At 47.7% G+C, this 144,179-nt stretch overlaps 4 protein-coding genes and 1 pseudogene across 6 annotated transcripts; 1 reads left to right on the top strand and 4 right to left on the bottom strand.

Moving 5' to 3' along the window:
• Positions 1-28,284: 28,284 nt before the first annotated feature.
• On the bottom strand, positions 28,285-90,061 carry LOC149336420 (uncharacterized). Of its 2 annotated transcripts, none has more exons than XM_089552883.1 (5): positions 89,852-90,061; positions 31,547-31,701; positions 30,622-30,695; positions 29,977-30,060; positions 28,285-28,499 (listed from the first exon to the last, which is right to left on the bottom strand). In XM_089552883.1, the coding sequence occupies exons 1-5, from the start codon at positions 89,957-89,959 to the stop codon at positions 28,375-28,377; spliced, it is 546 nt and encodes a 181-aa protein (XP_089409009.1). In that variant the 5' UTR covers positions 89,960-90,061; the 3' UTR covers positions 28,285-28,374. The 2 variants fall into 2 exon arrangements, with proteins under 2 accessions (XP_089409009.1, XP_089409008.1); XM_089552882.1 differs by lacking the exon at positions 89,852-90,061 and adding an exon at positions 34,199-34,822.
• On the bottom strand, positions 75,354-88,989 carry LOC149336421 (uncharacterized). Its single transcript, XM_089552881.1, has 2 exons — positions 88,206-88,989; positions 75,354-86,862 (listed from the first exon to the last, which is right to left on the bottom strand). The coding sequence occupies exons 1-2, from the start codon at positions 88,698-88,700 to the stop codon at positions 86,713-86,715; spliced, it is 645 nt and encodes a 214-aa protein (XP_089409007.1). The 5' UTR covers positions 88,701-88,989; the 3' UTR covers positions 75,354-86,712.
• A 13,261-nt stretch (positions 90,062-103,322) lies between the features above and the next one.
• On the bottom strand, positions 103,323-105,984 carry LOC149336419 (uncharacterized). The gene is made up of 2 exons (XM_089554145.1): positions 105,962-105,984; positions 103,323-104,662 (listed from the first exon to the last, which is right to left on the bottom strand). The coding sequence occupies exons 1-2, from the start codon at positions 105,982-105,984 to the stop codon at positions 103,804-103,806; spliced, it is 882 nt and encodes a 293-aa protein (XP_089410271.1). The 3' UTR covers positions 103,323-103,803.
• A 423-nt stretch (positions 105,985-106,407) lies between these two features.
• Positions 106,408-121,084, bottom strand: LOC149336418 (uncharacterized). The gene is made up of 3 exons (XM_089554712.1): positions 120,609-121,084; positions 115,121-115,331; positions 106,408-107,341 (listed from the first exon to the last, which is right to left on the bottom strand). Exons 1-3 carry the CDS (start codon positions 121,082-121,084, stop codon positions 106,961-106,963), a joined length of 1,068 nt encoding a protein of 355 aa, XP_089410838.1. The 3' UTR covers positions 106,408-106,960.
• Positions 121,085-130,606: 9,522 nt separating this feature from the next.
• On the top strand, positions 130,607-135,851 carry LOC149336417 (TNF receptor-associated factor 6-like; annotated as a pseudogene). Its single transcript, XR_016284565.1, has 3 exons — positions 130,607-130,934; positions 132,723-133,198; positions 135,639-135,851. The product of XR_016284565.1 is annotated as a TNF receptor-associated factor 6-like (transcript).
• Positions 135,852-144,179: the final 8,328 nt, after the last annotated feature.

Below are 144,179 nucleotides of genomic sequence, written 5' to 3'. Positions count from 1 at the left end.
GATCACTTCGCGGGAACATTGCCACAGCACAACGAAGGTCGCAGGATAGGTATGTCTCTTGACAGTTACTCGCGCTGTGCATCGTCCTGATGGCATAATGAGGTGGCCTCCTACGGTGCGAATTTGTGGACCGTCCCAATCGGTCATGACTTTGTATAGCTCCACAGCGAATGTCCCATTCAACCCCGAATAATCGGCTCCTGTGTCGACTAGAGTGGTAACTTTCCAGCCGTCGATAACCACTTTGAAGTCGAATGTCCTGGCTCTTGCGTTGCACATCGTCCCTGGCGTCGGGTCACGGCTTCGTCGGGTATGTGAATCATGGACCGGGCGTGTCGCCGAAAGTTTGCTGGGTGGCGGTGTTGTTTTGAAGGTGGTTTGCGTAGTGGTTAAGGTTGTCATTGAATGCGGCGTCAGCGTATTGGGGGCAGTGTCTTCATGCGGCGTGGTCGTTGGAGGATCTTCAGTGTTTCGCTCATGAGCAACCTCACCTCCAAAGGTTTCTTTCTTTAATTTCCCCTATGAGGGCTAGGGGACCTTCCTCGGACAGCAGCGGCGTGGCTGCGGCCCGGTGATACAAAACGGCTTGACGACACGTACTCCCCTCTGCACAGGTAGTCGTCGATTCCCCGTGGTTGCTGGCCAGGGAGCAGTCGTGGGGCATCAATGGCGAAACCTTGCGGCCTGATGCGTCTGTACGAGCAGTGGTGAAGTATGTGCCCAGCATAGCCACAATGGAAGCACAATGGGCGGTTGTCGGGAGTCCTTTACTTGTCGCATTTCCTATAGCCGTTGCGTCGTTCATAAGGTGGGCTTATGGGAGCTAGGGCGCATCATTCTTGTAGAGCTGGTTCCCGCCGAAGAAGGCTTTTGGGGTCGGTGTCGGCAGTGTCGGGGAGTCGAGCGCATGCTGCACTTCTTCATGGATGATGTCCGTGAGTGACGCCACCCGAGTCTGTTGTGTAGGCGATGGCAGCAGTCGACGAAGTTCTTCCTGAACAATTTCCTGCATTAGATCTCGCAGGTTGCCCCTCTTGCAGGGGTATAATCTGAGGGGATTGCTGTCAGCACTTGAAGTGGTCGGTTGAACTGACAGCTCCGGGCGTCAAGCGTCTTTTCGACGATAGAAACTTTGACCATGGACCCAGAGACAGTTTTTGGAGGATTCCAGATCAGACCAGCGAACACCACCTTTACACCACGCATAAGAAAGGCGAGCTTGTTTTTTTCACTCATGACAGGGTCGGTGTGCCTGAAAAAGCATATCATTTCTTCCACATATGCAGTCATGGTCGCATTTGGGTGCTGAATTCGTAGAAGCTCCACTCTTCCTTTCCGTACGACGCTAGTGAACATTCCCAGTAGCTGCTTCTTGAAGGTTGCCCAGGTCGTGAGGGAAGGTTCTTGGTTTTCAAACCACATTCTGGCAGGGCCATCCAATGCAAAATAAACCTAACAAAGCTTGGCGCTTTCGTCCCATGCATTCAGTGCTGTCACACTGTTGTACACATCCAACCAGTCTTCTACATCTTCGTGCAGCTCTCTGTGGAAAGTCGGTGGCTCACGAGGCTGGCGAAGCATGACAGACGTAGACTTCGAGATGCGAGCTCCAATGCCTGCAAAAATTAACAGAGCGATCTAGCATGCGCAAAACAAAAACCCGACGTTACAAACAAATGCGCTTAACTGCTCTAAGCATTCCACATGCAGAGTGTTTGTCACATAGGTGAAATTCGTGAAGCGGAATGAGAGCTTCTGGAGTTTTTTTGGTAACGCAGCTGCAACTATTACAGCTAAATGGTGGGTTCAATTCTTGCACAACAGCATGCAAAAGAGCAGTGGCTTTCTTCATAGCAATGCCTTTGTACAAAGCAGAACGCATAGCACCACTTTTGCTCATGCTTAGCAATGTAAGTATCATCAGCACTGTCCCTTCCATCGCTCAGTGAATATCGTCGCTGCATCCGCGCCGTCCTAGGGGCAGTAGTTGCCAGCTTGTGTTAATGCAGGTTTTTTAGCACATCGGTCGCGCACTGCTGGCAGTTAACCGTAGAACTGCGGACGCATGTAAATAAACACAGTGCCCTCCACTGACCTCACTGCACTGTCGAGTTTTGACAGGAATGGAAGGAATGTGACGCTTACGCATTACCGCGCTCGAGACAATGCCGCACCTGTGCACAACAAACAGTTCAATTTTTCCTTACTCGCGTGCCAATGCAGTTAGCACTCTGCGAAGTGTTCCCTTAAGTTAGTTTAAATGAGCACGCATCGCACCAAACCCACTGCCACACATACCAGTTACGTATCCTCGGAAAATCAAACCGCTTTTACGGTTCACCGACCACACAGCCTTCAATCTTTTAGTCACATAAGTTGAAAGAACGGGAAAGAACTCCAATCGGCCGTCACCGAGCGCCGACGCTTTCGCTTCAGAAACACAGGCGCTAAGCCACCCGCACTACAACCTTCAGTGCAGGATCACAAGTGAAGGCGCACATTTTACCACTCTCAGTTCAATATTTCGTCTTAAGCACAGAAGAGATCGCTACCGCTAAGAAGCTCCGTGCTCAGTTTCCTTCTTCCATTTTCGTGCTGGTCGCCGCCATTGTTGATGCGCACTGTGATGCAGCTTTCCCTGTTTTGTCTAGCGGCCTCGCACCGGAAGTGATCGCGTCCCGGAAGTCAGCCTTTGGCAAATTGGACATTAGCGCGGTTTTTCAGTTTGTTTACTCCGTGGCATTTCTTCTTTTCATCGTGCTCGTCTTTTTCAGCGACAATGCCGACCTGTTGCGCCGTCAAATGCACGAGGAGACGAAGCCGTCAAATGCACGAGGAAGTCTAGGAAGAAGGCGTTTCAAAAACAAGGGCCCTTTGACGCAGAGCTTGCTGAAATCCAGGGCTCCTCCAACCAGCCGCAAGGCTAGCCAGAGGAGAAGCGAGGACTGCAGGGCAGCCGGGGCTGTCAGCGGGTAGCTGTCACGTTGATTGGTCCACGCGATAGCAGATGAAGACCGCAGAAAACTGCTCCAATGTAGCAGCTCGGCGGGGTACGCTGAGTCCCGGCGTTTCTGCCGGCGCGTAGGGGGCTGTGGACACAGCAGTGGCGCGAGGAAGCTAGCACCTCGAGGGTCAGCGGGCTGTAGCAGGAGCACAGAACACTAGCCTGGGTAGTCCGCTGGAGGCTGCACCAGGGGGGCAGCAGGATGAAATCACTAGAGACCACCATGGAGAGCGGCGCGATGAGGCCCCGCGCACACCAGTGATGGGCTGAGGGCAGCAGGAAGGCCGCTCTCGCGTCCAAGTTCAGCACAGCAGTCCTTGATGAGGTGGGCAGGCCGCCGCCATCGGTGTCCGCTGTGCCAGCTGCTCGGAGTATGCAGGAAAAAGGGGCCACCGCTGCTGCAGCTGACGACGACGGCCCGGTGAAGCTGTCCCGGTGGGCCTAGACTAGCTACAGGGCCGCCGAAGCGGCGGACGAGTAGAGAGGCCTACTTGAAGTAGGAACGCGGCCGCCTAAGCGGCCGACGGCCGGTGGAGAAGCCTATAGGAGGTATTCACTGAGGCCGCGCTACCAGACGGCGCGAGCGTCGTCGCGGCAAGCGCGCCATGTTTGCGGTCGTTTCAGGCCAGCTCGCGGGGTGTCACGGTGCGCCGTGAGGTGCCCGGCCTGAACTGTTAGTGGTCCGTAACATATTTGTACGTTGTTGAATACGTCAGCGACCACTTATCTTTACGGAGCGCGTATTGTGCATGAAGTTTGCAGCAGAATTCTTCTGCGCCGTGATATAACCAAGCTGCCTCAACTCGGCTGCAAAACTGGCTGGCTGCGCTGCACGCAAGAATGTACACGACTTGCAGCTTTTAATATCAGTTGATAACTGTCAGCTAGTCACGCAGGGCACATCGTGGATAAACAGCACGATTAATTACCGAAATTCCAAAGCTGCCGCCGCAGAAACTGATAATTCAAGCGCCTGTAGTCCGCGAGCTGCTGACGCTTCTCAGACGGTCTTTCAGCAGAAAGGCAAAGCGTCATAGCTGCCTTATTTACACGACAGAACGGTCAAACAAAAATACTGTCATGCGCTTGCAGCACGAACGGCAGACACAGCAAGAATATTTTGCAGTTTTGATTGTAGCTACGTAGCGCTGCTTCGTATGCACAAGACGTCTAGCGCTTTCGCAGCAACGCAGTGTGCAGCCATTCCGCTAGATTCAGTAGTAACACGTCACTTTCAGCAGATAGAGATGACAAGTTAAGCTACAGCTAAGTGAACAGACCCTTCGAATTACTCACCTCTTCAAAAACGGCACTTCGGCCGTCGGCACCGCGGACGTCGGCACCCTCAGCACGGCTCTTGGACTCACCCGCTGGTCAAGTAATTGCACCCTCTTATAGGTTTATATCCTTTAATTCCTTGTCATGCCAGCAAACTTAAGCCGTGCACAAGGTGTTCCTCGATACCAGTGAATTCAACGCGCGGCAGCAGTCCTGTACGTCTCACACTGCGCCGGCGCCTCCGCTTTCTTACGGGCCGACCTTTTCACAAAGTGGAACCTTTTGAGCGTGGCCGCTCTTTTCTGCTTCGCGCAGTTCCCGGAACACCCGCTCAGTAACGCGGTGTTACGGGCCGGACAGTAATTATCTATGGCGAGACGCGAAATACACTCACATTTCACACATCACCGGCTATTTAACGCTGCGGCTGGCTGCGGCGGCCGCGCGCGCGACCACCAACATGGCGAATGCCGCGCCGGCCGCTAGCGCCCCTTGCGGATGACGTCATGTGAATACCTCCTATAGTAGGGGCGGGAGGGCGCCGGACGGCGCTGGGCGCGAGCGGGGCTCCTCGAGCTCGTCCAAAGGGTAGACAGGGGATGCGGCCGGGCGCGGCGAAGGCTTGGGCTCGACGGTAACGTCGGCAGGCGCGAATACTTCGCGAGAGGAGTGGCTGAGTACATCCGCTCTCCTCGGAGGTCCAGCTCCAGTCGGAACTAACTCCGTCTCACAAGATGTTTGCAGCACTATGAAAGGTAGAGCTCTCTCGTCCAATCAGGATGGCGCGCACTACATTTGTGTGCTCCTACCACGGTGTGGTTCCTACGCGCCTGTCGCCCCGCCAGTTACTGACAGGTTGCTCCATCCATGTGAAAGAAGGCGTACTAGTAAGCTTCTTCCACTCTCTAGCAGGTGGCGCTTGATATCTTTTTATTATTTTTTTGGTTTGTTTTTGGACAGGCGGACGCCCGTTCCAAAGGGACTGGCCCCACTTTTTTTTTGTCGCGACCTGTTCTCATCAGTTCCTCTGTTATCGCGTCGCAGTAAATTTCAGTAATTGTGTCATGTGCATATAAATTTATTTACTCCAGCGTGCCGAGGTAGGCAGCGAGGTGGCAGGCGCACAACGAGATGGCCAGCAGCTTCAGCAATGCAGTCGACACGGTATCGCTCCCCACCTGTGTTCACACAAGCTGCATGAGCTCGGTATTCACCATGCCGCTGCTCCACGCGACACCTTTTCCGGACAGCCAAGCCTGTATGTCCTTTTTGAGGCTACTCATCCGCGGCACTTTATCCTGCTTCACAGAATCGCAAGGGCGTCCGCAGAATTTTTTGCAGGGGGGGGGGCCCCATTGGTTGTTGGCGCCGGAGGGGGGGGGGGGGGGGGGGGGGGGGCATGTTCGTAGCAAAAAGGCACTATTTGCGGTATGAATTTATTTATTTATATATAAATAAAAAATAAGTGAAATACACACATGAAATAAAAATTACAAACAGCAAATTAAAGTGTGGCTAGGAGAGATACATTGCAGTTTATCAACGAAGAAACAATTAAAATTAATAAAAAATCCAAAAATATACTGTCACTTCGTGGAGAAGAGTGCTCAGTATTGCTGCATACGGGTTCTCGACTCACCCGGATTGATGACCAGCACACAGCACAATATGGTCACAAACACGCAACTACAGTCACTCAGTCAGTCTTCCTTGAACAGCAACTGTAGACTCCACGGATTTTTCTGGGCGAATTGCGTGATTACACGGGTGATAAATTCATTTCTGTGCTTCATTACACGCTCTCGGTGCACACTCGTCACACACATTGATTGGAAAAACGGTTGAACGCGTACGTTGAAAACAAAAGATGTCTATACATACAACGAAAACTTATTTACAAGATAAATGCACGCTCGCAGCTTCATACACCTCGCTCCATCTTGCTCGCGCATCCGCACAGTCGAGCAACCGCACGCACACTGCTCGCCGCTCGTAGTTTTCTCGTCCACTGTCTTGGTTGTTCTCAGCTTCGTTGACAAACGGCCACTAAAAACACCGAAGCACAAATACAGAGGCGCGCACACGTGCAAGGGCTTACTTCCGTGCGACTTCCAAGGGGAAGGGACACTCGCCACTCCGGTAGGAAAATTTGTTTTGTGTGTTTTTATGGGGTTCAGAGCCCCAAAACGACTCAGGTTATGAGGAACTGAGTAGTACAGAGCTCCGGATAATGTCGACCACCTGGGTCTCTTTACCGGGCACTGACCTCGCACAGTACACGGGCGCTGTTGTCATTTGAGGCCCAGCCAGAGGTGACAGGCGAGCCAGGCAGGCGCCATCGGGCTGCGTTGACCAAAGGCGCTGGTTTTCGGAGAAGACGCAGGGGACGCTGGTGTGGGGGCGCCTCTGGAGACTGCGTCGCCGTGAACAAAAGATGCTAATCTCCTTTGCCGAAGATTCTGATAGCGGCGCTTCTACCGCACTGCGCTCTCCCGTGGATCGGAGGCACAGCGAGCGGCGGCGGCGCCAACTGATCGCCCGCTTGCCCATGAGCAGCCCGACAAAGCGGGGGTGGACACGGCTGATTTGTCTTTCCCTCCTGAAGAATTCATCGGTGGCCGGCATAACGAAGGCGAAAACAAGATGCACTGTGCACTGTCTGCCTCCGTGTCGCTATCTGTCTAGAGATCAAAGAAACAGGCACCCATTTCAAGACGGCTTGAAACACATGCTCGCCGGTGCCGCTGTATGTCTGCAACAGGTCGGCCTTCAACAGAGCTAACGATGGCGTGGTTTGAAAACGGCATAAAGACGCGTGCCCGGACGCGGCATTTCGCAGATGTGACCCAAAGCGTGGAAGCGGGGCTGCTTTTACCCTTTTGGCTAAGCCCACCACGGCCCCTGGCGTGCGGCCATCACTCACGGTTCGAGGGAGTGATTTTCCAGGGGGGTGCAGCCGCCCCCCCTTGCCCCCCCCTCCGGACGCCCATGCAGAATCGTCCAGCTTCTTCGTCCGGTCGCGGCCTCTTCCGCCAGCACGCTTCTTCGGTGACAACCACGGTGTAAGAATATATTTAGGTGTTGACACTGGCCGCCCGCCGCGGCGGAGAGCGCGCACAGATTGTGTTCGCCCTCTAGTACATGCGCCGACCGCAGCGGCGCGGGGGCGCTGCGGAGCAGAGGCCCTTCGCTTCCGGTGCGGCAAGCGGCGTGCCCAGAGCCGTATATTCCCTTCTCCGGCGTGCCCTGCTTTAGGTGCCCTTTTAGGCTGCGTTGGTCGATGTTTTGGGCTGAGAGAGTGCATCACAAGCTGTGAACACCACGATCTCAGCTTCCACGTCGTCAGCTTCCATCGTGGACGAGCAAATTTTGCTAGAACTAGCTTTTTGTGTCGCGGTTTGGCACAAGCCGGATTGACAGTTGTGGAAACGCACGTGGTGGCGCGGGCCGACGCCATGGACGGTCTTCGCGGCCTATGTGCATTGTGTCTGTGATCTGTTGTTTGTTGCTGTGACACACCTGTCAACTTCAGCCGGGTCCAGAAGTCTGCTAGACGCAATTATGGGTAAGAAGTGCTTCGTACCCAACTGCAGTTCGGGCTACCGGAGTTGTCCGGATCAAGTTTCACTTTTTAAAGCTCCGTCGGAGCCTGCTCGCTTAGAACTTTGGCGCCGGGCAATTCCCAGAGCAGATAGGATATTGCAACCGAGCGACCACGTCTGCGCGAAGCACTTTCCCGAGCATATGATATCAAAATCGTACTATGCCGAGTTCAATGGCAAGGTACTTTTAAATGTACCGAAGAAGATCCCGGTGCTGTCGGCGAATGCTGTGCCCAGTATTTTTCCCGGGTGTCCGAAATATCTGACAAAACCGACAAGGTCAAGAAAGCCTCCTAGAAAACGACAGTCTACGGCCACGTGTGGCGATCAGTCAAGCAAGCGGCCCGCTCCCGCCGCTGTCGCACTGCCCGTTGGGACGGTCTGTGAAAAACAAAAAGGCACCGATCCATCATCGAGCCCTCAGAAGAAACTGCAGACATGTGAGTGGAGTGATCAAGGAACGTGCCCTTCTCCCACCATGGAACTTGGAGGCACCTCCTCAAGTGCCACCTCCGTCTTCCTTGGCGTTCATGACGTTAAGGTTTGTTCTCTTCTGCACTGCTCCGGGTACTTAATATTCTAGGTGCTTAGTGTTCCCTGTACATAACTTTCTGCTAACCGTATCGGTCCTCCCGGCATGCCATAGATACCTATAGGTGCCCCTGGATAACGAGATACAGTTGCTTGCAATACAGGTTAATAGTAACTGCCCAGCCCAGGACATTAAATAATTTAGCTGTTGTTAACATACAGCATGATTAAGCCCTTAGCTTTTGAAGCAGTTCGCGAAACTTTTGCCTGTAGCTTTCTGGGTTTGGCTGCTTTTGATAGTAGCATATGTTTTATAACAATACCTTAAATCCATTTCCACTGATATAATTTCTCTCATTTTTCGTCAGGACAGCCGCACGAGTCCACATCAGGGTGGTCCAGATGGATTGTGTCACGTCCAGACTGAAGCACCATTGGCAGCATGCAGCAGCCTCGGATTAGTTGAGGAAAGTCACGAGGGAGTGTCTGTCAGCGGCCAAGATGAAAAGGAACCGCTCACATTTTCATGTCTCTCGAGTTATGTATCCAGCATTCAACTTCCAGGAACCTCGTGGGCAACACAAGTTGTTGATAGCTTTGGTGTGGAGGCTGTAGTCTTCACGGAAGTGGCTTTGGCGAAGAAACGCGACCAGGCACCTTTCCTGAGGAAGTCATTAGATGCTACAGTTTCATCCAGCGGAATGCTGTCACTGCGTGCCTTCATTTATGGTCACCCTATAACTGTCAACGCCATAAGCGGCGATGTTGTTCCATGCGGCCTAAGCGACTTGGAGAGTGTGATTAACAAGTTTCACAACCTGCACGTATGCGCTGGTGGCCCCGGTGGCGAGATGTACCACAACATCCAACCCGAGTGTGCATATATCGACGCATGTGGCGTGTGGAGGCACAGAAACTGCATGTTATTTTCTGAACAAGCAAGTTGCGACCGTTGCGAAAGATTGAAAGACACTCCGGATACATTACTCCCGTATGAAGAAGAGAGGAGAAATGAAGCACATTCGTCTTTTAAGCAGCCCTTCCAAAAAAGCCCGCATTGACCTTTTGCGGAAGGCAAGAATTTCCTGCTACAGGTCCAAAGTGCGACTTCTAAAAGGAAAAAAAAAGCTTGAGGCGGAACTGAGCAAATGCAAAGCCAAGCTTAAACAATTAAGTGATGAAACACTTGACCGCATTTCTCGTGATGCGAACCTTACTGAGGCACAGCAGCTTGTGTTAAAGGAATGTGTGGCTGCTGGCAAGACTGGTTCTAAGAAGGGACGACGATACTCGGACAGCTGGATCCTGCTTTGCTTGCTCCTTCATATCAGGTCACCAGCAGCCTACAGGTTCCTGATGGAAAACGAAGTGCTCGCATTGCCGTCAGTCCGAACAATACGCCGGTATGTCTCTATGGTGGGATTTAAGTCGGGATTTGACAGCAAGTTCTTTTCTGCTCTGAAAAGGAAAATAGAAAAAATGGACGACTTCAAGCGACATGGGATTATCATGTTCGATGAAATGCAGGTTAGAAAAAGTAAACGTGTCAATTCTCGCACGATGACATATGTAGGGCTGGCAACAGACGCTGGAAACGCTGATGAGCTCGCTGATCACGCCCTCGTTTTCATGTTCTGTCCTTTTGGCGATAGCTACGCTCAACCTATAGGGGTGTTCGCAGCAAAAAATGCAACCAAAGGCTCCATTCTCGCTCAGTTGCTTCTCCAAGCTATTGTGATGCTCGAAGAAGCCGGTGCAAAGATTCATGGGTTTGTCTGTGATGGCGCGTCAACAAACAGGAGCATGTGGAACATTCTAGGTGTTAATGGAAGCCTCAAGGAGAGCTGCAACTCGTTCACGCACCCAGTTGACCCTGAAAGAAAAGTTTTTGCGTTTTCTGACACTCCACACTTGTTTAAGTGTGTGAGAAATAGACTTAAGCAGCAGCGATACTTGAAAAACGAAGGACAGTGGATCAAGTGGGAGTACTATGCTGAAGTCTACAAGGAAGACGTTGCCAACTCGGGGGGCCTAGAAGTCTGCCCGAAAATAACGCACTCTCACATATACCCGAGTAACTGTGAGAAGATGCGTGTGAAGTTAGCCACCCAAGTCTTTAGCCGCTCCATGGCGGCGGGTATTCAGTTTTATCGGGAACAAGGTATCCGCAAACTCATAGGCAGCGAGAAAACTCAAGAATTCACGTTGTTTTTAAACAATTTGTTTGATGCACTGAACAGGCGATTTCCAGCATAAGGGATCCCAAGGAACAGCCGAGACCTCGCAATTCTCAAGCATGGAATTGACTGGCTGGACAGCTGGGAAAGAGAACTGGAAAGTGGCAACATTATAAAAGACATGTTCTTGACAAAGAGCACTTGCGAGGGGCTTCGAGTCACATTGAAGTCCACTTTGGATCTTTGTGAGGTGCTGCTTGATTGCCACAACTTCAAATATGTCCTAACCAACAAAATGAACCAAGATCCTATCGAGCGGTTCTTTGGCAAAATACGGTTGGCAGGAAGCCAGAATGATCACCCTTCGATGCCCACCTTTATGCAGCTTTACCAGACGCTGTCGATCTACAGTATCCTTAAACCTCCGAAGTATGGCAATTGCAAAGTCGTCGAGGGTGAGGAACCATTGCTGGATGCGTCATATTTCAGGGCCCTCATTAGAACAGACGACAAAGTGGCATCATGCCCTGGATTCATCAATCAAATTAAAGAAAAGCTAGACGATCTAGTTTCAGTAGAAGACTGGGAATGTGAAGATATCGTTCGGAAACACAAATCAGACGGAGGGCAAATTACAGACTGCATACTTTATTATGTCACCGGTTTTTTGTGCAGAAAGATGCGAAGAGTTACCAGCTGCGCTGCTTGCTTGTCAGCCTTCAGCGTAAAAAATAATTCTTTTGCTGAAGCAGCTCTAACAAATGTGAAGACCAGAGGGGGTCTTACCCACCCTAACGTCAACATATTTGACCTTCTAAAGCATACGGAGCGGTTTTTTGTTGACTATGCAGACTGCCACATGGTGTACTGGGACACCATAGACGCAGTGATAGATACATACACGATGACATTCCCTTGTGCTGATCACAAGGAAGAAGTACTCGCACAGCTCCTCCACTATTACGTCAGCATGCGTATGAGGCAGCATTGTAAGCACACCAATGCATTCATGACAAAGCAGTGTCAAGAAAAAAAGAAACAGGCCAAACTGTGCTCATCCTAGATGATAGAGGATGATTCGCTCAGTGTATCGTCCAAATAAACGAATGCAGTGATGATCACAATTGCAGTCACGGTCTTGGCTCTTGATTACACGAAAGTAGCCCAGTAGGTTGTGATTCACTGTGTTTTGTGCGTAACCTAGTGACTACAGGAAATCACATCTCTCAGAGAGGCTACTTGTAGTAATAAATTTGTTTGTTCAACAGAATGGCTATTCAGGCCGCATTTGAGCAAAAAAAAAAAAGCAAATTGTGCTGTTAATGTCCCGAAGGGGCATATGGGCATTAATAGATGCCGCAATGGAGGGCTCCAAACTTAGACCACATGGGATTCTTCACATCACACAGCACACGGGTACCTTTTGCGTTGTTTCGCGGCCACCGCAGCCGGCATTACACCTACGTTCTCGGGCCTAGTGCTGGAGACAACCACTCAGCATCGTCGGTGCCGACCTGAGGGATAAGATTGGCAGAAACAACGCCAGTGGCATTTCCAGTAACTATTTGCGTTTCGCGTACCTAATTGTGGACTGCACTTGCTATTAAAAAGCCGCAAATGCACACTTGGATTTTTGTTTTGGTCCCGGCGTTCGCGTGTATAGCGGCAGTGGCGTTCTGCAATACAGCACAAGAGCGCGGGTTCTATTCGTAGCTGCGGAGTAAGTATTTCTGATGCAGGCGAAATGCGGAAACGTCCTTGAGGTTTCTGTGCAAATTAAAGAACTCCAGGTGGCCGAAGTTAACCATGCTCTCAACACGGCGGTCATCTCGCAGCATTGGCGCAATACACTGCTCAAGCAATGTTTGAATGTACGCGTAGGCTCTTCAGGCCAAATGTGGGCGCGTTGAGTCCGACCTTTTATATTTAAGAGGCAGTGTAGTTAACTATGCTCACAGCAGTCGTGCGGATGAACGAAAAAAAAATTTGCTATGAACGCATTTCGATACGAGCTCGGAAGCAGCATAGGGCTGCGTCCTCGCTGCTGTTCCGCCCATTCATGCAGTCTCAGCAAGAAAAACACGAAGTAGCCCAAAATTATTTGGTGTCGACAGCAGTTTCAATCCTTCGTTGTCTTGCCGCACTTCACAAAGCACGCGTACACGCAGCGGCACCGAAAGATCCCGTGGAATCTGCATAACGGCTGCCGAAGCTCGGCGACTAGGGTGGATGGAAGATGGATGGATAGGAGCGCCCCCTTTGAAACGGGGTGGTGGCAATTGCCACCATGCTCAGCTTTTCTTTATTTATTATTTTTTTTGTTTACTGTGTTGGCAATTCTCATTAAGATTCTCCATCAACTTTGCCTACGGTTTCCTACTATTCTAACCTTATGCCACATCTCTGCTTTTCAGCCACCAATCCTCCAATCGCTTTTTGCTGACTTCCACTGCAGATTTATTTACATGACCATTGTTATCTTTAAACCCTAGGGCCTCAGAAAGAGTGACTGTGCCTGCATCGACATCCGGATGGATACCATCACATTTGATTATGAGGTGTTCAATTGTTTCCACAGATCTACCACACACTGCACATGTGTCATCTTCTTCGTTAAATTTCTTTTTGTAGCTGCGCGTTCTAAGACACCCTGATCTAGCTTCAAAAAGTAGGGCACTGCCTCTTGAGTTATCATAGAAAAATTCTTTCCTGATCTGCCTTTTCCAGAATCGATATAGTTCTACACTATGTTTCATTTCCATTGAATTCATCCAGTTTTTAACTTCCGCGTTTTTAACCTGTCGTTTAATGCTCTTTCTTTCTCCGTCCTCATGACCGGCATACTTACTGGTTAGTTTTCTAGTTCTTTTCCGCCACTGTGAGTCAACGTTCTTTCTGTATAAATATTTAAATACCTTAGCTGCCCATCTGTTATCGTCCAATTTCCTCAGGCGTTCTTCATATAGTATTTTACTCTTAGCTTCCCGTGCCTCGAACGATGCCCAGCCCATATCCCCTTGTACTGCCTCGTTTGTGGTTTTGCCGTGGGCACCTAGTGCTAATCTTCCAACAGCTCTCTGATTTACGTCTAATCTCGACTGAACTTCTGCCCTTAAGCACAGAACCGCATTGCCGAAAGTAAGTCCCGGCACCATTATTCCTTTCCAAATACCTCTTAGTACTTCATATTTGTTGTACCCCCATAATGCAGTATGCAGCGATGGCGTAGAGGTAGAGCATCCGCCTCGCGTGCAAGAGGACCGGGGTTCGAATCCCGGTGCCGCGCAATTCTCCACCGGATTAAAAAAAAAAAAACTCCGCGTGTGATGGAATTGCATAACCAGGCTTGGAGTGCGGCCTGATTTCGGTGACCAGAACCGACAACGCACTTCCTCACCAGAACAGGATTTGGCCACCCTGGTGTAGTACTTGGCCACAACCTTCTATGAACAAACCAATTAACCCTCGGCCCTCAGTCCCCAGCGGCTGCGGAGCAACTGACCAAGGCGGCGGTCAGATCTGTGACGCAGCGGAGGGTGCTAAGAATCTCTGGCTCCGGACAGGCCGCCATTGGAAACTGAACCTGGCAACGTTTAACGCAAGAACCTTATCAAGTGAGGCTAGCTTAGCAGTGCTATTGGAGGAATTAGCCGGTATTAAATGGGATATGTCATAGGGCTTAGTGAGGTTAGGAGGACAGATGAGGCGTATACAGTACTAAAGGGTGGGCATGTACTGTGCTATCGTGGATTACCAGATAGGCGAGAACTAGGTGTGGGATTCCTCATTAATCAGGATATTGCTGGTAACATCGAGGAGTTTTACAGTATTAACGAGAGAGTGGCAGCTATCGTAATTAGGCTTAATAAGAGGTACAGGCTGAAGGTGGTGCAGGCCTACGCGCCTACATCAAGCCATGATGACCAAATAGTTGAAAGCTTCTATGAGGATGTGGAATCGGCAATGACCAAAGTAAAATCACAGTACACTGTACTGATGGGCGACTTTAATGCAAAGGTAGGTAAAAAACAGGCTGGAGACAAGGCGGTAGGTGACTATGGCATAGGTTCTAGGAACAGTAGGGGAGAGTTATTAGTAGAGTTCGCAGATAGAAATAATTTACGGATTATGAATACCTTCTTCCGCAAACGAGCAAACAGGAAGTGGACGTGGAAGAGCCCCAATGGTGAGACTAAAAATGAAATAGACTTCATACTGTGTGCACAACCTGGCATCATAGAGGATGTGGAGGTCCTCGGTAAGGTCCGTTGCAGCGACCACAGAATGGTAAGGTCTCGTGTTAGCTTAGATTTGAAGAGGGAACGGAGGAAACTGGTGAAGCGAAAGGCTATTAACGAGTTAGCATTAAGAGGGAAGGTAGAGGAATTCAGAATGTCGCTGCAAAACAGATTTTCCGCTTTAACTGAAGAAGACGACCGTAATGTTGAAACAATGAATGATAATCTTACAGCTATCGTTACAGAGTGCGCCGCAGAAGTAGGTGGTAGGATGGTTCGGCAGGATACCAGCAAGCTATCTCAGGAGACTAAAGATCTGATTAAGAAACGCCAAAGCATGAGGGCTTCTAACTCCACAGACAGGATAGAACTAGCAGAGCTATCGAAGTTAATAAATAAGCGCAAGGTAGCCGACATAAGAAAGTTTAACATGGAGAAAATCGAGCATGCTCTAAGGAACGGAGGTAGCCTAAAATCAGTGAGGAGAAAACTGGGCATAGGTAAAAACCAGATGTATGCGCTAAAAGACAAACAGGGCAATGTCATCAGCAATATGGATAAGATAGTTGAATTAGCCGAAGAATTTTACACAAATCTATACAGGAGCGAATGTAATCATCAAGTTACTGAGAGAGGCAGTCGAGCACAGCAATGGGACATCCTGCCAGTAACGAAGGAGGAAGTAAAGAAAGCCTTAGGAGCAATGCAAAGAGGGAAAGCAGCTGGTGAGGATCAGGTAACAGCAGATTTGTTGAAGGACGGAGGAGAGATTGTGCTACAAAAACTAGCCACCCTGTATACGCAATGCCTTGTGACCTCGAGAGTACCAGAAGCTTGGAAGAACGCTAACATTATCTTAATTCATAAGAAAGGAGACGTCAAGGACTTGAAGAATTACAGACCAATCAGCTTATTGTCCGTTGCCTACAAGGTATTTACTAAGGTAATCGCTAATAGAGTCAGGACAACCTTGGACTTTAGTCAACCAAATGATCAGGCAGGCTTTCGTAAAGGATACTCGACAATAGACCACATTCACACTATCAATCAGGTGATAGAGAAATGCGCAGAATATAACCAACCCCTATATATAGCCTTCATTGATTACGAGAAAGCATTTGACTCAGTGGAAACCTCAGCTGTCATGCAGGCATTGCGGAATCAGGGTGTGGAAGAGTGTTATGTGAAAATATTGGAAGATATTTATAACGATTGCACAGCTAGTATAGTTCTCCATAAAGTCAGCAATAAAATTCCAATACGGAAAGGTGTCAGGCAGGGAGACACGATCTCGCCAATGCTTTTCACTGCCTGCTTACAGGAGGTATTCCGGGGACTGGAATGGGAAGAGTTGGGGATAAGAGTTAATGGAGAATACCTGAGTAATTTGCGATTCGCTGATGACATTGCCTTGCTAAGCCACTCAGGACAAGAACTGCAAAGCATGATCAACCAGTTAGACAGGCAGAGCAGAACGGTGGGGCTAAGAATTAACATGCAGAAAACCAAAGTAATGTTCAACAGCCTAGCAAGGGAACAGCAGTTCGCAATTGGTACCGAGATGCTGGAAGTAGTAAGAGAATATGTCTACTTAGGGCAGATAGTGACCGCAGATCCGGATCATGAGAGGGAAATAACTAGAAGAATAAGAATGGGGTGGAGCGCATATGGCAGGTTCTCTCAGATCATGAATGGTAGCTTACCAATATCCCTGAAGAGAAAAGTATACAACAGCTGTATCCTACCGGTACTCACCTATGGGGCAGAAACGTGGAGGCTAACAAAGAGGGTTCAGCTTAAGTTAAGAACAACGCAGCGAGTTATGGAAAGGAAAATGATAGGTGTAACGTTAAGAGATCGGAAGAGGGCGGAGTGGGTGAGGGAACAAACGCGGGTTAATGACATCTTAGTTGAAATCAAGAAGAAGAAATGGGCTTGGGCAGGGCATGTAATGCGAAGGCAAGATAACCGCTGGTCCTTAAGGGTAACGGAGTGGATTCCAAGAGAAAGCAAACGTAGCAGGGGACGGCAGAAAGTTAGGTGGGCGGATGAGATTAAGAAGTTTGCGGGGATACAGTGGCGGCAACTGACAAAGGACAGGGTTAATTGGAGAGACATGGGAGAGGCCTTTGCCCTGCAGTGGGTGTAGTCAGGCTGATGATGATGATGATGATGATGAATGCTCTATGTTTCATTATCCCTGCGTCTCTTCGTCCTTTTGCCCTAAGAGCCTGTTCATGCTTTTCCGTGTATATCTGCCCTTCGTTTAGCCATATCCCGAGGTATTTGTATTCGGCCACTTTGGGTATTTCGTGGCCTTGTATTGTAAGCACCTGATCAGTTGTATCGTTAAAAATCCTCACACCTGATTTAGTTGCGCTAAAACTGAATCCTAGAGCGTCTCCTTCGTCTCCACAGCAATTAACCAAAGTTTGTAAATCTTCCTCGCTATCTGCTAACAGTACAATATCGTCCGCATACATTAAACCCGGGAGTCGCTGCTCAACTACATTTCCGCCTAATCTGTACGATAGATTATAACCCAGATTACTTTCTTCTAGCCTTCTTTCCATATTTATCACGTAAAGCATGAACAGCAGCGGTGATAGAGGGCAACCTTGCCTTAATCCTTTGTGCACCCCTACAGTTGTGGTACTTTTTTTCCCTTCCCATGTAATTTCAACTTCATTATCTCGGTAGATTTCCTGTAGAAAATCAATTACCTCATCACCAATACCTAAATCTTTCAATATGCTCCACAGGAGTTCCCTGTTCACGTTATCGTATGCACCGCTTATGTCTAGAAAGGCTATAAACAGAGGTCTATTTTCCGCCTTAGCTATTTCTATGCATTGGGTAAGCACGAACAGGCTATCATCTAACCGCCTACCCCTTCTGAACCCATTCTGAAGTTCGCCGAGTATCGTATTCCCTTCTACCCATGACTGCATTTTTAATTTCACCGCCTGCATTGCCAGCCTGTACATAACAGATGTTATCGTAATCGGACGGAAGGATTTTATGTTCATCTTATCTCCTTTCCCTTTATAAATCAAATTCATTTTACTCTGTCTCCAGCTGTGCGGAATTTGCTGATTTGTTATGACTGCCTCCAATGCTTTTATCAGCGCGTCCTTGCTTCTTGGGCCAAGTTCATTAATCAGCTTAATTGGAATTTCGTCTATCCCTGCGGATGTGGTTTTAGGAATATTCGCTTCCGCCTTTTCCCAGTTAAGACTAGTCAGTTCTAAGCTGTTCTCTTTTGTGCTGTCCTGTGTTGCCGCCTCACTTGGGGAGATTACCCCATTGGCGTCGCTAAAAGACGCAGCTATAAATGACGTAATGTAGTCCACAGCAACGTCTCCCTCCAAACATTTTCCCTCAGCATCTATAATCTGTTCCTGCTTTCTTTGATTTGTTTTTCCCAACCAGCTTATATGGTTCCAGAATTTTCTTGGCCCCCCTTTATTTGCCTCGCGAACTTCAGCCAGCCATTTATCAGAGGACTGCTTTATTTTAGCCTGGACTAGGACCTGAACTTGCTGTTTCTTTTGTCGATAAGATTCCCATTTTTTTCCTATTTCCTCTACAGATAACTGCGCCCTCTTTGCTTCTCTGTGTTCCCTTGAAGCCACCCGTCGTTGTTCGATGGCCTCCTTAATTTCCATATTCCACCAGCTTCGTGGCTTCCTCTTTCCTCTCCAGCGGTTAACTCCTTTCACTTGTTTCATTTTTGTAGCGATGAGCAGTTCCAACTGATTATAATCCCAATTTTCCATGTGGCGTTTCTCAATTATTTCTTCTATATCGGCTGATATTAGCGCTATTTGTTCATCATTTAATTTTGCGTTGTCTTTTGGACTTCGTTGCATTTCTCTTTTGACTAGGGCTCCCAACTGTAGACTAATACGTTTATGATCACTTCCTAGGCTGTCCTTCCCCTCTTCGTCTATTTCCATTATTGCGAGCTTGCTATAGATGCCCTGCTATAGGGGCCCCGGGTGCGTAGCGCCATCTGTCAGCGTTCGAGAGAAGCGCAGGGAGCGGCGAACAAATCCTGGTCGCGCCGCCGAGCGCAGTGTCAACACCTAAATATATTCTTACACCGTGGTGACAACACTCGGCCCGCCTTCAACGTCTCCGTTGTCCACTTGTAAAGCGTTCGCTCGCTCACCTGCGTGAGTTTTGCCGTCCTCTTGATGAGCGCATTTGTACTCGAACTGCCCCCGCACTCGATGCGAAGCGCTTCAAGAACATTTAAAGCCACCTGCTTCGCCTGCTTGGGGAAACAGCGCACTGTCGGTGTAGAGCACACAGGAGACACAACAGACTCGACCGACGCCATGTTGGAAAGTGGCGACGCATCACTACCTCGCAGCAGGTCTCCGGAGAGCTGTGTCCGTACGGGCTTTGTCTGGTAATATCACCAGTAATTGAAACACTCTCTACCATTTAAACATACCTGTCCAAACCATGTTTTAAGTTGCAATGCTTATTGTTTTGATTAATAGTCATACACTCCTCAAATATTCGAGGGACTATTTTCTGTGTTTCTGCAGTCCTGATTGGACGAGAGAGCTCTACCTTCCGTAGTGCTGCAAACATCTTGTGAGACGAAGTTGTGCCAGCAGCAGCGGGGTGCTGCCTTCGCTCTCCACAATTTTACTAGACCATTGGCTCTCCCTTTGTTAGCACGTGGCGCAGTCCACTAACGTACGCAGAAGGGAGCTTTCCTGAAGTCTTATTCATCGCCGCCTTTGTAAGCCGGATGTGCCATGACTCCACATGTCGCCTCTTGAATAGGTTTGGCTCCACGGCCAAGACGCTCACCTCCTCGAAGGCTATTGGGTGGTCGGCGCGCTCGCAGTGTTCGGCGAGGCGGCGATGAATAGGACTCCAGGAACGCTCCCCTCTGCATATGTTAGTGGACTGCGTCACGTGCTAACAAAGGGAGAGCGAAGGCAGCAACCCGCTGCATGCTACTGGCACACTTTAGTCACCCCTGAAGAAGGGAACGAGTTGGTCCCGAAACGTAGTAGTAGTAGTAGTAGTAGTGGCTATTTATTGACATTTGATATGGAAGGTAAAAGAATGTTTGCTGCCCCGGCATCTGCTATCGCGACTGGAAGCACCTGAGCTGGGGCAGCGAAATAAAGAATAGCAGGCAGAGAGTAGGAGTGAAAGAAAAGGGGTGAGGGGACAGTAGAAAGGACAGGGGTACACTTTCAAAGAATCTATTTACATATCTACAAGGTAAACATATACATATATACAGGTCGCACGCGCGTGAAGATCTGGGAGATCACTGTTCAATCACACGCGCACGACACGAAGCACGAAAACAGCTGGAGTGGGGGCGTCCAGCTGTTCATCGTCCGAGGTAGCACACGCGGAGCGTACCGAAACGTTGGGCAAAATTAAAATATTAGTTGGCGTCAGTTTTCTCTCACTATCTCAAGAACCTAACCAGACGGACTTCCGTCGAAGATGTTTTCATTGAAATCGCGTCGCTGACGTTCGCTACCTAGCTTCACAGAGCATTTACGGAGCCCTGTCTACTCAGTTGTGTGTCGCCCCGTTGCGTTATCGTCCCCAAGCTTTCTCGTGATGCACGGTCCTGAGCACTGAAGCCAAATTATACCATCAGTGGCTGTAAATTTAAGAAAGAATAGGTGCAAAACGTTCACCCAGCCGACTTTGCAGTGACCACTTTACCGAATATGTTTCGATCGAACCAGAGCGAAGGCGCGGATCGTGGTTAATGAATGCAGCGCGACAAAAGCGAGGGCAAACGAAGAAGTTGACAGGACAGACGCGCTGTGCATCTCTGAATATATGAAGATAAACAGCCAGAAAATTGTTTTTCGTGCTTCTTGTAGGTGCAGCTGAACAATCGTGGCTGTGTTATGGAGTTAGGCTAAAAAGCACGTCTGGAAGGTAAATAACGTCCTAAAGCGATAAACAACACCCGCCATCGATGAGACGAGACATCGGCTGCCTGCAACTCGAAACTGAAAACATACAGCAGCTGTACAACGGGCGACTCTTCGAGGGATGCGTGTCAGGATTTCCGCCATCGTTGGCTTCGCGATCGGCCAAAGTCTGCTTCTCAGAGGTGAGTATTTGAGCTAAAAAATCTCGGTCTCACCTCAACTTCAAAAAATATTTGTCGACCTCACTCAACCTCATCAGATGAGGTATCCTCAGACGCCCCAACCTCACTTTACCGGGGCCCGCTAGCGATCTCACTCAACCCCACCTGAAGTGAAATTTTAAGGTTGAAGTCGGGTACTCGACCTCAAGAAAACAAAAAATCCCGAAAAAACGGCTAACAAGCTTTTGAGTTAAAACTAATTCAGAGAATCTTGTGAGACAGGAAAGCCGAAATGATGACGGTACCATTATAATCACCAGTATAACAATATATGGTACTTAGCAAAGTGTAATTATTCAATATGGGATATACAATTAAAACTAATTCAGAGAATCTTGTGAGACAGGAAAGCCGAAATGATGACGGTACCATTATAATGAGTAGTTATAACAATATATGGTAGCAGAGTGTAATTATTTAATATGGGGTATACAAATATCCCAAGTGCTGTGCGATGTCAGTGCACGTTAATATGGGATATACAATTAAAACTAATTCAGAGAATCTTATTGTGAGACAGGAAAGCCGAAATGATGACGGTACCATTATAATGAGTAGTTATAACAATATATGGTAGCAGAGTGTAATTATTTAATATGGGGTATACAAATATCCCAAGTGCTGTGCGATGTCAGTGCACGTGAAAGGTCCCCAGGTGGTCGAAATTATTCCGGAGGCCTCCACTACGGTACCTCTTTCTCTATTTCTTCTTTCACTCCCACCTTCCTCCCTTTTCTTACGGCGCGGTTCAGGTGTCCACCGAGATATGTGAGACAGATACTGCGCCATTTCCTTTCATCAAAAACCAATTTACCAATTTATATATACAAATATTATTAATGTGCATGCGACACAAAAAGCTGATAATCAGGAATGACTGATTACAGAATTTATTTACTATTTTCGCGTCTATAGGACATGCAACTTTTGTGGCTGCTTGAGGGCTTCGTGTATACACTTCGGCCAGTCATGCAGCACCCGCTGCTTTAACACCTTGTGGGCCGGGGTGCCCCATACACTGTGCCCCATACACTAAGCTTATCGGCTTTAATATTCGGCGAACTGCTTCGCATATACTTACTTGTTCGTATTGGACTCGCCTGCCTCCATTGCTCTCATCCACGCATGAGCCGGCAGTCGACAAACACAGACCTACCCTATCGACTAGAAATAGGGGGAGGTATATATATACGCGATACTCTTCTTAGACTTTAGAATAACTAGCGAATGTAACGAAATTGGTTACAGATGCACTTTCCAATGTGAGTGCTGTGCACACTCATAATGTAATGGGTAAAAATATACATTTACAAAAGGGAATTGCAGATATACCGGGTGTTTCAGCGGAAACTTTCAAAGATCGTCTTCAGTGGTAGCTGGTTAAACAATTTTCAATAATTAACTTCTTAACTAGCCGATTTAGGCGCCTAGTTGCAATTAGAGATTTGTAGCCTGTCTTTAGTAATAGCCATATCAGTATTTAGCAATTAGAAAACTCAATTACCCTTGGCGCTGTGGCTCGACAAAATTTGTCGACTAGTTACATGCACTGGACGGGTTGCTTTGCCTGCATGCTTTCGAAAGCCCATGTATTTTCGCACGATGCAGCCAGATTTTGTCGAGTCACAGCGACGAGGGTAATCGGGTTTTTGAAATTCTAAAGGTTGATATGGCTATTACCAACAACTGGCTACAAATCTCTAATTTCAACTAGGCGCCTAACTCTGCAAGTTAAAAAGTTAATTGTTAAAAATGAGCTAACCAGCTCACTATTTAAGACAATGCACCACTTTTCTGGTGCCCGCCAACACTGGTAACACTGTGGCGCAAAAGCTTTACCCCAAAAAGCCTATTTATGAAATTTTTTAAAAGTACTTTAAAAAATGTTTATAAAATTTTTATGAAACTTTTTTGTTATTCGAGATTTGTGCCGCCTCGCTTAAAAAGCGGCAAAAGTTCACGATAAAGCGATTATCATGAGTCCACTTGCGATAGTCGTCTGCAACGTCCCATCGCAGGCCAACCTTTCTTAGGAAGCTTCGTCTCACGGAAGCTGTAGGCGGGCAAGTCCAAGTGCTTTTCGTCACACTGGTCGGGCGCGGCACCACAATGGGGACACTTGTCAGTCACTTCGTAACGTTCGTCACGCCACCGGTGACGCACAGAAGGAGTCAGAGCCGCTCCTGCCCGAATCCGGCGCACAGATACCTCCTCCTCCCGAGTGAGACTCCGGGGGAGAGGGTACGAACACGGAAGAATTAGAGAGCGTGTTCGCTGACACAAAGGCTGTTTCTCGGAAACATGGGACAGGAACGGATCTGGGGGAAGAGGGGAAGGTGGCGAGATGTCTGATGAGTCAAGGTGTGTCATTGCATCCACATGAATAGTATGCGGATCCTTGGCATGGCCACGAATCCAATGCATACGCACAGGACAGGGGTATTTTGTGCAAAGTTGGTGAATGGATTGTGTAACTTGGAATGTGCGCCGGACAGCCTTAAGCTGCTTAAGGGCGGCAAGGGAGTCGGTGTAAATGTGAACAATATCGAAAGTGGGTACGAGTGGAAGGGAGGCAGTGGCATTGTGTATCGCTTGAAGCTCCAAGGCAGGGGGGGGGGGGGGGGGGGGGCAAGTATAGCGCGGGAGTTAAGATGAGGATGGGAGGGACTGTAAACTGCGGTAACTCCCTGCAGTGCTGTGTGTGATGCATCAGTGTATATTATGCACCCTGAAGGAATATGCGCGGTTGATATCGGCGTCGAAGCAGATTTACAGCAAGAGACAGCCAAGGAGCCATACAACAAGGGATGATGATGATGTCCTCAGGCTTAATGGGCCAGAGCCCACATAGTTTCTTACTATTACCTAGAGGGAAAGCTGGCAGCCCGTCTATGGGAGTTTGCATGGCGACCCCTCGAGACCACTTCAGCCACCATGGGCGCTCAAAGCATCATGGGGCGGTGAGCTACTTGTTGCGGAACTGCAACTTTTGGCCAAAAAATAATAGAAAAATAAAGCTGTTTGATAACTACAAACGTCCTAATATTCAATATCTTGTCTAATGATTGCAACAAACGAGCAGAAAAGCATTTAAGTGCAAAGTTTGCCCAAAATAAAAGACGACTCGCTCTCCTATTGGCCAAGTAGTGAACACTATAAAAACTAATATTTCGTAATTAACAGGCGCGTTTTTAAAAGGAAAGATGTTTTCAAAAAAAATTTAGTTGCTTAAATACTTCAAAAGGTTTTTTAATGGCATTTTAGAAAAGTGAAACCGTTTATTGGCGTTGTGTGTTGTTGCGGTTTCACTACTATGGTTTTTGCACACTGCATTCGCGCGAAAGTCGTCTGCGTACACACAAACAGCGTTTTCGGAATGAAACGTGTTAGTAGTGTCACTATGTATTCCCGAAAAACTACGACTGTTCCGCAGCAAGTAGCTCACCGCCCCATGATGCTTTGGGCGTCCATGGTGGCTGAAGTGCAGCGCCGCCAGCTTTCCCTCTAGGTAATAGTAAGAAACTCTATGCCAGAGCCCAAACACACTTCGTCCACCACAAACAAGTACCATACTTCTTCTTTGTCCAAGCCTATGGCCGTAACATAATTCCCGCGGGCAAAAGCACCGTCCCGCTGCTAAGGAGAAGACGTATCAGGGGCGTGGTACGATTTAAGCCGAGCCACATGAACGACATCAGTCATAGATTGATTGACTGAAACAACTTTTATTTCCATCAGAAAAAGGGCGCCTCCCTCCCTGCCCCCCGCAAGCAGGCCTGGGAACAGGGGGAGCCGTGCGCTCGCGGATTAGAGGTGACCACCTTTGTCAAGCGCAATACAGCGGCGACAGAACACGATTTAAAACCGAGAGATATCGAGAACACATTCCTCGAGATATTACCGAGCAGAAATAAGGACCCCAGCCTATTCCTTCCTAACATTTATAGCTCACCCAAGCAAAAGAAAATTAGATTTATGGCCCTGTTGGGTAAAGCCATCAAGGCTGCCGGGAATAATCCCCTGCTGAAGAAAAGAACATATAATGATGACCAACTTAGAAAACAAAATTCGCGCACTCAAAAAAGAAGAGAACAACAGCGCGCCGCATTAAATGTCAGAATAGAAGGCTTGAAACAGCGACTCGGCAGCACAGCGCCTGCACGTAATCATCTCCATTGAAACATCTTGACTGCAAAAGAAAATAAAGGAAAAGGAAATAGCTATCATCTCATTATACATATTTACACTTGTGCATTTTTTTACCGCTATACTGATTATGTATATGACGCTGGTACGTTCGTCCCGTACTGCGGTGTTTCGACGTTGTCATTGTTCGGGGTAGCATGTGAATTTCCGAACAGCAAGATGAACAAGATACCAAAGAGCGGTTATTCGGGCGGACATAAAAGTGAAATTATATTTGCATTTACTTGCATTACGTAACGGGAGTATACAGAAGCGGTGTGCGATTAGAAAGGGAAGACACCGATCAAAATCTCCGCCGGTGTTATGCAGCTTTTATGCCGGCTTCGCGCTTTTTTTCATCAAATAAACATGTGTCCTTGTTAGGAACTGCCTGGATCACGTTCTCCCGCCAGTGCCGACTGCTATACAGTCTCTGTTAAGTAACCGTGTACTGTACAGAGGGTTCCTCTTCACTCGACTGCAAGGCAGCAGCCGTGACGTCTTCTCCGGGAAAGAGCATGGATACGAAGCCCGCCGAGGTGGCTCAGTGGTTAAGGCGCTCGTCTACCGAGCCGGAGTACCCGGGTTCGAACCCGACCGCGGCGGCCGCGTTTCGATGGAGGCGGAGCGCAAAAGGCGCTCGTGTGCTGTGCGATGTCAATGCATGTAAAGATCCCCAGGTAGTCGAAATTATTCCGGAGACCTCCACCACGGCACCTCTTTCTCTCCTTCTTCTTTCACTCCCACTTTCCTCCCTTCCCTTACGGCGCGGTTCAGGTGTCCGCCGAGATATGCGAGGCAGATAGTGCTCCATTCCCTTTCCTCAAAAACCAATTTACCAATTTACACGAAGCAGTCTGCTTTGGGCCATTCGCGCTACGACGAATTTCTTTGCTAGAATGAACACATTTGTTTGCGGCACCAGACAAAGCTACCGTGGGTCACCTTGAGTTATATATGCTTTGCACGCTCCCGGGTGTCTGAACCAACGGCAGGCAGCTACGGGTGTTACGCGAACGGGGGAAGGGAGAGGGATGGGGGAATGTCGTGGCAGCAACACTCCTTCCAGGAAAACCATAGTGGAGCGTTCTCCTGTAAGCTCGGGCTGAACGGATAATACGGTGGAGAACTCACGCGTGAGGTTGAGGTCCAATTTGCTGACCTCGGCCACAAAATTTTGAGCCGTCGACGACCTCATCTCAGCCTCACCTCGCCACGTGAGGTCGAAGTCAACCTCATGAGGTTTCGACTTTTGAGGTTGCCCAACACTGCTGCCAGTAGTATTTGCGAAAGCGCGGGACTTCTGGCACACTTTTTGGCATGGTGCGTGGATAGCGAGGGCCTCTCCTGACTACGACACTTGACACGGGCCTCTAGCATTTCGCCTCCATCGAAATGCGACCGGCGCGGCCGGGATCGAACCTGCGTCCTTCGGGTCAGCCACCGCGGCGGCTGAAGGGGCGAAGGATGAAGTCGCCGAAGAAACGTGCACTGCAGGATGTGGTGGTGGTGGTGAAAACTTTATTTGCAACAGGAGAGTTTTGGACACGTAGGTCCTTGGGCCCCCGCACGGCCCCACTGCACTCAAACGTTCATGTCCCGGAGGCTCATGACGCTGGCAGCCCGGCCGGTGGCGATGACTTGCTTGGCCGGGTCCTCGGAGGTGGTGGTGAAAACTTTTAATTGCTGAAATAGAGTTTGGGAGCCACAGAGTGGCCCCGCTACATGGTCGGCGTCCCTAGTCCGGGACACTGGTGAGACGGGCTAGAGACGGGGTCCTCGGAGCGCAGTAGGGTCTCCCAAGCCTCCCAAGTGGTAAGGTGCTCCAGGCCCCGCGGGGGAGGATCCGCCGGGCAGAGGAAAAGGATACGGTCGAAAGTGGCTTTGGTGTGGTGGCAGAGGGTACAGGAAAGGTTCATGTGGACTGGGTGATATCGCGAGCGTATATATAAGGGGAGGGCAAAGTGCGTGTATGGAGCCGCCTCCAAAGTGTCTCACGGTAATTGTCGAGGGAAGGATGAGGTGGGGGGTAGAGTCGACGCTCGGCTTTGCAGGCCTGCGTCATTTCACTGAATGAGTGCATGCGTTCCCGAGCGGGAAGTCTCCTGCATGATGTGCGTATCCTACTGAGAAGTGCACTGCAAAGGCCACACCATTCACCTCATAGCCAAAGAGATCAGCGTTTTCACGGTTTCCATGTTCCAAAAAACTTCTGCGCGCCCTTGTGAATGTTTTCCTGCTTGCTTAATCCTCTTGTAACGCGTCGCACATTGCAGCGATGGGCGCTGAAGACGAGCTTCCTTAGACATGCTACGGGCGCCACAAAACTGGCACGCGTGTTCGATCCCGTGACTCCACGTCGTACATGAAACAAGTCGGGCTATATGTGCGTTACAGCCAAACACGGCAAGCGCAAATACCTTAACAGAGATATGTGCAACTCCGATGCCAACACTAACCGACCTAGCGTAGTGAAATCTTCCACGCCGCAACAAACGATCACGCTCGATCAACACCTCTCCTCCTTCAATTAAACAGCGAATCCTGGCTTTCCCTGCTCCACTGGCTCTTGTGTCATACTAGTACCTACCAAACTCGGCGCGCATTAAGATTGTGCTACGGCACCATGACCACTGCGATAGCTGCGACGTCGGATACGCATGTTCTCTAACGAAAAATTTAATTTCTCTTCGGACGCTGTCACCGCAGGATTTACGACCACGCTTGCGCGGCGATGAGTTAGCCGGCGAATGTTTCCAGCCGCCGCCGCTGTGTACTAACTTCCCATGGGGGGTGTACCAGCCGATCAGGATTGCCATCCATCCCCAACCCCAACCTCTCCTCATGGGAAGTTGCTCTGTCCTGCCCGGACCTGCAGGACCAGCAATAAGAGATCGACCGGCTGTCAACTGAGGACCCCGCCCTTGATAAACAGCATCGCTACCCTCCTTATGCTGAGTAAAGGTCCTCACTCACTCACTCTCACTCACTCACTCACTCACTCACTCACTCACTCACTCACTCACTCACTCACTCACTCACTCACTCACTCACTCACTCACTCACTCACTCACTCACTCTCACTCCACAATCCACACCACGAGCCGATGCGCTGTTCGTTTCCGAAAATTAAACACCTTTATTTGGCTTAAAAGGAGGAGAGTAACTAAACAACGGTCGTAAAGGTGCTGGGTGGAGCATTGCCTCACGAGCAGTTGTCGTAGATCTGGTACTTCGGGGATCCACCGCACAAGAGGTCGAAAACGAAGTCGCAGCACATATCCTTTTGCTTGATCTTGCTCTCGGGCTTCCAAAGAGTGCAGCCATTACCTGCGCGAGAATGGTGGAAGTGTCTTCGATTCATGCACTGTGTTACCTGCTGGGGGGCTAGCTATAATTGGTGCATATATTTTCGTAAGCGGACTTAGCGCCAAAACAGGCAGCCCACAGTAAAAGAGATAAGAGAGACGGGACTTGTCCCGTCTCTCTTACGGTGTGCTGTCTGTTTTGGCGCCAAGTCCGTTTAAGAAATTATGCAGGGGGCATGACGATTACTTGATATAATTAAGAGCACAAGTAAAGGCACATCTACAGCACGAAATTATTCTACTCAGAAGAGTGCGAGACGAACACAAAGAATGCGCGCCAAACACAGGCCACGACTGACTGCGATGCTGCCCAGAGAGAAAACTAATTATCTCGCCTGGGCTGCCTAGATTCTTCAGTGGCCGCATTTGTTTTTCCAGTCCCAGACTACTTGCTGACAGGTCTCGGCTTCCGCTCTGACAGGAAATAGCGTCATGGTCACATGACCTCCTTGCCATAGGCTGTTTTCGAACTCAGCGCCAGAGCCTGGCTCCCCCTCGGTTACCGTACAAGGACGCTGTCATCTGCTAGCAGACGACGCAAGCCACGGCCACCACGACGCCGAAGCAACGCCGTGCGCTCGATCATGATACTGAGTCGATTTAAAGACTGTACTGTCAGCTTAGCGTAGGTGCATTACAGAACTCGGCTTCGGAGGTATGCTCGCCGCTACTGCTTGCGGCGAAGTTCGCACAAAGTAGCCCAACTCGTTGCGGATAGGCAGACAGACGAAAGCCTTCGCCAAAATGTTGACAACAAGCTCTATAGCTGCTCCAGTATACGAGTGGTTCACCTGCGATGCTTTGAGGTAAGCGTACAGACAGCATGTCGCAAAGCAAGCAAACAAGAACCTCTTGACGACACGAGCAAATAATACGCGCTCGCAGCTCCGAACGCGCGTCCGTGTGCGGTGGATTTCAAGAAAATAAACGAAGATGCAAGAACAAAAAGTCTTGCGATGGCTCAGAGAGGAGCTACGGAGCTCATGTGAAGGTTTAACGCATGATATCGACCTCCAAGAACACGAAAAGCACTCAAAATGCACACGGAGTCTAACTCAATATGGCTGCCAGCGCGGCGCGCAGCTATCGTCTGCTGCCTTCTCAGCAGCCCCAAGCAGCCCGCGGACTGCCATAGGCTAAAAACGAACGCGTTGCTATGGCGATGCAGGCAGGTGGGCGGAGCTTTCGGGCTGCCCGAGAAAAACAAATACCGGATTCGAGTCCGCAAGTAGTCCCGGACAGTCCGGGACTGAAAAACAAATGAAGCCAGTGGCTCCCGCTCTAGCGGTGCCCGATTAGTGCGTACGTTCCTTGCTTTTGCATGCAGCACACAAATCAAACATAGCTTGTCAAATCATGCATACGACCGCCTCACTTATGTTCTATCAAAATAGTCGCTCGCTCGTTTACATTATAGATATTTTGAGTGAACAGTTTACCTCCGGCCGCGTAGCTGTGGCGAAACACCTTGCAGTTCTTGCAGTCGATGTAGGCAGCGGTGATGCTAAATTTGGCGCTGGACCCTAAGAGGAATAAAATGAGAAAGATTACGACATAATCCGAAATGCGCACTAAATATTGACTAATGCTGCCCCTTTTATAAGGATGCTGGGAGGGCGGTGATGTGTAAACGTTCAAGAAAATTTGTTGCAGATATTTTGCTGGAGGAGGCTGGATATAGAGCTCTAACAGAATACCTTGAAGAATACAGAAACGCAACCTCGTTTGAATGCTGTACGAGCTCTTATCATTTCAGTGTTTCCGATCATCCTGCGCAGTTAAACGGGCTACATAGTTGGCAGTTTGATGTAGAAATCAAGTTAGGATGTGGCTGATTCTAGGGTCACTTTATTAACGCGTACAAAATCAAGAACGAAACAGACAAGACAAATCACGGCCTGACTATATCGATCTAGCACTTGTCCGCCCTCTTATGTGGCACCTGAAATCCGTCCCAGTTCTGTCGCCTTATTATTTTTTTTATTTATTCCAATACGTACAAATCGCTCAATCAGGCATTGTTGTACGGGGGATGATTGAGGATTGCAATTCAAGAAAACCAGTGCGGAAGATATGTTACTTACGTCCGAACAGCTGTACCTTGGCCACATTCTGCGAATCGTAGCAAGAGCCTGAAGTCAGGCTCACTTTGGAGTACCTGCAAGTGGGCGGGATGGGTTGTAACAGAAATTGATGGGATTAAATGATAATGTATTTTGCAGGTTGTGTAAGAGGCCTACGGGAATCAATATTCTCAGTCGACGTAGTAGTAGGACAGCGACCGCTATTTCTTGCAGTTTGGAGATTACAAGCCTCGATTTAATAACCATCTGATTCTTAAAGTTACTTCTCAGTGGTTTTAGATATACCGGCGCCACCAAAATGAGAGCTTTTCTATACGGCAGAAAGTATACCTAGTGCATAAGCCTTCGTCGTCGTTAATGACTACGTCCTTTCGCGTAAAGTTAATGGAGACGATTTCAAAGCGATGAAGGTCAGTGCGCACCTGGAAATGGTTTCTGAGGAGTAGCGCTTTTAATATAATGAAACGAGACAGGCACTTTTTGTTCTTCAGAGTGGTGTGTGCGTGCGTGTGTGTGTGTGTGTGAATAACAGAGTGTATCGCACATAAAAACAAAATGGCGGAAGAAAGTTGCTTTCGCACAGCCGCATGCTACTAACGAATTAAGTTGTGCTTCTTCCCTATTCTATCAGTTCACGTCACAAGCAAGCCACTTTAGGAAGAAATGCAACTCTTCCGCTGAAACGCGAGTTTCCTAGCTGAAAAACAACCGATTACGGGCTCACGAAACAAACGCAAGGAATAAACACGCAGCCTCGTCCACGTCTGTGTGTTTCTTCCTTGTGTCTGTTTCTTCTCTGCAGTGGGCGTAGTTAGGCTGATGATGATGATGATGATCTCAACAATCCACCTTATTAGGAAATGCTCAAGGAAGTGGGTGTCAAGATTTTTTTTTTTTAAATGACACACATTCAGCTCAGACTTACTGTTTCTTGTTACAGAACTCCAGCACCACGACGGTTGAGTTGTTCACGTAAGAAGTGAGCTCCGTAGCCTTGACACATTTTTCAGTGCCTCCGAAGTACGGATCATTCTCATAGTTTCTGTATGCTAGGTACCAGTCTTCCGTAAAAGGGAAACACTGAAAAGCAAAAAAAAAATTGTTATTTACATTGCACAGAAAGCAAGTCCAGTTTGCATGCATCTTAAATAAAAAGAAAGGCGTGGATTTCATTTCATAGTTTAACTTTCGGCGGGGGACGCAGTAGATGATATTTCGCCACGGTGTGATGCAAACATTTCGCTATACCATGATTAGTCCTCTACAACACCAAAGCGGCTTCTGACACCCTTTTTCCTCTCCTACACTCAAAGGCCTTTCAGGGTTTTATGGTTGATGGGAGTTTAACGCCCCAAAACAACTCAGGCTATGAATCTGTGATGACATAAACAAGAAATGTAAATGAGCGGACCACGTTGCAGATTTCTGTTAGAAAAGAACATGAATCCACTCTTCCACTTTGTCGCGAAAATGATGCAAACGTAATGCGACGTGATTCAAGTAAATGTCCGTAACATCACCCGAACGGGATTTCCACCGGTTAACGTGTCAGGGCAGCTCTATGGAAAGAATATTCATATAAAGCTAGATTCCGTAATATCACCCGAACGGGATTTTCACTGGTTAACGTGTCTGGACATATAAAACAAGGACTTGTCACGGACGTCCCTCGGAAGCACTTAAACGTGTTAGCATTTTCGGCTGCGATTCGGATGAGCTTGGGACCTATCTGGTTTAACCTACATCGCGGAACCGCCGAAAAAGGTTGGTTCGGCTTGTCCCCTCCCAAGAGGAACCCCACACAAACACTGCAAAGACACTGTTAAGCTTTTGTACATTCCGACGAGAACAGTGTAAGATCTGCATTACAAACCGCATTTTGATGAGAATGCAAATTGTAGCACGTCAGAACACTGAGCGGTTCAATCCACTAAGTCCTCCTGTTTTCTCTTTTAATTCAGCAGCATTTCTTCTCCAATAGGGCTCACTTTAAACATAACATTCAAGAGGGGCACCCAAGTACTTGGATGGAGTTGTGGTTCACGATGTGTTGGCGAAAACAACCGGCATCCGAGGTCATTCATCATGCCAAAGTGCCATGCACTTTTCGAAATTCACAGCGTTCACTTGCCTCGCAGAAAACTTTCACTTTTAATGCGAAAACATTGTTTGTCTCATCCCATCCAGTCTCTCCTTAAACCTTTCTATATTGTAAATAACTTCGTATTGGTGCTTCTGCTCTCTTGTCTTCATGTGAGAGTAAATCACTCTTAGGTTTTCTATATTCCTCAGCCCGTCGCTGTTTCGGCGACAATTGCCTAATGTCCGAGTGCCTGCAGCCCGACGTCTGACTCGCCCCCTCGCTACCCCGGGTCCGCTAAAGGAGTAGACGCAACGCATTAACTTTCAGTCCACAAAACTGAGAACGTAAAACTGGGCACTTCTGCTTGCTGACGTTTCACACTACGCCAAGACAAGAAGTCTATGGTCGGCCAACTACGAAAGACATTTCCTAAATGGACATTAAGCCATTTGAAGCCAATGAAGCCAAACAACCACCTTTTTAGCCGCCGCGGTGGTTCAGTTATGCCACCATAGTTCAGTGGTTATGGCGGTCGTCTGCTGACCCGAAACGGGTTCGATTCCGGCCGCTGCGGTCGAATTTCGACGGCATGGTGAAATTCTAGAGGACCGTGTACTGTGCGAAGTCAGTGCACGAAAGAACCCCAGTTGCTTTGGGACGTTAAACTTCCGTAAACCAAACCAAACCAACCACCTTTTACCTCCTTTCGAACAACTTTTATATTCAATGAGGATAGACTCACCTTTAGAGCTCATCACGAAAACAAGGGTGGGGTGGCGATACCGGTATTTCATTTTCCGACTTTTCATTAAAAAAACTGTCTTGAGTGTAAGTAACGTTTTGTAATTAGGATGCGCTCGTATATCGATGCAGGCCCATTTCAGTTTATCCTCACTATTCCCCTAAAAGAGATGAGAGCTAGGCGCTGAAAGAGCAACGGTGGAAGAGTTGCTAATTCTAACCAGTTACACGTATGGCTTCCGGTGGAAATAGGGAAAGAGCCGTGAGAATTACCCGCCGCGGTGGATCAGTGGTAAGGCGCTCGTCTACCGAGCCGAATAACCCGGGTTCGAACCCAACCGCGGAGGCCGCGTTTCGATGCAGGAGAAACGCAATAGGCACCCGTGTGCTGTGCGATGTCAGTGCACGTTAAAGAACCCCAGGTCATCGAAATTATTCCGGATACCTCCACTACGGCACCTCTTTCCCTTTTCCTTCTTTCACTCCCACCTTCCTCCCTTCCCTTACGGCGCGGTTCAGGTGTCCGCCGAGGTATGTGAGACAGATACTGCGCCATTTCCTTTCCTCAAAAACCAATTTACCAATTTACCGTGAGAATGTCGGGAATCAGGTGCCTCCATTGTGCCATGCAATTTCACAGCGATTGAAAGGCCCGGATTCGGGCTCGCAAAGAAAGGCCAGCCGTTAGCGTTTCTAACCTTTTGCCGCCTGAGAGCTCGAAATGCTACAGATGAGACAAAGAGCTATCCTCACCGTCCCGTCGTCTTGGTAAGCACCTAATTCAGGATTGCTGTCCAGAAAAGCTCGGCTTCCATGCTGTAGCATGACGAAGAGGAGCGCCACTAAAGCTGTAGCGCTGCGGGACATAATAGCCGTTCCTGAAGACCCGTCAGGCAACCACAGGGCCAAACGTACCGGCTCGTCGGAGGAAGATTGGGCAGGTATATATCATTTCAAAAGCGGCTGATTCACGCATGCCTCAAAAAAAAAAGGAAAAAAAAAAGCTGCGACACACTTGATCGCGGAGGTAATGGGCACCACATGATTTATCGCAGGAGAGACCCGTGGACAGTTACTGCCCAAGTGCATATTTGTTTGTGTTTTATTACGTCTCCGGACGCGAAATTTAGTTTCCGATGGCTGTTTCCCGCGCACCTGCAGTGAATTAATACATGCTGAGTACATAAACTGCGCAAAGGAAACAAAGAAGACAGCTGCAACGTAGCGCGAAGGGTACTAGCATATCATGCCGCAGAACCAAGAGTTGTACACCTTTTATCACCGATAGCTGGTCGATGGGAACGCCGCCATAGTTCGTTACCGAAAGCTCCAGCGTCTGCCTGCAGCCCGAACACAATGCTGCGCCGATTGTGCCGTTGCACAATGAACGTTGGGGGGGGGGGGGGGGGGAGCGTCAGGTGTAGCCAATGGAAGGGGAGCGCCGCACCACCTAGATGGCGCGGCGCCCTCCTCCCATCGGCTAGACCTGGCGTAACGCTCCTCCGAATACTTACCCGAGTAACTCGGGCAAGCTCGGGTACAAGACAAAACAAGATGGCAAGATTCTTGCTCGGGGCTGGTGCGTCTCGAATAGTGGTTTCGCACTAAAAACTTTCGTGCGCCTACTTAATAAAGTCACCAGAACTTATGAAGGTTTTTGGAAGTACAGGCTTAATTAACGGAAACCACAGCGCCAAAAAAGAACGTACACAAGAAGGAACACACGATACAGGACGGAACTAGCCCAGAGAAACGTCCTGGTGCAGGCTTAGGTTCCAATAAAAACAAGAACAGGCAAGCTCTCTGGACTCCTTGTAATCATCTTTAGGCATTAGAGAATGCTTTTAGGAGTAGCGGAGCCGTATAAATGCTGTAAAATAATAAAAAAAACAGGCCCTTTCCGCGAACACTCATCATTGCACAGAGTCAACGTGGGGTTTTGAATTACTCCAATAAATCAGAGTGATTTAGACGTGCGTGAACAATATAAAAAGAGCGCGTTTCGAGAGGAGGTCAGAGCCATTTTAATGGTGCTCTTTCGTGGAAACTATAACACGCGCGTCCGTTCCGGAAACGAATGTTTCCCACCATCTCGGAGCGACCCCACATGTTTTGATGACGAATAATCACAGCGCAAGGACGGCTAGGCAAAAGAGCGCTATGACAGCGGCTGAGAGATGTGGTCGTTAAAGGGCAACTTCGGCGTTCTTTGTCCTCGGCGCGCTTTATTGAAACCGTCACGGGAGGTTCACTGAAATCATTTTAATGCGAAAACATTTCTTGCTTCATGAGTGGCGTGTACAGGGCCTGTCATCAGAGCGTGACCGCAAGAACTGCCAATCATCCTTTATAGGGGTAATTAATAAAATAGTTGATTAAATAATTCATACACACAGTAGGCTTGCATCGAAGAGAGCCCAGGTCAGTTTTTGGAACTGTAGAAAGCATTACACTGTTTTGCATGTGTGCAGAGCTTAGGATGTAATTACTACATTTTTTATTCAATTATTTTCTTTATTTATTTTATTATTTATTTTCTTTTCTTTATTTTCTTCCAATGTTAATCAGGTCTTTGTTTTATGAGCTCAAATAAGCACTATGTTTTCTTGCGTGTGTTTACGAATTAGGATGTAATTACTAGATGTTTGATCCACTTCCGGTACTCACTTATAGGGCTAAAACTTGGAGGCTAACAAAGAAGGTTCAGCTTAAGTTAAGAACAACGCAGCGAGCTACGGAAAGAAAAATGAGAGGTGTAACGTTAAGAGGTCGGAAGAGGGCGGAGTGGGTGAGGGAACAAACGCGGGTTAATGATATCCTAGTTGAAATCGAGAGGAAGCAATGGGCTTGGGCAGGGCAAGAGAAGGCAAGCGTAGCAGGGGAGGACAGAAAGCTAGATGGGCGGATGAGATTAAGAAGTTTGCGGGGATACGGTGGCCGCAGCTGGCAAAGGACAGGGTTAATAGGAGAGACATGGGAGAGGCCTTTGCCCTGCAGTGGGTGTAGTCAGGCTGATGGTGATGATGACGATCCAGTTATTTTATTTTGTAATCTCCAATGTTTATTCACGTTTTGAATTGTTTCTCAACTCATTATTTGATGATTGCCGGTGCTGTCACGACGCAGCCAGCGATTGTCGTGGTAAAGCGTGAGGAGTGCCGCCGAAAGGGAGCTGGGGAATGCGCCGACAAAGGGGGGAAAGAATCTCAAAACGGCGCCGCGCGCGAGTTAAATGTTCCTCGGCCTAAGCGAGTGAGGAATTTGTTTTTTGAAGTCGGTCCGAAACAAGAGACCGAGACAGGACGGTTCGGGTGGATAGGCGCTGTGAGGCGTTTTGTTTCTTTGGAAATTAATTTTGAAATTTTACGTTTCATGGCTCTCTTTCGGGCAGTTTCCACGGGAAACCTTGCGTGTGTGACGTCACAAGCTGCATGCCCGTCGATATTCGCTCCGCTTCGCTCCGCTTCGCTGAAGGAAAAAATAATTTCGAGCTTTTCCTGCGCACTTCGGACGAATAATGATCGACGCTGTCAAAGCAGCGAGCTTAGCCAATCAACGCCCACACGAGAGGTTTTGTGACAATATCTGTTACGTCGTACTTCTGTGGTGATACCTTAATTTGGTCGAAACCAAGTTCTAGCTGTTTCGGTTTCGTGGTTTCTGAGGTTTTCAAATTCTTGCCATATTATTTTGAAAAAAAAAACAGCTTATTCGGAACCCCACACCGGGATCGAGGTCAGTAAAATATGCGACAGACAATTCAAAATGTTTGGAAATGCTCCGAAGTTGCCCTAGAAAAAACAAGTATCAAGAGCATAGGTGTAAAGTGACGGTTGAGTTTCTTTTTAAAAAGGGGGGGGGGGGGAAGTGGCATTTATACTATTGTGAAGTGCTCAATTAGTCTATTATAATCCAAAAAAGCTACCAATAGCCAAAAAATACCAGGCTCAGTGTTTTACATTATGCTCGAAAGATGTACACCGGAGCCACGGATGAGGCTAGTTGGTGCATATATGTAATTTTCGGAAGCGCTGCCGCAGTGAAGGGCTCCGGAAATTTCGACCACCTGGGGTTCTTTAACGTGCACTGACATCGCACAGTACACGGGCCTCTAGAATTTCGCCTCCATAGAAATGCGGCCGCCGCGGCCGGGATCGAACCCGCGTCTTTTGGGTCAGCAGCCGCGCACCATAACCACTGAGTCACCGCGGCGGCAGGTAACGGAGAAAGCCTCAACCAAAGCAGCCTCTTTCTTATTTTATGGTGACAGTATCCTACTAAGTAACTTGGGGCGTGAATTGAAGCCGATGTTTCAAGATCTGAACACTGAAAGCAGAACTATGGGGATAAAACCTAACAGGAATAAACTAAATATAGTAATACAAAACACTCTCAGGAAGGAACAGCAGCTTACAACAGGCAACGAGGTGTTCGAAGTGGCCAGTAAATTTTTGCATAAGAACTGTGGGGACCTGTCTCCGCTGGTCCCCTGCGGTTGGCTTCCCCGCGATGCACCCTCCCAAGCATAGTTAGTTAATTAACAATGAAGGGCGCCGGTGTCACAACGCCACGAGCGCCACAGATGGCGTGATTGCTGCGGGCGCGCTGGGGGGGGGGGGGGGGGGGGGCTCTTTGGCTAGGGAATTTGCCGCGCACGAACGTGTTGGCGCAGCATTTCGCTCTCCGCCAGCGGGGCGAGGCCTCGTGGTGGGAACATGCTCTCGCCAGCTCGTCCCATCCGGGCTCGGAGTTTCCCCCTTTCCGTGGCGTGGGCGAACGTTCGCTTGTACCGTGCTGGCGAGTCGGACGACCTCGAGTCCTTAGCATATTTTGTTGCTATCTGGCGTTATTGTTGTAGCAATAAATGCCTGCTTGTGTCAGCCAGAGTGTCGTTCCTCAACATGCAAGGCCCGCCGTGGTCGGCGTGCGCTTGATAGCGTACGCGATCACGGGGTGGGGTCCGGGCGGTTTTGAAGTGTGTAAGCCGAGGTTAAACGTATTCATCCCCGCAATTAAAACCTCGCAGTACATGACCTAAAAACGTACTCATTAACAGACGCTTACTGTATTCACTTCGTAAAAGAAACTCGTCTAAAGGCACTCCTACTTTGATAGTGGCATGGATGAATACTAAGCACTCGGAGTTCATGAACTGTAGCTCACCAATATTCCACAACAGGAAAGAATATATCACAGGTGCAAGTTGCTAGCGCTCATTGAAGAGGCGGGAACAGGGAGGTTCAACAGAGAGGCTCAAAATTTATTTGCGGAAAACACAGCGAGCTATGAAGAGGAAAATTATAGATGTATCATTCAGAGACAGAAAGAGAACACAGCTGGGAAACGAGGTTTTGATGCCCCAGTTAAAACCAAGAAGAGGAATAGGAATGGGCAGCACACATAATGCGTAGGCAAGATATCCGATGGTCGCTAAGGGTGACGGAGTGGATTGCAAGAGAAGACAAGCGTAGCAGAGCTAGGCGGCAGAAAGTTAGGTGGGCGGATGAGGTTACGAAGTTCGCGGGGATAAGTTGGCCTCCGCTAGCACTGACGTTAATTGGAGAGACATGGGAGTGGCCTTTGCCATGCAGTGAGCATAGTAAGGGTTGATGGTGATTAGCGTTAGTTTTCCTCTCGGACGGCGCAGCCGCACCCGCTGACGGGTTCAGACCGTGCGAGCGGATGGTGTAATCCAGTCCGTCAATCTGACAGGCCGTTCCCCACTACACTCTCCAGATCCAATCCAGCAATCTGCCAATCACAGATTGACACGAAGCACCCCCTGTCCACTTTACGCCACTTGCCAACAGTCACCTCGTACCCTCTCTCCCCCTTCCTTCTCAGTTTGCTTCCGTGAAAGTGGTGAGGGGATGTGCCTCCTTCCGACCGAGACTTAAAACAGACGGTGGGTTGCAATGCTATAGCATTAAAGTCAGGGTCGTTAAACTAGGTCGTCGACATAGCTTCACGCAGTTTAGCGCCAGGATGGTCACTCGGCGCAGATTCGTTGCTTTCAGGACGATCGTGTTTGGCATAACATTGCTGCTCGATAGATGGGGGCCCGCGCGTTATCAATGCAGCTGTCCACAGCCAGCGACTGTTTGGCCCTCTAGTAGCATATCATCTGCCTTGGTACTTTATACACCATTTAACTGAAGGCAAGCTGGGGAGGACGAAACTACTCACTAACCCCATGCATTGCGCGTAAACAGCTATTTCCGTTTCCAATCGCGCGCCTTATGCACTGCAAAGGAAAGTTTGTTTCGAAACTTTTGCAGTTTTAAAGATTTGTATCTCTTTATCAATGCCATCCCTTTTGCGCAGGCAAGGGAAGGGAAAAGAGGGGCTCGTATTGAGAACTTATGACATACTTGACAGGAGCAAACAGCCACCAAAACTAAAGGGCATAGGGGATGTTATACAGGGTGCCCCAGCTGAGATTTAAAAAAAACAAAAAACTAGGCGTTCTTCAGAACTGAAATCGCGTGGATGTTGTTAGGGTTTATCTAAAGTTACAGCATCATTTTTCTCGCTCTTCCTATTTGAATAATTATAGTCGAGATAAATAAATTAAGTTTTTTAATATAGCTTGAAACGTTCGGGCGTCAATAGGAAAATTGTGGAGCTCCACAAATGTTGTCCAGCCCAGGCACTTCCAGGGTGGCCGTTTTCAAAAATACCACGCGACAGCGCGCTCTCATCCGTGCTTTGTAAAAAAACATCACTCGCTTCGTGCCTTTCGTGCTGCCCAAGACAGAGCTTCGCGTTATGCTTGGTTCTAAGATAAGCGCCAGTGGGTACAGGCGGCAATTGAAAGAAAGCGCGCCTCCCGTTTCTGCGGCGATAATTGCGCTGTCACGTTAGCAGAATATGCATGCGGAGGAACGATGACTATCTCATGGGAGCAAAATCCCAACAAGCAAAGACGCATATAACAAGCCTGATAACGTCACGTGAATTGCGTTGAAAAACAGGAGCCGCGTTTTCTTTCAATTGCCGCCCGAACCCACAGGCGCTTATCTTAGAACCAAGGAAAACGCGAAGCCCTGTCTTGGGCAGCACGAAAGGCGCGAAGCGAGTGACGTTTTTTTTGCAAAGCATGGATGAGAGCGCTGTAATCGCGGCGCATCCGGGCGCACGGAGCGCGCTGTCTCGTGGTGTTTTTTAAATTCCGAGGGTTTTCGGTTTTCCGAATAAAAATGGCCAGGCTAAGTCTATCTCGTTGGAGGTGCCTGGTTTGGCCACAACTGTCCTATTGACGCCTGGAAATTTCAAGCTATATTTAAAAAGTTTATCTCGACTAATTATTCAAATAGGTAGGACGAGCGAAAAAAATGGTACTGTAACTTCAGATAAACCCGAACATCAGCCACGCGATTTCAGTTCTGAAGAACGCTTAGTTTTTTTTTATAAATCTTGGTCCAATTTAGCTGGGACATTCTGTATATATATATTTTTTTAATTTCTGGAAAGATAACTGATAAGAAAACAAAACCAAAACCACATGCCACTGCTGGGATCCGAACCCATGACCTCCAAAGAGGGCTATCGCATAGTTTCCGCACGCGCCTTTTGATCACGTTGCACTCGCGGTAACACCGGACGTTCTACTTCCACCGCTATGGGTGGCGCTGGTGAACTCTGAAGGTTTTCTTACACTACGCATAAATAATGGCAATATTATGTTAAAAAGGCACATTTTTACCTCAGAAAACCCATTTTTGAAAATTGCTTAATATTCCCCGAAACACCTGGCATACACGAAACAGGCCGCACTGCGCGATGATCAGTGCACGGTACAGGTGTACTGCGGTGAGCCGTATCGCGCGATCAGTAGCTGCGCATGAGCTCCTTCGAGGTACGCTTGTATGCACAGTTGCAGTTTCAATTACAGTAACAATTAACTCGAAATATGGGCTCCACACAAGATAAAACATACACATCTCACTAGTAAGCAGAGAACGGGCTTTCGGCGTTGCTCTGGCCGCTACTGCTGTTTACAACCGCTTCGGCCGTGCAGTACTGAATATCTCGTATTGTTGGCCGCATTCGGTCTGACCGACCTGTCTAAGGCTCACCATCAAATCCAACACCACTCACGATGTCGTTTGGTATCAGTTCGTGAGAATGATGTGCAGACTTTTCAGTGCCTCTTGATGAGCTAGTTCGTCGACTACCTTTCGTTTTCACCGATGTCGATGACATCCGTGTTGCCAGCAACTGATTATTGAACTACATTGGACTTCTACTTTACTGCCTCTCACAGCCTGGTCACGAACACTGGCAAGTGTGAATCCCGGGTTTCATTCATCGAGTTCCTCGGCCATCACCTGAACTACGGAGGCATCAGACCCCTTCCCTCAAAGGTCGCAAACATGAAATTTTCTCGTCCCACTTCCTTGCAACAGCTATATGCCGTTTTCTTGGTTTGATGAACTTCTATAGCGTTTCAACCCATCTTGCGCAGCTATCATTGAATTTTGTGTCATGCGGTTTCCGTGATGTCGATGTGTGCAAGCACAGGTCACGTGAGACTGCTTCTACATTCTTTATTTCGGCTCTTCAGGCAGGCTGGCTTCCGCATTGTAGTGAATTAAAACAGCAAAGCAGCGATTATATCGCAGTTCTTTCATGTTTCACGTGACCTGTGAGCGCATTTTAACACTGCAGTGAGCGTAGCGGTCATAGGATGGTTGGTTGGTTTATGGGGTTTAACGTCCCAAAGTGACTAAGGCTATGTATGAGAGAGGCCGTAATGGAGGGCTCCGGAAATTTCGACCACCTGGGGTTCTTTATAACGTGCACTGACATCGCACAGCACACGGGCCTCTGGAATTTCTCCTCCAAAGAAATTCAACCGCCGCGGTCGGGATCGAACCCGCGTCTTTCGGGTCAGCAGCCGAGCACCATAACCACTGAGCCACCGCGGCGGCTAGCGGAGGATACCACAGTAATGCCTTACGCATTGTTACAAGGAAAAAAACACGCACCACAAAAGCTAGGCATCTATACTCTTTTAAGGTGGTCAGAGCACATAGTAAAAGCATTCACGGAGATTACGGCACAATTGGCGAACGCTACCTTGCTTTTATTTAGTAGTTAGTAAGGAACCCACAGCGCCGTGGCATTATTACAGTGGGGGGGGGGGGGGGGGGCAATGTACAAAAAAGAAGCACACATGACACCTCCGCTCGCAGGCAGAGTTACAAGCATAAAGCGTTCGCCATGTACATCTCACTTCAAAAGAACACATCACAATCGCATCACATCATTAAAGAACGAAAGAACGCATCATTTGATGTCACACTCACAACATCGCTCGGTGGTCTGTTCCATTCTCTAATGGTTTTCGGAAAAAAAGACATTTTAAACAATTCAGTTTCTGCCGCGAATTCGCGGACTTTAAAAACATGGTCAACACGGTTGGATCTATAAAAAGGCTCCTGCACATACCTTTCGCGTTCAACCCGAACAGTTGAATAATAAACAGCATGAAATGCCATTGGCGCAGAAATTCAGCAGTTCATCGCAGCATCTGGCAGCCACTTGCCTTTTTCTCCGACAGGCTATCAAAGTGGAGAGAAGGTACAGCTGGTACAGGACTTTCGGCAGTGAGCTTCTAGCAGCTTACCTATCCGTCAGTCACTTCGGCTATTTCCTCGAAGGACTGCGCTTCACCCTTTTTACAGTCCACAAGCCTCTCTCATTCAATTGAAAGCTATTGCAATGTCGGGAGTTTCACATGAAGAATAGGACCATGCTGGCTGCATTTCAATGGAGGGTTTTAACGTGCACTGACAGCGCACAGCACACGAGTGCCTTTTTGTGTTTCGATGGAGGTGAAATGCAAAAAGGCGCTAGTGCGCTATGCATTGTCAGTGTATGTTAAAGATTCTCATCATCATCAGCCTCACTACGCCCAACGCAGGACAAAGACCTCTCCCATATCTCTCCAAGTAACCCTGTCCTGTGCCAGCTGCGACCACCCTACTTCCGCAAACTTCCCACCCAACTTTCTGCCGCCCACAGTTACGCTTGCCTTCTCTTGGAATCCACTCCTGCGACGTAGATAAAGCATGGGGTCTTTATTCTTTGTACGCAGAGTAAGGGACATTGTGAGTCGTGAACGCACAATGAGATCACAGAAATCATAATATTGGATATTTTAATCTTCGCCAGAAATGCTTGTTTCGAGCCGATGATGTCGCAACGCGGCGGCCATTTGCGGCAGCGGAAATGAGGTGGCATCCAGATAGGGCGCTGCCATTCTCATTGGTTGGGCGTCCAGTTTGCATATTGTTCCTTTATACTTGCGAAATAGATCCAAAATATTATGTCTCTGAGTACTGATCAGCTTTTGGGATGCCACAAAAACTGGAAAGAAGCAGGGAAAGCGAACGAAAACTAACAAGAATACAGCTAGGGGCGACACTTTCCATTCTGCTTCAAACCTTCGTGGCGGCCAGCGCTGTTCAAAAAACGTTGGCTCAAACCAGAAAGCGCGCGCGTCGAGACCGGCCGTGACCATACCAAGACGGCAGCGAAAAAAAAGCCGGTCGACACACCTTGCCCAAAATTGTGAAGAGAAAGGCCGGACAGGTGACGGGAGTCGAGTTTGGGGAGGAGGGGGGCTACTGCTGACAGACTTCCAGTCCCACTAAAAAAGAAACTTCGGGGAGCTTCCTTTGTTATTAGTCACCCCTGCCCTGACTACGGCGCCGCATACACGGGGGGGGGGGGGGGGGGGGGAAGACGGCGTCAAAATGCGCGGCTGTCTACAGCCCCTACAAAGCAACAACTGCATGCACGCTTCCGCTGTGTGTGCGCTAGGCGCGGTTCTGATTGGTAGCGCCCAATCTCGGCACTGGGTGAGTGAAATGGGCAAGTGAAATGCGTTTTCGCCTGAGCTTTTCATTTTGAATTTTCAGAGTGGAATAACTTTCCGATTTCTATTTAATGATATTAACTGTTACTGAGGAAATCATCGCGGCGCCCCTTTAAGGACCAGCGGTTATCTTGCCTTCGCATTGCATGCCCTGCCCAAGCACATTTCTTCCTCTTGATTTCAACTAGGATGTCATTACCCCGCGTTTGTTCCCCGATCCACACTGCCCTCTTCCCCTCATTAACGCTGCACCTAACTTTTTCCTTTCGAAACCTTGTCATGTTGTCCTAACTCAAGTTGAACCCTTTTCGTTATACTTCACGTTTCTTCCCCATAGGTACCGGCAAAATATAGGTGTATATATTTTTTTCTTGTGGGATATTGGTAAAGTGCCATTCATGATATGCAAGAGCCTGCCAAATGCATTCCCCAGTCTTATTCTTCTAGTTATTTCGCTCTCGTGATTCGGACCTGCGGTCACTACCTGCCCTAACTAGATTATTCACTTAGTACTTTCAGCACCTTGCTACCAGTTTTAAACTGCTGTTCCTTTACGAGACTGTGAGGTGGTTAAAATTATTCTGTAGCCCTCCATTATGGCACCTCTCTCTAACTTCCACCTTTCTTTCATAGTGCGGCTGAGGTGTCCACCGAGGAGTGAAACAGTTACCGCGCCTTTTATTTCCCGATAAGCAATCATGAAGAATTGGCCAACGCGCACCAACATGATGATCACCTCCAGCTTTTAAGATCAGCACCAACCAGTGCTCAGGAAAATGCTTATCCATTGATCTCCACTGGTCACTCTCGGCCATACGTCCTGATTCAGCTAACACGTTGAAACTGATCATTTTGATTCTCTTGCCAAGAATTAAGGCTTTCCAAAGACTTGTGGCTGAGCGCTACATCTGGCCAGCATAAATATCAATGTGCGAGCATGGGCACACTCTTGTCTGGCTTGACGGGGAGCTAAGGAGCATCCCCACACATAAAGTCCCTTGCTGTCGTTCCTCCCACCTAGCGAACGTTTTCAAAAAGTTCAAACTGACATCATCAGCCGGACTCCGCCATCAAAGCAATATCGGTACGGCGTAGCATAGTCTGCCGTTTTACTGGATGCCCTGAGGTGGTGGTGGTGAAAACTTTTAATTACTGAAATAGAGTTTGGGAGCCACAGAGTGGCCCCGCTACATGGTCGGCGTCCCTAGTCCGGGACACCGCATGACAAGGCCCCATCTCTCGCCCGTTTCACCAGAGCCCTTTGGGACTCAAGCGAGGAGCAGTTGAGGAGGGCAGGCTTCCCTTTTGGTGAAGGAAGCTTTTGTTGCAGAGGCTTTTGATGCCCCTCACTGTTTCAAGTGTCACTTTTGGGGATGCAGGTGGACCCACTTTTCTTAGAGCAGAATCACTCAGGAAGGTGAACCTGCACGACAGGCATAAAACAAGGGTCAAAAACATGCATACAGATGGACACATATTAGCACCATTGTTGCACGGTAACTTCAACCTGAGCATTTTGTTAACATTATTCATTCGTTGTAGTTTCTTTCTTGCACTGCTGTTCTAATTTTTTTTTTACTTTTTACTTCCCAGGCATGCGCTGCCTACTTTTTCCTGGGCGGCCTAGAAAAGCTTCTTTAAAGGTGCACTGAAGAGGAATCTGAACTCGTCTTTTTGCTGCAGGAACTCAATTTACACGTTCCGAGCGTTCTTAGAAACTTCGACTTATTGCCCTGTGTAGCCGATTTCCCTAATTAAATCTGATTAACGTCCAGCTCCCGCCCTTTTTTTGTTTAATTCTCCCTCGTACGGTGGGCGGAGTCGACCAACGAGTGGAGTGCCTTTCAGCCAGCTCCATGGAGGCTTGCCACTCTGCCATCGGCGGAGTAATACGTAGTAATACGCGGAGTTGGTTTGGGTTTGGTTTATGGGGTTTACCGTCCCAAAGCGACTAAGGCTATGAGAGACGCCGTAGTGGAGGGCTCCGGAAATTTCGATCACCTGGGGTTCTTTAACGTGCACTGACATCGCACAGTACACGGGCCTCTAGAATTTCTCCTCCAAAGAAATTCAGCCGCCGCGGCCGGGATCGAACCCGCGTCTTTCGGGTCAGCAGCCGAGCACCATAACCGCTGAGCCACCGCGGCGGCAATACGCGGAGTGTCTTTTGAAAATGCGCACGTTGTTGGCCGAACTATGTTCAGCAGTTTGTGTTTTTGTGTACCGCCGAAATGGACGTGAAGAATCTAACTGAGCTAGAAAGGGAGATCCTGCGGCGGACCGAAAACTTAGGCTCTATTTCATATGACTGCACACCTTTGCGCGATGTGGCCGAAGGCAGCTCCAGTGGCCATCCGTCCGGCCGTAGCACGGACGAAAGTCCGACGCCGATGGCTCCGCGGACGGCTGGCAACGAGTTGGCAACATGGATTGGTGAGTGATATGAACCCTGGTACGCATCGCTGACATCCGTTTTCTGCGAAGGTGCCAGGGTGACGGCTGCGCTACCATGCCGACAGCCATAGAGAGCATCTACTGCCGGGAATACCCAGCTGCCGTAAAGAAGCAGCTGGGTCAGCGCTGCATCACAGAGCACACCGAGTTCGAGAATCTTTGCTTGAATGAGGGCGTGCTGCAACTATGGCCATAACCACCTGATTTGTGCCACTTAGAAGAGCGAGCAGTGCCGCGGGACAGAGCGCTTGTGCTTGGCCAGACTAGGCGCTAGGCTCAAGCTCCCGACCGGACAAGGCGGTGACGATTTTGCTAGGCTCTGAACTGAACCTACAGATTAGTGCTTTTGTACCAAAAGACGGGTTAGCAGATAATCATTTTTGAGAGCGCAGCTCTTAGGCGCCCGTTCCTGCGTTGCACGTCATTCTCCTCGGCCTCGTCGGTGTAAACTGAGAGGCATGTGGCCTACCGCAAGTAATATCCATATCAGTTTACAGAATTTTGCAAAAACATGGTTACCCCCACTAGTTTCGGATCCATTCATATATTCATGTGAATGGATCCGAAACAGCCTTCAGGGGCCATATTCTGCACCGCTCTCAATACTAAAAAGTTACTAAAACGCTCACAATGCCGCCATATGCAACGCTCCCATTGGTCGGCCTTGGCCGGCGGTTTTTGCGTCAACAGTGACGTAGTGAACACAGCTGAAGTGGTGACGTTGTACACCTAATTATGCGGGCTGAAACTTGAGAGCGAAAAAGGCAGCTCATAAACCGCTCTCAATCTTTGTGATCGAAAATGGCGGCGATTAATGCTGCGTACTTCGCGGAGCACGGGTTGCTTCGGCGGCGCGAGCAACGACGTCGGAGAGTGCATAAAGCCCCAACTCCAAGGGCCCTTCCTCGTACGCGCTCAGCGCCGGCGCTCTTGGCGTACGCTAGAACCGGTCTGCGCATGCGCACTGCAGGAGACGCCAGCGAACCTCGGCGAGGCGCCGATATCTGTCACTGCTAGATGCTAGATATCTGCGCCAGCGCTCGCGCGAGCGCCGGAAGCTGCTCACCGTCACGTCTCTCATTGGCGTACCTCAGGCAGACATACACCAATGGAAGGACGCGGTTCTCGGGACATTCGGTGCGGCTTTTCGCGCGCTTTTCAAAAGTTGCTGTCTACATTTTTGCTTGGTGCCGAGGCTGTTCGCGCCATGTCGCAAAATAAAATAATAAATGAAAGTCTGATCGCCGCAGTAGAAAGGCGGCCGTCGTTCTGGCAGGCGAGCCATAAAAGCCATAAAAATAAGCTAATAAAGGCAGCATTGTGGCTTGAAGTGGCAGCGGAGATTCTGCCAAGACGATATCTTGCTTGTGACGAGTGCTGATTGAGTGAAATGTGCTCGAAAACGCTTGTGTTTCAATCGTGCAGAGGGTTCCGCTCTAGCCCAAAAGCGGTGGAAATCGCTGCGAGACAAATTTCGCCGGATATATCAAGCGGCGACGGAGGCAAAGAAAAGTGGCGCCGGGGCCGAAGAAGTGGCCGACAGGTCTGGCAACCACACAGCAGCGTGAGCACAAGCGCGAGCAGCGTGCGGCAGCGCTAGCCAGCGCCTAGTACCATGGAGATGCGTACTGCTGCCAGCGCCTGTCGTTGCGCGGCGCCAAGAGCGCCGACGCTGAGCGCGTACGCCCAGGAAGTGTCGTTGGCATTTGCCATGCCAGACAAGTTATTTCGGCGCGAATTTCGCTTAGAGAAGGACACTGCGCGGCGGCTGAGTGAAGAGCTTGCCGGTGAACTTGGGAGGCTTGCGAACGAACGCGGTGTCAGTGGAGCGCAAAGTTCTGTGCGCGCTCCGCTTTTTTGCAACAGGCGGTTTTGAAAGTGCCATCGGCAACGAGGCCAGCGTCAGCGTTGCGCAGCCAACGGTCAGTGGGTGCGTGCGGCGGGTGGCCGAAGCTATGGTGAAGGTTGGGTTGCAGAACGGCTGGGTTCTCTTTCCGGCGAGAGAAGGCGGCAGCGAAGGAGGGCTTCCATCGCCTCGGCAGCATCCCCGGCGTCGTTGGGTGTGTCGATGGCACACTAATCGCCATCAAGGCGCCGCGGGGCAATGCTGCACACAGGGCAGCCTTCTGGGGCCTCAAGGGCTATTACGCCTTGAACACCATGATAGTGAGTGAGACTTCATCCTCTCCTCTGCTGTTTTTGACTGCATGCGTTCGGCTGCAAGTCCGGGCCATGACAGCCGAAGTTCATGTTTGAGTTTGTGTTGTATTTTGTTTCAGGTCTGCGACTCCAACCTTCGCATCCTGGCAGTAGACCCCCGCTGCCCCGGCTCGTGCCACGACGCATTTTCTTGGAGGTACTCGTGGCTGCGGCGTGAGGTGGAGAGAGGCACGTTGGAGGACGGAGAGTTTGTCCTGGGTAAGCAGCAAGAAAGTTTCGTCTCGTTTACATATACCGAGCTACAGTGGTCCGCATGCACTGCAGCTACAAGAATGAAGCGTGCTAGTTGCACTTGGGGAATACGCGCTGCGCTACGATACATGCGCCTCGTGTGAGTTGTCGCCCTTTGTTGTTACTGAATGCAGCAGAAACACAAGGCACAGAAAGCATTGTTTAAATGCATGGTTTTTGAGCCCTAAAAGGCGTTTGTACGACACTTGTGGCGTGTTGGAATTAGTAGTGAATCGTTTACATGAATATCAGCTTAGAAGGGTGGCCTTACATATGTCGTTGGCTTAACAGCTCAGTTGTGCCTTGCCTACACGCCCATGAATGTCATGTTCAGCAAAACGTGGCAGTAGGCTGCTTGATCTGAATCCTTCATTCTGTAGTAGGGCATACTTGAAGGCTGTTTAGATCAGTCACGACAAAGAACATTCTGAACAGCACATCACTCTGGTTATGCAGGAGACAGTGGGTACCCCCTCTTGAGCCTTGGCTGTTGACACCAGTGCCAGGCCACCAAAGTTAGTCTGCAGATAGTCTGCAGAGGGGCTCTACAACGAGGCACACACTTCAATGCGATCGGTGGTCGAGCGCGCAATTGGCATGCTCAAGAGCGCTTCCGGTGCCTGCAAAGGTACCGGACGCTCCATTACGAGCCGGAGCGAGCGGCTCTCATCATTGCAGCGTGTGCCGCACTGCACAACCTATGATTGGAGGCCCCTGTGCCAGCGGACGATACCCCAGCCCCAGAGGACAACGGCCCGCCTCTCCCTGCCGGCTATTTGCCATGCACTGGGATCCGCCTGACTTACCCCCGCATTAGTCAGCTGCAGACAAACCATCTACAGCAGCGACTGGCATGGTTGCGCAGGCTACACCAGCACAGGCAATGAAATAGCCGGCTAAGTCGTCGTAGCCACTTAAGGCAGTGTCCAGGGAATGCTGCAGTGTGTGTCGTGGTTGTTTTGGCTGCAGCTAGCCAAGTGACAGCTTCAGTTTCTTTATCGTTTTTCTTGTTCGCGGTGTGTGTCTGGAAGCCTGCAGTGGCAACGAAGCAAGCGTGCACGCCAGCTGCCACTTCGAAGATAGTGCATTTGATAGTAGTGACCATAAGAAGAGATTTCTTGAGGTCACAGACTGGGTCATCGAGCAAGGTACACGACACAAGAACTTTCAAGAGGTCAGGAATTGCCAAACCCTGGCCCCAGACATGTTTGAGCACATTTCGTACAGTTGGTGATGCTGCACATCCATTCCACGAGTACCTAATGACTCCAATCAGACACTATGGAAACCTCGACCATAGTGACAGAGTTTTTGACGCCAAGTTGTTGGCCACTAGAGTCCTAATAGAAAATGCTTTCGGGGACCTTAAGAACAGCTTCCAGCAGCTATAGCGCCTGGGCATGGCTACAGTAGACAACACGTCCAGGTTTATAGTTCTATGCTGTGTGCTTCACAACTTGTGTATTGGAAGGTGGGATCTACCCGATAGCTTAACACATGACTTTAGACTGAGCCGACCTATGGTGAATGAAAACGAGTTTGCTGTTACGATTGTTAAGAGTTTGCTCTTAAGAGAGAGAAACAGAAAATTACAATGGGTTTGAAAGAGGCACCTGTAAACTGAAGGCACACAATAAAGTCCAACAGTTTGTGAATGCAGTTAAGTATAGTGCGTCATGAATTATTTGCATCACACAGTGCCTTAGAGTTCAATCCAAAAGTTTGTACAAAACTCGCTCATTGGAAAGACTGAGCTTGTTTCAAATTAATATTGTATTACAAACTGAACTTGAGCCATTTTTGGTTGGTTTGAACATTTGCAAGTATGCTGCACTATAATTCGTAACAACTGGTTCAGTGGTGCTACTCCACTGTAGGGATATCATTCTGTAAATCACTTATTTAAGTCTACGCTTGCAACTAACTGTCAATAGCCTTACTGGCGATGTGCGAGTTTCTTGATACTCTACAGCGTTATGAACTGCTTCTCTGTGGATTTGTCTTATGCTTGCCTCATTAAGAGCCACTAATACGCACATAATGTGACTGTTAGGCTGAACAGATTCAAAAATGTCGTAATTTTAGTACCAGGTGCTGCACTACTTTGTGAACAGTACTGCTCAGTAAACCCACTCGTGGGCTGCTCACTCAAATCCACCTTTCCTCTCCCAAGTGGGGCTAACCGGGCTACTTAGGGGGGACCCGACCGCCAAGCAGCCTCTTAATTCCTGTCACGAAGACCCTGACCCTCTGCCACGACAACACCTGACCCCCCTGCTGCGACACCATGCGAGATTAAACCTCTTTATTCTTAAGACCTGGCACGAGTCTATCTCTGCACATCCCCGCGCACAGGAATCACCTACAACAAGAAAGCAAAGATTGTACTCCAAAATTATTTTTTTCTTTTGACTTTGTGGTTGTTGCTTGCTGTAAAAAGCAACTAAAAAGAGAACTGCCGTTAGCTTGTGAAATTCAAATAACACATGAACTGTGATTGTGAGCCATGCGTGTTTCTCATGGATAATAAATAATCTTCCTGGCTTACCAAGCTTTGCATTCTTGATAAAGTGCAGTTCTGTGAGTGTCGCAAGTGGCTCAGCGTATGCATGTGCTTGTTGCCAAAGAATTAGTGCTAAAAGGATAAAGTCAGTTATAAGTCCAGCACCATCCTGTCTTGCGCTGCGTTCCTTTACGCTGGTTTCGTGTCCAAAAAAGTACAATACTATTTCTACCAAATTTCAGAGCATGGGCAGCGGAAGTTCAGGCTGCTATAGACAATTGTGATGCACGTCAGGCATCACGGTCAGCAGTTGAGACACCATAATGAAGCGGCTGTGCAAATAACTCGTTGGCTTTGAATCACTCAATAAAAGCTCTTCACGTCGACTGCGGGGATGGCGGCAGTGCCAATGAGGGTAACGCACCAGGAACTGTCAGCGGTGCGCTCTGCACAGCACTCAAGGCGTGTGGACGCCTAGAGACCTATTACTTGGACGCGGGCAGGGCTGACAAAGTTGGTGAGAAGACAGACCAACTGCTGGCCGATGTATTTGATGCCCTTAAAGACAACAACTGCCTTAGGAAGCTTCCATTGGTCATGTCTCGGCTGACCCCCAAGACTGCTCGGTCGCTGTCTGTCTTGGTTGGCCAGTGTAAGAACAGCCTGGTTGAGCTGTAAGGACCAGTAGCAACAGCCATTTTTTTTTTTTCAGACATCGAGGCATTTGGAAGATATGATTCAAATCTGTCTGCAAATGAAAGCTCAAAGACTGAGACTAGTATGGCATTTTCTTTGCTTTCTTTCCATTTACACCTGTTAAATATACACAGTATGCATTAAAATAATCTGACAGCTCCAATACAGGTAGATCACCTCTCACGTCTTTGTGGAGATAGGATCTGCCACGAGAAGAGCGCTAAACTTACGACCAAGCCATAGTGTGGCTATCAAATTCAGTTGAATGGGCCAAAGCGCAAAAGAAACTGCTCGGCACTGAATGCTGCAGTTATAATCTGCTCTGAGACATTTTTTTTTTTAGTTATCGGAAGATGTTATGCAGCATGCAATGGTGCAACAGTTATATTTCAGTTCAGGTAGAGACACCACACTTTTGTGTTTGTACCTCTGGGTTGTAAATAATGCGTAGCGATTCTCTAACCAACGAAAACTATTTTAGAAGCATGAACTCGCATTATATAATCAATAGTCGTATCACTTGTACCCAGCAGTTTCAGTTTCAGATCAAAGTTATGTCAAAAACCACACAAAGCGTTGTCGCTGTGACGTCATGTACTTGACATGCACGCAGTGCGCGTAAACACGGAGAGCCGGGCATGGGGCAAATCACAAGCCACAATGCCGAATAGCTCCGAGTCGGAAGCTGAAGAATTTCATTTTGGCAAAGATACCGATTATGAGCAATCAGGGGATGACACAGACGATGAGGAAGAAGACACTGCGGTTGCGAACCCCGACAACCACTTAATTTTCAATCTGCTGGCCAGCGATTCCTAAGAAGAGGCAGGCGTCGGGCCTGACACAGTTCAGGTTACACGCCAGCGGACGTCTTCAACTCGATTACCTAGTCATATGTGCTATGTTGCCGATTTATGATTTTTTTTCTTTTGTGCATGTTTATTGGTGTAACCTGTTTGTATATTTATGTACCCACTCCTGTTATGTCTTGCTGCGCAAGACAAGAGTCTAAGTAAATAAACTGGTAAGCAGTGTGACTGTGTTATTTTGCTGCTCGTCTAAGGGATTTTTGTTTGAGTGTTAGTGACTGACGCAGTGGCAGACAGATCGGAGGAGACTGGCTGGGACAAAAACAAACAACACGAAGGACAAGTGAATCACTTGTTCCTGTTCTGCAAAGTAGATTTATTAGGAGAATGCACCAGACATATCGGTGGATGGCACTATGATGCATGCCACTGCTGCTGTAGCAGAACAAACTCAGAGTCTGTACCACAGAATGATCCCAAAACCAATTTCATTCGATTTTAGAATTTCCTGTCCATCAGTGAATGAAGCAATTTCCTGCTCCAAGTTTGCTCTGTATTAGTGCTTGAAGCCCAGGGCATGGAACCACTTCAACCTATGACAAATAGACAGGGGATCTATAGATGAAACACATTTTTGAAATAGTTTTTATATTACAGTGACAAAAACTTCAAAATAAAATCCAAAAGAAAGTGCGATGCATTCAGCACTGACAGAAGGGGACTGCTAGCCACGTAGGGCTTAAACCTTGACACTGCGATAATGACATTTCCTTCATTCTGTATGAGCCTTCAGTATGTAAATTAAAAACTACACCACTGATAAAAAGCAGGAAGCACCCGACTAGCCATCTGCTGCAAGTCCTTGACATGACCAGAAATTCGCAACACAAACTGTGCTGCAGTGCCGGCGCTGGGAGCTCTACCACCAAATAAAGTTGAAGGTTGGGAGCAATTGCTCCTTGACAACCACTAGAGTGCCCCATTACAGCAACCAATTGGATTGGGATAACAGCATTATCCAATACGGATTGATCAACTTGGCCTTGCCCTGCCGCCTGCTAGCCGTCCCAGTTAGCCCACCTGCTAAGAGGAAGGCAGGGAGGTTAACCAGCGAATGCCCAGTTTGCTACCCTACTGTGGTGGTGGCGCTGCTGCAGTGTCCGATGTGGCGAAGATGACGACGGTGCGGAGTGCGCGTGGAGTGTAGGGGCACGTGGCAGTGTTCGAACAACGCGGTTGTGGCTGGGTCGGCTGCGGGAGACCCGTGTGTGCGTGTGTGCTGTGCCGCAGTAATGTGACGGCTTTGGGCCGCCATCTCACCAGTGGCAGCCTTGGCGAGTTGCAACAATGCGATGACTTCGGTTCGCCGCCGTCGCGGCCACCACTTTGCTGGGGCAGCCACCGACCCGTGTCGCTAGGCAAACCAATGCTCCGGACCAGTGACTCTACTGTGTCCTTGGGACCCACTTCGAACCGTGAGTGGCACGGGACATTTGTGGCCGAGCAGGCATTAGGCCATTGACTAGACCGCCGTCGGGTAGATTAGAGCCGTACGCGGCCGTGTTCCGTAAGACCACCGCCTGCCTGTATGCACACCTGTTCACGGTATGGGTGTTAATGCGCAGACATTTAAAGGTGTCGTAACTAACGGGCCCATTGGTGTTTTATTTAATGGGCGCTGCGAACCACCAGACCTACATGGGCTTGGGGCCAAAGGAAGAAAGGACGAACAGAACACATGTGTCCGCGCAGCCATCAATTCAACAAAGCACAGACCATCTAAAGTCTTTCGCTCAAGCCTGTGTCCTTTAGGTTTCAGAAGAGCGCCTTGATGTTTTTTTTCTCTAAGGATGAATTGGACAAAGGACTGTTGAAGCACACGGACAGTGACTTATTCATGTGCGAAGGGAGTGACCTTGAATGCTCTAAGATTACATAAGTCTGTCTTGCATATGTTTGATATGACAGGCACACATACTACAAGAATCCCAAGAAAAGCATTCTGTACATCTCCAGCAATAGCCACGCCAACGACCACCATGACTTTCAGCCTACAAATCTTAGTGAGCGACAGTGATAAGCTTCTTTTTCCGAATGGTACAATGGTGCAAACCTTCATGTACGACGGGAGACAGTCTCCTTGAAGCACAATTTTGATGCACTGTGCACTGTCCAGACAGCGAATCCCCGAAAATACCGTGCCTTCCTTCACTGCCTCCACGACTACTCGGAAACTGGCATCCATAATGGCTATGTTGACATCACAAATGATGCCATAAGACTCCTTACCATGCAGGATGAATGTCTGGACTGTGATGCACTCAAGCTCAGTGATTCAGTGATGGTCGTCAGTGACTGAGGTGCCTCAGAGCTGAGGTGCGTTACAAACGGTAAATACATACTTTTCGGATCTGAAAGGGATGTCCGACGGACTTTTGTGGTCCAATGGGTGGATAGTTTTTCATGCGTCGACAACCTTCATAGCTGCCAATACAGCAGCAATGCATAATGCAAGAACTTTTTTAAACATTCGCCATGCTTCAGAATCGCCAGTAAATATCTCGACTCTGCATGGCCGTAGGAACGGAAAACGATTGTTAACTAGAGCAAAAACTACTATTACGGGCACTATTTGCCCATTTCTTTTGGTTCTACCACTTTTGGTTCCTCTTTCTGGCATCGTTCGATGAGTTCAGGCGTCGCTGACCGTCGTCGTCATGAATGTAGTTCACGCGCCTCTGTTCGACCGCGCCGCCAGCATCGTCGGCCACTGCCTCACTGGCAGTTGCTTTTTCCCTTCCAGGGGCATCACACGACGAAAGCGATGGACCCTTCGGAGCCCTCCACGTCCCATTCGGCTTCCAGGCCCCCTACACAGGCCGAGGCTCCAGCCGAGAGCGTATTGGAGTACTACAGCATTGACTCCGATGTGCCATCAGAAGACGTAAGCCCCGACTCTCTTCCGATAATCGTCGGCGATCGTTGTGGACGTGATGACCCCCGGTGGTCATCCCGCCGGCGCTTAGATTCACGGTTCGCGTTTCAAAAGCCGTGTCCCACCAGTTTATTTAGAAACTCCGACGACACTGAGTCGGTCTACACGAAGCGAATATAGCATTTATCTCAGCAATGGCGACAACAGCTTTCACTCTTCAGAAATGTTCCCCAGAACGCAGTGTCGCACGTATTAAGATGCACTCTCCATTTCCCTGTTCCAGCATGCGCCATCTTAGCCTAATAAAACCAGGCAACGGGGTTTGTAGCCGTGCAGTGGAACACAATTATGGTTTTGGTTTGATGGAGTTAAATGTCTATTGCGACTCAGGTTATGAGGGACGCCGTATATCCAGTATATTCTAGGCACTATAGCCACGTGCACCGAAGGCAAAGTGACATTTCCCACACTGAAAACAAGATAACGAGAACTAGTTCACTTGGCATTCATGCTTTATGCTGTTGGACTAGTAACTTTAATGACCAGTAATCCCTTCTGTCATCAAAAATGTACTACCTCAGGCGTACAAGTTGATAAAATGAGATTAATATTACAATGAAAAAAAAAATGCACAGTACTGAACAGTATGGTATGAGCAAAGATTTATGAAACATTACACAATAATGAAGCTCTGAAGTAGGTGAAGCCACTTCACCGCTGGCTTGCAACAAGTGACAACAACAACTGGCTTGACATCATCAGGGTGCAAATTATCTAGACTACCACATTCCTCTGCGATATGCTGGTCACTGCAGCCCCCCCAACGATTGGATATGAAGGTGACACCTCAAGGAGCAATGCAAATCAGACACCTAGCTGTGTTACTCTGCATGTATGCAAGCATGTCTCACTACTTGCTGAATACAATGATGGCTGCTCTATTCTTATTTTGACACAGTCCGTGATGACTGCCACATTTGCAATACAGAAATCGAAGAAAGCATGTGACACTGTCTTGTGCAATGAGCTTCTGTCCGGCCATGAAATGTACAACTTCAGTCAACAGTCGGTACCATACAGCCACGTATCGAAAATGCAAGACACCGTGGGCAAGATCAGTGTTCTGTAAATTCAGCTTGAGAAAGAATAATCTAACAGAACTTTGTTAGACTGTTCTCGGCAACATGTGGGACACAGCACTGCACAATTTTATACATGCCATACAGATGATCAGAGTTCACCATCCCAGTGTACCAGACGACCTCAGCTTTACTTTTTCTGAAGGCTTCTTCAGACCACTTCAATCAACTTAAGGTTACCATGCTGTTTATCAAGGGAATGGGGTAGGCCATCCAAGGGAGGGTCCCGGATCTCCGGTGAGCGCGTTTGCTCTTCGCAATGCCCTCCATTGGAACATGGCCTGCTACCCATCTTCAAGTGGCACTCACTCACGAAAACTTGGCATTCATATCCTCACCGTGTACATATGTCAGCACCAACTTAAGTTTTCAAGGAATGTACACCCTCCAAAACAGTGTCATTAAACGTATGAACCTGTTTTTCACTGCTCTTTTGCAGGCTTTAGCATGCATGGAAACCTCAAAGTTGGTATGCTCTGCCCCTGTGGCCCCCCGCACTAATCAGTGGCGCTGCATTGATGCCGACCACTGTGCCGTGGTCCGAATGTTGCACGAGCTACCACGCTCCTCCCACGTGGGTGCCACCTCTGAGGAAATGCATTCATGGCCAGTCTCACTCCAAGAACTGAAAATGCTCCATCACCTCGAGCACATGAGCCGTGGCCATGAATGCGTCACACTCCTCGCTAGGCTTCGAAAGCTGTCTCACTCCCGCACAGGCAGAGCGGCCAATCATCTTCTGGAGTGTCTCAGCCCCACACCCACCAACAGCTACCACCTGAGGCCTCTCCACTGGTACAGACAACCTGTGGTGAAAACTGGACTGCCAAGCATCGCTTCAAAAAAATGCACGCCATGTGCGCCTTGCGACACGAAGTTGCCGAAAGGCTTCATGAAGAACTATAACACCGCATCCTCATTTTCACCAACGGGTCAGTTCTTCACGGCGGCAGTTCTACTACTGCAGCCTGCGTACTTAGTGCACTGCGGGGAGCACCAGCAATGCAGACTGCCACACCCAGCCTCCTCCAACACCGCCAAATCGACAGCTTTCATCCTAGCTTTGGACCTGCTTATCGAGCTGCCCAATCTGCCCATCTTAAAGGGGTTGAGACACCACATTTTTGTGTTGTACCTCTCGGTTGGAAAGCTGTGACGTCGTGTAGGCATGTCGTCTGCTTGACATGCACGTGGTGCGTGTAAACATGGAGAGCCGGGTGGAAGGCAAGTCGCAATGCTTAATAGCTCCGAGTCGGAAGCTGAAGAGTAGTTTTATTTCGGCGAAGACACCAATTATGAGGAATTGGGGGATGAAGCAGACGAGGAAGAAGACGCCATGGTTGCGAACCCCGACAACCACTTCATTTTTGATCCGCTGGCCAGTGATTTCGAAGAGGAGGCAGGCGCCAGGCCCGATGCAGCTCACATTGTGGCAGCGAACGCCGAGCGTATAGGCACCGTCAACTGATAAGCAGTGCGGTTGTTATTTTGCAGCTCAATTAAGGGATTTTTGTTTGCTCCTATGCCAGCCAGTCTCCTCCGATCTGTTTGCCATTGTGTCAGTCACTGCCACTCAAACATCGTGAAGGACAAAAAAACGTGGCCATTAGCATGTGCAACCCCGCATGTTGTAGCTCGGCCTTTCCTGTTTATGTAAACAATGCGTATATATTTTGTCAGGAGCACACATCACGTCGTTTGGATGCTATTTCTCCCTGAACTGTTTGCACGTGTTTTAACCTGTTTGCATGTCTTCTTTCACACGTATAGGGCCGCATACTTTGCTGTTTGTGTGGTTGAGGAGTACAATTGTGCCGCTCCAGCAAGTCATTCGCACACCTCTGTTGGTTTCTTTGACCGTGCTCCGTGAAATATACGATGTTGCTTTTCTTGTTGCATGCTTCGTGGCAAGTCTGCGCTAATTCGAGCGCTCGCAAAAACACGCCGGTGCATGCCCAAAGCGGTCTTTCCAAAACTGCATTCGGCTGCGGGCGCGACGATGAAAAACTGCTTGCAAGTGCAGTTCTGCGTGCCGTAATAATAATAATAATATATAAAAAATGTTTATCATAGTTGTGACTGTGGCCGCTGCCGCGCAATGGACGTGGCGTTGTAGTCGGTGTGCTGCTGATAGTGCACAGAGCATCACAAGCAGACATGTTTGTGCAAAAGTGCCTTAACATCTATGCACTCCAACTTGTATATTTTGCACTCTTGGAAGACAGGCCGGCCCTCGTCAACTCACCAGAGATCCACTGATCCCTTTCGCGTAAATGCTGTAATGAAATGAGTATTTGTGCAGCTTTGTAGTAAGTGCGTTTGAACATACGTATGACGAAGTACAGGAATGCACACTTGACTGATGCAATAACCAAGGCAGCTGGCGTTAGCCAAAACGGCATCAGCGAAGACATGATCTCAACGACTATAAAGCAGCACTCCATCCTTGTCAGCGCGGAGGAAGAGAAAGTATGCTTGTTTGGATAACCTCGAGTTTGAGGGAAAAAAAAGTTGAAATGACGACATATGTTGCCACGCCGGAGGACTGTGGGAAGGGTGTCATCCATGAAGTGCCTTTGTCCTACTCAGATGAGGATATTTTGGAGAGACCGAAAAATCCCAAAGTTCTCTGGTGCTGGGGGTGAGAAGATCGGGAAGAGGATCGAGAATGGTGCTCTACTGTTCGAAGATAAAAGAAGTGCTGGGGTGGGCGAGACTGACGCCCATGGCACAGCGCTGCCTGCTTTACCGCAAGAAATATGAAGCCTGCAACACCTGCGGCTGGCTGGGACATCGAGAAGATGTCTGCCTGGACTTCATGAATGTAAAGTGCCATAGCTGCGACATGGAGACGCCTCCAAAAGACCCAAAATGTGAAGATAAGTGTCAGCTATGCGGGAAGGAACACCTGCTAGGCGACAAAAAGTGCTGAGAACTTCATCGAACTCCAGACGAGGTGAAGAAGAAACTGTGAGAGCACGAAGTCAACTTGCAGCAGCAACAGCAACAGCAAGTCGGGGCGTGTGAGGGGAGATCCTGAGGTCGCTCGAAGGTCAAGCACAGAAAAGAGGACTTTTGGGCCTGAGAGGACTCATTCCCAAGATTGGAAGAAACTATCGGGGGCCATGAGGCCCCTCGAGCTCCCACACCAGGGGGCGCTCAGTTTCGAGCACCAAAGGGAGATCCAAAGGGAGCACCAAAGGGTGAACAGAAAAGGAACTGAGGTTTATTCAGGATTTCAGCTTGGTTTGCTGTTACATAGGTGGCGCTGGCTGTGGAGCCTTGTTAGGAGTGAGGTGGCCACGTAGAGATGGCGCCACAGGATGCGAAGGCGAGTTGTTGTGAGTATATATAACACTAAAGACCTATGAAGATCATGACAAGCACAAGCACAGCTTCAAGTGTTCCAGACCTGGTCTTCACCTCGGTGCCTCTGGAGCAACGCCGAAAGCATAGATTTCATGCTTATGCTGTGGCAGAGGTGTAGCCAAGATGAAATGCCCTTAATTGCTACACAATGCCACCTACCTTACCAAGGCTAGGTCATATTTTACTGACCCTAATGGAGCTCTAACTTTTCAAGCAGCACAAGTACTATTATGAAGTTCAAGCCTGAATGACTACATTCAAGGCCGGCTACTGAGACTTCACTGTCTAGGCTCTGAACCTCTTCCACGTGCAAAGAATCGAGAGAGGAACATTTCGGCAATCAGCTGTTTGCAGCTGCAAGGGAATTTTTCCGGAGCTGTTCACAAAGTTCTTCACATACATGGCAGCAGAAAGCCCCAGAAAAAGCATTGCCGCCAGCAGACGTTTACTGCTTGTCAAGGATCTGAGACAGGGAAGATGACTACGCGTGGCAACCCATCTTGCACATTTAAATGGTTTCATTTTTCGTGTCTGGAAATCACACGTGCACCGAAGGCAAAGTGACGTTTCCCACACTGAAAACAAGATAACGAGAACTAGTTCACTTGGCATTCGTGCTTTATGCTGTTGGACTAGTAACTTTAATGACCAGTAATCCCTTCAGTCATCAAAAATGTACTACCTCAGGCGTACAAGTTGATAAAATGAGATTAATATTACAATGAAAAAAAAAAAAACAGTACTGAACAGTATGGTATGAGCAAAGATTTATGAAACATTACACAATAACGAAGCTCTGAAGTAGTGTGAAGCCACTTCACCGCTGACTTGCAACAAGTGATGGACACTAGACAAAGCACGCTCTGAGATAGTGAAACTATCAGCAAGCTTGACATCACCAGGGTGCAAATTATCTAGACTACCACATTCCTCTGTGATAAGCCGGTCACTGCAGTCCCCCCAACCCTTGGATATGAAGGTGACACCTCAAGGAGCAATGGAAATCAGATACCTAGCTGTGTTACTCTGCTTGTATGCAAGCATGTCTTACTACTTGCTGAATACAATGATGGCTGCTCTATTCTTATTCTGACACAGTCCGTGATGACTGCCACATCTGCAATACAGAAATCGAAGAAAGCACGTGACACTGTCCTGTGCAATGAGCTTCTGTCTGGCCATGAAATATACAACTTCAGTCAACAGTCAGTACCATGCAGACGCGTATCAAAAATGCAAGATACTGTGGGCAAGATCAGTGTTCTGTAAAATCAGCTTGAGAAAGAATAATCTAACAGAACTTTGTTAGACTGTTCTCGGCAAAATGTGGGACACAGCACTGCACAATTTATATATGCATACAGATTGACCAGAGTTCGCCATCCCAGTGTACCAGACGACCTCGGCTTTACTTTTTCTGAATGCTGCTTCAGACCACCTCAATCAACATAAGGTTAACGTGCTGTTTATCAAGGGAATTGGGTAGGCCATCCAAGAAAGGGCCCCGGATCTCCGGTGAGCGCGTTTGCTCTCGCAATGCCCTCCGTCGGAACATGGCCTGCTACCCGCCTTCAAGTGGAACTCACTCACGAAAACTTGGCATTCATATCCTCACCATGTACATATGTCAGCACCGACTTGAAGTTTTCAAGGAATGTACACTCTCCGAAACTGCGCCATTAAAGCGTGAGCCTGTTTTTCACTGCTCTTTTGCAGGCTTTAGCATGCATGGAAACCTCAAAGTTGCTACGCCCTGCCCCTGTGGCCCCCCCACGCACTTATCAGTGACGCTCCACTGATGCTGACCACAGTGTCGTGGTCCGAATGTTGCACGAGCTACCGCGCTCCTCCCATGTGATTGGCAACTCTGAGGAAATGCATTCATGGCCAGTCTCACTCCAAGAACTGAAAATGCTCCATCACATCGAGCACATGAGCCGTGCCCATGAATGCGTCACACTCCGCGCTAGGCTTCGAAAGCTGTCTCACTCCCGCACAGGCAGAGCGGCCAATCATCTTCTTGAGCGTCTCAGCCCCGCACCCACCAACAGCTACCACCGAGGCCTCTCCACTGGTACAAACAGCCTGTGGTGAAAACTGGACTGCCAAGCACTGCTTCCAAGAAATGCGCGCCACAGTGCGCCTTGCAACACGAAGTTGCCGAAAGGCTTCATGAAGAACTGCGACACCGCGTCCTCATTTTCACCAGTGGGTCAGTTCCTGATGGTGGAAGTTCGACCACTGCAGCCGGTGTGCTTAGTGCGCTGGGGGAGAACCGGCAATGCAGACTGCCACGCCTAGCCTCCTCCACCACCGCCAAATCGACAGCTTTCATCCTAGCTTTGGACCGGCTTATCGAGCTGCCCAATCTGCGCCCTGCTACTACCATCTTAACCGACTACACAGCCACCCTGCAGTCCCCTTTCCACCGTGAGAAAAACTTCCCGTCTCATCCTGGCCATCAGAGCCAGGCTTAGCGAGCTCGACCAGCGCAGCTGTGACGTCGCATTCCAATGGGACCCCTCCCATATTGGTGTGCACAGGAATGAAGTGGCTGACCAAATCACATGCCGAGCACACAAAGTTCTGTGCCTCTGTGTTTGCTCCATTGTGTCACCGTACAACCCAGCTCATCTCATCATACGGCGACACGCCCTCCTTCACCATCCCAATGCATGCATCGTATCAGGACAGCATGTACACTACTTGACTACATCATCTTCCCGCGCAGTCATTTTGTTCTCCTCCTCGGCATGTGTGTAAGTTGTGTGGGGATTGCAGAAAGGCTTCACTGCTTGCGTGGGGCCACTAAGCCCAACTGTGCTCAGTGTGGTGCACCAGAGACATTGGAACACAAGCTGTGTGATTACCCAGACCTACATCAGCACCACACAAAGCTATGGGATGCCGACAGCAAGCTCGGGCTTCCCTCGTCCAGCCTGCAACACTTAGTTGCTCCAGACAGCCCGCCAGCTGAAATTTGTGACATGCTTGTTTGCAGCCCTGCTAGACTTTACTGCTTGATCTGACCTCCGCCCCTGTCTTTAAATAGCCGGGGCACTGAGGCCTCAGGGGACAGCCTCAGCATCACAGCATCACTGTATAGCACAGAAGGCTGAACAGCACAAGGGGAATCCTACCCTTCTCGTACTGCAAATGCACAATGCCAGTGGGCTGACCAAACACTACAAAATTAATATTTAAGAGAACTTTATTTTTCATATTTTGTGGTAAACACACAACTCATGTTTTTATTGCTGTTTCTCAGGCAAAAGTGCATGGTGAAACCTCCATCGAGAAGGAGGATTGTACCAACCATGTGGCCATACATCTAAGCATTGCACTTCGCAAACTCAAGACACCTCTTCCACGTGGCGAGAAGTTGAAGGATGGGCAGATACAGAAGTTGCAAAGCTACTGCCGGATAGCGATCACCAGCAACAGGGGCGATGTCCAGAAAATGCATTGTGCCATTTGGGCATATTTTCCCTCGTGCTCAGCAAATAATGCTAAGACCACAAGTTCTGCCCCGAAGGAGTGGAATCGCGATGCAAGCAGGAACCAATGGGCCAAAGCACTCCGAGAGCCTGCACGGGACCACGCCCCACTTCTGGCAAAGGGGTTAGCTCTGCTGCCCACATACAAGCGCCTCACCAAAGAAAAGCTGCTCACCCGCTGCTTGCAGGGGAAGACACAAAATGCAGCACAGTCCCTCAACAGCAAAATCTGGCTGCTATGCCTGAAGCCTAAGTACGCTTCCTGGACTGCTGCAGAAACAACTGCCATTGCTGTTTTGTGGATACATGCAAGCTTTGAACAAGTGCTTCAGGAGCTTGATGTGCTACCACCAGAAGAGCTTGTAGTCCTGGGTAACTCCCAGGCCCAGAGAAGAAGGGTGCAAAAAATGTCATTTTACCAAACCGCTGAAGCCCCAGCATATCACCATAACATGGCAATGAGAACACCTCTGACTGACTCTATTCGAGAAAATCGTGAAGGGCCAATGTATGGGCCAGGGGAGTTGAAGTTGGCTGTACTTGGGACATATTTCTCTATTTTGGCAACAAGTTTCATGTGCTTTTGTCATGCTGCTGAAAAATACGGACGTTTGAAACTTTCAAATGCAATTTTCTCCATTTGTAGTTTCCAGCATTTTTTACATTCTGCGCAACAAATTCCAAGTACTTACTTTAGTCAGATTTGAATGAAATTTTGCACACAGCCTCTTCAGACTGTGTAGAATGTTGATATCTATCTGAATTTTCAACACCTCTTCTATATTTTTTGAAAAATATTCAGAATGTTGACTCATTGTGCCCAAAATATACACGTTGGTGTTCCTGAATTGTTTTTTACAATCATGGGACGATATGAATAAATCTGAAGTTGGTTTCAACATACTACATTACCAAAGCAGCAAAATGAGTTATTGTGAGCTGCTTTAAAAATACATTTAATTATCAAAAAGTGTACACAAAAAGTCCCATAATGAGCTTTTGACGACTATCACACAAAAGCTAATAAAGCTACACAGATCCTAAGAACACATTTAGAATCAGCGTTAAAATCCCTCCATCAGAATCAGCATTAAAAAGACATCAAGTCCAAGGGCTCCACAGTCATTGAGAAGTAGATAACCTCGATTACTTATTTTGCCGTGAAGGTCAACTCTGGCAACAGTGACACCACCGTTGCCATTTGGATGTTTCTGATGATGGTGAATTTTTGTGTCGCAGGGGCATCTGTGGCCAAAGAGCGCCATGGCACAAGGTTTTCTCTTCTACTCAAGATGGGCTCAAAGACCCATTTTCCAAGCATTTCACCCTAAAGAAACCGAGCACCAAGGGCACGTGTGTAAGCACTGATGAAGATGAAATCAGCCGACTGGTGGCTCTCCGTCCAAGTTTGTCCTGAAATATCTAGGGTTGCGCCTACATTGGAAAGCCTGCAATGAGAGCTGCACTCATCGCACCACCTGTACTCTTGAAGAAGAAATAAAAAGCGCGAACAGCCTGCGATGAGGTCCGACAGGGGGAGCCAGGTCACCAACAACCCAACCTTGAATTTAACGACTCCTTTCACTCCCGTGGTGCAATCTGGAGGGTATAAAAAGGGCAGTCAGGAGCGACAGTAGGCAGTAGTCCCCGAGCTACAAGGAAGCGTAGACCCTACCCCTCTCTTCCACAAGTTCGCCTTGGGCCGTCGGAGTTGGCGTTGCGGCACTGGTACCCACCAGAAGCCCTCACTGATCCGATGATTCCCGGCCGAGGCAGTGTAGACTCCCCATGCTCGAACCCGAGGACTTAGCGTTGCGGTATTGCTTCAAACCAGAGCCCTCGTTACTTCCACGACCTCCGGTCAGTCCCCTCAATCATCCGCGGCAGCGTCCCGCTGCACTAGCAGTTTCTTTCCTCTGTCGGACCCTCAAGCAGTAGTTCGTCATTCAAAGAGAAAACCCCTGGTCTGTTCCCTGGGCTGCACAACCAACTCATCGCAAATCAAAGGTGCTTGGATTACTCGCGACAAAGTGGTGGAGGTGCTGGGTAGGACATTTCAACCTGTACCATGGACGAAAAAAAATCTCGAACCCAGCAACGTCGCGACTGCTGGAAGCAAATGAAAGCATGCAATCTGCCATGCATCGACCCAAATGAAAAGTGGCAAGATGAGTGGGAATATCAACCGAGATCCCTAAATGAGCGATTTGACCGATTATTCGAAATTGCGGCCGCTGCTAAAAAGGCATCAAAGTAGAGAAGTGTCGTGAAATTAATCACAGAGGGTTGCATTGAACGTGTTCTGCGTACTCGCATAATAAAAATTGCTATAGAGGGCAGCAATGATACCAATCAGCCGCAAGCAAGGCTTTAGGGCCCCCTCCGCGTTCCACTGCGAAGGCTGATGAGGAAGTTGGACTGGATTCGTCTGTACGAACGGTATTCGACAGCAGCAGAATGATCCGACGCGCAAAAGGCGAACAATCTCATTTTTGCATTCGGCGACCACTAAGAACCCCTAAGCCGTCCGCCGAATAGACCCCATCCAAAGATAGCGAGAGCTCTAACTGACGTACAGAATAACACAACATTTATCCGCCTCGCCAATCCAGGATCAATCACCCTGAATGCTGCCAAGGGTACTGCACTCGGGAAGACGACATCTCTCCTAAACATCGAAATATGCGTAGGACACCCAGTTATACACGGGTCCGGAGTAGATGAAGTGCAGTATGGCACCCAGTCAGACCTCGATCGGCGTCGGATGTTTCAGTCACTGTTGGAAGAATACAAACACCTATTCGCTAACCCAGGTGTGAACCTCGGCTGTAAAGACGTAGTCGAGCACGAGATCAACACTGGTGACACGAAACCTGTTAGACAGAACCCATAGCGCAGCTCTATGACGGAAAGCAAAGAATTCAGGACCAGGTGATGGAGATGTTAGAAAAAGAAGTCATTGTTCGATGCATCAGACATGTTCTCATGCGACAACGCCAAGACTACCAGTGAAAGGAGCCATCGCCATATAGTGCCTCCACGACGTGACAGCTTTATCCACTATTAAACGACATGTGTGCATGTGTGTGAATTCGTCGAAATTGTACGTCAGACATTTCTTTAAGTTAGAAAAAAAAGAACAAATAAGCCCAGTCGCACAGATGTGTCTTAGCCAGCAGTGTGTGTGGTCTTAATTGTTCTCACGTTTTTCCGCCCCAAGAATGGCAGCTGCGCTGTACGGAGAGGGAGACCACGCTGTCGGTGTCAAGCCACTACGTGATACTGCCACCGTTGATGGTAAGGCCGCTTGCGACGTGACGGCTTTAACCACTATTAAGCGACATGTGTGCATGTGTGTGAATTCGTCGAAATTGTACGTCAAACATTTCTTTAAGTATAAGTTCGAAAAAAAAAAAAAGAACAAATAAGCCCCGTCGCACACACATGTGTCTTAGCCAGCAGTCTGCGTGGTCTTAATTGTTCTCGTGCTTTTTTGCCCCAAGAATGGCAGCTGCGCTGTACGGAGAGGAAGACCACGCTGTCGGTGTCAAGGGCCAACGTCGGTGTAGAGGGCCAACGTAAGCAACTCTTTCTAGGCGCAGGTCCTTTCACATTTAACAGAACGCGGCTTATCAAAGTAGTTATTTTGCACAAATACCTAGGCTGCTTTTATTACAGCATGGAAGATGCCGAAGCGGTGGCTGTGTCAAGGTCCCAGTATGACCGCTTCCAAAACTGGAGGAGTGTGCAGAAGTATTGGAGGGCCAACGTAAGACACTCTTTCTAGGTGCAGGTCCTTTCACATTTAACAGAACGCGGCTTATCAAAGTTGTTATTTTGCACAAATACCTAGGCTGCTTTTATTACAGCATGGAAGATGCCGAAGTGGTGGCTGTGTCAAGGTCCCGGTATGACCGCTTCCAAAACTGGAGGAGTGTGCAGAAGTATTGGAGGGCCAACATAAGACACTCTTTCTAGGCGCAGGTCCTTTCACATTTAACAGAACGCGGCTTATCAAAGTTGTTATTTTGCACAAATACCTAGGCTGCTTTTATTACAGCATGGAAGATGCCGAAGTGGTGGCTGTGTCAAGGTCCCGGTGTGACCGCTTCCAAAACTGGAGGAGTGTGCAGAAGTATTGGAGGGCCAACGTAAGACACTCTTTCTAGGTGCAGGTCCTTTCACATTTAACAGAACGCGGCTTATCAAAGTTGTTATCTTGCACAAATACCTAGGCTGCTTTTATTACAGCATGGAAGATGCCGAAGTGGTGGCTGTGTCAAGGTCCCGGTGTGACCGCTTCCAAAACTGGAGGAGTGTGCAGAAGTATTGGAGGGCCAACGTAAGACACTCTTTCTAGGTGCAGGTCCTTTCACATTTAACAGAACGCGGCTTATCAAAGTTGTTATTTTGCACAAATACCTAGGCTGCTTTTATTACAGCATGGAAGATGCCGAAGTGGTGGCTGTGTCAAGGTCCCGGTATGACCGCTTCCAAAACTGGAGGAGTGTGCAGAAGTATTGGAGGGCCAACGTAAGACACTCTTTCTAGGTGCAGGTCCTTTCACATTTAACAGAACGCGGCTTATCAAAGTTGTTATTTTGCACAAATACCTAGGCTGCTTTTATTACAGCATGGAAGATGCCGAAGTGGTGGCTGTGTCAAGGTCCCGGTATGACCGCTTCCAAAACTGGAGGAGTGTGCAGAAGTATTGGAGGGCCAACATAAGACACTCTTTCTAGGCGCAGGTCCTTTCACATTTAACAGAACGCGGCTTATCAAAGTTGTTATTTTGCACAAATACCTAGGCTGCTTTTATTACAGCATGGAAGATGCCGAAGTGGTGGCTGTGTCAAGGTCCCGGTGTGACCGCTTCCAAAACTGGAGGAGTGTGCAGAAGTATTGGAGGGCCAACGTAAGACACTCTTTCTAGGTGCAGGTCCTTTCACATTTAACAGAACGCGGCTTATCAAAGTTGTTATTTTGCACAAATACCTAGGCTGCTTTTATTACAGCATGGAAGATGCCGAAGTGGTGGCTGTGTCAAGGTCCCGGTGTGACCGCTTCCAAAACTGGAGGAGTGTGCAGAAGTATTGGAGGGCCAACGTAAGACACTCTTTCTAGGTGCAGGTCCTTTCACATTTAACAGAACGCGGCTTATCAAAGTTGTTATTTTGCACAAATACCTAGGCTGCTTTTATTACAGCATGGAAGATGCCGAAGTGGTGGCTGTGTCAAGGTCCCGGTGTGACCGCTTCCAAAACTGGAGGAGTGTGCAGAAGTATTGGAGGGCCAACGTAAGACACTCTTTCTAGGTGCAGGTCCTTTCACATTTAACAGAACGCGGCTTATCAAAGTTGTTATTTTGCACAAATACCTAGGCTGCTTTTATTACAGCATGGAAGATGCCGAAGTGGTGGCTGTGTCAAGGTCCCGGTGTGACCGCTTCCAAAACTGGAGGAGTGTGCAGAAGTATTGGAGGGCCAACGTAAGACACTCTTTCTAGGCGCAGGTCCTTTCACATTTAACAGAACGCGGCTTATCAAAGTTGTTATTTTGCACAAATACCTAGGCTGCTTTTATTACAGCATGGAAGATGCCGAAGTGGTGGCTGTGTCAAGGTCCCGGTATGACCGCTTCCAAAACTGGAGGAGTGTGCAGAAGTATTGGAGGGCCAACGTAAGACACTCTTTCTAGGTGCAGGTCCTTTCACATTTAACAGAACGCGGCTTATCAAAGTTGTTATTTTGCACAAATACCTAGGCTGCTTTTATTACAGCATGGAAGATGCCGAAGTGGTGGCTGTGTCAAGGTCCCGGTATGACCGCTTCCAAAACTGGAGGAGTGTGCAGAAGTATTGGAGGGCCAACATAAGACACTCTTTCTAGGCGCAGGTCCTTTCACATTTAACAGAACGCGGCTTATCAAAGTTGTTATTTTGCACAAATACCTAGGCTGCTTTTATTACAGCATGGAAGATGCCGAAGTGGTGGCTGTGTCAAGGTCCCGGTGTGACCGCTTCCAAAACTGGAGGAGTGTGCAGAAGTATTGGAGGGCCAACGTAAGACACTCTTTCTAGGCGCAGGTCCTTTCACATTTAACAGAACGCGGCTTATCAAAGTTGTTATTTTGCACAAATACCTAGGCTGCTTTTATTACAGCATGGAAGATGCCGAAGTGGTGGCTGTGTCAAGGTCCCGGTGTGACCGCTTCCAAAACTGGAGGAGTGTGCAGAAGTATTGGAGGGCCAACGTAAGACACTCTTTCTAGGTGCAGGTCCTTTCACATTTAACAGAACGCGGCTTATCAAAGTTGTTATTTTGCAAAAACACCTAGGCTGTTTTTATTACAGCATGGAAGATGCCGAAGTGGTGGCTGTGTCAAGGTCCCGGTATGACCGCTTCCAAAACTGGAGGAGTGTGCAGAAGTATTGGAGGGCCAACGTAAGACACTCTTTCTAGGCGCAGGTCCTTTCACATTTAACAGAACGCGGCTTATCAAAGTTGTTATTTTGCACAAATACCTAGGCTGCTTTTATTACAGCATGGAAGATGCCGAAGTGGTGGCTGTGTCAAGGTCCCGGTATGACCGCTTCCAAAACTGGAGGAGTGTGTAGAAGTATTGGAGGGCCAACGTAAGACACTCTTTCTAGGTGCAGGTCCTTTCACATTTAACAGAACGCGGCTTATCAAAGTTGTTATTTTGCAAAAACACCTAGGCTGCTTTTATTACAGCATGGAAGATGCCGAAGTGGTGGCTGTGTCAAGGTCCCGGTATGACCGCTTCCAAAACTGGAGGAGTGTGCAGAAGTATTGGAGGGCCAACGTAAGACACTCTTTCTAGGCGCAGGTCCTTTCACATTTAACAGAACGCGGCTTATCAAAGTTGTTATTTTGCACAAATACCTAGGCTGCTTTTATTACAGCATGGAAGATGCCGAAGTGGTGGCTGTGTCAAGGTCCCAGTATGACCGCTTCCGAAACTGGAGGAGTGTGTAGAAGTATTGGAGGGCCAACGTAAGACACTCTTTCTAGGTGCAGGTCCTTTCACATTTAACAGAACGCGGCTTATCAAAGTTGTTATTTTGCAAAAACACCTAGGCTGCTTTTATTACAGCATGGAAGATGCCGAAGTGGTGGCTGTGTCAAGGTCCCGGTATGACCGCTTCCAAAACTGGAGGAGTGTGCAGAAGTATTGGAGGGCCAACGTAAGACACTCTTTCTAGGCGCAGGTCCTTTCACATTTAACAGAACGCGGCTTATCAAAGTTGTTATTTTGCACAAATACCTAGGCTGCTTTTATTACAGCATGGAAGATGCCGAAGTGGTGGCTGTGTCAAGGTCCCAGTATGACCGCTTCCGAAACTGGAGGAGTGTGCAGAAGTATTGGAGGGCCAACGTAAGACACTCTTTCTAGGTGCAGGTCCTTTCACATTTCACAGAACACAGCTTATCCGCCAGTGTTCCACTGCCATTCCCAAAAGAGTTCAGAAAACGTATCTCACGAGCAAATTGACGTTTACACTGTGCAGTACGGCTACCATCTGCCCGCCACCGACGATGGGATGCTCTATGTGCAGCTTCGGTTCCGGACAAGCGAGCGCACGCGCACAGTACCCATTCTGTGTGTGCGGGGCAGGCAGTGGTCTGTAATTGAAGGAATCGACACTAGCGAAGTCGTGGCGGACTTTGTGAGGACCGTCGGGAGCCTCATAGTCCAGACTTTCAATGGTCTCGTCAAACAGGTGAGGGCCGAGCTCGCCGATCAGTCCCAAGAGCAGTTACTGCTACTCACGGTTGGGGACTCCCAAGTGAGTGCAGGATTACGCGTGGCGGCTACAGCGCCGCCGTAAAGGACAGTGTGCACACTTAATTAGCTTCACTGTTGACTGGTGTTTCAAGCGGACGGTACAGTTATTGTCCCCAGCAGTTATTGTCACCCAGCGCATGCGCACAGTACCCATTGTGTGTGTGCGGCGCAGGCAGTGGTCTGTAATTGAAGACATTGACACTACCGAAGTCGTGGCGGACTTTTTGAGGAACCGTCGGGAGCATCATAGTCCAGACTTTCAATGCTCTCGACGAACAGGTGAGGGCCCAGCTTGCCGACCAGTCCCAAGAGCAGTTACTGCTACTCACGGTTGGGGACTCCCAAGTGAGTGCAGGATTACGTGTGGCGGCTACAGCGCCGCCGTAAAAGACAGCGTTGACTGGTGTTTCAAGCGGACGGTACAGTTATTGTCCCCAACAAATCATATATGACTGAATTCTAAAGGCTCGATTGAAAAAAAAAAAAAGACTGCGGTTAGTGGTCGGGACCATAAACGGACATACGCTTATTATGAGACATACAAGCGCTGCTCCCTACCATATTCCTGAAAGCGTTAAACCACTTCTTTATTTTTTTAGTAGTGTATCAGATGCGCTACTGACAATGGGTGAGACATGCCGTCAAGTTATAAAAATATCTGCTAAAAGAACTCCTTATATCAATGAAGGCGCGTTGACAGAGACCAGCCATAGAGGAGGCCTCAACCAGCTTCTCTTTCTCTCTCTGCTTTTCATTGTGCCTTCTCAGGAACTCAGTTGGCTGCAGATGCACTCAGAAGGACATCGTGGAATTTGCAATGCTTTGCCATGCAACAAGCTGTTGTTGCCTCTGAAGTGATGGCGCGCACCCACAGTCCAGCAAGCAGGTCTCGCGCACCGCGAACGATCGTCCCTCTCCTCTTCAGCGGAGGCCCGGGCTGGAGTCGCGTGGGTCTGCTGCAACGAACAACCTCCGGTGAAAAAGAAGTCATCCTGGAGACTCGGGGAGAATGCAAAACTTGAGGGTCGTTATATGGCTTTAGGCGCTCGAAGTGGACAATTTTGCGCCCTAGACGCCGCAAATCTGATGAGGAGGTGAGCGGCTCGATGATGTAATTGACCTGCCAAGTTTGTTGAATGACTCGGTGGGATCCGTCATACATATATTGGGAAGGAAGTTTTGTGGAGAGACCGGGTCTGGTACAACGTATACCCAAAGCTAAGCGTGTGGGTCTGTTGGGTAGAACGGAGCTGTCGGGGTGGCAGGAAGAATAATGTCCATACTACAAGATAGAAGAAACAAGCGCAAGAACGCCGTGCCAGCTTGTGTAGCGTTATTATGGCATAGGTGACAAGGATTCGTGGCAGTCAACATACGTGGCTAGTAAGTCACTGAGGGTCCGAGTGAAACGCTCAGCTAAACCTTTGGTGTGGGGTAATATGTTGTGGCGGCGCGATCCGAAAAATACGCAGTCGCGATCACTTAGAACTTCTTTGGGAGCTTGAGTAGATCAACGAACAAACTATAGCCAGGCTTGCAGTCCTTAAGTCTTTGTGAGCCCCGTGCCCGTAGAATCGGGTGATGGTGGATGAAGGGTGCAACATCCCCATGCAGACGTATAGTAACGCACGAGTACAATTACCCAAGGATGACCTTCACCAGCCGTTGGAAGGGGGCCGTAAACATCGATCCAAACACGTTAGAATGGCCGAAGAGGGCATACCGTATATCAGCAGCTGCGTCGGAGAGATGGAACGGCGGGGTGGTGCCTTCCGGCATTGGCAGGCTAAGCAAGATCAGGCATGCTGACGCACAAAGCAGTACATGCCGCGTCGAAGTGCCGCCGACGAAGACACACGTATGTTTTCCATACACCGACATGCGCTAGCACACTGTGGGTCAGCGTGGAAACCTGCGAAGATGCCAGATCGGAGGCGACTAGCAAAACCAGGAGCTATTTGCACCCACCGAGAGGTATACGGTAGAGCAGATCATTCCGAATGGCAAAGTGGTGAGCTTGGCTTTGGAGATCCCGAGATGTAGAATGCGTGAAGGCAGGGAATGTGAATTTATTTCGTGTCCTTCGCTTGAATAGGCTGAATTTATTTGCCTGGCACTCAACGCTACCAAAACATTCGGTCAAATAAGTTGTTTTATTTGCAATGTCTTTCTGAGTGGTATGTATATCTCGAATGACTGTCTCACTGAGGTGTGACAAGCAAGTAGCTCTGCCAGCATTCTTACGCGATATCCATCGTCCTCATCTGCGTCGGCGTCGTCCGCGCTGTGAGCGAAAAATTTTGAGAGAAGCAACCTCGGCGGGCCGCCTCGGTCACGTGATGTTGTGGAGTCATCACACCCTGCCCACCGGATTGTGAGCAAACTGACCAGCATGGCAGGTGACACCTAAAATAATGACTGGCCACTCGGGAATAGCAACCTGGGTTGCACAAGCCACACCGGTGGCAGCACCTGCCATCGCAGGGCACATGGCTTGACGTCTGCACCAGGAGCGGTATGAGGACTCTTAGGAATATATGACTACAAAAAAAGAGAATGGCTAATTCCGCACATGTGGGCATTAAACCACTAACGCTAAGCGTCGTAAGGCGGAGCTTAAGTGTCTACTCCAGTGTATTTTTCAGAAGGGCCTGGATTAGTTCCTGCATCCCCACAAACCCGTAGATAGAATAGAACGGACGTAGGGATAGAACAGACATATGCAACAAAGTACTTCACGCACGGTGGGCGAGCCAATGGGAACAACAACAAAAATTCGGCGGACACTTAAGGGGGGACGCGGGCGACGCAGCCAACGCGGCTTTGACATCTAAATATGCATTAAAAAAACGATTTTTTGAAAATTGTTGTCTCTGCTCAATGTATACCTCGTTTTTTAAGCTATCCCAAAGTTTCATCCCTGACATCGACCAGGAAGTACTTCAAAAAATTCGAGGGGCACTTTGCTGACCTAAAGTGCAGTGAGGTGAAAGCTTAAGCGCGGTGTTGCTGCTTTGGCACTGATGTGTGGTTAAGATATTAGGCTTCGCCTCAAGAGTGGAACGCGACAGCGTCTTGCAGTGCTGCCAGGGAGACCACAGAACGCCATCGCCCATTCGGCTGTACCCCTTGCTCGTCTGTAAATTTGTTTTTGAGGAAAGGAAATGTATCTGTCTCGCATATCTCGGTGGACACCTAAACCACCCCGTAAAGGGAAGGGAAGCGAAGACACCGTATTCGCTAGACGCGCCTTTGTTGATTCCTAACCATCGAGCTGGCATGGCGGAGGGGTTAGCGTGCTTGTCTCGCACTCCGGAGACTGTGGTTCAATTCCCCAACTCGACTAATTTCCTACTCGGTTTTATTTATTTACGCGACAAAGCCAGTGTCGTCATCGGCGTTGGCCGTGAGCGGAAAATCCCAGATGCATTAATAAACAAATAAAACCAAGTAGGAAAATGGCTGAGTTGGGAAATCGAACCAGGGCCTCCAGAGTGCGAGACGAGCACGCTAACCACTCAGTTACACCAGCTCGATGGTTTGGAATGAAAAAAGGCGCATCTAGTGAATACGGGTGCTGTCTTAGAAGGGTGCTTTACAGACATGTACTGCAGTGTCCATTCCTTCCAGACAAAGATATGGTTTGGTTTATTGTTGTTCAACGTCCCAAAGCAACTCAGGCTATGAGGGATGCCGTAGTGAAGGGCTCCGGAAATTTCGACCACCGGGGGTTCTTTAACGCGCCCTGACATCACACAGCACAAGGGCCTTTAGAATTTCGCCTTCATCGAAATTCAGCTGCCGCGGCCGGGATCGAACCCGCGTCTTTCGGGTCAGCAGCCGAGCGCCGTAACCACCGAGCCACCGCGGCGGGGCAAAAAGATATGAGAGACAGGAGTATTTCCTTTACTTAAAACCAATTTTCATTTTCCTTTAGGCCCTTGCAGCACTGTTCTAGTGTCCACCGAGATATGAGAGAGTGACAGGCGTCGCTTTCTTAAAACCAATCTTCATTTTCCTTCCTTTACGGCGCGGTTCGGGTGTCCACTCGGATATGAGAGATCGTCGCTTCCTTAAAACCAATTTTAATTTCATTTTCCTTCCCTTATGGCGCTGTTTAGGTGTCCACCGAGATATGAGAGACAGGCATTGTTGTAGCCGCGGCGAGCGAAGCGGAGGCAGAACGACTAAGCAACATGTTTATTCGGCATGCTGGGCCGTACAGAGTAAGACTCCCACACGAGCGATCTGCTCGCTGCCTTCTTAACAAGAGAGCAACGCTCCCCCCTCTCCGCGTTGCCATTCACACACGTCACAGCATCACGTGACACTACATACCAATCGCGCACAATGCGATCACATCACACTTCAGGCGTCGTTTCCTTTCCTTCGAGCAAGGCATCGCGACCATTAGGGGATGGTGTTCCGTGAACTCCTTGGCAACGGTGCAACACACTGTCGCGTCCCACTCTTAAAAACTAAGCTTAAGCGTCCACCGAATTTATCTGGTCTGACTAGAAAGGTTAATTAGGCTAATTGCTTAAGTATTATTGCTCTATTAGTCATTAATTACCATGCAATTATAAAATGCCTTAAATCACGTTCCGATATAATTCGAATGCCACCGATTAAGTATCGATTAAGTAATGATTGGCATAAGCCCATATAAGGCACGGACACATCTGCAAACACGGCTGCTAACAACAGTATGAGGCATTAAAAGCTTTAGACTTAAAATGGGAATCACGGCATCAGTCCAACCAAGGTGAGAGGCAAACGCACGCTAGCACTGATGTAGCCAGGCTGGTTCTATTTCTTTGTGGGGCTTTGTCTGTGCTGCTCATGCGCAAGGAGCAAGTGAACTCTCTAAGCACAGCTGGCGCGCCTCGCCGCGCTCGCTCGCTTGCTTGCTTTCCTTTCCTTAAAATGATCAGAGTTTAAAACGTTGAAAACGTCAGTGAATGAACGCCGTAAAATGATGACAATGCCAATGAATACAATGAACGCAGACGGCCTATGGCTTCAGCGCCGCGTTTCTGGCACAACGTCAATGCCTGCAGCCCATTTTTCTCCCTCATCACGCCACGTACCTATAAGCGCTATTCAGGCATACACTGACCCAGGGAGCCAGTTATGCACGTAAAATGATTGGAGTGTAAAACGTCAACGCCGACGGCCTATTGGCTTCAGCGCTGCGTTTCTGGCACAACCTTGTCAATGCCTGCAGCCCATTTCTCTCCCTCATCACCCCACGTACCTATAAGCGCTATTCAGGCATACACTGACCCAGGGAGCCAGTTATGCACGTAAAATGATTGGAGTGTAAAACGTCAACGCCAACGCCAATGAACACAATGAACGCCGACGGCCTATGGCTTCAGCGCTGCATTTCTGGCACAACCTTGTCAATGCCCGCAGCCCATTTCTCTCCCTCATCACCCCACATACCTATACTCCATTTCATACATAGCAGGCAACGCTGCCAAAGCTAGCACCGCTGTTGGCGCAGGCTAAGTCCGCACACAAAAAGTAGTTCGCCATACAACCAAAGCTAAAATAAACATATTTCGCAGCGACAAATCTTAAGTGGTGTGACTGGCACCTCCTGGACTTCGTTTTACCTCTTGCCATATTTTCGCCCAGCGACTCGTTGAGATTTCGAGAAGCAAAAAGTACACGTGGCGGTATGATACGCGGTTGGTAGGGCGAATTGCTTCTACTATATCCGCGCCCCAAAGGTAGTTCACTCTCGTGAAAATTACGGCCAGAGAGCCCGAACACTGAGCGCCTCACAGCTTTGACCGTGATTTTCAATGCTACATCTTTTTATACCGCTCTTTGTATTCGTTGAAACAATGACCAGAGTTTCGAGAAGAATGAATGATGCGTGGCAGAGTAATATGGTTTCGCGGACGCACTACTTCAGCAACCCCGCAGCGTTGCCTGCTATGTATGAAACTGAATATATAAGCACTGTTCAGGTGTTCACCGACCCAGGGAGCCAGTTATGCACACTTCCTTTCCTTAAAATGATCAGAGTGTAAAACGTCAACGCCAACGCCAATGAACACAACTAACGCCGATGGCCTATGGCTTCAGCACTGCGTTTCTGGCACAACGTTGACAATACCTGCAGCACATATCTCTCATCACCCCACGTACCTATAAGCGCGATTCAGGCATCCACTGACCCAGGGAGCCACTTTTGCGCACTATGGCTTCAGCGCCGCGTTCCTGGCACAACGTTGTCAATGCCAACGTATGCAGCGCACATCTGTCACTACCGCCACCCGCCGTGGTGGCTCAGCGGTTAAGGCACTCGTCTAGTGCGGCGGAGTTCCCGGGTTCGAACCTGACCGCGGTGGGTAACGCAAAAGGCGCCCGTGTGCTGAGCGATGTCAGCGCACGTTAAGGATCCCCGGTGGTCGAAATTATTCCGGAGACCTCTAGGGCACCTCTTTCTTTCTCTCTTCTTTCACTCCCACCCCTACTGCGCGGTTCAGGTGTCCACCGAGATATGTGAGACAGATACTGCACCATTCCCTTTCTTTAAAAACCAATTTATCAATTTCACTGCCACATAGCTTAAAGCATGGTTGAGGTGTCCACTGTTCCAAGAGGGCACCAATGAAAATTAAAGTACAATGAAAGCGCTTTACTTCGCATTATGGAAAAATGAGAGTAATCCCTGCAGGAAAAGTGCTTTTTCAGAAGAGACTGAATGAGATGCTCACTGTCTAAGAGAGTGTCAATTCTGGTATGAGCAGCTCGTGACCATTACACTGGAGTTAAGCACGTCAGCATGAGTACGCGTTCAGACAAAGCAGAGCACTGAGCACACACATTAATCTTGTTGAAATCAAAATAACATTTTCATGAACTTCGTCCTCATTTCATTCAATGCCATCGAACGCAGGGGTGGCGCTACGCGTAAGACTAGCTGTGTGCTGCGTGCAACAAGCTCCACGAGAACCGGCGAGCCTCCCACAACCGTTCCAGCCTTCGCTGCGTTCAGACATTCTGTTTCTGCCTCCCGATTCCAACCGGCCTGAGGCGCTTAGTCACCGGCTCCTTGCACGAGACCAGTCTAGCTTCAGTCCGCGCCAGTCTCCCAGACCAGGGTTCATCCTGTCAGCCTCCCCGGAACACCACCTCTGCGAGGGCTTCCCATTGGCTGTACTGCGAGTGTTAGCTGCTATCATTGCTGGACACTACTGCGCCATTGTAGCCAGTTGAAAGCGGTTGCAGCAGGCCTATTTGGAATGCACAGTATTTCACCCTGGATCGAGTAAACTGTCGCTTGTGCCTCTTCATTGCTGTAGCATCTCAATTATCTCGGAGGCTTGGCAGCTCTGTTAATGTTTATAACGGTTTTTTACTAGTGTTACCACTGGTCTCTCTCCCATCTCGCTATTTTAATGCTTCGGACTTGCGACTGTAGAGCTGTGATGAACGCAGTGCGAGGCACTAAGCGTCTGTGAGCTGGCGAACCGAGGCAACGGTCTTGCTTGCGTGACAAAGCTAGGCTGCCTAGATGCCCAGAGCCACTGTGACTTCCTGGTGGCCCTGCCCCGCCAAATCAGCAGCCGCAATTGTATATCTTCATTAATTATTTTCGTACTGTGGGCCATGAGACAATGTATCGTTGTAGTGCGACAACTTAGGAGTTCTTCCGCCTCACATGATGCGACTGAACAGTGGCTTCTAATCCCTGTATCGCGACAGTGCCATCCAGGCACCCCAGATGGGACCACTGTTGGCCAATGGAGAGTCTGGAACTCTCTACGAGGCGGCCATTGCTCGACTCTGCTCAGCTAACATGGTCTGTAATCTACTGCAGCATAACCACATCACGCATCGCTTCTCATCAGTTCACGGCACTATCCTCGGGCCCTGGGGCATGCACCCACGCAGCTTTCGCGGACACTGAGCAGCTTCCCTGGTCACTGCCCGACTTCGAATGCTCGTTGATGTAGCTGGGTTCGCCTCTTACCATGCGTAGGTCTCTTTGCTGTTACCGGAGGCAGCAGTAGTTCGCAGCTCACACAAGTTTATCGAAGTGGCACACCACTACGCTGTCGTTGTGAGGTGTTGGAAAGTTCACCGGCAAAGCTCTAGGTGGGCGTCCCCTATTTGGGAAATGGGCCTTGTCTCCCTCTTCTCCTAATCTTTTTTGATGTGGTAGCAATACTCGTGTGTTCCTGAACCCTGCTTTGCGTCGGGCGTTACACTTGCCCACCCGGTTGTCGGCGAAACCTGGCAGCGGTAAATTCCTTCACAGTAAACGCTTTCAGGTAAAATTCCTAGCGTGCAATATGGCGAGAAGGAGTGGTCGGCCCGTTCTTCTTTTAGGACACCGTGACAGCCGACTGCTATCTGCGCCTATTGAAGGAGAAATTTCTGCCGGAGCTGATGCAGTACCATATGCAGCAGCAGGTAGGCATCTTCCAGCAAGATGGTGCCCCCGCACACTATGGAGCCAAAGTCAGGAAATCGTTCAATGAGCAATTTCCGGGCCAGTGGATGGGTGGGGCGTGGGTCGTCCAATATGCCTTGGCCACCGCGATCGCCAGATTTGACACCATGCGATTTTTTCGTATGGGGATATATTAAATCGCGCGTCTACAGGACTGGAAGCCTTCACACTCTTGAGGATCTTCAGGAGCAGATCAAAGAAGAGCTCAACACGATAAGCGACGACATGAGAGCTGCAGTGTTCAATGAATATACACACAGGCTGCACTGATGCACAGACGCTGCAGGCAGCCACTTTGAGGATTGATTGTTGTTGTTGTTGTCCTCAAAATGCCTGAAATAGGCAATGCAGGGAATGAATAAATAAATGAATAAATAAAATGTTCAGGGCAGGCTTGCAAGGGCAATCTTTTGCTTTGTTATCAGCCAATGTAGAAGCACGAGCCAGTTGGTGGCAGATAATTCTTAAAACAGCACAAAACAGACACGGACACAAGGAAGGGACGTACACAAGAGTGGACATCGTAAGAAAACGAAGACCATGGATGAATTCAGGTGCCACGGTGGCCTGACAATAGATGAGATGAAACTGTCGGAGTGTTTCAGTGTAGTTGGAGGGGGAAAAATTGAGGGACTTGTGGACTTAGGAAAATTCACCTCCGAGAGTGAGAAACTTGTGCCTTGTGATCACGGTCTAGTGGTCATGTTTTAACCTCTTCTTGGCATCAAATACTTGGTGTTTATGCCTTAAGGGGCAATGTGAAGGCAGCTCTGTTGTCGAAAATCGTCCTAGAAGCTGTGATTCTTGCCGAAAAAGCTGGCCTAAAGGTTGATTTTGTGACAGCTGATGGCGCTTCATGGAACCGCTCTATGTGGCGCATATTTGGAATATCTGGTTCCTCAAGCTGTCTGAAGTCGTCGGCTGCTCATCCTGTTCATAAAGAAAGACGTCTTTTTTTATTTCAGATTTTCCCCACTTGATAAAATGCGTAAGAAACGGTTTCCTGAAGTGCTTCTACAAAACTCCGGATGGTGCTCCCTACATTGAGCACATCAGGGTGGCACATGAGGAAGATAAATGTGCAGTCACCCTCAAGGTCATGCCAAAAATTAGTGCATGCCACGTGAAGCCCAATAATTTTGAGAAAATGCGGGTGAACTTAGCAGTCCAACTTTTCAGCTCAGAAGTCGTTCGTGGCCTTTTCTTTTACAAGAATGAAATTCAAAGGGATTGGGGTGACCCAGCAGCAACTGAGGCATTTGTCAGCACAATGGCCAAGGTAATAGAGGCGATGACAGCACGTATTCCATCCGAAGCTCTAAGACTTGGGTCCATTCAAGAGAAAAACATCAGATTTCATCGAGTACCTTAACAAATGGGAAAGATCCTTGGCACCTTCCAGAGTAGGTTTTTTGTCAGCAAGCACAGCTGAAGGAGTGAGGGTTACCCTCCATGCAACATTAGATCTATTAAAGTATGTCCATGACAAGCTTGGGTACAAGTACTTGCTGACAAGCCGCCTTTGACAGGATAGCCTGGAAAAACTGTTTGGCGTCATACGTCAGTTTTCCGGCTGTAATGACCACCCCAACACAACCCAGTTCCTCATCACTGTTAATTGCCTAAGTTTTTATACCTTAGTGAAAGTGCCAAGCAGTGGCAACTGTGAAGGAGGCACCCTGCAGTTTTTGCTGGGTGAGAAGGAAGCAGGCGGTGAAGTGGATGCACTTCTTGACAGAAGACAGATAGAAGATGCTTCAGAAATGCTCCAGAAATCTGAGCTTCTCTCTGACCTTGTGTACAATGAAAAAAACAAGCGACAGCCGCCTGGTGTTTTACACTGCAGGGTACGTTGCACGAAAGACCATCCTGAAAACTCACTGCAAAGACTGTTTTGATCAGCTTCTCGTGAATCCGGAGAATGCTAACAAAGAACTCTCGACATTTACCAAATTTTGTGACACAGGTGGTCTGCTCTACCCATCCCAAGAACTTTTCTCGTTTGTAGAGGCGTTAGAACTCACCTTTTCTATGTGGCTTAGCAACAACCAACTGCACTATGACAGCCTTGATCAGCTGACATGCTGTCTCAGGAAGAACAATGTCTTGATTGGCTGTGAACTTCATGGGCTGAGTATTACCAACCACATCACCAAGTCTTTCCTGCTAACACGCCTTCATTTCTACATGAAATCCCTTAAGAGAGGGAATCATCGCGGGAAAAAAAGAACCACTTGAAACTGAGGCGGATTACCTAAGGACTGTTTGGAAGAGGTTTCACTCCCAAGTACCAGGAAATCATTTTATTTTGCCGCTACCAAAGCAGCTTAGCAAAATAAAGCTTGATTCAGAAATTTTGGACATGTGGACAAAGCACCACATGTGGTGCTTTGTCCAGCAGAAATCAACCCGTTGCGAAATAATCTACGCTGTTGGGCGATCTAACATGGAAACGGTAAGTCTGCTTTCTCTTGACATTCTGCTCAATTTGGAGTTAACTCAGTAATATTTCCGGCTCTCCTGTACAACCAAGTGTCCAGCAGAACCGAATTCTGTAATATAGTGAGGGCCACGGAAACATGACGAAAGAAAAACAGCGTTCGCCACGTACAAAACACGCGTTTACCAACGCTGCAGCCGAAGAATCTGACGTGTATGCACGCTGCAGTGCCATCTGCCCCTTTCCTTCCGAAGCGCTTCGCCTGCCCGGGCGCGCTCCTCACACTTCCCCCTTGTAGCCACTGTAGCAGCGTCATCGACTTGTAGGCATCTAAGATATCGCCAACGCAATGTGGGCGCGGCTCGTCACGGTCCGGGCGTAGCGCTGACAGTTTGGGCTTATCAGCTCTCCTAGGCTCCAGTTTTTGGCTGCGAAAGAGGTGCAAGAAAAAGAAAACAGTTGCAAGCATAGATATCGGGCAGATGGATGTCTAGATTTTTTTTTTTTTCGGTAATAAGTTCCTGTTTCGAGGCTTGGCTTGTGCTCGTTCTGTCACACTTCTGGACGCGCCTTCAGCATGGCTCCGACAGTGCCGTGTAACTTTTAGACCGCTGAAAAGGTGGACATTGTTATTGCCTATGTTGATGCAAATGAAAACGCATCTCTGGCAGCACGTTTATTCAAGGCGAAGAATCCTGCTTCTCGTGTTCCCGCACTCCCAACTTTCAGGAGTATCTTCAATAGATTCCGTACAACTGGATCTGTGGAGCCGCAAAGGAGAAAGTGAAAAGCACCAGCAGCCGAATCCCATGAGACAGCTGTAATGAAGTGCGTCGCTGCGAAGCCAGAAGCTAGCGTGCGAGAAATCACCCGAGCGACCGGTGCCAGTTCTTCCACTGTTTGGCAGCTGCTCTCCAGTGCACAAATACCATCCTTACCATTTGTGTCTGCATCAGGAATTGATGGCCAGTGACTATGACAAAAGGCTGGACTTCAGTAATTGGTGCTTGATCCAATGTGATCAAAGCCCTGACATCTTGCACAGTATCTTGTGGACTGACGAGGCCCAGTTCAACAGGAACGCAATAATCAATGTGCACAACGCACACTACTCGTCCCAGACAAACCCACATTGGCTGCGCCCACACCACCCTCAGGTTCGCTGGTCGGCAAATGTGTGGTGCGGAATTTTTCGAGGTCAGATTGTTGGCCCTTATTTTCTTGATGGGAATCTCACCGGCAAGAGTTACACCGACTATATTTTAAAAAATTGTGAGTCCGATTTCGTTTCCGAGTTGCCGCTGAACGCCCTGAGATCAATGTGGTTTCAGCATGATGGAGCACCTCCACATTCTGCGTCCCAGGCTGAGCAACTCCTTAACAGCTCCTTCCCCGAACAGTGGATTGGGCGCGGCGGACCAATAGCCTGGCCACCGCGTCATGCTCTTGAACGTATTTCAAGAAAGCATTCAGATCCTGCTTCAAGTGTTGAACCCCTGTGCAACAAGCTTGTCGGTCAGTTGCAAGCAACCGTTCACGCAGTGCAAACTAAAAGGAAGAAAAATGTGGCGGTGTCACATGAAATACCATGACGACAGCCCTGGGTTAAGCACAGAGTCAGACAGCCGATAAGCCGCGGCGCTCAAACGATGACGCTGCGCCAGACGCACATTTTGCGAACGGGAGCGGCTGCCTCCGATGGCTCGGTTCGCCCGGTAACATCCCGACTGTGTCACACGTGAGCGTGTCTCGTGGCGCACTTCGTCTGCTCGGTTTCGTTTTCGTGCATCGAAAACTGCCAGAATTGCGAGTGCTGCAGTGCGAAAAAAATGTGCTTTTTTTTCGTTTAAAATTCGATATGGCATTGCCTGACCGGCAGCTCATAGTTGCAATTTCAATGTACCTCCTATCTGCTATAATTAAAAAGTTAATTATTTATTCTTTGTTAATTATCAAGTTAATTAGTACCTTTCACAGCTCCTGATTTTGCTTTACACAGAATACAACATTTCCCAAAGAGACTGGCACAAAATTTTAATTTGCCTATTTTTGAGAATTGCAGAAATGTCTTAGGTGAAACACCCTGTATATGCGACCAAGGGCTGCACTTTTGTTCCACAATTTTGGCAGGTTGTACAAGTTGGAGGCTTTGTCCTGAAAAGAAGACTGTCAGCGGAAGCTAGGCATGATTAACCTACAGGAGAAGGTAGACGCTGACTCACTCCAACACACCCATAGCTGCCCTTCCTGTATCTACAGCTGTTCTCCGCTATCTAGGCGGTTGCGCAGTTAAGAAGGCTGCCGACATGATGGGCTGCAGCAACTGCCATGCGACTTTGGTAGCTGCATCAGACCTTCCCTTCCACCTGTAGGCCATTCTCACAGAAATTAGGTCCTTTGTGCCTGGTGCTGTGAAGCACCCCTCTGGAGTCCTACCACACATGCTGTCAGGCATTGAATGTATCACAAAATGGCAAACAAAGTCAAACAATGTGTTTGGTGGCTTGTTCTGGACCATCCTAGAAAAGCTGTCAGCAAATACACTCAATCGTGTTGGGCGCCCCTTGTACTTTCAGTACCTCAGTGCGTGCATCACTGATTTTTATTTAGCAGTGCGTGAGGATTTTTATGCTAGGTTCCTGGAACAGTCTTCAAGTAAAAGCAGCAAGGAAACATGCCAAGCTGCTATGTATAGGTGGATACCGCTTTTGCCTGATACTACCACAAATTCCACAAGGGAAAATACCAGCGAGCATGAAACGCACAAAAGCAACAAACTACCAGGCGGAGGAGTGGCGCCGGGTGTGCGAAGTTCAAGGCTATTCCTCCTCTCTGTGAAAATGGTGTACAGCGAAGCTCAGAAAACGAAACTATGCGGCAACGGGATGCCTGCGATTACTTGGAGTGTCGATCGGAGCCCAGCAAAATTTCCCTTCACACCATGTCCGAGCTATCCGCTGGGAGGGGACGAATGCACAACCAACTGCTACCCACCTATCACCCTTTACATGCTCTATTATTGCTCTTTTGCACCTACTCATGTTTGAGTCACCAAAGATAAGCACTAGGGTACTCGCCCCCTCCCTCCTAACTTCCAGACTCTGCTGCCTCTTATCAGTGACTGTGATCGCATTCCTTGGGTTTAACCTGTTCCCCATCTCTCCATCGCATCCAGATTTCCTAGCTGCCACCTGTGCGTAGCTGTTCCTGTCTGAACCTGTCTGACTTACTTGCTTGTCACTGTCCATGCCGGTGCAAGCCCCATCCATGTGGCCGGCGCTGGAATGTCCGTCAGTGTGGCTTCCAATGGCGGTGTCAGCCATTTTTGACTCCAACTGACCAAGCTGTTTCTTGACGTTTTCACTTCTTTGCCCTCTCCACCTGTAGCTCTCTTTCTAGAGCACCCATACGTAATGCTAGTTTGGTGTCCTTATGGTCAACCCTGTCCAGGCGTGCACTTAATAAACAACATTTGCACATAAAATCCGCGCCTTCAGCCTCCTCACACTCCTTGCATTTAACCTTCAGTTGTTTGACTATCTTACCAGCACTCGATTACAGCTACCACAAAATGCTAGAATATATACAGGCTCAAAAAAAAAAAACACTTGCAAACGTGCCGAAATAAAATTCTGCCTACCGCAAATGCTGATCACCTAGAAAAGGAATAACTACCTTTCTAAAATAGTTAACTATGAGTGCTGACAATCCTAGCTGCCAACATGAATAAACCCGGCCGTTACATCACTGACAAAAATTCTGCTCTTGCGCAAACCGTACTTTCAAAATATTAACGGAATGAACTCATCCATTTGACGCAGTCACGTTGCTCCTGCAGTCGTCAGTCAGCTCGGTCCCGGTCACCACGCAATCTGAAGAACACCGAAACAAACGTCCGCACCGCACAGATATGCACGGCTCCGCACCACACAGCTCACAGGGGCAGGATTCCCTCTGAAAAGGCAAATGATGGAACTAGGTTTGTGCACACAGCACACACGACCATATGCAGCACATTTACATCTGTATTTTTATGAACAGGTACTCATGGAAAACTGGCAAATAACAGCCTCGGGGACAGTTTGACCAATACAGATAACATGTGCTATCATGCTCCAAAAGATGGAGCAGGAGAGGCACAACGTTTTTAAAATATTTGTCCTCTGTGTTACCAGCGAGGTCAGCACCACCTAAAAACAAATTAGCTTTTCAATTCTTTTACCATGGCCTCCACCAAACACTGGTAAGTGCCCCAAGCTAAGGACAGACCTCACAAGGACCCTCATGTATGTACTAAGCGGGCCAAATTCGTGAGCACGGGCGACAAGCGATTTTGACTAATGGCTGCCTTGTTAGTGATTACCTGCTATCACTAGCACACATTACAGCATGCGAGTCTTACTTTCACCTCGACAAGTGTGGTCTCCATCCCGCGGCTAATCACAGAGCTATCAGCTTCGGTTCCCAATGGCATGTCCTGGAGACTTTAGTCCCTGACAGTACATCATGATGTATGTGATGTCAGTTTCCAAGTTTACTGTCATCAGCACATATTGGTGCAACGTTAAAGGGCAACTCCGGCGATTTTTCAGCCATTTTAAGTTAATGGCTGTTTTGTGTTCCTTAGAACCTCCTGTAATGTGCACGATACAAGGTTTTCAAAAGCAACACTAAAATAATTTTTAAACAGCAAAAAACGCAAAACACGAAACCGAAAAGCCGAAACCAGGGAGGTGCCTTCGTGCGGTATTGACTGTGACATACTGGCATGTTCGCCGCGCTGTGAAGTCCCCGAAGATATCGCAATTACCCTGAGCCGCGCTGTCGACATGACTGAAAGCGCGGAGAACAGTTTTTCCGAGACCAGCAAGTCTTTAGAAGACTTTGGACTGAACGAGTCGCCTTTCAGGTATGATCCACCGCTGTGCGAGCCAGCCGAGTCACACAACAGGCCGCGTCACCTGCAGCATGGAGGCGGTCTGAACTCGGAGAAGTGACTACTTGAGTCATTTCTCGTGCATGCATTTGTGACACAACTGTCATGTGATGCTTCCGCTGACAGCTGCTCATGTGGCGAGTGCCGGCCGACCCAGCCTGATGAAAGAATCTGCTGCCGGAACGTTGCTGCGGGGCACAACGTCCTTACAGGGGCATGCATCACCAACAGTCCTCTCTTTCCAATTTCCAGTTTTCCCCTGCACTGCCAACGCCAGCGTGCGCCCAACCAGCTTGACACGCCGACACGCCAGTGATGTCACAGTACAGGGTGGCTTGTAGGCCACTCCCGCCCAGCTCACCTGTTTCGGACCGGGGCTCTGCATCCGGCTGCTGGTGTTGCTGTCACCTCCATTGCGGCTGCTGCGCCCATTGCGGCTGCTGCTGCGTCCGCTGTCCAAGGGCGGGAAGGAGCTCGAGCGGTCCTTCCTTTGGGTGGATGTTGGGTCGTCGCTGGTCCGGGATTTGGATCTTGACTGGTGCTCCGACGTTTTAGTGTGGGGTCGTTGAAATCTTTTCTTGCAGCTGTTATCGCCTGTGCGGTGCCCTTCTCCGCAGACAATGCAGACTGGGTCGCAGATTTCTTCCTTGAGGTGCTGGTTGCCGCAGTACGGGCACCGTTGTTGCAGTGGCTTGGGACATACGTCTCTTCTGTGTCCGACTCTTCGCCGGTTCGTATATGCCTCTACTTTTGGAATGAAGGGGTAGACTGGGTACAGGACTCCGAAGTATACGATGCTATCTGGCAATTCGTCCACATCGAAGTGGAGCAGGAGGGACTTTGATGTTCTTCCCATGGTTCGTGCTTGGATTTCTGGGTTTCTTTTCGAAATTCTGTCATCATTTCTTGCTGAGTTTCGCCATCGTAAGCCCAGTAGATGATGCCCTGCAAGGCCTTGTCCAGAGGGGCGATGTATGACGTCATGATGATGTCCTTGCCTTCTATCTTGATTTGCTTGACTGCGACGTAGCGTAGTGCGTTTGTCTGCTCCGGCGTCAATACGGTGAACACATTCTTTGTACAGTTTGTTCTAGATTGGTCTTTATCAGCCTCGGTCGCGGTAGTGCCGCTCGCTGATGCGATAGCTTGCCCATGGGCGTCCGGAAGGGGGGGCAAGGGGGGGCGGTTGCCCCCCCCCCCCCCCCCTCCCTGGAATTACGGATATTATTTATGCCCTAGTAGAAAACAACAAACCTACCGCCTCCCCCATTCCCGGACATCAGGTGCCCCCCCCCTGGAAAAAGTTCTGCGGACCCCCTTGCCTGATGGATTTCTCGGTGTAGCGCGTGATGTCTACGCCACCCGTTGGTCTGTAGATGATTTTATAGTCTTCCTCCGGTAGTCGTCGAAGCGGTTTCTTAGGATGGAGCGGAGGGAAAGGTTTCTTCTTCGGCTTTTCGGTCTGCTTATTTGACTTCTCTGAGCTGTTAATGACACAGCTTTGGGGTCCTGATTACGGTAAGAAACAATCGTTTTCCAATCGGGCGTTTCGAATTCGTCTGGGGAGGCGTTCGTCCCAACTACGGCGTACTCCATGACTGCCGCCGTGGCGTTCGCGCCGCGTCAGGCCTGGCGTTCGGGTAAGCTAGGGCGCCGGAGCGACGCTGGCTTTAGACAGTCGGAGCTCGGTCGCCCGAGCAAATGCGTGCCTGCAAGGATTTAAAACTGCCGCGCAGGGGGCCACAGAGGAGGGTCACCTGTAGCGAGCTCCAAGAACTGCGCAACGTCGGCTTGACACACAGCTAACCTAACACTCCGTGCTGGTATTACAAATTGCATTCCACTCAAATAAGCGGCCTCTATTTCATTAGGGGAGGTGTCCTTTGAAAGTCGTCGTTGAGATACCTGTCACGGCATAACAGCGTCAACGTGGTGCAAAGGCCTCCAGCAACGTTAGAGCGGCGTCGTGAACTTTACGCACATGCACAGGAGACTTGGCGTACTTACGTTGAGACTCGCAGCGTCAGGCACGCTTGGCGTCAGGCTCAAGACTATTGAAACGGAAAAAAAAAAAAAACACACCCGCCAGCAACAACTTGCTACGAATAACAACATGCGAATGCGTCTGACTCAAATATCAACACGGCATGCCCGCACTTAGTTTATACGCCACTCTGGATGCCGCGTTCCCGCTTTCCGAGACGAGCGCGAGTGAAGCCACCGGAAGTTGGACAGCTTGTCCCGGAAGTCGGGTGTCTGCTGGGTATTTCAATGCAAAAAGTCGCGTCTGTCGCCCTTTCGTTCTCAGTTTTTAAAGCGAAAGCCTTTAATGCCTCATACTGCCGTTAGCAGCCGTGTCGGCAGATTTGTCCGCGTTTTGACAGGTGACCACCGAGATTCTCTTTCTTCTTTCACTCCCACTTCGTCCCTTCCTGTACGGTGCGGTTCGGACGTCCACCGAGATGACAGAATTTCCTTTCCTCAAAAAGCGTTGTGTTCAAAGGGCAAGGTATCTCGCCGAATTGGTGGTAGCGTTTCTCTCTTTACTGTGCGGTTCGGGTCGGTCGGGTGTCCACCGAGATAACAGAGAATTACTGCGTAATTTCCTTTCCTCAGAAAGCGTTGCGTTCAAGGGCAAGACATCGCGCCGAACGGGTGGTGGCGTTCCTCCCTTCCTTCGCGGTGCGGTTCGGGTGTTCACCGAGACGACAGAGAATTACTGCGCCATTTCCTTTCCTCAGAAAGCGTTGCGTTCAAGGGCAAGGCATCGCGCCGAACGGGTAGTGACGTTCCTCCCTTCCTTTACGGTTCGGTTCGGGTGTTCACCGAGATGACAGACTGCGCCATTTCCTTTCCTCAGAAAGCGTTGCGTTCAAAGGGCAAGGCATCGCGCCGAACGGGTGGTGGCGTTCCTCCCTTCCTTTACGGTTCGGTTCGGGTGTTCACCCAGATGACAGACTGCGCCATTTCCTTTCCTCAGAAAGCGTTGCGTTCAAAGGGCAAGGCATCGCGCCGAACGGGTGGTGACGTTCCTCCCTTCCTTTACGGTTCGGTTCGGGTGTTCACCGAGATGACAGACTGCGCCATTTCCTTTCCTCAGAAAGCGTTGCGTTCAAAGGGCAAGGCATCGCGCCGAACGGGTGGTGGCGTTCCTCCCTTCCTTTACGGTTCGGTTCGGGTGTTCACCGAGATGCCATTTCCTTTCCTTAGAAAGCGCTGCGTTCAAGGGCAAGGCACATGGGCGTCCGGAAGGGGGGGCAAGGGGGGGCCAACGCCCCCCCCCCCCCCCCCCCCTGGAATTACGGATATTGCTTATGCCCTAGTAGAAAACAACTACAAACCTAACGCCTCCTCCATCCCCAGACATCGGGTGCCGTCCCCCCCCCCCCCCCCCCCCTGGAATTACGGATATTGCTTATGCCCTAGTAGAAAACAACTACAAACCTACCGCCTCCCCCATCCCCAGACATCGGGTGCCGTCCTCCCCCCCCCCCCCCCCCCCCCCTGGAATTACGGATATTGCTTATGCCCTAGTAGAAAACAACTACAAACCTACCGCCTCCCCCATCCCCAGACATCGGGTGCCGTCCCCCCCCCCCCCCCCCCCCCTGGAAAAAGATCTGCGGACGCACTTGGCAAGGCATCACGCCGAACGGATGGTGGCGTTCCGTGGACTGCCTGGCAGCGCTACAACACGCTGTCGCGTTCCACTCCTAAAGGCGAAGCTTAGCTTAAGCGTCATTAATTAGCAGTTAATTAGAATTTAGTCCTTAATTAGTAATTTGTCATTACTTCGTCGTCAATTATGTGTGACGTCACCACTTTCACATAGGCAAAGTGGTGCAGAAAACGCTTTCGCCTCTACGCACTTTAGACAGTCAAAGTGCCCCTGCATTTTTTTGCGTTGTTCTCGTGCAATATCTGCTGTTATATGAAAGGAACAAGTAAGCTGAACGCGAGAAATGTGAGCAATTGTGTGCAGAACCCTGTAATTTCAGAGAAACCGAACAGGCTCGCAGGTCTCACCCTGCCGGTGGTGGTGGTGGAAAACATTTATGTACACATACACTTCCGGAGGTTATGCATGAGCCACGGTGTAAGAATCTTACACCGTGGTATGAGCTGACCCAGAGGGGGCCAGCCCTTACAAGCACTACGTGGAGGTCCCTAGTTCGGGAACCCAGTGGCGTGGTGGTGGTGAAAACTTTTAATTGCTGCAATAGGGTTTGGGAGCCACAGAGTGGCCCCGCTACATGGTCGGCGCCCCTAGTCCGGGACACCGCATGACAATACCCCGTCTCTCGCCCGTTTCACCAGAGCCCTTTGGGACTCAAGCGAGGAGCAGTTGAGGAGGGCAGTCTCCCATGCCTCTCTGGAAGGGGTAGGGGAAGGGGGGAGGTGGAAATTTTGAGTACATGCCCACACCATGTGGAAGATATCACAGGTCTCCCCACAGTGCGGGCATCGCCCATCCGTGTTAGGATCGTAATGCTTTAAGATTGCAGGACAGAGTAGAGTACCTGTCTGCAGGCGCCTTAAAGTTCGCTCCTCCGTCTTACTCAGCCCCTTTTCAGGGGCGGAAAAAGGCGGTGGTTGTCGCTATAATGCGTTATTATTTCCCTGAATCGCAGCAGCGGTTAGTCTCCGAGCCAGAAGAGCTGGGATGAGGAGCACGGTGAATAAGCGCTCGGGCAGCCGCGCCTCATTACCTCGTAAGCCCTGATGGCCAGGAGCCCAAATGATTCTTTTGGGTGTTGGATCAGTGGCAGTCCGTCTTAGAATGCAAGCAGCTAACGGGGAGATCTCCCCTGCCAAGTAATGATCACATGCTTTTCGGGAGTCCGTAATGATGATTCTCGAATTGGCGTGGGCGGCAGCAAGCGCTATCACTACTTCCTCGGCTCGCATTGAATTCGGGGCTCGAAAAGAGAGTCCATCAACGTGCATTTCCTGGTGAACGACAGCGGCCGTGTAAAATCCCGTGCGCTAATAGACGCCATCATCCGCAAGATCCAGTGGCGTCGGCCGCCGCCCGGGCTCGCGCGACCAAGGCCCGTTGGGCCTGCAGGCCAGAGCAGCCGAGCAGGGTCGCCTCCCAGTCCTCCCGGGTTGGGTTGGGGTGAGGGGGGATAGCAGGGTTGGAGGGGCAGGCCCACACTATGTGATAGATGTCCGAAGACTTCTCCGCACAGTGCGGACAGCTGCCCGAGAAAGAAGGGTCGAAGTGTGAGAGCTGCCGGGCACAAAGTATTAGTGTACAGGCGAAGCAGAAGCCGCCCCTCCGCCTTTACACGGGCAAGGAGAAGTAGTGGAATGACGATGAGGCTAGGTCATCTTAAAACTGAATTTTCTGTATCAAAGAAAAGGCACAGTGTGAGAGGAACGACTGGCAAGAAACACGAATGCTGCAGTGCGCGTGAGAAGCGCTTTTAGAAATCAACTGCATCAAGTACCACGAATAAAAGCCCATTCAGGCTTAACTTGCTACAATACAAAACAGTACATGACACGCTTCGTCGAAAAAGCAGTACCATACCTTTTGGAGGCGCTGTTGTGAACCAACCGAACACACTCACCAGATAGTAGCCTAACCCTCGCTCCAGTTCGGTCTAAACATAGTTCGGTAAAATGGTCACTGCAAGGTCAGCTGCCTGGTGAAGGCTTCCACATATTCTTTCTTATAATTATTCCCCATGGATAGCATAACAGAGCTGAGCCTGTCTGAGCAGACGAGGCTCCATACCTGTTGTGTGTAGCGACGTCGTCTGCTAGTGTCGTCCCATTGCGATACAATGGACCATTATTTTTGAAACGTCTTTCTCGAAGATTTTGCTCGTCTCCTCGCTCAGTTGATGGCGCTACAGGTAGGCATTTGCCATGGGAAAAGAGGAGAACGGCGAAAACACGAAATGCTAAGTGGGAAAACAAAACTATAACTGAAAAACCGTGCTGAGGGACAAAGGCTAACTTCCGGAACAAGGCCGCCTACTTTCGGTGGCTTCACTTTCGGGTATCGGTAAGGTGGCTTCCATGGGTGACTTGATGCGCGCCCGCTACCCTAGGTATCGGGCGCTCGATGCGCCATCTAAGCTATGCATTTGAAGAAGGGCATGATCTTATCCACCCAGGGGTAACCCGATTGCGAAGGGAGGAGTGCAGGCAAGGAGGTCATACAGAACTAATACCGATAATACCTCTGATCATAGATATTCCAGGGCATGCAGTAATATGTACAGCCTTTGTCAAAAGTAACCAGGCTGAGTGGTTTGCTTCTAGCTTGTATACTGGAGCCCTTGTGGCTTTCCTAAAGATCAAAAGATGTTGGAAGGTAAGAAGACCCCCATTCCTTACCTTTAACGACCATTTCAGCTTCAGGGAAGCTGTAAGGGCTCCACTGTACGAGCTAGAAGCAAACCATGCAGCCTGGTAACTTTTGACAAAGACTGTACATACATGGTTAGGACGCCTGGGGTGGTATTCTCCCGGGGTGGTATTCTCCCGGTGTCGCCTTTTGCGACATGTCGCATTCGCTCTTCGCTGATTGGCTCGAGCCGCGGTGACGGCGGCGTGACGACACGGACCCGCCTTCCTGCTACGTCATCGTGACGTCGCCCCAATTTACTACGCTTAGTCGAACAACGGAATGCGCTGAAGCGATTCGCGTGGGCGACGGGCTACCGTTAGCGTACGAACGCAATCGGCAGTTGCGGCTTTTGCGCCCTTAGTGTGAAAACATGGCGGCGTCCTTTCAAGCGATAGCCGCCCGCTTCAGCCAATTAAGCAGTCCTTGCGATTCCGGTCGGCATGTTTACCGGCAACTACTGTTGTTGTTACTTTTCGCTATGACTTACCATGCTTCGACGATCAAGTTTAAGCTGCAATTCGGCCTAGTTTTTTAGATACGCTCTCGATTCTGGAGCGCGCAAGCCTAATGGGACCTCCAGCTACACAGCTGCTACCGTCTGCAACTGCCCGAAACGCAGCCGAAACCTAGCACAACCGTCCGGAACGAAACAAAAATAGATTTGGAGCTTTTTCGCGGTGTTTTATATACTTAAATGAAGTAAAGCGAGTTTATATTAAATTTGCAAATGTTTTTTTGAACATTAGACGTCATGTGATGGCAAATATTCTTGCTATAAAAGATACGAAACTACTGCTGCTAGTGGATCAGCAGTGGTAAATTGTCGCTTCTCGGAGTGAATGAATGCACCGCAGACGAAAGTGCCGGCGGCTTTTTCCGTTTCTTCGAGCATCTGTAAGCACTTTTTTAGGCCCCGCCCATATGCGACATGTCGCAAAAGGCGACACCAGGGCTGTGGCATGTTGCAAGTTGCGCGTCCGCGCCGAGGGTGGCGCCCCGGTCGAAACGATTGCAGCGATCCTGGTATCGGCGGTAAACGGGGCTGCAGTTAAGCCTAATAAAAGTGAAATTTTTCGACCACTATCAATAATAAAAACATGCTTATGAACTAAATTATAACCAGCCATAGGTATTAAAAATAAGACATCAAAGAAATTAGTTGCGAAGATGACGACGCGGGTAACGCGGCAGCAGACGACAAGCAGACGACGCACGGTCAGCCGCGCAAGCGAAAACGGCGACGTCGGCGACATTCGCACTGCAGCAGCGTCATTGGCGTCATGCCGAGTCACACAGTGAGCTTTTCTTGGAGTCTTTATACTAAGAACTAGCACTGCAGCATAATATGTTGTCCCTAGCCCAACGCACTGTGATTTCTTCTACACGAGTCAAAGGTTGAAAATTTTCTCTGCCTTTCTCTGCGTGTGTTTATTCATAGCCACAGACTGATGCGTTTCAATACATGTCAGATGTTTTACTTCCCTGCTATTTACTTGAATCTCTTACGAAGTCGCGTACAAACGTATATTCAGTCATGTAGCATTTTATTATGTATACTGTACCTTGATACCTTTTTTTATCCCCTATATATTCTCTGTGCGCTCATGACTGCTAGGTTTACATAATGGCGTTTTTTTTTATTTTGATTTTTGGGATGCCTGTTACTGATACTGCAATGTCACTCATACTTAAAATCACTTTTTGCACATCGATTGTCACTGCTGATGTTCTTTTAATAAATTGTTCTTTGTACAAAAACGATTTACGCTTTTCGTTCTCGATCGAGCGCAGCTGCTAAGCAGTCGCGCCGCTCGCCACCATACACCATGCTATTCAACAGACACATCGAAATACAGAAGCGAGTGAGCAGATTCCGTAAGTACTTAGGAAATCAAGCGTGAATGCAGCGCGGGATCAGTTAATCACCACTATTTACAAAGCTTGGATCGAGCTAGCGGCCGCCAGCACCAGGAACGCGCGGGTACAGTGCACTGTAGCGCGAGCAACCGGCCACAACCAGCCGCCTAAACGCGCGCCGCCATATTGGATTTTTGATGCGTTTACCGCCTCTCCCAGGTGCCGCCACCATCGCCTTCTAAAAAAAACGTCCCCATTGGCTCTATGAGAGTGTCACTCCCTTGGCGACACCGGCAGAATACCACCCCCGGTGTCGCCTTTTGCGACATGTCGCAGTCGCACTTCGCTGATTGGCTCGAGCCGCGGTGACGGCGGCGTGACAACACGGATCCGCCTTCCTGCTACGTCGTCGTGACGTGCCCCAATCTACTACGCTTAGTCGAACAACGGAATGCGCTGAAGCGATTCGCGCGGGCGACGGGCTACCGTTAGCGTACGAACGCAATCGGCAGTTGCGGCTTTTGCGCCCTTGGCGTGAAAACATGGCGACGTCCTTTCAAGCGAGAGCCGCCCGCTTCAGCCAATTCAGCAGTCCTTGCGATTCCGGTCGGCATGTTTACCGGCAACTACTGGTGTTGTTACTTTTCGCTATGACTTACCTTGCTTCGACGATAAAGTTTAAGCTGCAATTCAGCCTAGTTTTTTAGATACGCTCTCGATTCTGGAGCGCGCAAGCCTAATGGCACCTCCAGCTACACTGCTACCGTCTGCAACTGCCCGAAACGCAGCCGAAACCTAGCACAACCGTCCGGAACGAAACAAAATAGATTTGGAGCTTTTTCGCGGTGTTTTATAGACTTAAATGAAGTAAAGCGAGTTTATATTAAATTTGCAAATATTTTTTTGAACATTAGACGTCATGTGATGGCAAATATTCTTGCTATAAAAGATACGAAACTACTGCTGCTAGTGAATCAGCAGTGGTAAATTGTCGCTTCTCGGAGTGAATGAATGCACCGCAGACGAAAGTGCCGGCGGCTTTTTCCGTTTCTTCGAGCATCTGTAAGCACTTTTTTAGGCCCCCGCCCATATGCGACATGTCGCAAAAGGCGACACCGGCAGAATACCACCCCTGGATACCCGCTCGCCTCCGCTTTCAGGGTGGGGACACCCTTTGTACGGTACAACCCCGCGCCGCTGTTTTCCCCTCGCAGCTGCATGTTGGGCTCACGTCATGGAGGAAAAAAAAAAAGGCTGAGGCTTAGCTAAGGTTAAGCCTAGTCAGATGCGAAGCATATTGATGGCTAGGCTTGGTAATACATGGCTTTCCTTGGTTGAATACTTGGTCATTTTAATACAACCACTAGAAGTGTAGCAATTACGGATTGCCGTGGCAGCTATATACGTGATCATCGGTGAATTCAATGCAGAGTGTACAACCGCTGCCCCAGCACCGGCTACAACAGCATTCTTGGCACCCATGGAAAGTACATTGGAAAGCTGAGGCAAGCTCAGCTTTATCCTCCTGAGACCCGTGTATGGCAATGTGTCCAATATATTGGACATTAGCTTTTAAGCCAGTACTCCCGCGCCGAAAGATTCATCTTCATAAAACCCGCTTGTCCAATACATTGGACAACTGGTGGCGCCATCTGTGCATCTTTTTTAAAATTAAACTGCTCATTTTCCCGCCAAAACACTTTGAAAACGGCTGCGTTCAGCGGCGCGGCGTTCTATGGCACCTGCCGGAGAAGTAAGTGTTGTTTCTACGATTTTACCTACTTTGAACGCGTAAATTTTGTTGGATATCAACAAAAATAGAACAGAAAACATGTAGATATCATAATTGTAACTCTACATGACCTAACTTTTCTGTGCTTTCAATCTGATTTCACGTGTCCAATACGTTGGACGCTGGGACTCAGCCCGGTTATTTTGACCGCGCTTTTGAGATGGCTTTCGCAATAACTGTAAACGAATACTGCTGGTATTTAACGGCTGGGGACGAAATAACGTCTTTTTCGTTGTAGGAGACAGGCCTCGCGTTCCTGATGAGACGGCTGAAGCAGTTTTACAAAGAATTGGACAAGCCAACACATCAGTTGGTTGGTTTAGTTGGTCTATGGGGTTTAACGTCCCAAAGCAACTAAGGCTATGAGAGACGCCGTAGTGAAGGGCTCCGGAAATGTCGACCACCTGGGGTTCTTTAACGTGCACTGACATCGCACAGTACACGGGCCTCTAGAATTTCTCCTCCACAGAAATTCCAGCCGCCGCGGCCGGGATCGAACCCGCGTCTTTTGGGTCAGCAGCCGAGCACCTTGACCACTGAGCCACCGCGGCGGCCTCCAACACATCACACATTGACCTATCGGACAGCGACGACGACACTATTGTCGATCCAAAAACAGCAAGAAACCCAAGAAACGTCAAGAAGCAAGAAACGTCAAGGAAAAAAAACAGCAAGAAACAGAGAGTGACAGTGAAGTTGAGTGGAACCCACCATCAAAGCAAGCTCGACGAGGAGAGACCAACAAAAGTGTCTACCATTTCCCAAGGCTGTCTGACGCAGCTAACGCTGCGCGCTGCAGGTTTGAGGGGTGCACCATGAAAACAAAGTGTTCTTGCACAAAATGTCAGCAGTTCTGCATAACAAAAGACAGATGATGCTTCGAAAAGGCACACAGCAAGTGAGCACAGCGAAACTTTTTTATTCAGTTGACGTATATTTTGCTACTTTGACTTTTGTCATAATAGAGTATTTTTTCGCACAACTTTCACAGCTTTTTCTGAAGTATTTTGTGACATGCCCACTGGGTGGGAAAATACGGCTAGAGTCCTAGTGTCCAATATATTGGACATCGTGCTGAGCTGAAACTATTAGTACTGTTGAGAAAATATCTCTCACTTTTCACCTTTGTACTCCTACCAGCTTATTCTGAAACCCTACAAAGTTTTTGTGCACTCAAATTCACTCGGGTCTCAGGAGGTTATACCGCTGCTGTAGCGTCACGTGGTCAGCTGCAGCGCCTCTGATGTGGAGCCTCCACCGCCGCGGCCGACCGCGCGAGCCGGCAGCCCATCTCTCCTCTGCTGTGACGTCATGTTGTCACGTGGTCAGCCGCCGCGCGAGCCGGCAGCCCATCTCTCCTCTGCTGTGACGTCATGTTGGCACGTGGTGTCACGTGGTCACGCTAAAGGTCAATGGTAGCTCCACCGCCGCGCTCGACGGGCTGTAGTGTAGCTCTAGTAATATGCTTCGCATAAAAGAAATCGCTTTTCTTGGGCATTAGTCCCGATACACGCCAGCTGCCTCTCCGATATGTGTCTTTACCCTTGTTGGTGTTCTTGTTATTTTCACCAGATCAACCCCTTTTTGGTATCGTTTTATCGCCCCCTTTTCCTCCTTTCGAAATGATCACGTGCCATTCACCTCGCCACTTACTTTCATTTCATCCTTGACGTAATTTCATCCTTGAGTAACAATACTACAGAGTGGCTTCAAAAACACTCGTGAGCGTGAGCAACGAGAATCATATTTTATTTTTAAATTTAACACAGTGCAAAATGGCATTAATGAAACCTACGGCACCCTCACCTCTATTCCGAGGTCAGAGGCCTACGAAATTAAACAAAGCAACGCTGACCCTGTCGTCTGAGGTCATACCCCTTTCAGCATGCCATATTTGTGCCTTACCTCCCCCCCCCCCCCGGGTCTGCTCACCTTGTGGTCCCGCGAACGCCACATTCTTTTTTTCTTTTTCCTTTTTAAATGTAAGCTTACAATTTTTACATTCCTTCCAATACTTCCGCTCAACCAGGTGTGGGTGCATTATTGCTGGGTGCGAAGAAAAAGCACTGCTTCAAAGGTTTTCTTTTTCCTATTTCACTTTTTTTTTCCGAGGTTTCTTCCCTGCTCTCTCTGTTGAAAGGTCAGATTTTATTTTTTATTTTTTTTTCTGCCCTCGCGGCCAGGAGAAAGTTGCTGCACGGCCACGCACCTGGACACGTCTGTCAATAAGCAAGCCTGTGGTGCTTAACGAAGAAGAGGCCGCATCTGGACGTTGTATTTTCTTCCTGTTCCTCGCACTCTCCTTTTTTTTCGTGTGAGTCGCACTGCCTCTAATAATTTTTTATGTGTATTTTTCTGCTATGTGCTTTGTGTTTCTAACTTACCTGTTCTGTACCCACCTCTATAAAAGGGGATGCATTAACAAAGTAAAATCACTCCTGAAGAAGATCGGTCTTCCGATCGAAACGTCGAGTCAAATAAATATGTTTCGTTTAACGAAGCGTATACTTCGCTATATATTTGTGTGCGCAGTCAAGTACTTCATGCTTTCGCAACCTATATATAGCAGACGAGGAAAGGGGAATGAGGGGCTCGTTATAAATATGAGAGAAGCCAACAGCCACAGAAACCAACGGGAACAGGAGATTTTTAATTTTTATTTATTTATTTTGTGGTGTTGATCAATTTATATTACTGAATATGTTATCGCTTAAAGCTAATCAATTAGCTTTAAGCGATAACATATTCAGTAATATAAATTGATCAACACCACAAAATAAATAAATAAAAATTAAAAATCTCCTGTTCCCGTTGGTTTCTGTGGCTGTTGGCTTCTCTCATTTATTTATTTTATTTATTTCATAAATACTGCCGACTGCCCTTTGGCGGTCAAGGCAGGAGTGCACAAAAAAAAAGAAAAAAAAATACAAAGTAGTAACAACCAAATAACAGCAACAAAGGGCGATTACAGTACGAGAACAAAATTCAGTAAGACCAACGGGAAGCAAAAAAGTACAGGCAAATCATCCGACGTCAAACAGACTAAGTGAACAGAATAAAAACAAGAAAATCGAAGTACACTGTGTACTAGACGCGCTACTGCGATACATGAGCCGAAACAGCAGACAAAAAAGATTCTGGAGATACCAGGTTGGTGATATCGCTTGGCAGTCGGTTCCATTCGGAAATGGTGCGTGGAAAGAAGGAACAAGAATATTCCTTTGTTCGGCATCGTGGCATCAAGATAGTCCGTTCGTGTTTGTTACGGGTGGGGCGTGTTGTGTTGTATTGCATGTAACTCTGAAAATTCAGTTTTGTTTTATTATGTATGATATTGAACAACATTTTTAGTCGGTGCTGCTTTCGACGGGATTCAAGCGTGGGAAGCCCAGATCTGTTGAGCAAATCAGATACCGAGACCTGCCGACCATAAGCGTGGTAAATAAACCGGAGTGCTTTCCTCTGGACGCCGTCAAGAATTTTTATATCCGTTTTTGTGTGCGGATCCCATACAGCGTCGGCGTATTCGAGCACTGGACGCACAAGTGATGTGTATGCTGTCAGTTTAGTTTTGCTCATGCAATGCTTTAGGCGGTGCTTTAAAAACCGAAGTTTTTTGGACGCTGCTGAGACAATGGACTGGATGTGTACGCTCCAGTTCAGGTTGGATGTCATGGTTATCCCAAGATATTTCACCTGAGTCACTGAGTTGATCGGAAGGCCCTTGATTTTGTATGTGCATTGGAGCGGTTGTTTCTTTCGTGTTATTGTCATTTTTCCACATTTTGAACTGTTTATACCCATTTGCCAAGTACAACACCAGCTGGAAACTGCTGTTAAGTAGTCGGTTAGGAGTGCCTGGTCTTCGACTGATGTGATACTATGGTATATAACACAGTCGTCGGCGAAGAACCGACAGCGTATGCGTGAGTTGAAGGACAGGTCGTTCAAATAAATAAGGAAGAGAAGCGGCCCAAGGACTGAGCCCTGGGGAACTCCTGAAAGTACTGGCGCTTTTGTGGAATTAGATTCAGATATTTGAACAAACTGATGCCGCTGTGTAAGGTAGGAATCTAACCATTGTACTACTTGCCGATTATTTAACCACCACCTTATTTTTAACAAAAGATTGCCATGCGATACCCGGTCAAACGCTTTTTCGAAGTCAATGAAAATTAAATCTACCTGTCCATTATTGTCTAGCGACATCATAATTTCATTTGTAATATGAATAAGCTGCGTCACTGTCGACAAGCCTTGCCGAAACCCATGCTGGCTTTCAATAAAAAAACCGCTTCCCTCTAGGAATGAACTTATGTGCTTGAAAATAAAATGTTCTAATACTTTACTGGACGTACATAACAAAGAAATTGGCCTGTAATTCTTCACGCAAAGCTTGTCTCCTGATTTGTGAATGGGTACCACCTTTGCTGTTTTCCAATCGTTTGGAATTTCTCCTGTCCTGAGACTTTCAGTAAAAATAATGAAAAGGTATTTAGCGCACCACTCAGCATATCTGTACAGAAAAGCGTTAGGGATATCGTCTGGTCCAGAGGATTTTTTTGTGTTCAACTCCAATAGAGCCGAAACAATACCCTCCTCGTTAATAATTAGGTCTGGCAGATTGAAATGGCTAGTTCGAGATTCGGAGACTGAGTTGCTGTTACTCAGGAATACAGAAGAAAAGTGCTCATTGAAGGCAGTCGCTAAGCAGAGGGAGTCGGTAACAACTGTGTTGTTAAGGAGAAGTTTGTTAACCGGGTCTTTTTTCTGTGACAGATGCCTCCAGAACTTTTGGGGGTCAGTTTTTAGAAAATTGTGCATCTTGACATTAAAAAAGTGGTACCGTGAAGATTTTATTTTTGAACGCAGTTCAGCCCGAAGAGCCGGCAAAGCACCACCAACTTTATTGCTTGTCCTTGATAAGCGCTTCACGCGACGTTTTAACTGTATGATCTCGCGTGTTATCCAGGGACACGCCATTTTCAGCTTCTTATGTTTAAGCGGCACGTACTTGTTGATACATTGATGAACCGTACTTTTGAATTCTAACCACAAGTCGTTCACACTTGTACGCCCATCAGTGTATTTTTCGGCAAAGGATTCATACGTAAGTTCAAGCTGATCTAGAACGCTTTCATCCTGAGCATTGTTGAAGTCGCGAAACACTTTTCCTGCCTGATGAACAATTACTGGTCGCAGCAATTCGCTTTTAAAGAGCACCGCTTCATGGTCTGATATTCCGGGAAAGACATCTGTCGAAAAGCCCAATTGACTAACAGGGTCCGATATAAATACTAGGTCAAGAAGAGAACTGGCATTTTCTGTAATGCGCGTAGGTTTCTGAACAACCTGGTTTAAGTTATAGTTGAAAGCAATGCTGAGCAAAGCATCCGAGTTAGCACACAAAGTTTGATCGCACAGGGAATCCCAGTTGATGTTTGGCAAGTTAAAATCGCCGCATACGATAACATGGCTATAGCGCTTTGTATGTTCATTTAAAAAGTCGTGCAAGTTGTCCAGTACAGAAGTATCAGCATTCGGTGGTCGATAAATAACACCTATTAAAAGACTAAGCTGAAGAAGACGGAGAACAACCCAAACCATTTCAGTGTTGGTGTGATGCGGTATCAGCGTATAGTCAATGCCTTTCTTTATCAGAATAGCGACACCGCCCCCTCTTGAAGTGCGGTCGCGACGAACGATTTCGTATTGATCGGATGTGATAACTGCATCATTCGGAATTGCATCATGAAGCCATGTTTCTGTCAGAACAGCAGCGTCAGGATCGTGTGTGAAGAGGAGGCTTTCAAGTTCGTCGAATTTATTTACTATGCTTCTAGCATTAATGTTAAGCACGGAAAAGGAATTCAAGGATGTCTGTGTTCTTAGTGCTCCTGAGCTCTGTGTGTTACTTTGTGCGGACACGAGTTTGGAAACAGACCATCACTTTGGAGCGCAGGGAACTCTTTCATTGCGGGCGTCGTCCCATCGATACAGTTTGCCGTTTATTTTAATTTTGTCAAACTTGAGCATGACCTTCTCTTCTTTCAACCTTTGCTCTTTCGCACTTTCCCAAAGCTTCTTTCGTATTGACTGAACGCGAGGGGAGAAGTCCTCAGATATACTATAGCCTGAGTTTTTCAGATTTCTACAGCTTTTGAGAATTCTCTCTTTGACCCTCCCGTCAACTAGCTTAAAGATAACTGGTCTGCATTTGTCCTCAGCTGGCTTCCCTATTCTGTGGATACGCTCAATAGCCACATCCGAAATTTTCAACCGGTCCAGAAGAACATCCTTGCAGACCATGTTCTCAAGGTCTTGGGGCGTTTCGTCCTCGGTTTCCTTAACGCCAAACACAATTAGGTTGTTCCGCCTGCTTCTATTCTCTAGGTCGTCTACTTTCATAAGTAGACTGTCGACAGTTTTTTCCAGTGATTCTACTTTAGAGGTGTAGTCAGTAACCGTTGAGGAAATATCGTCTAGCTTCTTTTCGATAGCAGACAGTCTCGTGTTAGTAGAGCTTGTATTTTGTTTCAGCTGTTTAAGATCTTCCATTATTGTTTGCAGCATTTCCTGTGTCGAAGGACCTGGGTTTGGTTCTACGTCACCACACATAGCAAGCACGTCAACAAAACAATGATACATTGCTGTAAGGAGCGTAACTAACGGCCGTGGGCACGGCAGAAGCAGTAGGCACACATTGTCACTGCGGTAAGAGTAAACAGGCTGTTTGTCTCTTACCTGGACAAAAAACAGGAACGGATTTGTTAGCCGTATGGTTCCAACGCCTCCGCCGTGCCCACTGGTCGCGAACCGGGCAGAAGCTTCTCTTTTATGTGCTGTGACTGGTGACGTAGTCGATGGTGGCGTGCGATGCGCATGTCCAGTTGCGCAGTCCTATCAGTTTGGTCTTCGCGATGCATTCCGATGAAGAAATCAAGCCGGAAACACGATGGTCGGTCCAATTTCCAGTGCTGTCGTGGTACGCCCCCTGTGATGCGGGCTCCACGTTCACGAAAAACACGGCCTGGACAAAAAACATAAAAATTGATCAACACCACAAAGTAAATAAAATTAAAAATCCCCTTTGCCCCTTGGTTTCTGTGGCTGTTGGCTTCTTTCATATTTATAACGAGCCCCTCAAACCCCTTCGCTTGTTTGCCTAATTGCTTAGCGAGGGTCTCGGTTCTGGCAGCCTTGACGCCATAGGGAAGCATAAGAGGGTTCTCACGCAGTTTCCACCCTCTCCGTTCGATGACGTTCTACGTCACACCTGCGGTAGCACAGGGCGTTCTACTCCGCCGCTTATGAACGTGGGTGGCGCTGATGAACACTCTCAAGGTTAGATTACTTGTAAACATAAATACCCCAGAAAGCAGAAGATTTGACAGCCGTCGCCGTAGCTCAGAGGTAGAGCACCGGACGCGTAATTCGGAGGTCGTGGGTTCGGATCCCACCGGCGGCAGTGGTTGTTTTTTCTTCTGCTTTTCTAATCAATTAGCTTTAAGCGATAACATATTCAGTAATATTCTAAAATTGATCAACACCACAAAGTAAATAAAATTAAAAATCCCCTTTGCCCCTTGGTTTCTGTGGCTGTTGGCTTCTTTCATATGTATATATATATATATATATATATATATATATATATATATATATATATATATATATATATATATATGCGACACCTGTAGTTTATTAGAAAGCCTTACCAGCCCGATTAGACGAAATTCCGTCGGCGACCATCGTTCAGGCCGAGAGATATGTAGTGCCAAAAGATGGCGTTGCAACAGCCGCCGTCCAGCCGTCGAAGCGGTGAGTTGGGGCGTCGGCATGCAGTACAGATACCAGAGGCATACGCTTATTGCGCTGTTAAGGGTTCTCTGCTCTTCTTCTGTGAGAGATTGCTCCGTTGAGAAAACGACCCGTACGAAGAAACGAAGCACCAATAGGAAACACAGTCAATAAACAGACAGTGCACATGATTTATTTACTCTTGCTTCACATGACTTTACTGATGTGGGGTTACACTTATATACATACGGCTCTGTTCCAGCCGTTATTTTGAAGTATGAGCACATTTCGCGTAGAGTGAACTTGCCAGGGCACTGAAGGTGCTTTCATCTCAGGCCGTGGCTGCGTAGATATCGAGTGCGGCATAAAAGCCAGTTCGGAGGAGCAGACAGCAGCAGTAGCAGCCCCAAATAAACCCAACAGTTGTACAAATGCTCTATTGTACAATGCTCTGTTGTACTGCTCTCACCTCACAATTGCAATTTCGGCCACCGCTGGATCGTTTATTTTTTCTTTTCTTGCCGGCAGTCTCTTACGGTACGGTAACAGATCATATCTTATATTGCCCTCCACTGCCCCCTCCCCAACTTTTGTTGAATTTGTAGTTTGAATTCCGACTAATTAAATCGAGTTTGTTTTGCAACTCTTGTTGCTCTTTTTTTTGCCTATAACGGTTGCACCGGCAAATTACTTCTCCATGGCATTGGCACCGGGAGGAAGTGAATTCAGCTGTCTGAATATCGATACGAAAAAATAGACATGACATTAATTCCAACGGTGGTCACCATTGTGAACCAGATGCCACTAACGTCATCATTTTAAGGATGCGAAGCTTAGAAAGCTCTTTTAACTTAAAATGTCTATATATTTTTAATTCTAACACAAAAAACCTGTATACAGTTCAGTAGGCGGCGTAGTGCGCGGCTACGGCTGCTTGATGACGATTTGGGAATAGGTTGGTTATATTAACTCTATGGGAATAGGCTAGTCGCAACCGAACATGACACTGCGCATGCGCACTCTAGGCACTCTATACAAAGTTTCGTGTTTGTATAACATGCCTCAATTCTTCCGCAGCCTGTTCAAAACATGCCTACTGGCGACGTCTGCTTGAGCCCATTAGCGACACGCCTGCTTTTAGAGCTTTGCAAATATCTTTAACTATAGTGCCAAACAAAAAGCAACATTTTATTGGGTTTCCTTCCGCCCCTTCTTTTGTTCTAGCACCAATGGATGATCGATATCTGGAGTACAGACAAGCCTTTGTGAAATGCCGAGGGGAGCGAGAACTTTTGACTATTGGCTATTAATTTCCTCGAAGCAGCGCGCTGGAAAACTCGCTGATGCAGTTCTCACGATCCTCATTTATGTATTCCGCTTCCATGCGCAACCTCTCTAATTCGTTCTGACTGTTTTCTAGCACAGCCGTAAGGTGGAACAGTGGTTGGCAGTCTCTGCATTGACTGCAGTGCCTGGCGAGATTTCCTCGGCCAGTTCCTAGCGAGCAACGGTGCTGTCTGAGCCTCTCGTTCAAGCACACCGAAGTCTGGCCCACGTAGTGATATCCGCATGGCAGGGGAATTCGGTAGACTACGCCTTTTGCACAAGGCACAAATTTCGTTTCGTGGTTCGTGCTGCAGGCGGTGTCCGTTCCGCGCTCGGGTTCCATCGGTGATGGACGGCAAGCCTGCGTGGACCGGTTGAGGAGGAAGTTTAGAACAACATACATGCGCCACAATCCACCAAAACAGGAATACACCTATACGGCAGTAAAAACGCTGTAAGTTGTCCTCTTGTGCCCGAGACCTTTTGAAGTACAGACCTGCACAGATGGCACTGCTCCAGCGCGCACGTCCTAGTTCACGCCTTTGGTCGCTAGGATAGAAACAATACCGGCGATGTGGCGCTAATATACACCTGTTGGAAAATCGACTCCTCCATAATTTTATTTCAAAGAGGACATTTTTATCGTATGTCCACGTGATCATTATTATGAATTTGTAAATGCTAGTTGCGATGGTGCCGTGGCGAAATGCAATGGTGTAGAAGGGAAGCCGGTTTTTTAGCTGTCCAAGAGCGGAAACAGTTGTCATTATGGCTGTTTTCATTGCTGACATTAAGAGTAGAGAAACACAAAGTAAATGTGTTTAAACAGAAATCACGAAATAGCAAACGATGATGATGATAATAGCAAGCGAACAAGGCCACTGAGCGCCCTCAACGGACAAAAAGCTAACGAAAGTTGAGGCAAGCTGCTCCGTAGGACCGCGCTATCTGTGCAGGTCTTTAGTTCAGTAGGTATTGCTTGTGCCCTCTGCTAAAGGACAGTTTACTCCATTTTGTGTAGAGTGTAGGTCACATATTCAATTTTCAATTCAATTCAATTTATTCTCCAGTTATACACTGGAACGTTCTCCGGGCTAAAAGGACCGACTGGGCCTTGACTGAGTCCCGGAGACGTTTACAGAGCAGCGACAGGCAGTACATACGGAGAAATACTATACAGTACAAAAATTAAACAGAGTATACACATATAAAAAGTACGTACATATATACAAAGCACACAAAAGAGGACACTTATACAGAGTTATACGACTACAAAATGCGAGGAAGAAGGCAATTACAATTTACTGAAATATTCGTGCAGCTTTTTGCGCGAAAAGTTATTCATATCTTTATGGCGATTTAATATAGCAGGTAGATTGTGTTTTATGGACTGCAATTTATAATTGGTGCGAAAATGAGGAACGAGCCAAGGGTCGGTGTTACGGGTAGCAACATTGTGTTCGTGGCGTGTCAATGAAGATACACGCTTTAAAAAAGATTGGAACTCTTTTGTGGAAAAGAGAAATGCCTTCAAGATGCGATACTCATAAAAGTGATGAATTCGGATAATATTGTAGTCAGCAAAACTATCGACGGTGGTCAAGCCAGGATCAATATTTGCTTTGTGGTGCATAATTTTCTTTTGAAGGACACTGATGTTGTTTATGTTGGTTTGTGTTGTATTAATTATTAATTAATTAGTATTTATTTATTCCGTGTACCCTCAGGGCCAGAGGCATTATAGAGGGGAGTGGTTACAAATATTTAAGAAAAAAAATGTACAGTGCAGCAAACTAATTAGTAATACAAAAATGATTGCTCCTAGTTATACATTATTAGCTGTTGGGTTCTTGGTGTGCTGGTTAATAGTATATAATACACAAAATACAGCGCAGCAATACAGGGAAAAACAAACAAACAAAACGCTCGTACAAAAAACAACAAGAATATAGAATTAAAAAAAAAAGATGATGCTCCTACTTATAAAAAGTTTTCTAATGCTGTTTTGAAGCGTTGGTTGTCAGTAATGGTAGCGGTAGATGCAGGAAGGTGATTCCACTCAGCAGCTGTGCGCGGAAGAAATGACTGAAACATGGCATTGGTTTTGCAAAATGGAATTCCGACTTTGTTATTGTGATCTAGCCTGGATGAAATGTATTGGGGAGGGGAGATCAGTTCGTGGCGAAGTGAAGGATGATAAAATATCTTGTGAAAAAGTGAGAGTCTAAGGGCTTTACGGCGAGATGCTAAAGATGACAGGCTGAGATTTAATTTCATTGCAGAGATGCTGGCAGTTCGGTTATAATTACATACAATAAAACGAGCAGAATTATTCTGGACCATTTCTAATGAGTGAATTAGGTTTTGTTGAAAGGGATCCCACACTGCTGCAGCATACTCTAGCTTTGAGCGGACCAGTGTCTTATATAGAAGTAGTTTTAGGGAAGAAGGTGCCTTAGAGAAATTACGTTTTAGATATCCCAGCATGCGATTAGTATTATTAATTACGTAAGAAGTGTGAATGGACCAAGTGAGGTTGCTAGTAATATGGATACCAAGATATTTGTAAGAAGAAACAGGATCTAGAGAGACATTATTAAGGTGATAGGAAGGTAGCTGGCCGGATGTTCTTGATACACGCAGAAATTTACATTTTTTGATGTTTAATTCCATTGACCATGATTGGCACCAAATACAGATAGCGTTAAGGTCTGATTGAAGAGAAGATATGTCATCGTCGCAAAATATTTCCCTGTAGATGACGCAATCATCTGCGAATAAATGAATGTTAGAGGAAACACAAGAGGGTAGATCATTAATGTAAATTAAAAAAAAAGTAGAGGACCAAGTACCGACCCTTGAGGTACGCCGGACTGTACTTTACTTGGCTGCGAGGTTGAGTCATTAGCAGAAACAAATTGCGAACGGTTAAAAAGAAAGCATTCGATCCAAGCAAGCAGTTTGGGATCAATGTTAAGTTGATGTAACTTAAACATTAGAAGGTTATGGCATACTTGTATGTAATTAGTACTCAAAAGCAAGCTGGAAAAGAAAATCTGTGGCTTAGCTTGGTTAAGCCCGGTAATTGCGAAAGCAATATCTGTACGTACGCCATGGTTCAGCTCGTAGTGTAGCTGGTGGTGGTGCTTGTGGTTAGACTTGTGGTGATGCATCGGTTATACAATCCAATCCAATTCAATCCGATGCAATCCAATCCAATGCAATCCAAACCAATCCAATGCAATCCAATCCAATTCCATCCAATCCAGTGCAATCCATTCCAATCCAATTCAATCCACTCCAATGCAATCCAATCCAATTCATTCCAATCCAATCCATTACAATCCAATCCAATGTAATCTATTCTAATCTAATGTAATCTAATCAAATATAATCCAATCCAATTGGTTAAACCCGGTAATTGCGAGAGCAATATCCGTACGTACGCCATGGTAGCTCGTAGTGTAGCTGGTGGTGGTGCTTGAGGTTAGACTTGTGGTGATGCATCGGTTATACAATCCGATCCAATTCAATCCAATGCAATCCAAACCAATCCAATCCAATGCAATCCATTCCATTCCAATCCACTCAAATGCAATCCAATGCAATCCAAACGAATCCAATCCCATCCAATCCAATCTAATCCAATGTAATCTATTCTAATCTAATCCAATCCAGTCCAGTCCAATCCAATCGAATCTAATCCCAACACCAGGCCGCCTTGTAAGTGCCCGGAGAGCGAGGCAAGCTCAGCTTTATACCGCTGCTGTAGCGTCACGTGGTCAGCTGCAGCGCCTCTGATGTGGAGCCTCCACCGCCGCGGCCGACCGCGCGAGCCGGCAGCCCATCTCTCCTCTGCTGTGACGTCATGTTGTCACGTGGTGTCACGTGGTCACGCTAAAGGTCAATGGTAGCTCCACCGCCGCGCTCGACGGGCTGTAGTATAGCTCTAGTAATATGCTTCGCATAAAAACAAGGCACGCAGTATCGTGTGTTCAAAAGAACAGCTTAACAGGCGAAGCTATCTCGGTTCCAAAACGCGAGTTTGCCATAATATTCTCTCACTGCAAGGAATTTCGTTCCTAAATTCAGCCTCAGCCGCAGCCACCCCCTTTTCTCCCCCGTTTAAAAAAAATGTGGTATAATCCTGGCTACGCCTATAGATTGCCCCAGCAAGAGGAATGCATGCGTGCTTTCAAGTTTTGATTTTATCCAGATCCAAGGAACAACACTAAGAAGGTGGTCACTAAAGACGCCTTCATGTACAGTTTTCATATTTCTTGTAAGCACGCACCTTAGAGTATAGCGGTTACGTATAGCGTGTTTATTAATATGATTATAATTTAGCTTAAAGGTGCATTAAAGAGGATTGATTCTGCGCTCGTCTTTTTACAGCGGGAATTCGAGCAGCACACTGCGAGCATTCTAAGAAACATCGAATCATTGTCCTGTGCGGCCGATTACCCTATTAAATCGAACTAAACGTTCCGGCTCCCGCCTTTTTTTTTTTAATCCCCCGCAGATGGTGAGAGTAGTCAACCAACCTTTCAACCAGTCCCGTGGCGGCTTTCCGCTCTGCCATCGGCGGAGTAATACGTAGCGATCGGCGAAAGCAAAGAGTCCACGTGTGTTTTTATTTCCACTGGCCTAATTTGCGACTGTGTAGTCTGCGATTGAAGCTATTTATTCACGTAAACCTAAAAAGAAAAAAAAAACGAAATAAAAGCGAAAACGAAGCCACGCGACTGGCTGAAAGGAACTCCACGCGTTGGCTGACTCCTCCTCTTTTCGAAGGTGAGTTCAAAAAAGTCGGGAGCCCGGACGTTTAAATTTTATCGAGAAATCAGCCACACAGGACAATCATTGGAAGTTTCTAAGAATGCTCGGAGAGTATAGATGGAGTTCCTGCGGTAAAAAGACGGTTCAGATTCCTCTTTAGTGCGCCTTTAAGCTACTACGGTCGGCAAGGAGGGGGTATACTGGAAGTATATTGAGGGGAGGAGAAGGGAGGCGAGGAGGAGAACGGAGGGGGTGGCGAGGAGGGAAAGGGCGCGCCACGGCGGCGCCCAGGGGTGGCCCACGCGAAGCGCGGTGTTGACGAGCTTTTCGCTTCAAAAGTGAATTACAAGAAAGAAAAGGACATAACGGAGTAGATGGCATAAAAGCGCCTGCTCTGACGGAGGGGATGGCAGGAGATCGAACGGCCGGCATGGGAACGGCGAGGCTAGTGCCCGTCCTCTCAAGGCTGTTCTGACTCGCTCGGAGGCAACAGCTGGGAACAGGGTCTGCCCGCTTGGTACTAATCACGCGGCTTTCTATCGCATCTGTACTTTGAAATGCTTTGAAATACGAGGAGAGACGGCGCAAAAGACACATGAACGACACACATATCAAGCCATGTCGCAAATTTACCGCGGTTTAGAAAGATCACAGATGCGGCAAAGAGTGACGGGTCAAACAGCTAAAAGTGGGTGAAACAAACCACTTCCACCCTCCAAGATATCTGATATCTTCTATTTCAGCTTTATCGATCGGGTTTTATCGCAAAAGTTTCCGTCTTTATGTATCCAGAGCGCATCAAATATCTCTCCTGTGCGCGCTTCTCGGTGCCTCTCTATATTATCTGTCTTGTTAAGGAATGGCTGTCAGTCTTTACAGTAAGAAAATTGAATCCGGAGATTGTTTCCGGTCGTTGCTTTTCAGGTTTGGGAGTGCCCACTCAGCCATAAGTTTAAAAAGCGGCCGTTCTGGCCTACGTTGACCACACGATAGTGGTATCTTGTGATACAACTATCGTGAGACAAGATATATTTGAAGCGTTCTGGATAAGTAAAAAAGGAAACCAGACATAACTTCACCAGCGATAGAACCAGACACAAGGAGAAGAAGAGCTTGTCTCGTTCTTTCGCTGGTGAAGTTATGTCTGATGTACCCCAACTGCCCACATGGGTACCTTGTTAAAAAAGGAAACCCTCGCGTTAGCATCCCATCGGTAAAGCTCTAAAGATAAATTGGATAGAGGAGTGTTTTGTTTTGTTTTGCTTGTTTTTAGTTCTTTGTCCCTTCACACTTTGACGCATCGTTGATCCATCTAAACCGCGGTGAATTGGTGATAAGTATTTGTTTCGGTCATCTATTTTTTCCGCCACCTTTCCTCTTATATATTTAAAAACGCAACTAATAAAGAGATCAGTTGTTAGTCAGCGCGTATCCTTGTTCCTTTCCTCCCGTCCATGCTTCCACCTTTTAAAGATATGCACCAACTAGCCCAACAATCTTTCCCGCATGCTTCATAATACTTCTTGAAGCAATTTTCCGTTCCAATTCAAGATTTTTTATACATCGAAGGGTCTGCGGTATGCATACGTACTGCACTTCTTTTTGCGAAGTTATTAGTACAAATGCGTACCATGTTTTTCTGCAGAACCAGTGGTTTAAACTGCTTCAGAGTAATGTCATTCGATCTATGAAAACAGCTAGAGCAAGAAACGGGACGAGAGAAGGCCACACTATAATTCGATCTCTAGAGTCATTTTGGTTGCGATTTTACCACACAAATTTGAGACATAATTTAGAAGTTCATGTCTCAGAGATGGTTACCTTGAACAAAGATATCACTGTTTATCGTTTTGGAACCCGCAGACTGTCATCATTTTGTGACGCATTATCTCAAGCGTTCGAGCATGCGTTTGTGGCCTCCGTCGCGCGTCCACAATCGCGCGTCCACAATCCACAATCGCTTGTACATGTGTGCGCATTCTTCACTCAGATGTGATTGTTTTTTGTCGTTGGCAATGCCGTCGCGTGCATTAAATCTATGCGCTCGTGCCTTCACTGATATTTTCGTTCGTTATATTCGCCTGATAGGCATTATCTGAACAAGTGATATCAATGAAATAAATAAAATAAAAAACAAATGCTCGTGTCCAAAAAAGGCGAAGAGTTTTCCCTAGATATAAATGACATGCTACGTCAACTTTGTTGACATGTGAGTGCTCACTATATACCTAGCGAAACGAGTGCGTAAATATGCATTTAGCATCGCGTTCTCTCCCAAAACATGACACAACTCGAATGCATTCCTGCAGAGGTGGTGATCCAGGTGTAGCACGGATCAGGCCATCAACTTTGTAGCGAAAGCTACATTGGCCACGAACTTGCGGTTGCGCTGTGGCGGTGCTGCGAGGAGGCACAGAGACCGACCGAGAGCCGTTGCCTAGCAACCGCCGCAGCTGGCGGACGCCTCGCACCTCCCCGCGCCAACTGTCATGACGTCACACCACGCGCCTCGCCGCGGAGCCGCCGCCGCCGTTTGGTATGACGTCACACCACTTTCCTCGTTGTTGTGCTCGCCTTAGCTTTCGCTACATATATCCTGGCATAGCCGAGTTAAGCCACTGCCAATTTTTGAAGGGATGAACGAGACCATGAGTCCAGCGAATGGGATATAAAATTAGTTATGTTTGCAATATTCGCCTTCCGCCGCTGCTGTTATTGCGCCTGCCAGAGCATTGTAAAGCCATTCTCAGTCCCTATGGATTCCTCCGTGCAGGCGAGGAGCTTATAAATCGGGAGCTTCCATTTATAGCGTTGATGAGCGTGTCCGCACCATTTGTGCATAAAGATTACGATAATAATATGTGAAAAAAGTTCTTCCTGGTCAGCTTGACGAGCCCGCAGCCCTGCTTTGTTTATATTTGCAGGAGCAACAAATCACATTGTATCATTCAGATTATTATTATCCGGATTGTTAACAGACATTGACACTTATTTATTTATATGCGGGGATTAAAACATGAGTCAATATGTTAGTTCAAGGCAAGGCACAGGTGATATCGAAATGATGGCGATATTGGCCCTTGAATAATCAGAAAACGTAGGTTAAATCGATCTCGACTTCAGAACATAAGGTTTAGGTGGTGTGAGATATGCGAATTCGTTTTCAGGTGCCTCTGACCTCGAGCAGTGTGAGGTAACTATCTGCCCTGTAGTTACTGCCGTTCCCCTCAACTTCGTTGCTTTCATTTAGCCCCTTTTCCATGCTGTCAAGAAAAAGAAAACCTACTCGTTCAATACAATACATATGTGGTTGTCGATATAAACTCCGCTTTTCCACCGAGTTGCTCTTTCTGGTCCTTACCTCTAAGGGTTCCGCAAATTCTGGAAACGAGAAATGCTCCTCGGCTTCACGTTCAGTGCCGTCACTTTGCTCCACTCTTTCCGAACCCAGCGGACGGCGTCCTTCGGGCCCGATCGAATGAGAGTCGAAAGGACGTTCATATGGCGTGGGCCTTCCACGGCATTCGCCATTTTGTCCTTGGCTGGCTCCGCCGCGCATCGATTTACTTGCACTGCGTTTAAAAGAGAAAAACAAGTTGTACGTTAGATACTTTTTCCAACGATACATTCTATAAAAATAAATTAAGTTTTGCTATCAGCTGCAGTTACGGCTGCAAAATCGCCTCAGTAGCCCCCGCGAAATTATATGCATTAATGAATAAAGTACAACAAATTCACAGGCACATCTAATTATGGCATGTGTTGGCAATGCGATAGCATTAGATGATGTTTATTCTTTTAACGGAAGTGACGTCACTTCCGCTCTAATGACAGCAGCTCCTTCCAGCCAATGGGAATAACCCGGTCTTGTTACGCCAATTCCCTCCAGCCGATGGCCGAATTCTATGACCGAATACACATTTTTTCCTCCGATGTGGGATCGCATTAAAACGCGTCTCATACCTCCATTCAGATGCCACTCGTGACTAGTGTTAAAAAAAAAACGGTAAACCTGAACAGCTCCGTCCAAAGCATAGGAAAGGCATTTGGTTTGGCTTTTGTTCTCTTATCGGTATAGCGACGTTATAGTTTTCATTCAATCGCCATTTAAGGCTTCTTGTCGTTCTGAGTTGTGTGACGTGAAACGTAACTCGAGACATTTTATGCGAAGCATACTAGCCGCACAACCGAGCTCTTCCTTGCTGCGCCGCGCGCGGCCGCGTAGCTACCACTTGACCTACATCGGCGCACCACGTGATATGACGTCACAACAGCTGTGAAAGCTGGGGCTCAACTCGTGCGCTCGCTTGCGGACGCGCAGCCTCCACCGGCGGCCTAACTCCCGCTCCTTCCGCTAGGGGCGCTGACGTCACAACAGCTGTGAAAGCTGGGGCTCAACTCGGGCGCTCGCTTGCGGACGCGCAGCCTCCGCCGGCGGTATGCTTCGCATCCTAGGCTTAACCATATTTCAAAGGCATGTAAAAGTTAAGTGCAAAGCATCACAGTCGCTGGCAAATTACCATTGATATGCTACAGTCTGTCAGACAGGCATTCTAGATATTCAGGGATACTTTTTTCCGCGCCAGAAAACCTGAAGCAAATCATACACACTGCGGTTGACAGAATCTACTACAAATCCACTCCACCTTGGGGGATTCTCAAAAACATTTGACCAACACAGTTCCCACTTCGAGTTACTGATCAATTCGCTCTCGCCCTATAGCCGTCCCAGTTAGCTTAGTTGGTAGAGCGACTGCTCAGGTGAAGCGGTGGTCCCGGGTTCAAACCTCGGACCAGGACGAATTTTTCTTTAACTACGAAGTCTCTGAGAAAGCTTTACAGCTTTCCTTTGTAGCCGTATTGGCGAGCTCGGGTGGGTGCCTTGTAATTACTCTCTTATCACAAATCTACTCCACCTCGATCGAATGTTTTAGGAGAACCGCCCAAGGTTTAGTAGATTTGTAATAAGGGAGTAATTACTCTCTAACTACTCCACCTTGGAGATTCCCCTGAACATTTGACCAGCCTGTCTGTACGTATACGTCGGAATGCATGCTTCCAAGATTACTGTTTGGAGAAACATCATTTAATGTGTTCTGCAGCTTACGTTAAAAAAATTGGCCAGCCGCGATATGAACTGTAGTATGTGTGCTGGCGCCAAAATTTAAATAAGCGGCGCGCACTCTGAGATAAAGCTGCGAGTTCGTTATGGATACGTCTGCGAAATATCTACCAGAAATGATAATATTGCCCTCCTCGTTAACAAAAACCTGTTTTATGCTTAAGCATTTCTTTTAATGCCTTCCGCGCCTACCCCGTATGTCTGAGTCTTGTTTACATTGAGCTCCAGCACGTAAGAGAATCCGCTACCATGTTACAAAACAAAAAGACTCCTGATGTTCACCGGAAGCGGCCGCTGTGACATTTTGAAGCAGAGCAGTGTTGAGAAAGGGGTAAAAAGGGAAGCTGTCCTCCAGCGCACTCCCGTATAAGTTGGTCAAATGTTTAGGGGAATCCCCCTAGGTGGAGTAGATTTGTATGTGGTAGTAGATTGGCTGCGCTCTGGTGGATGTCAATGAGTAACTACTCCCTTATTACTCCCGCAGAAAAGGGAGCGTACAAGAGGACAGCTCACTTTACTCCCACGTAAAGTATACTGCAATTATAAATGGCACCAAATCTTGCTCCTAATATTCTCAAGAAAACGCTTTCACACCATTGTCCCTTGAAGCGCACTCACCTTATCGAAGACATTTTTTTTCTTTGTTCACAAATCTCTGAACAGGAGCAGAAGGTTACCTCCTGCTCCAAAAAATGCTTGACATGTGGGAATGACAATGCGTGACAGAAAAATATAATAATTTTGCATTAATTTTAGCGTGCAGCTAAGATGCATCCTACAACCACTGCATATATATATATATATATATATATATATATATATATATATATATATATATATATATATATATATATATATATATATATATACCAGGGTCTGGCCTTCGTCAGAGTGACGAAGGCCAGACCCTGGTCGAAACGTTAGAATAAAGTTGTTTTTCTACCGTGTGTTAACCGAATTACGTTTATGTTCCACCGGATCCATCCCATCTTCACCCCCTTAATATATATATATATATATATATATATATATATATATATATATATATATATATATATATATATATATATATATATATATATATATATATATAATATATATATATATATATATTAAGGGGGTGAAGATGGGATGGATCCATATATATATATATATATATATATATATATATAAGTTCAGGTTATTTGAAAAACATAAATACCCCCGAAAGCAGAAGATTTGACAGCCATCGCCGTAGCTGAGCGGTAGAGCACCGGACTCGTAATTCGGAGGTCGTGGGTTCGGATCCCACCGGCGGCATGTGGTTGTTTTTTCTTCTGCTTTTCTAATCAATTAGCTTTAAGCGATAACATATTCAGTAATATTCTAATTGATCAACACCACAAAATAAATAAATAATTCAAAAAAAATCCCCTGTGCCCCTTGGTTTCTGTGGCTGTTGGCTTCTCTCATATATATATATATATATAAAATCACTCCTGAAGAAGATCACTCCTGAAGAAGAAGAGAGAGATATATATAAAACCACCGGTCACACACCCAATCCCTCCCCAACCTCCCTCTTTCGAAACACCTCCGCGAGAAAAGTCACGAGTTTGACAAACTTAAAGTAACAATACTACAGAGTGGCTTCAAAAACACTCGTGAGCGCGAGCAACGGGAATCATATTTTATTTTTAAATTTAACACAGTGCAAAATGGCATTAATGAAACTTACGGCACCCTCACCTCTCTTCCGAGGTCAGGGGCCTACGAAATTAAACAAAGCACCACTGACTAAGTCGTCTGAGGTCATACCCCTTTCTGCATGCCACACCTGTGCCGTTCCCCCCCCCGGGTGTGCTCACCTTGTGGTCACGCGAATGCCACACAATTTTTTTTATTTATATTTTTTTCTTTTTAATTTTACTATGTAAGCTCACATTTTTTATATATATTTTTTTACATTCCTTCCAATACTTCCCCTCAACCAGGGGTGGGTGCACTATGCTGGGTGCGAAGAAAAAGCACTACTTTAAAGGTTTTCTTTTACCTATTTCACTTTTTTTTTCGAGGTTTCTTCCTAGATCTTTTCATTTTCTCTTTTTTTTCTTTTTTTTCTTCTCTTCCGTTGTCTGCTCTCTCTGTTGGAGGGTCCTATTTTATATTTTTTTTGCTCTCGCGGCCAGGAGAAGGAACAAGTTTTCGCATTTTTCTACGAAAGTTGTTGCACGGCCACGCACCTGTCGAGCACCTCCCAGCTGGACACGACTGTCAATAAGCAAGCCTGTGGTGCTTAACAAAGCAGAGGCCGCATCTGGACGTTGTATTTTCTTACTGAGTACCTGTTCCTCGCACTCTTTGTGTGTGTGTGTGTGTGTGTGTGTGGGTCGCACTGCCTCTAATAATTTTTTATGCGTATTTTTCTGCTATATGCTATGTGTTTCCCACTTACCTGTTCTGTGCCCGCCCCTATAAAAGGGGATGCATTAACAATGTAAAATCACTCCTGAAGAAGATCGGTCTTCCGATCGAAACGTCGAGTTGAATAAATATGTTTCCTTTAACGAAGCGTATACTTCGCTATACGCTATATATATATATATATATATATATATATATATATATATATATATATATATATATATATATATATATATATATATATATATATATATATATATAATGCATTCTCCGATAACTTTACCAAAGTGGCCCCGATTATATGCAGACTTCTCAGTCACATCGGTCCTTGGAATTCGAGCTAAATTCTTTTAAACATCAGAATATCTAATAAAAAATATCATAATAACCCGGGAATATCAGAAAAATACAGTGTATCTGCTCGCGTTTCAAAAGTTGCCTGTTTGGCGCTGGTTATTAGAGCTTCTCCAACGGAACCAAACACCGTGCGAACCACTGTGACTGTCACGTCAAGAAAAGCACCAATGTAAGGGAAACTGCTGCTTGCTGTGAAAACAACAATACAGGCCTCTGCTGCTACTTCGAAATGTTGCTACAAAATGCTGCCACATAGTTACCTGAAAAAAACTGAGCCAATAACAAAGTGCACCCGCATTTCTTCGTTTCATCTCATAGACGATCAACCAGGTATAGCCCCTCTCTCTTAGTTCTTTGCCTAGCTTTCAATAATGAACTCGCCCAATATTGTTGTGTTGTCCTCAAGGAAATTATGGCGCGTACCCACTGCGGGGGATGGGCCAAGACACAGGCGACGACTGACAGGGGCCCAAAACGTAAAAAAATAAATAAAATAAAAAATTATAAATGTAATAACTAAAACAACAACAGTAGTAATAATAATAACAATAAGTTAATTAATTAAAAGGAATTTACAATTGTTATTTAAATGAACAAATCAAACACTGTGAGATGATTGACTGAAAGGAAATAAACGTGTCTTGTTTAGGAAGCTTTGGCTACAGATAAATTTTGAACATAAGAAAGAGTTTAGGATGGCCGCCGTTTAGTATCTGAAAGGAAAGTTTGAATGGCGGAGAGCACAACCCACTTACTGAGCCCAAGCGAGGCAGCACCAAGAGAAAGAACAACCCCAGCAGACAGACTTAGACCGAGCTGTCGTAACAATGTGAGCAGTATATGTTTCGTGATTCGCAATACTTTTTTCTTCTTTTCTCTGAGCTCTCGAGAACAACAATTGTTCAAATGCTAGTGCTACAGGTTCTAAAGGGAATTCTCTCTATCGTCAGACTTGATGGTATCTCACCTTGTCGAGTTGATGGCTTCGCATCTTGAATGGTGGGCAATTATACTCCTTCGCGGGAAGCGTTCTCCGCATCGAGGACACTGCGCTTGGGCGAGCATACAGTCCCGTGAAAGGTGCTTCGAGAGGTCGAGGAGTTTTCCACCGAAAGCGCATCCAGCACGGCTCCCGGTGTCGTTCGGGCAGTACACATCTCGTTCAGCCAGGTCTCTTAGCGAGCATTCAAGTTTTAAGACATCGGATTCCTTGAATCTTTCTCTATCTATAGGACATTTGGGGGTGCCTTTCAAGATCAATGTCTTGCAAAACTCACACACGCTGTGGCTGCATGGCAGGAGGAACACCAGTGATGGCACGATGCCACAGAGTTTGCACACTTTAGTCACAGGCAGACTCTCCTTGAAGGTGACGGTGCACGATGGGAAAATCTCGTGGAATCCCAACAACTTATACCTTCTGCCTCGAGTGGACGAAGTCATCTGAAAAGCAGGAAAAAAATTGTACATTACAAGGCATTGCGTGCGAGATTCCTACATTACTGAGCGATACGGAAATTACTGCCCGGTATACTGGCGCAGTACGCAAGAGTATTTAGATCGTGAAAATTTTCTCAAGCACGCCAACAAATACTTCTCACTCACATACTTATTGGCCGTGCAAAAGCCCATAGATATGTCAGCACAAACAAAAAATTACTTCATATTATTGACCTTCAATGTGATATGTAGCATGTTCTGTAATGATAGCATTGAGAACTGCTTCTGGCCCACTTCAGTTCAGTTCAGTTCAGTTTTATTCCTTAAAGTCCCCCTTTTCAGGCGGTGTTACATAAGGGGTGGGAATACACTTGAAAATGTGAAAAAAAAAACAGCAATGATTAACATTGAAGATGATCTGTTACACGCGCTTGAAAAACAGATGGCGAGGCGACGACGACGATGTCACAGGGAAGGCCGTTCCAGTCTGAAGCTGTTCGAGAAAAGAGCGATGCAGAAAAAGTAGTAGTGTGCGATGGTGGGCGTGCAACTTGCAGTGGATAACTGGTGCGGTGAGATATGTGTGCTGCGGCTGTGATGTACGGTGCTTGATTCAGGGAAGAATAAAAAAAACTTGTGAAAAAGAGCGAGGCTAGCGATGCGGCGACGAAATGAAAGGAGTGGCAATCCGGATTTCACTTTCAAAGTTGAAACACTGGTGTCGTACGAGTATGAGAAATGGATGAACCGGACGGCACGATTTTGAACAGATTCCAATGCAGTGATTAGATATACTTGGTGTGGGTTCCAGATGGCAGATGCATATTCTAATTTTGGTCTTACCAATGATTTGTACGCGAGCAGCTTTACCTCAGGTGGGGCAAGACGGAGGTGACGCTTCAGGAAACCTAGTGTTTTATTTGATGCTGAAATGATGTTACTGATATGAGCGCGCCATGAGAGATCAGGAGAGGCGGTGATTCCCAGATATTTATGCGATTATGTTAGCTCATTCGGTGCATTATGAACTGAGTAATAAAAGCGATAAGGGTTACGACGACGAGAAAAAGACATGAGTTTGCATTTAGTAGGATTAAGGGACATCAACCAAGTATTGCACAAGTTTAATACACTGTTAAGATCTGCCTGAAGGGTGTGTTGATCATCACGATTGTTAATGGTACGGTAAATGACACAATCATCGGCGAACATTCTAATGTTGCAGGAAACATGCATGGGCAAGTCGTTAATATATATTAAGAATAGAAGGGGTCAAAGGACAGATCCTTGTGGGACACCGGATGTTACTGGGACGGACTTAGACAGGTGGCCGTTAACATAGACAGACTGCGAACGATTAGTTAGAAATTCTTCAACCCATTTTAAAATATTAGCGTGTAGGTTGAGCTGCGAAAGTTTTAGTAATAGTCGGCGGTGAGGGACCTTGTCAAAGGCTTTCGCAAAAACTAGAAAAATGGCATCGGTCTGCACGTTACGGTCGAGGTTAGCATGTAAGTCATGAAGGAAGAGTGCTAGTTGGGTTTCGCATGAAAGGCCCTTGCGAAATCCGTGTTGTGAAGGATGGAAAAATTCGTTTGCGTCAAGGAAGTTGATGATTTGTGAGTATATGAGGGTAACATGTGTGAAATAATGAATATGAAACGTCCCTCAAGAGAACTTTGGCATTTCTATGGAATTCTTACTGTGTGCACTTTGCTAACTGCGCTGTGCAATATCCTTCTGAAGGCACTGTGGCAATACCGTCGGAGCTTCTTTGGAGACGACTTTGATAACTGCTGTGAGAACACTTTGGGTACCGCGCAGTGCATTGTGGTCTAATAAGGGGAAAGTTACGAAAAAGGACAGGCGTGGTAACAGTAGCGTGAAGGGCAGGATGCGTGGAAGCTCGATCACATTTATTGCATCGAGGGGAAGGAATTAATTTATTAGGAGAGAAAAAGTGCAATATTTACACACGATGGCCTCAGCATCTCATCTCTCGGTTATCAATGCCAACGCTAGGTGTGCTGTTTTGCGGTGGTGTGCCTGACTAGAAATCAGTAGCTGTAGGTAACAGAGCCAGAGTTTATTCATTCAAATAATTAGGGTTCATATTTTTTAAATCCCGCTTGTCATCATCTTTACCCGGCGATTAGAAGAAGGCAAGAAATATGCTAATACACAAAAAAGGAGATATCGCATTGTCCTCTATAATTACCTAAGAATATCTCGCATGAACAGAGCTTGCAAAACGCTCTACCACATCATCCCTAAGCACCTAACAAACCTCCTTGATACTGAAACCTTTTATCGTCAAACCAGCGCTGAGTCCAGCGCGGAATATAAATAATCGCAAAGCTTGCAGAGCTTGTGCATGATCTTGTATTTACCAATAATAACTGTAGCCAAACTGATATAATATATTCGACCTTTTTAAAGCATTCGATCGCGTTGCCAAGGCAAATTAACAGCATGATTACGATTTCACCGGAAGTAAAAAAATATTAGATTGGGTTACGAATTTGTTAACAAACCAGACACAGCACTTTTCCAGCGTATGCAACTAGCGACAGTGCCTCTCACATCAGGTGTCTCCCAATGGTTCGTGCAGGAGCCGTCTTTTTTTATTTTCACTCATTACATTACGAATAATATTGATTCCATCATTAAACCTTCATCAATGATCGCATAATCTGCAAGACAATCAACAGTAAACAAGATCGTATTTCTCTTAACCATTCAGTGGACAACTAAACCGACTGGTGCAAAAAATGGCAAATAAAGATACACACGACTAAAACGATAACAGAAAAACCGACTACATGATTTTCCATACTTTATTACTGGCCGAATACTGAAGAAAGTTCGTCAGTATAAGTACTTAAGCATCACACTAACTTCTGATCGCATATTGAACGCGCACGTTGTTAACGTGCCACCCCAGCGGGCGAGAGAAAAAAAGATGCATGAGGTTTCACTATAATGAGCGCATGTTAACTCACTACACAGGACATCTACAGCGAAACAATCAGGCATCGGACTGCCGTGTCCATAAAAAAAGATGAGGGTCGGGGGACATACCATTTTCTTTGTGCCAAGCAAAGAAATTTTTTATACAGACAGTAAAACATTTCAGACGTTACGCACATTCTCAAGTCACCTTCGACTTTCCAGTACAGTTTCAAAACGCATTCGAATCGAAACACTTTCACGGTGTTTTAAGCCTGCGAATAATGTACCCATTTGAAATAGATCGGCCGCCAGTATTGTGTGAGGGAATACAAAACTGCCTCCGTCAGGAGCCCTGCACTTATGAAGAGCACAATAATAAAGACAACCAGACAACAGCTAGATGCATGCCATGGCGATAGTTCTTTTATATTAGACCGTTTTTTTAATATATAAAGATTTGTCAAGCACAATGACTTCTACTTTTTGGTGTAGGCTTTGGATGGATAATGACTGATGTTAACTGCAGGCCAATTAACTTGTCCATCTTAGATCCGCAAATTGTGGTACACGATGAGAATGCAATTCTTGGCTCAAAACTTTCCTACAGTCATGCACCCCGCTATTACAGCCGAAAGTAGCCGACGTGGAAAAAAAGGGGGCGGAGGGGGGGGGGGGGGGGGGCAATTATTATGCTTCAAACCTGGGAGTTCTAAAGGTTCCAGTTTGCATCGTGGACACCACCAGAGTTAACTGCCGACTTCCCGCGAACATCTCTCACTGAATCCTCTGAGCACATACTCACCTTTATGTCTGGAAAGGTCCGCAATCGGTTCGAAACTGAAGCTTCTCGCCTGAATGTGCCTCACACTTATAGTCGGTACGAAAAGAGCAAGGGTGACTCAGAACAGAATCAGCACTATCTGGAACTTTACCCGCTATCATTCACGTTGGAAGAGAGCAATAACGCTGAGATAAGTGCTTCGTCGTGACCCTTATCTTTCGCAGCTGCGTCTGCATTCTATCTTTTTCGCCTCCTTTTGGTTCTTGCTATCTCGACACACTAGTATCTATTCAGGGTGTGGGCAATCGAGGGATATCGAATGACGGCGAAGATTTCTTGGTCTGCTGACGTCGGTGGGTAGAGTTGTGAGTCTTACGGCGTTTCCCTGTCCATATATAGCAAGCCTGCAATGCTGATATCTGCTGCGACGTCACATCGAGCTGCCCACTGACGCCCTGTATGGAGGTTGCGCTCGGGATGAACCAATGGCAACAGTGCGTGCGGATGCGACAAATTCACAGATTCCTGTACAGACGCATAAGTTGCTTGCATTTATCAAAATGCAACCCAGAGGTGCGTGAGGTAAAACTTTCATTAACTGAAGAAAATCGTGTCCCTGTATAAAGCTACCCTCTTCCCAGCAAACCACAAACCTCTCAGAGACGTCTAGCTAGACGTCTAGACCTCTCAGAGACGTCTAGCTAGACGTCTCTGAGAGGATTGTGGTTTGCTGGGTTCTTTAGCGATTAGATGTCTCCACTCCAGCATTGCTTTTTAACTCTTACAAAGCCTAGAAACTGATATCAGCACTGTAAATGCATCCCTTTCGAAAGAACCGTGGGATCTCCATCTATCTACAAATAAAATTTACTTCGCCTTTTTAATTGTAATCTCCTTGAAGTACATCCTCAGAAATGAGGTTCTTTCATTTGTAACACAAAAATTATCTTTTGGACTTCCTTATAGGAAATAAGTTTTCTCTTATGAAGGCGTCTGAGTAACAAAAGTCTCAGTGGTGGAAGCTTCTAAGTTATGCCAGATTCACAGAGGAAGCGATGCAACGAGTGTGAAAACTTGGTTAAAATTCTTGCCACGTGAATCAATCTCCCCGTTAATGCGCCGTGGAATATTATATGAAATGATTAGTTTTTAAATGACAGAATTCTATACATGTAGTTCGTCTATACATATACTCGCCACTGACCCCACTCCATGTGGTGCCAGTTTTTCCGACGTACGCTCAAAAATTGTGACGCAACCGATTTTGTATTGCGTTTCCGGGTGGTGTCACCCGATTTATCGTTGCATACTAGCTTACTTGTGCTAGTCAAGTTGGAGGCTAGCTTGCGAGAGGGATTCGAGCCGACGACATATGCACCTTCAACGCGTTCCCAGACCTTCGTATCAAAACTAAAAAAAGTCGTACAGCGTTCCGAGTGACGTCATACATGGCGCCAGCGGAGGCGGCGAAGCCAGTGGGGCTACTGCCTGCAGCACTTTAGCGTTCCCCCACGTAAGCGGTCTTAAGTGCCTGTGCCATTTAAAAAAATGCATTGTAAATTATCCCCCCGCTTGCCTGTTACTCTGCATTAAGGCAAGAATTTTATAGCGAACCTCGAAGACCCTTTTTCAGGGACCATTGAAGGGGAGAAGAGGGCCTTGACCATTTTTACCGCAGCGGTGGCCTAGTGGTCTGAGCATCCGCCTCGCACGCGGGTGGTACGGGGTTCGATCCCCAGTGCCGCCCGCCGGGTACCCACCGGTGGTGCAATGGGTACAAGCTTCCTTTGTGCTCTGATTAATCAGGGTGAAATTCTTCGGGAATGGGTCTTCGATCCCACCTTCAGTAGAAGAAAAATACCTTGCGCCATGGCGTTCATTGGACGCAGATGCTCTTGCACCATAAAAATTCCCTATCATCATCAACATTTTTATTATTAAAAATATCATGATGAAATTAAGTGTGTACCCGTGTTTTGTCTTGCCGCTGTAAAAATATAATTTTTTCAGTATATCTCAATTAGTTCCCATATTATAGGAAAATAGCTGAAATCTAATTAGTTAAATTCTTACGGGCGGTTAAGACAACATATTTCTAAAATTGTTGGTTTCGATTAAAATGGGAGTCGAATTTATGAATATTTAGATTCGTTACTTCAAGGAAGGTTCTCAAACCCTTCCTCTTTTGAATTCGGCGTGGAAGAAGGCCAGGAGGCGTGCTTCTGGATGATGATGATAGAAGAGCATATATTTACAACATACATGTACAAAAAGTCAAACTGGAAAACAGCAGAAATGAATTTACAAAAAGAACAAACTTTGCGTTACTTTACTCATCGACCTAGCAGGTTAGGGCCTAAGTAGCACTGTATTACATGCTAAGCACGGAGCCCCAGCTCAGGCTCGACTCCATTCGTTTACTTCGGTTTTTATACCCTTAAATAACAAAGAAATAGGGGCGGTCATTTTCAGTGGCCCGCCCCAAGCATCAACTCTCCAATCAAACATAGGCCTACCACGTGGGTTGGGCTCAGCCTCAAACTTCGGGTCTCGCTTGTGGGGACGCACTCGTCCTCTGTGGTTCGCTTTCCCGCATTGCACCCCCTACTGTGGTTTGTTTCCCCGCAACGCACTCCCTTTAGTTGGGTTACTTTAAATAACAGGGGAGGGCACTCGCGTCGCAACGACACCAGCGCCACGGATGGCGTGTTTTGCCGCTCGCGCGCGGGGTAAGACGGGTTCTCTTCTGCCATCAATGACAGCATTTCTTCGATGAGATCAGTTCAGAACTAATCGTTTCATACAATATTCCAAGTTTTCCTACTCATTACATTGCTTCCTCTGTGACTTTGGCATAACTGTGAAACTTTGTCCACTGCAACTAATGTTACTCAGACGCCCTCATGAGAGACAACTGATTTCCCATGAGAAAGTCCAAAAGATAATTTTTGTTTTGCAAATGAAAGAACCTACTCTCTGAGAATGCATTTCAAGAGGATTACATTTAAAAGCGCGAAGCAAATCTTATTTGTAGATAGATGGAGATCTCACGGTCCTTTCGAAATGGATGTATTCACAGGTCTGATAACAGTTTCTAGGCTTTGCAAGAGTTAAAAAGCAAAGCTGGAGTGGAGACATCTAACCGCTATATCTTGTGAGAATATTTCATTGCTCACATCCTTTCCGGCTACCACTTCCGTCCGCAACCGCAAATGATAGATTGGTTTGGTTTGTTGGGGTTTAACGTCCCAAAGCGACTAAGACTATGCATGAGAGCCGCCGTAGTGGAGGGCTCCGGATATTTCGACCACCTGGGGTTCTTTAACGTGCACTGACATCGCACAGCACACGGGCCTCTAGAGACCCATACTGAAAGGAGAGGTGAGCACTATATTGGGACACGGGTTTCTTCAATTGATCAAAGTTGTAATTCATGCACCGTGGGGTTGCGTTTCGATAAACGTAAGCAACTTATGCTTGTGCAGAGGAATCCGTGCATTTATCGCATCCGCAAGCACAGTCGCCACTGATTCATCCCGAGCACAAACTCCCTACAGGGCGTCAGTGCAGCTCAAGGTGACGTTGCAGCAGATATCAGCATTGCAAACTTGCTATATATGGACAGGGAAACGCCGTAAGACTCGCAACCCTACGCACACACGCCAGCAGCTCAAGAAATCTTCGCCGTCATTCGATATCTTTCAATTTCCTGTACCCAATATAGATAGCTTGTCGAGATAATCACAACGGAGAAGAGGGCGGAAAAGATAGAATGCCGACGAAGCTGCGAAAGATAAGGGTCACTGATGCAGCGTTTATCTCAGCGTTATGGACATTTGCTCTCTTCCAAACGTGAATGATAGCGGGTAAAGTGTCAGACTGTATTTTTTTTTATTCGAGCTGTTTGCCATTAGGCATAATGAAAAAGGGAAAGAAAGTTATAAAGAGGAGTGCAAACAAGCTTCGCTTAAAAAGCGGCAAAAGTTGGCGATAAAGCGATTATCTTGAGTCCACTTGCGATAGTCGTCTGCAAACTGTGTTTATCCTGTTCTGAGTCACTCTTGTTCTTTTCGTACCGGCTCTAACTGCGAGGCACATTCACGCGAGATGTCTCCGTTTACGACAGACTGCAGACCTTTCCAGGCGTGAGGGTAAGCACGAATTTTTCTTGCTCGGTGGATTCGGTGAGAGATGTTCGCGGGAAGCCGGCAGTTAACGCTGGTGGTGTCCACGATGGAAACTGGAACTTTCAGAACTCCCAGTCTTGAAGCCTAAAATGAGATCACTGCCGCGACCCGCATTGCAGCAATGCGAAAGCAAAACGTCGACATCCGTGGCTGTTCTGACGTCCATGTACTATATCGACGCCCATAGCTATTTTGGCGTCTAAATCTACGCGTTTAATTAATTAACTACACCTCATCAACCAAATTTTTTTCCCGCGGCAGCATTTTATCGCACGCTATCTGTCACAATCACACATTCATATTCAGAGAACGACGTAATCGTGCGGACACTTTTTCTGATGCGACAGGGCCATATAATGCCTCATATTAAATTTCTTTTTTTTATTTTTTCACGCCGGCTATTTCGGCTATAATAGCGGGGTGCATGACTGCGGAAAAGTTCTGAGGCTAGAATTGCATTGTCATTGATACCACATTTTGAGGAGCGGCAAATCTAAGATGGACAAGTTAATGGCCTACAGTTAATTAAGCTATTATTCGTTTAAAGCCTACATAAAAGAAAAGTAGAAGCCATGTGTGCATGACAAAAACTTTATAAAGAAAAACACGGCGTAATAGAAGGGAATTCTCACCGTGGCAGGCACACAGCTGTTGTCTGGTAGTCATTATTATTATGCTCTTAAGTTCAAGTATTATGACGGGACCAGTTTTGTTTTACCTCGCACAGTACCGGCAGCCGAGATCTGAAGGCAAGTAGGAACAAATTTCAAATGGGTAATTGATTTGCCAGTGGGAACGAATGCGTAATTGAGTAGCAGGCTCAAAGCGCCGTGAAAGTGCTTCGTTTCGATTGGGTTTTGAAACTCTTCTGGCAAGTCAACGGTGACTTCATAATGCGCGTAACGTGGTCTGAGCGTAAACGCTCTTGCGTGTATATAAAAAAAAAAAACAGGCTGTGGTTTAGCTCTGGTTAAACCTGGAGCGACTCCAGAGCTTCGCCGATCCGCTGGCAGCAGCAGCTGCTCCGCGCCACGTGACCAACCGGCTCAAAATGCTCAAGGCCACGGCGCCGCCACGGAGCTCAAAAGGTGCCACGCTGAAGGCTCGAAGAGCTGGCGTAGTGTAGCTCTCGCTACAAAATATCCTTGGTTCAAAAGAAAACGTTGCCCCCCCCGCCCCCCCCCCCCCTCCCACCCCTACCCATATCCACCGTGTAAGAAGTAGCTTACACCGTGCCCATATCTTTCTTTATGCACACGACAGGCTGTCACAAGCTGCCTCACACATCGCAAAAGTCACGGGAGGGTCCCCGTTTCTCCGAACGTGTTCCAAGTTCCAACAGGATTCTCGGGGGCAATGACCGGCCAGTCCGCGTCCTTGAATGGCTCGCGGCGAAACCCAACTGAAGGGATAAAAATGCGGGCCAGTACGCTCTGTGAGAGAACTTTTTTCGCCGCTCTTCCCTGAAGAACATTTCACAGCTAAGGCCAGCTGTAAGGCCTGAGGCAGCAGCATGTGCCACCTGTCACGGACAATGCGGCGGCGCGCTCTCCCTCTTTCCCTACTTCTTTCTCCCCTCCCCTAACCCCTTTCTATGACACGCAGGCAGTGGGCATGGTGCCAACACACCAGTAAACAGGCCCGTGTCACTCCCCCTTTTGTTGTTGTTGTTCACCTCATAGGGTGGCGCATACCCACAGAGGGGGATCGGCCAAGAAGAGGGGTGCATAGAGAGTTTTTGGGATTTTTTTTTCATCCTTCCCCTCATTCGCAGACGAAGAAGAAGAAGCTCTGGGGCGATCCGGTTTCTCGCGTGTCACTCTCGCGGCAGCACGCCAAGTGAAAGGCAAGCTTTTCCAGTCCTCGTCATCTCGAACGCCCGCCGCTGCCGACTGACTCACCGACTGCGGACCGACCACAGGACTAAAACACTGTGAGAGAACTTTTTCGCCACTCTTCCCTGGAGAACATTTTAGCACTTGTTTAAACATTGATCGCCTGAAGTATTTTTTTTTTCAGTGAGTTTTTAGTGTAACTCATTGCTCGTACTTACTGATTGGACCATCGCTTAATCACTGTATATGCCAACAGTCGGGATCATTTTTTTTCCAGCCGTCTTCTGTCGTGAACTTGTTACTATAGTATTTGGAGATCTCGTTGTTATTAGTGTCGTTACAAATACTCGCTATAAATATCCAGTTGTTTTTGTTACAGAAGTGACTGTCGTGAACTTATTCCTCAATACTGCATCGACACACGTGTTTAGCAGGTTGACAGGCCCAACTTTTAACTCCGTCCTCAAACCTCGTTAGAAGGACGGCGGGTAACAGTAAATGGGGTCCTGTGCCCCTGCTCACCGTAAAGGCGGAGGTTTGTGATACAGGCCAAGCTTAATTATTTCGCTGTAGCTTTCCTGTGTCGTGAGCGTAACGCATTCGTGAGCGTAGCGCAGTAGTTTGCGTAATGCTGTCGAGGTTACTTTAGCAATGTGCGCGTTCCCTCTGAGGTCAAACTTTATTTGACAGTATTACACCAGTAATAAAGTATGGAAAATCATCAGGTCGGTAATTCTTCTTAAAGTTATACTGATTTAGTCGTGTTTGTCTTTATTTGCCATTTTTTGCACCAGTCGGTTTAGCTTGTCCAGTGAATTAAGAGAAATACGATCTTCTTTGCTGTTAATTCTCTTGCAAATTATGCGGTCAGTGGCGAAAGTTTAATGTTGGAATGAATATTCTTGACATTATCATTAATGGAAATTACAAAAAAGCGGCCCCAGAATGAACCACTTGGAAAAACCTGATTTGACAGGCACAGGCAAAGATATTCTTCGGATATTATAGAGGGTACTGCGATATCTCCTTTTTTGTGTTTAGCATAGTTTTGTCTTCTTCCAGTCGTCGGGTATTTTTGTTAAAGATGATGACAAGAGGGATTTACAAAATATCAAACCTAATTATTTGAATCAATAAACTCTGGCTTTGTTATCTACATCCACTGATTTTGCGTCAGGTATGGGTAACAACCGAGCGATGAGATGCTGAGGCTATCGTGCGTAAATATTGCACTTTTTCTGACCTAATAAATAAATTCCTTCCGCTCGATGCAATAAACGCGATCGAGCTTATACGCACTTTGCCCTTGGCGCTACTGTTACCGCGCCTGTCCTTATCCATAACCCTTCCCTTGTTAGACCACAATGCGAAACCCACAGTGTTCTCACAGCAGTTATCAAAGTCGTCTCCAAAGAAGCTCCGACGGTATTGCCACAGTGTCTGCCACAGTATTGGTATTGCCACAGTGTATTGCCACAGTGCCACAAATGATATGGCACAGCGGCTAGCAAGGTGCACACAGTATAGGATTTCCATTGAAATACGAAAGTTCTTTCGAGGGACGTTTCGCATGCAAGATTTCACACATGCTACTAAAGTTGGCCAGAAGCAGTTCGCATTGGTATCATTGCAAAACATGCTACATATCACATTGAATGTCCGCAATATGAAATAATTTTTTTGTTTGTGCGGACATATCTATTGGCTTTTGCACGACCAATAAGCATGTAAGTGCGAAATATTTGCTGGCCTGCTTGAGAAAAGTTGCGTTAAATACTCTTGCGTACTGCGCGCCGGTATACCGGACTGTAATTTCCGCATCGCCCAGTAATGCAGGTACCTCGCACGCAATGCCTTGTAATCTACCATTTTTTCCTGCTTTTCAGATGAATTCGCCGCCTCGAGGCAGAAGGTACAGGTTGTCGGGTTTCAACTACATTTTGCCATCGTGTGCCATCACCTTCAAGGAGAGTCTGCCTGAGACTATAGTGTGCAAGCTCTGTGGCGTCATCCCATCACGGCTGCTCTTCCTGCCATGCAGCCACAGAGTGTGTGAGTTTTGTAAGACACTGCTATTGAGAAGTGGCCAAGAATGTCCTCTAGATGGAGTGAGATTCAGGGAATGCGATGTCGTAAAAACTGAATGCTCGCTAAGAGAACTGGCTGAACGAGAAGTGTACTGCCCGAACGACACCGGGAGCCGTGCTGGATGCGCTTTCGGTGGAAAGCTCCTCCACCTCGCGAGGCACCTTTGGCGGGACTGTATGCTCGCCCCAGCGCAGTGTCTTCGGTGCGGAGAAGGCTTCCAGCGAAGGTATATAATTGACCACCACTCGAGATGCGAAGCCAACAATTAGACAAGGTAAGACGCCACCATGTTTAACGATAGAGAGAATTTCCTTTGAGAACCTGTGGCACTAGCATTCGAACAATAGTTCTTCTCGAGAGCTCAGAGAAAAGAAGAGAAAAGCATTGCAAGAGAGAGCGAAAACTTTCATTCAGAAGATTAATTCGCAGGAGTCGGGTGGTCGGGGCCTCCAGTCCAGGATTGGGCGAGTTCATTATTGAAAGCCATGCAAAGAACTAAGAAAGAGGGGTTATGCCTAGTTCATTTTCTAGAAGTTGAAACGAGGGATTATGGGTGCACATTGTTATTGGCTGAATTTTATCTCGTAACTATCTGGTGAATAGCCCAAGCTGATCTGTGATTCGATATTTCCAGGGAAGAAAATCCCGAATTAAAAAGTAATCATACTGCATGACGACGAGGACTGGCTCACTAACGCTCACTAGTGTTTTGACCAACTTGTTCATAAATTAATAAAGTCTACTATTAGCAGATGCCTCGGAAATATGATCTAATAGTAAAGTCACGTCGGGAAAACACATGTGTGCTCGGTCATAAAATTCGGTCATCGTCTGCAGCGAAGTGACGTCACCAGACCGGATTATTCCCATTGGCTGGAAGGAGCTGACGTCACTAGAGCGGAAGGGATGTCATTTTCTTTAAATCAATAATGGTCTTAAAATGCTATCGCAATGCCACCATACACACCAGAGTTATAGGTGTGCCTGTGAATTTTTTTAAATGGACAACTTTCAAAATTGCGGGAAAGCTGACTTACAGGAAGATGTCCAACCAAAAACCCTCGTTCACAGACACGTTTTCGCTTCCTGCAATGCTGCATGAAGGGTTTAGCGCGAGGGGAGATGAGTCAGCAGCCCTTCACTGCGTCCTTCTTCCAAAAGGTGTGCGGGGCGCCCCCCAAATTTGCGTGAACCTGAAGCCCCGCCGGACATTGCCAGCTTTCGAGGTAGAGTATAAGGGAAAGTTGTCCAAAGGTTGCAATGATGCATTCCCTTGACGAGTACCTGTCTCGACCCGGTCCTCTCGTTCGCGCCTCGGCTCTATTGTGTCCTTTCAACAATTTCCCTCCCACGCAGATAAAGGGACGTCTCTCCTCTCCCTTTTCGAAGAATGCGAGATTGCCGTCTGCGTACGAGGGTTTTTGGTTGGAAAATTGTAGTGTTGTAGGCGTTACCGAAAAAAAGTAACTAAATACGTTACTCGTTACGCTATAACAAAAAGAACGCGTTACCGCCCTACGTTACCTACAAAAAAGGTAACGCGTTACCGTTACCGAAAAAAAGTATCGCACGTTACTTTGCCGTTACTCTATGACCATAAATTTTAATCAGTGTGTCTTCGCTGTAAGAACTCAAGATAACAATTTTATAAAGCTCATACTTCATATAATTTCAACTTCACGAAGAAAACAGCTGAACTCAACAAATGTACAGGAATTCTGGTGTGCTTCTGCTTACGAGAATTACGCGGAAATCGTGTAGCAATAAAGAAATGCTTAAATGTCATTGTTCCGGAAAAAATAAATTTGCGCACCAAAAGAATTTTTTTTTACTTGAACCTGCATAATTATCGCAAAAATGAGAGTGTTTACGTCAAGGTCTTCAAGGTCAGCTTCGCTCGCAATAACCAGAAACGTAGCCGCAGTTGCAGATAGAAACAGCCGGTTGACTGCAATCCCCTTTTCTGTGCTGTACCATTGTACTCTTTCGACGACTCTCTTGGGGCCATCTTGAAGTGAACTGGCGACATTCCTGAGTTTGCTCAGAAGAGGGAACTGCTTTCACAAAGAAGGCGAGAGTGTCGCCTGTGAAAGAGACCTTTTGGTTGGAAAACAAGCTTACCCAGAAACTGATTGACAGATTTCTGCAAATGGTCCATTGGTGGCTCGGCATGCGTCCACTCTTTAATGAGTGGTTTGGGGATGGAGACAAGTGTTTGATTCCGTGTTCGTTCTTTTTTTTTTTAGTTGAGTGCGTCGTCAAGGGCAGGTGTTTTTTGGCATGCATGCGAGCCGCAACACGGGTCCTCGAGAACACCTGTAGATTTTGTTTATTTGCAAAATCATTTTCGGCGTTTTTTTTTTGAAAAAGAGGCGGAGGCGGACAATTGCAATAAAAAGTAACTAGTAACCTGACACCTCACGTTACCGAAAAATGTTAACGTAAGTACGTTACCCGTCACAGTTCCGAAATGGTAACGAGTACGTTACTAAGTTACCGGAAAAAATAACACGGTTACCGGTAAAGCCGTTACCGACAAAACTGGAAAATTGTAGAGGGCGCTCGTTATTCTGCAAGTTGTCACTTTCGCAGGGACTGCTCAGGTGCTTTTGGTCCCGTAACTGCAGCTGATAGCAAAAGTTAAATTATTTTTATAGAATGTAGCATTGACAAGAGTATCTAACGTATAACTTGCTTTTCTCTTTTAAACGCAGTGCAAGTAAATCGATGAGCGGCGGAGCCAGCCAGGGGCAAAACGTCCTTTCGACTCTCATTCGAGCGGGCTCGAAGGACGCCGTCCGCTGGGTTCGGAAAGAGTGGAGCAAAGTGACGTCACTGAACGCGAAGCCGAGGAGCATTTCTCATTCCCAGAATTTGTGGAACCGTCTGAAAAGCGGAGGTTTTCTTGACAGCATGGAAAAGGGGCTAAATGAAAGGAACTAAGTGAGGGGGAACGGCAGTAACTATAGGGCAGAAAATTACCTCACGGGGGACGAGGTCACAGGCACGTGAAAACGAATTCGCATATCTCACACCACCTGAACCTTATGTTCTGAAGGCGAGATAGATTTAGCCCACGTTTCCTGATTATTCAAGGGGCAATATCGCCGTCATTTTGATGCCTTAACTTAGCATTTTGAACTCATATTTTAATACTTGGCATGATAAGTAAGGGTCAGTGTCTTTTAGCAGTGCAGATAATAATAGCGTGAATTGCTCCTGATTTATGTGATTTGTTGCTCCTGAAAATAAAAGCAAAGGAGGGGCTGCGCTGTTCCCCGCTTTTGTCCAGTGTTTACATGATTGCAAGAAATAATATTATTGTAATCTTTATGTACAAAACGTTTGGACACATTCATTAAAACTATACATAGCTTGCACCGACGTCACATCCGGTGGCCGTCGGCTGCTAGTCCGCCATGCTGCCGAACCACTGCCAGACCGCCTCTAGCTTTCTACTGCCTATGTTAGCTCGCAACGTGTCGGTTCTCGTCCATCCGTAGATTCGGTATGGTTTTGTGTGCCACCCTTGGCTGCTACGACCGTAGCGGCAGCTCCAGGCGAAAGAAGAAGCCGTTTAACACGAACTTCATCTGCATTCGTAAGATAATCGTAGGCATGCAAGTGCGAGCGCTCCATGACACAGTACGAATCTGCGCGAGCTGTGGCTGGCTCGCGCGATGATTTGGACCCCGACAACCCAAATTTAATTGTGTACGGAGTGCACTTTGTGACAGGTAAGAGGCTTTTGTCGTCAACTTAATGTTTACGATGTAGCGAACCACGACGGCCGCGCCTGATACCGCCTAGGCCGATCGCTGCCGGAGCGCCGACGACGACGAAGCGTCGCTGAAAGACGAAGTGCCGCCGCGCTGCACGAGATCGCTTGGGTTGGACTGGCCGTCCTCTGCGCTGCCCGCCGTTCTGCTCGCCGTTTTGTGTCGCCCGCTGTGAACACCACGCCTTGTACCAGTTGTGCAGAAACCCCCTTTCAACGAAAACGTGGGAAGCAATGGCTACACTCTTGAATGTTGCTGTTTTGATTGACGCCATCCAATTTGTCTGAAAACACAAACCCAGACTGGGTCCCGTGTCGCTGCATCCTAGCTACAGCACTAGGCAAGCCTTTCGGATCGCCACGACCGCAGCGAGCAATGACGGCAAAGAAAGCGGCGTGCCGAGGCCGAGCTTTTCGTCTCGTTGCTTGCGCATCGCAGACAGGCTTCACACCCACCTGCTGTAGAAATCATTGTGTGGCCCCATTGATTTCAAGGCTTTCATTTCTTCCAACTTCACAAAGCTGGAAGGAGTACACGATATCCCCCGTGGGCCACTTTGAGGAACACATAAACGCCCATCGTCGCGTCGACTCCCGGTCGCAGCGTGTACGGATCTGTATCGTCGCAAATTTTCACTTTGTCTGCGTAGCGTACACGCGCCGATCGAATAAATTCAGACCAGTAGCCTGCACTGAAAGGTTCATTCGTCTGTGGAGTAGGCATCGCACTCGAAAGATAAGAAAATAATCCAAAGTGCCCGAGGAGTGGTCCGGCATCCCAGGGCAGACGGGCGGGGACGGCCGAATGGTTCGGCAGCATGGCCGCAAGCGTTTGGTGGGGGCGGAAGTGACGACACGTGCAACCTATGTATAAACGGAACCGCCCAATTTCTAAGTTCCTCGCCTGCATGGATGAATCCCTGGAGGCTGAAAATGGCCTTGTAATGTCCTGGCAGAAAAGTGGACGTAGTGGCAAAAGGGAATATTGCAAACTCGATCATTTCCTTATCCCGTCCTCTAGACCCATTGTTTCGTGCATGCCTTCAAAAAAGTCATGTCCAACATTGTCGGACAAAAATTTTGAAAACTGGAAAATTGTAAGATACTGCTATAGAAATATTGAAGGTAATAGTCCATTCTTCTCATACGTCGCAAAATATTTCTTTTAAAATGTTTCAATCGATCGCATCAAACAATTAATACTGCCATAGAAAACAAACGGGCCAATGCTTTTCACGACGGCAAAAACGTTAATAGAACAAAAATGCAAGACAACCGTCGGGTGATCTGTTGTTACATTGATTGTTATAGCGAAATCTTACATTATATGAAAAAAATTGCGGTCTTAAAGGGATACTGAACCAAACTTTTGGAGCTGCTCTTTTACATGTAAACAAGAGCTTGACTGCTAAAATTGATAAATGCGACAAGCATTTTAGCGAAAAAGGCGGATAACACGTTTTTTTCGTAATTTATTGCCGTATCGTTGCACCTGGCGGCCGCTTGTGGAAGCTGCGACTAGACGTCATTACACCCGCGCGCCCACCGTTCTCGCAGAAGCACGACTGCCATCGCTGCCTCCCGCGGCAACAAATATGGCTTTTTCTGCAGATTCTTTACTTTGTCATTCCTTCCGGCAGCTACATTTTTTTTCGGATTCCTTCTCTGAGCAGATTCTTTTTGTGAACCCTGCAGGAGGTACAAACCTCTTGTGGTGAAAGCACTTTGCACTTTTTTGAATTCCAGTGAAGAGAATGGCCTTGACTTTCCTGGCAAGCATGAAGCTTGTCAACTTTTTTCAAGAAATCGGACAGGCCATCCGGCGTGGGGACCAGCACATTCACGAAGGCAGTCGCTCTACGACCGTAAGCGCTTGCTGTCGCCAGCCTGTCACAGCCTACGACTACAAATTTTTCAATTGTCAAAGTTTTGTCAGAAAGCCTCAAAGAGAAAAATGCAACCTGCTCGTTGTCACCGCTGTGGAGCACTATCACGCGCCAGCGGGGAGGCAACTGCAAATGTTTGAGTTCATCCATAGCAGGTGGTTTAACGCCCGAAGATTCTGGAAAAAAATGCTCACATCCACCTGGAGATTCTTGTCCTTCACTGCATTCGACGTAGTGCTCTTCATGCACTTTAGGCACGAGGTTTTCCCGCCTTTCTCTGCGCCTTTTTTCTGGCGGCTTAGGTAAATATGACGGGAGATTAGTAAAAGTTCTTGGTACGGCATTTTTCGTGAGGCTCCACTTCCCTCGCGGAATTTCCACGGTTTTGCCCTCAATTACGTGTGTGAACGTTTTCAGAACATCTTGCTCATGGAAATGCAGGTCGAACACTCTCGACTTTGCTGAGAGGTCCTTGTCCGCACGTGGAATGGCTCTATTCCACGCAGCCAGAAGTCCTTCGTCGCTCGGAGGTGAAAAGTAATGCCGGCCTGAATTGCTCTTGTCTTTTCGATAGCCACTCGTGCAGCCGGGCACGCAGCCCGTCGGCATGGTTCCTCTCAACAGCACAGCCCACAAATCATCACACTTGCACCGAACACACACGACAGTTTCAAAATGTGACGCAGCGGCCACGATGTCGGGAGCTCGGTCTGCTTGGACGGCGGCAACGGCGACTTGTTTTGCCTAGATTTCTGGAGCCTGATACGACTGCAGCGCCACTGACCCGCACGTGCGGTGGCAGTTTCGCGCATCACAACGCAGTTTGAAAACTAACCTGGTTCTAATAACATTGGCGGGAGGGTGCCATGACGTCACGCTTTTCACCTCGCGCCGGCAGCGTGACCCCTAAGGGTCAAGAACACTTGAAATTTATGAACAATAAAGTTTTTTCTATCCATCCATCGCGCCGACCGGGAGGACTTGGCGCGCGCTCATGAAACATCGAAAAAAAAAAAACCATCGGCTGAAAAATATGCGCAGTGACGACTAGATTGCGGTGTAATCACATTCCGAGAATCTTTAAAAAATTGGCAGTGGCTTAGCTCGGCTATGCCAGGATATACGTGGCGAAAGCTAAGGCATAGCTTGGTTAGCCTTGGTTAATCTTGTCAAGCATGCGACACAGCTGGCGAGCGCAACGACGAGGCAATCGGTGTGACGTCATGCCAAACGGCGGCCGCAGCGAGGCGCGCGGCGTGACGCCGTGCAAGATGGCGCGGCAGGCGCGCGGCGTCCGCCAGCGGCGGCGGTTGCTAGGCAACGGCTCAAGGTCGGTCTGTGTGCTTCCTCGTAGCACCGCCACAGCGAAATCGCAAGTTCATGGCCAATGTAGCTTTCGCTGCAATATAGTATATGTATACACTCAGTCGCTTCGTCGGTTGTGAGCACTCATATGGCAACAAAGCTGACCTAGCACGGCCGTTATATCTGCGCAAAACGCTTTGCCTTTTTCGACGCAATCATTTTTTTCATTTTATTTGTTAAAGTGTGGTCACATGTTCAGATAATGCCTGTCAGGCGGATATAACGAACGAAAATGCCAGTGTAGGCACGAGAACATAGATTTATTGCACGCGACGGCACACCCAAAGACACAAAAATAATCACATATGAGCGAAAAACGCACACACAGCATGTGAGTGGATGGCAAAGAATGGCAGTCTGTGGGCTTCAAAAGGAAAAATAGCGAAATCTCTGCACAAGTTGCCCGTTTGTGAGACATGAACTTATGGAAGGAAATGCGGAGGCTAACGAAAACGGTTCAGCTTAAGATAAGAACAATGCAGCGAGCTATGGAAAGAAAAATTGTAGGTGTATTGTTCCGAGATAGGAAGCGGGCTGAGTGAATTAGGGAACAAACGAGAGTTAACGACATCTTAGTCGAAATCATGAGGAAGAAATGGACTTGGGCAGAGCATGTAATGCGAAGGCAAGATAACCGCTGGTCCTCAAGGGTAACGGAGTGAATTCCAAGAGAAGGCAAGTGTAGCAGGAGACGGCAGAAAGTCTGGCGGGCGGATGAGATTAAGAAGTTTGCGTGAATACGGTGGCCACAGTGGGCAAAGGACAGGGTTAATTGTAGACACATGGGAGAGGCCTTTGCCCTGCATTGGGCGTATTCAGGCTGATGATGGTGGTGGTGCCTATAGGGGTGTAATCGATATGTGATAGCTCATGAGCTGTGTAAGGCCATGCACGTCCTGGTCCTAACTTTCGTGAATTCCGTCGTCTGCATGCCAGCCTTCACACGTGCCTGGGTAGAGCGGTGACTACACGATGATTGGTCCTTGGGTCCATGGTCGAGTTGCCGTTGAGATAAAAGTGACTTGGGCTGTCATCGTTCGAAGTTCGGGAGGACAGCAGCAAAGTTGCTGTCTAGGATCGCCTGCAGCTTCGACATATTGCCGCGAATCTTTGTAGCCTTTGTTTGTAGTGTTTGTTCATGCTTCAAGGATGCCGACACGCCGCTTTATCGCTTCATTTTTGACGCAAGACGCGCCTAGATTTATCTCGATTGATCACATCCAGGCGGAGCCGATTCTACTTTGCGCCAGAATATTTTAGTAACTTCCCAAGCTTTATCTCGAATGAACTTTAAAAAGAGCACGGCCGACAGCGGCGGGGATTCTGTTCGACGACCGCCGAGCACGCTAGTGGCTACGCCCCAAGAAACCATAGATATCCGTCGGACGTACGAGCTAGATCCGAACGTCCTTTGCCGAGATAGGACGTCTATCGGACGTACGAACACAATCCGATTTCGGATATCCGTATTTGTACATCCACCGGACGTACGGACAGTGTCCACTTTTGTATATCCGCATGAGAGACGAGGTGTACGTCCGAAGGATGCAAGGCCGAGTATTTTCCCAGGCCATGAGTATGGACTTTTTTTTTCACAGAAAATTCGCGCCTTTCGTGTATGTATACTGTTTTATTTGCATCAGTTGGAGGGTTTGACGCGAAGATGTTTGTAAATTGGTGCGATTCCACTCCTACCTGCAGTGCAAGAGCCGCCAACGAGCTAAGTTTAATTAAGAGGAGAAGCAGGTGTTCCAGAATTTTGCAAGAACTCAATGACTAGTTTTATATTTATAAAACTTCTCCAAATTAGGGGCGTTGTGCGACATGTCCACCGTTTTGTTAGCTAAACTTGCCATTGAAACCATTAGTAAGTATCAAAACTCCCGCGCATTCTGCTATCACCATCATCATAGATGTCAGTTCGCGGTCAGTCCAATCCAATCCATCAGTACACTCTTAGAAAAAAGGGGTGAATAGGGGGCGAGAGGTTAGTCTTTTTGGGGACTAACTGACCTGCCACTGGCAATCGTCCTTTTCGGGACTAACTGCAAAGGGTGTAACTGTTGGTCCCCTTCGAAAGGGTGCAACCGTTAGTCCCCGGGAGCAGACATTTAATGAAAAAATGCAAACGACGCGTGATTTCCAGCCTAATTTATAGCGGGATAGTTTCCGACAGAACTTCACACATATAACAACGATAAAGGAAACAGAAATAAACATACATGAAAACACCAGGATTCGAACCGACAACCTTTGGATTATGAGCCGAGCGCGGATATGACTACGCCACCACAGAGGACAGTCCACGGTAGAAAATAAAAGCCTTGTATGCGAAACACACACACGGTCTGTCTGTACCGCTCAAATTGTTATCACAGTGTGGTGGTTTTGGTGTCATATGCTTTTGAAAAAACTTGCGGTAAGCTTTCATGCGCACGCACAACGGTCTAAATCACGTTTTGGCCAAAAAAGAAGTGCTGAACTGTGTATACATTACGGCCGGTACTTCACAACCACAACAGTGGTTTTCTTTTTGTTTCTTTTTTTGCGTATAAGGTGGTCTTCTTCCTTGCAATTGGCAGCTGCACATTACAGCCTGTTGAAAATAAAGGTAGAAGGCGATGGTTCACTTCGTTTTTTGTTACTGGCGGAGAGCGGTGACAGGGAATCGACTGCTAAGTGTCGCCGATACTTACACAGCATCACATAAGCTCGTAAACAACGGCAACGGTATGAAACTACGTGTACTTGCTCAACCGTAACTTTTACAACTCACATTTGACACGTATTGAAGTTCGTAGTAATTGTTTATGCACTTGCACAGCTGCTAGCCGTTTCGGTGGCACGAAGCCTATTTCTCACGGAAAAGGGTATCCGCCTCGTCACAGGCAGCGGCAGTGCTCTCACTGGCCTTAGACGACATCCATGCGCTTCAAAAATCGAGTACTATTGCAGTCAGGGTCTTCTCGCGCAATTTTCGCGTGCTGCTGTGCTGCGATTCGCCTCCCGTTAGTCTCTTTCTCGGCAGTTAGTCCGTTGAGTTTGCGCACGGCGCGCATTTTTGGCAAGGAGTGTGCCGTGTGCAAATTTAGGGACTAAAGAGCCCTTTTTAGGACTAAAGTTGTCTTTACTCCCCCCTGGGCCGGTTTTTTTCTGAGAGTGTACGGCTACGTAGCGCTGTTGTTGATATGTCGCGTAGTGTTGTGCTGCTTTATAGCTCTGTTATTATAATGCGTGGCTTTGTTCGGTCTGTGGACGAAAGTAATATGTAACTTAAGCAATTCGAAAGATACGGGAAGCGCCTGAAGCTCTTCTGGAACACCGGAATCCCGTACTGCGTCGACCTTGGTTTAAAGAATGCTTAGTGCACATGTGATAGCCTACGAAGGTATGTATCCAGTACACTTCTTGGAACTTGCTTCTAGGACAATGCAGCATGCTCATATAACATTCGTTCACAGGACAGTGGGAGCAGTAAGCGCGAGGAGATAGCTTCCACAAGTGTGTGCTGTTCTCACACTTTCGGGAGCTTACACCACACAGCTGCGGGAGCCCTCAACTGGCGCGGCTAATTCTCACTCCTATTCGAAGTTCCGGGAAGGAGTATTTTCGCATCTTGTTAATTTTTAAGGTATCGCTAGATTCACGGTGCCTATATACAGAGAGTGACAACGCGCGAAAGGCAGACCATAGGGAGCACGTGTAGTTCGCAGTGTTTCGCAACGGAAGCTTTGCGGCTCTCTGTGCACAGTCGCGTACAGTGCTGCGCAGGTTAGTGCCTTAAGGCCCATGAGAATAAATAAAGAACAGATACATTGTGAAATATGGTGTGGAAAAGTTAGAGCTGTTATTGCCTTATACTTTTCAGGTGTTTGTTAAAGTGCATTGTCTGTTATACTTGCAGCATTAAACACTTCTATTAATTGGTTCCAATGTTTTTACTTGGGCTGCTGCATTGTTCCATTTGTTTCACATGAGTGATGTTTGCCGCGTTCTTTTATTTTCAGAAATCCTATGGGTGGGAAGATTACGGATGTGTGTCCCAAGCTTGCCACATTTGAAGAGTCACATTTAAGAAATTATCCGAATATAACCCATTCCTCTGGTGATGTATCGTCAACCACAATAAAATATGCCTGCTGTGCATCTAATTGTTTTTCATTTTATTGCATCGCGCGAAGTGAAAAAAGCACGCATGCACTATATATGCGAATATTCGAGAAAGA

This window comes from Amblyomma mixtum, chromosome 7 (genome assembly GCF_055824585.1).
Source record: "Amblyomma mixtum isolate Tamu chromosome 7, ASM5582458v1, whole genome shotgun sequence".
NCBI classification, from domain to species: domain Eukaryota; kingdom Metazoa; phylum Arthropoda; class Arachnida; order Ixodida; family Ixodidae; genus Amblyomma; species Amblyomma mixtum.
The sequence above is the reverse complement of the archived record's forward strand: the minus strand, read 5'-3'. Positions and strand labels throughout refer to the sequence as shown.

Bases quoted from the DNA above. Each gene is read 5' to 3' on its own strand.
- LOC149336419 (XM_089554145.1), bottom strand. From the start codon at position 105,984: ATGAAAGCACCTTCAGTGCCCTG. The intron at 104,663-105,961 runs GCAAGTTCACTC...GTTCGCGACCAG, and splicing joins AAAGCACCTTCAGTGCCCTG to TGGGCACGGCGGAGGCGTTG.
- LOC149336421 (XM_089552881.1), bottom strand. From the start codon at position 88,700: ATGGGAAGAACATCAAAGTCCCTCCTGCTCCACTTCGATGTGGACGAA. The intron at 86,863-88,205 runs GTGAGCTGGGCG...TTGCCTTTTCAG, and splicing joins AGAGCCCCGGTCCGAAACAG to AGGGAATCCTGCCCCTGTGA.
- LOC149336420 (XM_089552882.1), bottom strand. From the start codon at position 34,312: ATGTCCCGCAGCGCTACAGCTTTAGTGGCGCTCCTCTTCGTCATGCTA. The intron at 30,061-30,621 runs GTAAGTAACATA...TATTCCTCTTAG, and splicing joins CAAGGTACAGCTGTTCGGAC to GGTCCAGCGCCAAATTTAGC. The intron at 28,500-29,976 runs GTAAACTGTTCA...ATTCTCGCGCAG, and splicing joins CCACAGCTACGCGGCCGGAG to GTAATGGCTGCACTCTTTGG.
- LOC149336418 (XM_089554712.1), bottom strand. From the start codon at position 121,084: ATGACTTCGTCCACTCGAGGCAGAAGGTATAAGTTGTTGGGATTCCAC. The intron at 115,332-120,608 runs GTGAGATACCAT...TTTTAAACGCAG, and splicing joins GAAGCCATCAACTCGACAAG to TGCAAGTAAATCGATGCGCG. The intron at 107,342-115,120 runs GTAAGGACCAGA...CGGTCCACGCAG, and splicing joins AATTTGCGGAACCCTTAGAG to GCTTGCCGTCCATCACCGAT.